Source organism: Salmo salar, chromosome ssa10 (assembly GCF_905237065.1).
Source record: "Salmo salar chromosome ssa10, Ssal_v3.1, whole genome shotgun sequence".
In the NCBI taxonomy this organism is placed as follows: Eukaryota; Metazoa; Chordata; class Actinopteri; order Salmoniformes; family Salmonidae; genus Salmo; species Salmo salar.
Genome location: NC_059451.1, coordinates 71,477,909 through 71,613,165, shown reverse-complemented (window position 1 = coordinate 71,613,165; position 135,257 = coordinate 71,477,909). Strand labels below are relative to the sequence as shown.

The following is a 135,257-nucleotide window of genomic DNA, read 5'->3' as shown; positions in this document are numbered from 1 at the left end:
TGTCAGAGTGACCATCAGGTTCTTGATCACCTTCCTGAACAAGGCCCTTCTCCCCCAATTGCTCAGTTTGGCCGGGCGGCCAGCTCTAGGAAGATTCTTGGTGGTTCCAAACTTCTTCCATTTAAGAATGATGGAGGCCAATGTGCATTTGGGGACCTTTGATGCTGCAGATTGTTTTTGTACCCTTCCCCAGATCTGTGCCTCGACACAATTCTGTCTTAGAGCTCAACGGACAATTCCTTCAACCTCATGGCTTACTTTTTGCTCTGGCATGCACTGTCAAATGTGGGACCTTATATAAACTGATATAGTTGAAGTCGTAAGTTTACATACAGTTAGGTTGGAGTCATTACAACTCGTTTTTCAACCACTCAACTAATTTCTTAACAAACTATAGTTTTGACAAGTTGGTTAGGACATCTACTTGTGCATGACACAAGTAATTTTTCCAACAATTGTTTACAGACATATTATTTCACTGTATCACAATTCCAGTGGGTCAGAAGTTTACATACACTAAGTTGACTGTGCCTTTAAACAGCTTGGTAAATTCCAGAAAATTATGTCACGGCTTTAGAAGCTTCTGATAGGCTAAATGACATCAGTTGAGTCAATTGGCAGTGTACCTGTGGATGTATTTCAAAGCCTACCTTCAAACTCAATGCCTTTTTGCTTGACATCATGGGAAAATAAAAATAAATTAGCCAAGACCTCAGAAAAAAATCTGGTTCATCCTTGGGAGCAATTTCCAAACACCTGAAGGTGCCACGTTCATCCGTACAAACAATAGTACGCAAGTATAATCACCATGGGACCACACAACAGTCATACTGCTCAGTAAGGAGACGTGTTCTGTCTCCTAGAGATGAATGTACTTTGGTGCAAAAAGTGCAAATCAATCCCAGAACAACAGCATAGGACCTTGTAAAGATACTGGGGGAAACAGGTATAAAAGTATCTATATCCACAGTAAAACAAGTCCTATATCGACAAAACCTGAAAGGCCGCTCAGCAAGGAAGAAGCCACTGCGCCTAATCCGCCATAAAAAAGCCAGACTACAGTTTGCGAAGATCGTACTTTTTGGAGAAATATCCTCTGGTCTGATGAAACTAAAATAGAACTGTTTGGCCATAATGGCCATCGTTATGTTTGGAGGGAAAAGGGGGAGGCTTGCAAGCCGAAGAACACCATCCCAACCATGAAGCACGAGGGCGGCAGCATCATGTTGTGGGGGTGCTTTGCTGCAGGAGGGACTGGTGCACTTCACAAAATAGATGGCATCATGAGGTAGGAAAATTATGTGGATATATTGAAGCAACATCTCAAGACATCAGTCAAGAAGTTAAAGCTTGGTCGCAAATGGGTCTTCCAAATGGACAATGACCCCAAGCAAACTTCCAAAGTTGTGGCAAAATGGCTTAAGGACAACACAGTCAAGGTATTGGAGTGACCATCACAAAGCCCTGACTTCAATCAAATAGAAAATTTGTGACCAGATCTGGAAAAGCGTGTGCGAGCAAGGACGCCTACAAACCTGTCTCTGTTACACCAGCTCTGTCAGGAGGAATGGGCCAAAATTCACCCAACTTATTGTGTGAAGCTTGTGGAAGGCTACCCAAATCGTTTGACCCAAGTTAAACAATTTAAAAGCAATGCTACCAAATACTAATTGAGTGTATGTAAACTTCTGACCCACTGGGAATGTGATGAAAGAAATCAAAGCTGAAATAAATCATTCTCTCTACTATTTTTATGACATTTCATTTCAATTCCCTAAGGCAGGGAATTTTTTATTTTTAAATGTCAGGAATTTGTGAAAAACTGAGTTTAAATGTAAACTTCCGACTTCAACTGTATGTGCCTTTCCAAATCATGTCCAATCACCACAGGTGGATGGACAGGTGGATGGACAGGTGGATGATGAACCTGAGCTCAATTTCAAGTCTCATAGCAAAGGGTCTGAATACTTACGTAAAACAGTTTTTTTAAATGTTTGCACATTTATTAAAAATAAAAAACTGTTTTTGCTTTGTCATTATGGGGTATTGTGTGTAGATTGATGAGGTAAGTCTTTATCGTACCAAAAAGTATAAAAAGTCAAGGGGTCGGAATACTTCCCAAATGCACTGTATCTATCTATCCATCCATCCACATTGTCTGTATACCCCCACCCCCCCAAAATTATTATTATAGAATTCTATGGTATTCTGCAACAAACTAAAGTATACTGTAGAATACTGTATTCCACACTGTAGTATCCCTCGATCATGTGTAGTATTTAATATAGAATGTTGTAGTATACTGTAGAATACTATACTACACACTGTAGTGTTCCTCGATTGTGTGAACTACAGAAAGTTGCAGTGTACTGTAGAATACTATACACCACACTAGGGGTGTCCCGAGTATCGTAACAAAATGGAGAATTTAACTTTTTTTTTTACCAGGTAAGTTGACTGAGAACACATTCTCATTTACAGCAACAACCCAGGGAATAGTTACAGGGGAGATGAATGAGCCAATTGTAAGCTGGGGATGATTAGGTGACCCTTATGGTATGAGGGCCAGATTGGGAATTTAGCCAGGACACTGTGGATAACACACCTACTCTTACAATAAGTGACATGGGATCTTTAGTGACCACAGAGAGTCAGAACACCCGTTTAACGTCCCATCTGAAAAACGGCACCCTACACAGGGCAAAGTCCCCAATCACTGCCCTGGGGCATTGGGATATATTTTTTTTTAGACCAGAGGAAAGGGTGCCTTCTACTGGCCCTCCAACACCCCTTCCAGCAGCATCTGGTCTCCCATCCAGGCCCAACTCTGCTCAGCTTCAGAAGCAAGCCAGCTGTGGGATGCAGGGTGGTATGCTGCTGGCTAATATGATTATACCACAAGTATTTTTTGTAATTATCCATGATCGAGAAAAAAAAACAGTTGCCAGCACGCATCTCTCTTCCAATCAAACAGTGTGAAGCGCTGTGTGCTCTCAACAACTATTGGCTAATTCTTCTGTCTGTAAAGAAACGGTTGAGCCTGCTGCAACAATTGGATTAGAACAAGCCGCTCTCCCTCTACTCTCATTTCCCCAGACAGACACATGCGTGGCTCTGTTTCACTCACTGGAAATAACTAGATTGAACAACAATGACTAGCTAGTCTCCCCTTCTCCAAACATTGTGTTTGAATCAGAATCCGTACAGATGTAGGATCTTAATTTGATCACTATTTTGTTGCTGAGAATGTTCCTGCACAGCAGGAAATGCAAACTTGTAGTGTATTCAGGGTTTAGAAAAGCTTCTAAAGTTTGTAATTTTTACTTTAAAATATCTACTTGGCGTTGTTTAGTAGGCTACTTTGTCCGTCCATATAATTATTCCTTTGCAGACTGTCGTTAGATCGTGATCCAATCCCATGCTTGCTAGCTATTATTATTTATTCTTGCCCAGGGATGGTTACCGAGCGACAGATAATTTTTAAATAAAATTACAAATGTATATCATTTATTTCGATTGTACAAATGTTGTAGCATAAGTGTCACGTCTGCTCCCGCTCTTCCCTTCCCCTGCCGCTTGAGGGCGCCAGATTACCCTGCATCACACACTCCTGCCATCCATCACTCACACCTGCCCTCCCTCGTCACTCGCATCAGTGTTATTGGACTCACCTGGACTCATTCATCACCTGTTTATTTCCTCCCCATATTTGTCAGTTCCCTTGCTCTGTTCCCTGCTGCTGCATTGTACTGTTTTCGTTTTTTGAATTAGTTTCTGACGCTGTTCCTGTCTCATCTCTGTCCGTTATAATTAAATGTTTTACTCCCCGTACTTGCTTCGTCTCTCCAGCGTCATTCCGCATGATAATAACTGTCGGGAGAGAAAAGTTTTGCTCCTCTCCAAAGTGAAACAAAATATGGGGCACGCGAATTTGCCAACCTTCATCTAAATCTATGTCTGGAATAAATGCAGGCAGTAGTAACCAACCATGCATTAGACTACTTAGCCTATTTCGTTGATAATTGAATAGGACTAAGTGAGTAAATCATGTGCATTTTCATCTGTCAGGGTAATTTACCTTTGAACAATGTGTGTGAATGAGTGAAGGAATATGACGATGCGCTCTGAGATGCGCTCTGAGTGACAGAGACTTTACCAGCATTTAATGCACACTTCTGACTTTTTCCGATCACAAGTATATTCGATTACAAGTATCATGTTTGATAAAACGGATACTAATAGGACGAAATTGGCACACCTCTACTAGACACTAGTATTCCATGCTTGTGTAGCGTTTACTCTAGAATGTTGTAGTATACTGTAGAATACTATACTCCACACTGTAGTATCCCTTGATCGTGTAATGATTACTATAGTAATTTGTAGTATACTGTAGAAAATTACACTATACACAGTAGTATCCCTCGATCATGTGATTCTGACTAAAGAATTTCAGAGAATACTGTTTACTATAATACTAATTTCAATAGTACCTTTCAGCACTACCACCATTACGACCATGAATACAACTTTCCCGAAGCGGATCTTTTGTTTGCGCCCCCCAGGGCAATTGAACTGATTCCAGAGGCCGACCCAAAACAGCGCCAGCGGAGGAGAGGTACTCGGAGTGGTCTTCAAGTCCGACTTAGGAGGCACGCACATCACCCACCCCTTCCGAGTATATTACTCGCTAATGTTCAGTCTCTGGATAATAAAGTTGACGGGCTCAGGGCGAGGGTTTCTTTCCAGAGTGACATCAGGGATTGTAACATACTCTGTTTCACAGAAACATGGACCTCTCGGGATATACTGTCTGAGTCGGTACAGTCAGTTGGGTTCTCAGTTCATCGCGCAGACAGGAATAAATATCTCTCCGGGAAGAAAAAGAAGGGCGGGGGTGAATGTTTCATGATTAACGACTCATGGTGTAATTTTGATAACATACAGGAACTCAAGTCCTTTTGTTCATCCGACCTAGAATACCTCACAATTAAATGTCGACTGTATTATCTCCCAAGAGAATTTTATTCGGTTGTAGTCTTGGCCATGTATATCCCCCCTCAAGCCGATACCACGACGGCCCTGAAAGAACTTCACTGGAGTTAACGCAAACTGAAAACCACATATCCTGAGGCTGCATTTATTGTGGCTGGGGATTTTAACAAAGCAAATTTGAGGACTAGGCTGCCAAAGTTCTATCACCATGTCGACTGTTGTACTCGCGCGGGTAAAACACTCGACCACTGCTATTCAAACTTCTGGGATGCTTACAAGGCCCCCCCTCCCTCCTTTCAGAAAATCTGACCAAGACTCCATTTTGCTCCTCCCTTCATATAGACAGAAACTCAGTACCCGTGCTAAGGACTATTCAACGATGGTCTGACAAATCAGAATCCACGCTTCAGGATTGTTTTGAACACGTGGACTGGGATATTTTCCAGGTAGCTTGTGAAAATAATTTAGACGAACACACTGAAACAGTGACTGAGTTTATCAGGAAGTGTATAGGAGATGTCTATTAAAACCTACCCTAACCAGAAATTGTGGATAGATGGCAGCAATCACGCAAAACTGAAAGTGCGAACCATCGAAATTAACCATGGCAAGGTTACTGGGAATATGGCAGAATATAAACAATGTTTTTATTCCTTCCGCAAACATGCAAACGTCAGTATTGAGACAAAGTGGAGTCGCAATTCAACGGCTCAGACACAAGACGTATGTGGCAGGGTCTACAGACAATCACGGACTACAAAAGGAAAACCAGGCACGTCGGGACACCAACGTCTTGCTTCCGGACAAGCTAAACACCTTCTTTGCCCGTCTTTGAGGATAACACAGTGCCACCGACGTGGCTCGCTACAAAGGACTGTGGGCTTTTTTTCTCCATGGCCGATGTGAGTAAAAGATTTAAGCGTGTTAACACTCGCAAGGCTGAAGGCCCAGCCTAGCCGCATCCTCAGAGCATGCGCAGACCAGCTGGCTGGTGTGTTTATGGCCATATTCAATCTCTCCCTATCCCAGTCTGCTATCTTCACATGCTTCAAGATGGCCACCGTTGTTCCGGTAACCAAGAAAGCAAAGATAACTGAACAAAACGACTATCGCCCCGTAGCACTCACTTCTGTCATCATGAAGTGCTTTGAGAGACTAGTCAAGGATCATATCACCTATACCTTAACTGTCATCCTAGAGCAGACCTGGGCAATTCCAGTCCTCGGAGGTATGATTGGTGTCACACTTTTCCCCCATCCCTAGCAAATACACCTGCTTTAAGCTAATTGCATTTTTAACTGAAGATCATGAATAGTTGTTTATTGGAGTCAGGTGTGTTAGCTGGGGCTGGGGCAAAAGTGACACCAATCAGGACCCCGAGGACTGGAGTTGCCCATGCTTGCCCTAGACCCAGTTCAATTTGCTTACCGCCCCAATAGATCCACAGACAATGTAATCACATTGACACTGCACACTGCCCTATCCCATCTGTTCAAGAGGAAGACCAATGTAAGATTGCTGTTCATTGACTACAGCTCAGCATTCAACACCATAGTACCCTCCAAGCTCATCATTAACCTGTTTAGGATGGGGGCAGTATTTTCACGGCCGGATAAAAAACGTACCCGATTAAATCTGGTTATTACTCCTGCCCAGAAACTAGAATATGCATATAATTGTTTGATTTGGATAGAAAACACCCTAAAGTTTCTAAAACTGTTTGAATGGTGTCTGTGAGTATAACAGAACTCATATGGCAGGCCAAAACCTGAGAAGATTCCATACGGGAAGTGCCCTCTCTGACCATTTCTTGTCCTTCTATAGCCTCTTTATGGAAAATAGAGGATCTCTGCTGTAACGTGACATTTTCTAAGGCTCCCATAGGCTTTCAGAAGGCGCCAGAACGGGGAATGATGACTCTGCAGTCCCTGGGCGAAAAACAGTAGGGGATTTGGAAAGTGGTTGATCTGAGAACAATGACACGGGTGTGCGCGTGCATGTGAAGACACCATTTTCTTCTTTCAGTGTTTGAACGGATACAACTTCTCCCGGTCGGAATATTATTGCTATTTTACGAGAAAAATCGCATCAAAATTGATTTTAAACAGCGTTTGACATGCTTCGAAGTACGGTAATGGAATATTTAGAATTTTTTTGTCATGATACGCGCCTGCGCGTCACCCTTCGGATAGTGTCTTGAACGCAAGGACAAAACGCCGCTATTTGGATATAACTATGGATTATTTGGAACCAAAAAAACATTGGGTGTTGAAGAAGTCCTGGGAGTGCATTCTGACGAAGAACAGCAACGGTAATCCAATTTTTCTTATAGTGAATCTGAGTTTGGTGAGTACCAAACTTGGTGGGTGTCAAAATAGCTAGCCATGATGGCCGGGCTATCTACTCAGAATATTGCAAAATGTGCTTTCACCGAAAAGCTATTTTAAAATCGGACACCGCGATTGCATAAAGGAGTTTTGTATCTATAATTCTTAAAATAATTGTTATGTTTTTTGTGAACGTTTATCGTGAGTAATTTAGTAAATTCACCGGAAGTTTCGGTGGGTATGCTAGTTCTGAACTTCACATGCTAATGTAAAAAGCTGGTTTTTGATATAAATATGAACTTGATTGAACAAAACATGCATGTATTGTATAACATAATGTCCTAGGAGTGTCATCTGATAAAGATCATCAAAGGTTAGTGCTGCATTTAGCTGTGGTTTTGGTTTTTGTGACATTATATGCTAGCCTCTTGACGGGCTCGTCCCGTATGCGGGACGGACATCCAGCGAAAAATCCTATCTCAATTAGCATAACAAAATGATTTTTTTTTTTCAAATATAGGACTATGTTATATCGTTTTATAGATACACCTCTCCTGAATCGAACCACGTTGTCCGATTTCATAAAGGCTTTACAGCAAAAGCAAAACATTAGATTATGTTAGAGGAGTATATCGTAAAAGTAGCCACACAGCCATTTTCCGACCAACCACATGCATCACAAATAACCAAAAAACAGCTAAAAGCAGCACTAACCTTTGACAATCTTCATCAGATGACACTCCTAGGACATCATGTTACACAATACATGCATTCTTTTGTTCGATAAAGTTCATATTTATATATTAAAACAGCATTTTACATCGGCGCATGACGTTGACTATTTTCCCTCAAATGCGTCCGGTGAAATAGCGCTACAATTTACTAAATTACTATTCAAAAACATTTTTAAAATGTAATATTGTCATTCGAAGATTTATAGATTAGCATCTCTTGAAAGCACCTGCAATGCCAGATTTAAAAATAACTTTACTGGGTAATCACACTTTGCGATAAAAGGGGATGCGATACTCAGAAAAATAGGCTAGCAATACAGGTCAGCGCCATCTTGGAACAATCGCATATAAAATCTAGTCTTGTATACGATTGTCAATAATCCCTTACCTTTGATTATCTTCATCAGAAGGCACTTCCAGGATTCCCAGGTCCACAACAAATGTATTTTTGTTCGAAAAAGTTCATCCTTTACGTCCCAATAGCTTGTTGTTGTTAGCGCGTTCTGAAGGCTGCTCCAAAACTTCCGTCGGCCGCGGGACTTCTCTCTCAACAAAATGCTTTTTTTAAAATTTAGGTTCGTTCAAACATGTCAAACGTTGTATAACATAAATCGTTAGGGCCTTTTTCAACCAGAGCTCCAATAACATTCAAGGGGGACGATTGCATTGTCTTTCAAAACGTTTTGAAAGGGGAGGGTAGCCAGGGGCGCCGGCGTCATAATGGTGATGGCCCTCCTCATGTGACCACGTTCCACAGACTCTCATTCTGTCAGTTTTCACAGTAGAAGGCTCAAACCACTTTGTAAAGACTGGGGACATCTAGTGGAAGCAATAGGAAGTGCTCAATGAATCATTGCTCACGGTGTGATTTATAGGCAAAGTGATGAATTTGAGTCCGCAATTCAGAATTCCCCTTCCTGTTACAATCTGTCTCGGGGTTTTGACTGCCATATGAGTTCTGTTATACTCACAGACACCATTCAAACAGTTTTAGAAACTTTAGGGTGTTTTCTATCCACAAGTATTAATTATATGCATATCCTAGCTTCTGAGTTTGAGTAGGAGGCTGTTTAAAATGGGCACAATTTTCTTTTTTTAAATCGCTGTAGCGCCCCCTATCCTAGGCGACCGTCAAGAGGCTAGCTTGAAAAATGGGTGTCTGATTATTTCTGGCTGGGTACTCTGCTGACATAATCTAATGTTTTGCTTTCGCTGTAAAGCCTTTTTGAAATCGGACAGTGTGGTTAGATAAAGGAGAGTCTTGTCTTTAAAATGGTGTAAAATAGTCATATGTTTGAAAAAGTGAAGTTTTTGGATTTCTGAGGAATTTGTAATTCGCGCCATGCCTATCATTGGATATTGGAGCAGGTGTTCCGCTAGCGGAACGTCTAGATGTAAAGGGACCAAAGGTATTGGGACAAATTCACTTTTACGTGTATTAAAGTAGTGTCATGATGTTGGCCTGTGGGTAAGGTTTATGACCCCCCCCCATAAATACCTTTCTCTCTTCCCCTCTCTGAATCTACTGAAGGACGTGAATAGCCTGTGTTAAATATAGAGAGTCTGGGAACATCAAACAAATGGGGGAAAGGTACCACATATTTTGTTAATAAAACCAGTTGGAAATATGCTTGGGAACGTAATGAGTATGTATGTCAGTTCGGTTGTCATCTGAGACATTATGACTGATGACAGGACGACATAAACTATATCTGAGAAAGTATACACCCTCTAGTTATCAGAGTCACATGGAATTGTTATGCAATTGAAATGTTTGATATTGAAAATGTTTGTTAGGAGATGAAATGTAATTTTAGCTTCCGAATGAGAGATTTGGGTTTTCATAAGGAAAGTGCCCTGCTCGATCAGTGGCCCAACCCTGTGAAGAGACAAGGGTTATAAACGATGAAACACCTCCCTCCCCCTCTCCACTATATAATCCTTTGACGAAAAGATAACCAGGTGGTTCCAGTACGGGAAGTCTGCAGCCTCTACGTTAGAAGGACACACATGTCAACTAAGCCAACCTCGGCGTGAGCTATGGTATGAACTGGTATGAACTTTGAGCTTATTCACTACAGAAGTGCTACTTCCTAGCCGTTGAGTTAGCAGCGGCCGCTGTAACGTGGGCTAGGAAAGGACGGACGACGGATCCAGTCTAACAACCAGACAAAGATACCACCACGTATCCAATCGACCACCATTGACATTCTTCCGAAAACAGGGAGATCTGTTGGCCAACCCGGCCAGCATCTACGACCAATCTACCGAAGCGCAGCTCAGAGTAAATATTTATTGCATTTTCCTTTTCCAAATGGGCGGTAATTTAGAATGCATAAGATAATGTATTTACGATAGCATAGCTGCTGTTTCTCTGTTCCTAAATCTTCCCGCTCTTTCATTCAAGCCCAACCCCCTTTCCTTTGTGTTACCAGCCGTCATATCTGTTCCGTCTACCGGGACGTTTTCTGTATGACATCATTGTATTCTGTGTATTTGTAATTCTGTGTGATTAGTTAGGTATTTAGTAAATAAATAATTAAACCCAATTTTGTATTGCTGATTCAACTTGTTAGCCAGGGTTCGTGAAGATAGCCAAGAACTTACAACTTTCATTATGAGACTGAAAATAAGACAAGGGTTAATATTGACTACTATCGAGGTAAAATATTACTAAGTATTTTAAGAGTTTATTCGGAAGATAACAGCTCTATAAAGGTTCTTCCGTGGTGCCCCGACTTTCTAGTTAATTACATTTACATGATTAGCTTAATCAGGTAATATTAAAACTTCTTGGGGCTATGTGGGACGCTAGCGTGCCACCCGTGGTGCACCCTATCAACAGCAGGTGCATTTCAAGAGCGGCAAATTTGAAACCAAATAAATGTCAAAATTCAAATTTTTCAAACATACAACTATCTTACACCCTTTGAAAGATAAACATCTCCTTAATCTAACCACGTTGTCCGATTTCAAAAAGGTTTTACGGCGAAAGCATAAAGTTAGATTATGTTAGGAGAGTACATTGACAATAGCTGTGTGTAATGTTTTGTCAATTCAAAGACAGGCGTCACCAAAACCATAAAACCAGCTAAAATGATGCACTAACCTTTAACAATCTCCATCAGATGACACTCCTAGGACATTATGTTAGACAATAAATGCATTTTTTGTTCTATCAAGTTCATATTTATATCCAAAAACAGCGGTTTACTATGGCATTGATGTTCAGGAAATCGTTTCCCTCCAATAACCGGCAGTCAAGTCAGCACCACAAATTAAATAATTAAAATTAGAAAACATTGGTCAAATATTATATTGTCATTTAAAGAATTATAGATTTACATCTCTTGAACGCAATCAACTTGCCAGATTTAAAAATAACCTTACTGGGAAATCACACTTTGCAATAATCTGAGCACTGCGGCCAGAAAAATACGCTTTGCTATACAGACAAACGGCCATGTTGGAGAGATCTAAAATCGAAAATACTATGTAAATAATCCATTACCTTTGATTCTCTTCATCAGATGTCACTTCCAGGAATCCCAGGTCCATAACGAATGTAGTTTTGTTCAAAAAAGCTCATCATTTATGTCCAAAAAGCTCCGTGTTGTTAGCACATGATCTAAGCCAGCCGGACTTCTCGTCATGAACGAGGGGGAAAAAATATATTTACGTTCGTTCAAACATGTCAAACGTTGTATAGCATAAATCATTAGTGCCTTTTTTAACCAGAACATGAATAATATTCAAGGTGGACGAATGCATTCTCTTTTATAATGTATTGGAACGAGGGTACCCAACATGAACTCGCGCGCCAGAGTCTAATCGGCCATCACCGTTCCAAGGCTCTTGTTCGGTCAGATCTCACAGTAAAAGACTCAAAACACTTTGTAAAGGCTGGTGACATCTAGTGGAAGCAATAGGAAGTGCCAAAACATTAATCAACCCCTGTGTGTTTCAATGGCATAGGCTTAAAGGTAATTCAACACATCAGGTATCCACTTCCTGTCAGAGAATGTCTCAGGGTTTTGCCTGCCAAATGAGTTCTGTTATACTCACAGACACCATTCAAACAGTTTTAGAAACTTTAGGGTGTTTTCTATCCATATATAATAAGTATATGCATATTCTAGTTACTGGGTAGGATTAGTAACCAGATTAAATCGGGTACGTTTTTTTATCCAGCCGTGAAAATACTGCCCCCTAGCCCCAACAGGTTAATTACAGAGAAATCATTTTATAAGTTAGCATGTCATATCACTTAATCCGGCATAGCCAAAGACACGACAGTAGTAAAAGGTTAAGTATTTGGTCCCATATTCCTAGCACACAATGACTACATCAAACTTGTGGCTCTACAAACGTGTTGGATGCATTTGGTTTGTTTTGGTTCTGTTTCAGATGATTTTGTGCCAAATACAAATTAATGGTAAATAACGTATTGTCATTTTGGAGTCACTTTTACTGTAAATAAGAATAGAATGTTTCTAAACACTTCTACATTATTGTGGATGCTACCATGATTACTTATAATCCTGAATTAATTGTGATAATGATGAGTGAGAAAGTTACAGAGACATAAATATCATACCCTCTAGAAAATGCTAACCTCCTGTCACGTCCTGACCAGCAGGTGGAGTAGGTGTATAAGTTTTGGTCAGGGCGTGGCAGAAGAAGTTGTGTTTTCTATGTTCTGTCTAGGTTGGGTGTTTCTATGTAGAGTTAATTGGGGTGGACTTCCAATTGAAGGCAGCTGTGTGGCGTTGCCTTTGATTGGAAGTCCTATATTAGTTGGGTGTGTTTGTCTGTGTGTTTGTGGGGAATTGTTTGTGAGCACTGCTTGTTGAGCCTGCCACACTGTTGTTAGTCGTGAGTACTGTTTATTGTTTTGTTTTTTCTGTGGATGCTTTACTCCTTTTTTGTGAATTAAAAGAATGAGTATCCATATACCCGCTGCATTTTGGTCTTCCCTTCAACACCACGACATATCTCGTGACAGAATTCCCCAACAAACCAGAACCAAGCAGCGGAAGAATTCTGGCGAGGACTGTGGAGAACGACTGGTAAGGGAGCCCGAGAGGCACCCCAAAGAATTTTTTAGGGGGGGGCACAAGGGCTGTTTGACGGGGCAAGACTGGAGACCCAGGCCAGCGCCCCGTACCCTTTTTAGAGGCAAACAGACTGGACAGGTCCCGTGCTTTGGGGTAGGTGCTATGATAAGGCCTGGTATTTTCAGGCCAGTATGCTCAGTACCAGCACCCCGCATGTGCCAGGGGAAAGTAGGCATCGAGCCAGCAGGGGTGATGCCAACCCTGCGCTTTAGACCGCCAGTGCGCCTCTACGGTCCGGTGTTTCCCGTTACATGCACTAGCCTTGCGGTGCGTGTCTCCGGGCTGGCACGTCCAGTACCAGCTCCACGCACAAGGCTTCTAGTGCGTCAGTCCAGCCCCACCAGTCAAGAGTCACCAGAGCTCCCCGCCAGTCAAGAGTCGCCAGAGCTCCCCGCCAGTCAAGAGTCGCCAGAGCTCCCCGCCAGTCAGGAGTCGCCAGAGCTCCCCGCCAGTCAGGAGTCGCCAGAGCTGCCCGCCAGTCAGGAGTCGCCAGAGCCGCCCGCCAGTCAGGAGTCGCCAGAGCCGCCCGCCAGTCAGGAGTCGCCAGAGCCGCCCGCCAGTCAGGAGTCGCCAGAGCCGCCCGCCAGTCAGGAGTCGCCAGAGTCGCCCGCCAGTCAGGAGTCGCCAGAGCCGCCCGCCAGTCAGGAGTCGCCAGAGCCGCCCGCCAGTCAGGAGTCGCCAGAGCCGCCCGCCAGTCAGGAGTCGCCAGAGCCGCCCGCCAGTCAGGAGTCGCCAGAGCCGCCCGCCAGTCAGGAGTCGCCAGAGCCGCCCGCCAGTCAGGAGCCGCCAGAGCCGCCCGCCAGTCAGGAGCCGCCAGAGTGGCCAGACTGCCCGGAGATGCCAGAGTAGCCAGACTGCCCGGAGATGCCAGAGTGGCCAGACTGCCCGGAGATGCCAGAGTGGCCAGACTGCCCGGAGCTGCCAGAGTGGCCCGCCGGCCAGGATCAGCCAGAGTGGCCCGCCAGCTGGCCACAGTCAGAGACACCTGCCAGCCGGTCACGGCAAGAGTCGCCCGCCAGTCGGGCGAAGTCAGGTGCGCCTACTAGTCTTCCGGAGCAGCCAGGGGCGCTACCGAAGTGGGCAACGACGAGGATGGAGCGGGGTCCACGTCCCGCACCTGAGCCGCCTCCAACATAGGTGGGTTGGGGAGGGGGGGAGTAGCACAGTGCCGTCGTTGACGGCAGCCACCCTCCCTTCCCTCCCTGTAGTTAGGGGGATTTTTTTCGGGTTGTTTTGGGTGTTCTGTGTTTTTTCTTTTGAAGGTGCATTCGGGGTCTGCACCTTTAGGGGGGGTAATGTCACGTCCTGACCAGCAGGTGGAGTAGGTGTATAAGTTTTGGTCAGGGCGTGGCAGAAGAAGTTGTGTTTTCTATGTTCTGTCTAGGTTGGGTGTTTCTATGTAGAGTTAATTGGGGTGGACTTCCAATTGAAAGCAGCTGTGTGGTGTTGCCTTTGATTGGAAGTCCTATATTAGTTGGGTGTGTTTGTCTGTGTGTTTGTGGGGAATTGTTTGTGAGCACTGCTTGTTGAGCCTGCCACACTGTTGTTAGTCGTGAGTACTGTTTATTGTTTTGTTTTTTCTGTGGATGCTTTACTCCTTTTTTGTGAATTATAAGAATGAGTATCCATATACCCGCTGCATTTTGGTCTTCCCTTCAACACCAAGACATATCTCGTGACACCTCCCCTGTTATTGTAATGGTGAGAGGTTAGCATGTCTTTGGGGTATGATATAAAATGCTAACCTCCCCTGTTATTGTAATGGTGAGAGGTTAGCATGTCTTTGGGGTATGATATAAAATGCTAACCTCCCCTGTTATTGTAATGGTGAGAGGTTAGCATGTCCTTGGGGTATGATATAAAATGCTAACTTCCCCTGTTATTGTAATGGTGAGAGGTTAGCATTTGTGCGTCTGTAACTTTTTCACTACAGTATTTATACCGTAGTAAACTATAGTATTTTTCCGTGTATTGCTGTCCCCCCTTTAACAAATTATTATATGGAATATCCCTGACCCATGATGGAGTAGGTCAAGCCTAACTATGAATGGAATTTCATAAGGATCATCAAGTGATAAATGTTCAACTTCTTATTTTTGGGGGATGCCAATTGGTCATGCGTAATGCCTTGCCAAAAGCCCAGGGAGGAAGTAAGAGTTAGTATTGGAAGAATGGAGGAATGAGGTCAGTCTGAACACACACAGAGTTATGTCTTCCTTCACAGACACCTGGCTCTGGTGCCAGAGAGAGTGAGATAAAGCAATATCCATATGGATAAGGATGAATCCTGACTAACTGCCACTAAATGACTAAACACCTGCATTTCATATGGTAAATCAAACATGTGCATACAAACTTCTGAAAAGCAGTGCCATTAAAAAGGGACAGTTGACAAGATGGTGAAATACTAGAAATAGGATGCCTTGTCATGGAAAAATGGAGTCCTTTACTCCAACCATTGGATTTCGTAACACGCACCCACACTGATGCATTTGCCTGCCACTGTTTTTGGACCTACTGTACATCAAGCTGTAACTTAAAAGTCAGAGAAGACACGTACTAGCTTTTGCACCTTGTAGTTTGAGGAAAACATAACAGCCAAGGCAAAAACCAACCAAAACATTGGACAATTACATCTAACTAATTGGGATGAGGTCATAATAATACCCACCACAACATTACAAATATTCCAAGTATAAACTATAAATACATTTAATGACCATCACAGCCGTCCAAATAAGGCATTATTCATTATCCCCTCTGAAAAACAAAGTCCCAGGACAGAGAAAAGCCAGGGTAACCTGAACCAAATGCTCTGAAATAGGACACATTTAGTAATGCTGGCTAGCTCGGTTTCCTGCCCTGCTAAACAGCTGGCGTCCTGACCTGGGTACGTTTAGCCAGGAAAGCCTGATCACTCCTGAAGCTCCATGATTTAAGAGTGGGGAGATATGCTGGCCTAGTGATGGGCTAGGTTGGTAGGCGAGCCCCTAGCCTTAGAGTGGATTGGAATCTGACTACAAAATTGCCACCTCGACCTGTATAAGAACCCAAACAAAGACTTGGGGAAAGATCTAAGTACAGAAAAAATCTGTGTATTGGTTTATAGGCTATTGATGGTCTGACTGTAGCAAGGCTGGATTTGATCACACCCCATTTAACTGCATCTCTAAGGAACCAGATTGCAGCTGTTCTTGGCTAAGGGTGGGTGGAGATTGAACACAGAGCAGCAGAGTCAGCAGGTTTCCTCCTCATCTCAACCCATTACACTACAGAAAGAGCTAATTTTCAGACCTCACAACAGACCTCATATTCATAACACTTCCAGAGACGCACAACAAGAGCATTTGAGAGTATAAGAAACTCATTCCCAGAGCATGGGACATTTCATTTCAACTCAGTCCATTCAGCAAGTTAATTTTTTTTCTTCTTCTCATAAATCGAAATATCCTCAGAAATGAATGGGAAATGTTCTATTAATGAGTTGAATTTTAAGAATTTTCATAAAATTGCTGAATTAAAATTAAACTGACTCCAACCCTATGTCCTACTCATTTACATCGACACATAACGCAGATGTATAACGCAGAGCTAAAAGTAATTTAAGAATCCAGACACACCGGATAGTCATTAATCCTGGCGTAAGGACTTGGAATCGGTCTGCAGTGTGAGTAACCTAAGTACAAAAATCTTTCCATCACAGCTGCTTCTGATAAGAACTTCCTCTAGAAGTGTGACTACCTCAGATGCCAGACCTGATGTGTATAAGTAACATGCTCCATTCTGGTGTGGACCAAAGTCTTTCTTTACATTACATAATATAAAGGACTTGGTCTGAACTGAACTGGGCTGGGCTAAGCTCAAGTAGAATGTTATAATGGAGGATGGTGTTCCTGGTTCACACATGCATACGGAAGATTACTATCAAATCAAACTGTATTTGTCACATGCGCCGAATACAACAAGTGTAGACCTTACTGTGAAATGCTTACTTACAAGCCCTTAACCAACAGTGCAGTTCAAGAAGAGTTAAGAAAATATTTACCAAATAAACTAAAGTAAAAAATTATAAAAAGTAACACAATAAAATATAAATAATGAGCCTATATACAGGGGGTACCGGTACCGAGTCAATGTGTGGGGGTACAGGTTAGTCAAGGTCATTTGTAAATGAAGGTAGGGGTGAAGTGACTATGCATCCATAATAAATAGCGAGTAGCAGCACTGTACAAAACAAATGGAGGGGGGTGTCAATGTAAATAGTCCGATGGCCATTTGATTAATTGTTGAGGATCAGCGTGGCAGACGTGTTGTTGCCTGCCCTTACCACCTGGGGGTAAGGGTAGGCAAGTCCAGGATCCAGTTGCAGAGGGAGGTTTTTAGCCGCCTTAGCTTAGTGATGAGTTTTGTGGACGCTGTGGTGTTGAACACTGAGCTGTAGTCAATGAACAGCATTCTCACATAGGTGTTCCTTTTGTCCAGGTGGGAAAGGGCAGTGTGGAGTGCGATTGCGATTGCGTCATCTGTGGAACTGTTGGGGCGGTATGCGAACTGGAGTGGGTCTAGGGTATCCGGGAGGATGCTGTTGATGTGAGCCATGACCAGCCTTTCAAAGCACTTCATGGCTACCGACGTGAGTGCTACGGATCGGTAATCATTTAGGCAGGTTACCTTCACTTCCTTGGGCACAGGGACTATGGTGGTCTGCTTGAAACATGTAGGTATTACAGACTCAGTCAGGGAGAGGTTGAAAATGTCAGTGAAGACACTTGCCAGTTGGTCTGCGCACGCTTTGAGTACATGTCTTGGTAATCCATCTGACCCGCGGCTTTGTGAATGTTAACCTGTTTACCGAGAGCATTATCACACAGTCATCCAGAACAGCTGGTGCTGTCGAGGCATTTAGCTCGCCTGGTAGGCTCGCGTCACTGGGCAGCTCGCTTCTGGGTTTCCCTTTATAGTCCGTAATAGTTTTCAAGCCCTGCCGCATCCGACGAGCGTCAGAGACGGTGTAGTAGGATTCGATCTTAATCCTGTATTGACGCTTTGCTTGTTTGATGGTTTGTCTGAGGGCATAGCGGGATTTCTTATAAGCGTCTTTAGTGTCCTGCTCCTTGAAAGCGGCAGCTCTAGCCTTTAGCTCGATGCGGATGTTGAATGTAATCCATGGCTTCTGGTTGGGATATGTATGTACGGTCACTGTGAGGGCGACGTCGTCGATGCTCTTATTGATAAAGCCGATGACTGAGGTGGTATACTCCTCAATGTCATTGGCTGAATCCCGGAACATATTCCAGTCTGTGCTAGCAAAACAGTCCTTTAGCATAGCACCTACTTCATCTGACCACTTCTGTATTGAGTGAGTCACTGGTGCTACCTGCTTTAGTTGTTGCTTGTAAGCAGCAATCAGGAGGATATAATTATGGTCAGATTTGCCAAATGGAGGGCGGGCGAGAGCTTTGTATGCATCACTGTGTGTGGAGTAAAGGTGGTCTAGAGTTTGTTTTCCTCTGGTTGCACATGTGACATGCTGGTAGAAATGAGGTAAAACCGATTTAAGTTTGCCTGCATTAAAGTCCCCGGCCACTAGGATCGCCGCTTCTGGATGAGCATTTTCTTGTTTGCTTATGGCCTATTAGAGTTGGTTGATTGTGGTCTTAGTGCCAGCTTCGGTCTGTGGTGGTAAATAGACAGCTACAAATAATATAGATGAGAACTTTCTTGGCAGATAGTATGGACTACAACTTATCATAAGGTACTCTACCTCAGGCAAGCGATACCTCGAGACTTCATTAATATTAGACATTGTGCACCAGCTGTTACTGACAAATAGACACACACCCCCACCCCATGTCTTACCAGACGTAACTTCTCTGTTCTGCCGGTGCATGGAACATCCTGCCAGCTCTAAATTATCGGAGGTTTACATGTGTATGTGTGGGAGGGGGACAACTAATAGGAATATTAAATAATATACTGATCATGTTTAGTTCCTCACTTTTATAGATCTGAATATTGCTACATTAAGAATGTTCATAATTCCGTTTTTATAGCAAGAGCTTAAAATGTATGCCTATTTTTGGTTGTTGTATGGTAAGCCAGTTTGGACCTATTGTGGCTGTATTTCCTGGATCAATTTTCAGTGGGCTCAGTGAATCTCCAGGGCTTCTTCACAATAGCCTTTGCATGTCATCAAGGAGGCCTAGTCTCTGAGCCTGATGAGGTTGCGTGAGGTATGCAGATATATCAGGCCCAAGTGTCATATGTTTGATCTTCTGAGGAGGAAGAAATATCGGACCAATACGCAGCGTGGTAAGTGTCCATACTTATACTTTTATTTAAACGTGAACACTGAAACAAAACAAGAAAGCGAACGACAGTCCTGTAAGGTAACCTAACTATACATGGAGACAACCACCCACAAACACAAGAGGAAATAAACCCTCCAATTAGAAGCAACGACAACCAGCTGCTTCTAATTGGAGGTCGTTCCCAAAACTAACAAAGAAATAGAAAAACTAGAAAACCCTCATAGAAATAGAAAACAGAACAGAACATAAACCAAAAACCCCGAAACACTCTAAACAAACACCCCCTGCCACGCCCTGACCAAACTACAATAACAAATAACCCCTTTTACTGGTCAGGACGTGACAATGCCCCCCCCCCCAAAGGTGCAGACCCCGGATGCACCTGAAACAAAAAACGAACAAAACAATAACCCCAAAATAAAGGGAGGGAAGGGAGGGTTCCTGTGCTACACCCCCCCTTCCCAAACCTCCCCCCATGGAGGTGGCTCTGGCTCCGGGCTTAATCCCCATTCTAACCTGTCCACCCCTGCTGAAGGCTCTGGGCTGAGGGGCGACTCTGGCTGCGCCGGACTGGCGGCCGACTCTGGCTGCGCCGGACTGGCGGCCGACTCTGGCTGCGCCGGACTGGCGGCCGACTCTGGCTGCGCCGGACTGGCGGCCGACTCTGGCTGCGCCGGACTGGCGGCCGACTCTAACGGTTCCGGACTGTGGGATGTCGCCGATGCACTGGACAGGGAACTGTCGCCGGAAGCTCTAGACGGGGCACTGTCGCCGGAAGCTCTAGACGGGGCAATGTCGCCGGTAGCTCTAGACGGGGCACTGTCGCCGGTAGCTCTAGACGGGGCACTGTTGCCGGTAGCTCTAGACGGGGCACTGTCGCCGGAAGCTCTAGACGGGGACTGCGCACTGAAGGCTTGATACGTGGGACTGGCTTTGAAGGCGCCAGACTAGTGACACGCACCACAGGGCTAGTGCGAGGAGCAGGAGCAGGACGAACTGGACTGGGCAGGCGTACTAAAGGCCTGGTGCGTGGGGCTGGCTTTGGCGGTGCCAGACTAGTGACACGCACCACAGGGCTAGTGCGAGGAGCAGGAACAGGATATACTGGACTGGGCAGGTGCACTAAAGGCCTGGTGCGTGGGGCTGGCTTTGGAGGCGCCAGACTAGTAACACTCACCACAGGGCTAGTGCGAGGAGCAGGAACAGGATACACGGGGCCTTGACTACGCACTGGAGGTCTGGAGCGCACAGCCTGCACAATCTGTCCTGGCTGGATTTTTTCTGTAGCCCGGCACGGGCGGAGTACTGGCACAGGGCGAACTGGGCTTTGCTGAGGCAAGATGGCTGCCGTGCGTAGAGCAGGCGCAGGGTAGCCTGGGCCCCGGAGACGCACTGGTGGCCAGATGTATTGCGCAGGCATACTTCTCCCTGGCTGGATGCCCACTCTAGCACAACACCTGCGGGGGGCTGGTATCGCTCGCACCGGACTGTGTGTGCAGATGTGCGAGACCGTGCGCACTTCCGCATAGAACCGCCAAACGCTCCCTATAATAAGCACGGGGGGTTGGCTCAGGTCTATTGCCTGACCTAGCCAATCTTCCCGTCTGCCTCTCGCACTTGCCACTCGGTGAGTATAACGCCTCATAATGGCACTGCTCCGCCTTGGCTGCCTCCAGCTCCTCCTTAGGGCGCCGATACTCCCCAGCCTGGTGCCATGGTCCTGCCCCATCCAGGATATCCTCCAAGGTCCATGACTCCTTATACTCCTCCTGCTGCTCCTTCCTCCGCTGCTTGGTCCTCTTATGGTGGGTGGTTCTGTCATATGTTTCGTCTTCTGAGGAGGAAGAAATATCGGACCAATACGCAGCGTGGTAAGTGTCCATACTTATACTTTTATTTAAACGTGAACACTGAAACAAAACAAGAAAGCGAACGACAGTCCTGTAAGGTAACCTAACTATACATGGAGACAACCACCCACAAACACAAGAGGAAATAAACCCACTTAAATATGGCCTCCAATTAGAAGCAACGACAACCAGCTGCTTCTAATTGAAGGTCGTTCCCAAAACTAACAAAGAAATAGTAAAACTAGAAAACCCACATAGAAATAGAAAACATAGAACATAAACCAAAAACCCCGAAACACACAAAACAAACACCCCCTGCCACACCCTGACCAAACTACAATAACAAATAACCCCTTTTACTGGTCAGGACGTGACACCAAGGCAGGAGAGACGTTGATATATAGATGTTGGTTTAACTGATGTTGTGCTCAACAGTCAATCGGCAATGGCACATACTGAAAATAATTTCCTTTCGAGAGTCAATCCGCGAAAACCAATAGAATATGAGTATTTTAATCTGTATCAATAATATAGATGTAACGGTCGTCGTATGGAGTAGACCAAGGCGCAGCGGGTTGAGTGCTCATATTAAACTTTTATTGAACACTAAATAACAAAACGAACAAACGACAAACAGTCTTGCAGGCTACACACAGCAATGCAAAAACAACTTCCCACAAAAGACAGGTGAAAAAAGGGCTACCTAAGTATGACTCCCAATCAGCAACAACGATGTACAGCTGTTCCTGATTGAGAGCCATACCAGGCCAACAAAGAAATAAACAACATAGAAAAACCATAGAAATACAAAACATAGAACAATACCCAAAAACCCCGGAACACATAAAACAAACACCCCTCTTACATAATTACATATCCCAACAAACCCCGAAACACTCTAAACAAATACCCCCTGCCACGTCCTGACCAAACTATAATAACAAATAACCCCTTTACTGGTCAGGACGTGACAATAGATGTGTTCTGAGTTTAATTAATACATTTATGAAAACCTGCAGAACAATGTCTGGTAAAAAATGATCTATGGTTTTGCTTTTTTAAAATGCCGATATATTTATGCCTAGAGCAGTAGGAAAAGCTCTTGAAAAAATGTTACTAATATAATGTTTTTGTGGGAGAAGCCAGAACCAAAGGCAATATCCAGATACATTGGAGTTTTTTTCTTTGATTTCACATTAACAAGAGATGATTCCTAACTGCTAACACATGTGCAATACTGTGCTGCACTTTATCACAGAGACTGGGGCTTTTTCCAGGTTAACAGAGTAAAAGTGACAGTGAGGAGGAAATAAAGAGTGAGAGAGGGAGAAAGAGAGAGAGAGAGAGGCCCACATAAAAATGACTACAGTTTACTATAGAATACTATACTACTTCCTATAGAATTCTCAATCATGTGTAGTACTTACTATATAATTTTGTAGTATACGGTAAAATACTACAACACACTGTAGTATCCTTCAAATGTGTAGTGCTTACTATAGAATTTTGTAGTACTGTATACTGTAGAATACTATACTCCATGCTGTTGTATCCGTCAATTGTATACTACTTACTATAGAATTGTGTAGTATACTGTAGAATACTATACTACACACTGTATTGATATGCAAATATTTAATTTGCATTTGCCCATTTCCCTCCCCATATCCCAATTTGTCTCACCCATGAGTTGAGTGAGAAACCTACCTGCCAAGTATCTATGTAGACCAAGGTTTCACAATCTCGGTCCTGGGGCCCCTGCTGGGTGTATGTTATTTCTGAAAAAACAATACAGTAAATACTACAGTGTATTACAGTAATGTCAGCAAAACACCGCAGTAAATACTACATAAATATAGTAATACTACTGTAGTATTTTTTCATGTGGGTCAAACAAAGAGAGAGAGAGGCAGATCGCTCAAGTGACTTCGAAATTGGACGTATAGATGTTGCATCTACCTATACAATTCAGTACAGTAACATCACACAAACATGCATTTCTCTGGGAGACACTGGTGGAGAACCTGACGCTGTAAAAGTTGTGGTTGTGCAAACCCCAACACTGGAAAAAAAAGAGGTAAGAAACGCTGTATGCATTTTCTGTTATGCTTTGTGATTCAATAATTATTTTGTTGGTAATCAACCAAAATAGTTAGCTTAGCTATGTTTGCCTGTTCAGCATATTGCCTGCCTATATACAGCATTGATTCCTATCTAGTGTGAACTACCAACCAGAACGACTGAATGAATACCCAGCATGGTCAGCAAAGTAAACAATGGGTCATCTGCATGACATATTGATGGATTATGGGCCATCAAGTCACATGATGGTACATTAGTATGACACATGTTCCACTGGTTACAGCACAACACTGCATCCTATGTACATAAAAGACACTGTTGTGACACTGACTATTTGGTGGTAATGTTTTGGCCCCAATTTAGCTGTAGTCAACAGAGCATTGATGGTGATTCACAACCCTGGAGAGCATTGAAGAATATGAGGTGGTTGAATTCAGATACGGTGCATAAATTCTCACAATAATGTATTCATTTTCCATCAATAGTATGTTATCAATTGAAAATCAACATTTATTTGGCATATGCATACGATACAGGCTGATGTATACGGGAATATGACATTGCATTGTACCATGTACAATTGAAGTAACAATTTGTTTCATGTTTTCCTAATGTCAACCTTAAAATGTCCAGGATAGCTTGGACCTGTTGGATGGAGGAAACAGTCAGCCATAGATGATGATGAACATCCTAACCCTTCAGCTGCACTAAATGCGTCACCATCAGCAGTGTCCATGTGACGTTGTACCTGCTACACCAGAAACCAACCAAATCAACTTTATTTCTCGTTAATTCAATTCACAAGATGGAATGAACTCGCACGTCAGCCATTGATAATTTAACCTCTGTAGCAGGGCTGTAAGGATGCACTGTGGTCATACCGGCTCTGATGACCTCCTAGTAGGAAGTGAAAGGCGGGAATCAGGAGCAGCACATAACAGTTTGTGACCTGGAGGTGTGGGACCTGGCAACATGGTTGTCATTCCAAGCTGCTGTGTGTGGCGAGTACTGGCCTCCCGTGATCCGCTGCGGCACCATGTAGGCTTTTTTTCCTGGGAGCTGGTACTTAGCTATATATGTCCTGCCTTGTTTGTGTGTTTTATTTCAGCTACAAGTGTTCAGTTGTCATTGTAATTGACTCTTTTTTCGTTGAAAACCGTCACTTATACCTTGTAAAGTTTTTATTAGTGAATTATGTGGATTTTTCACAACAGAGATTTGTGGTCAGTCTTTTCATGCAGCAAGAAGTCCAAGTCATCCATTGTTCTGTTACTCCAGCAGTGTTGATGCTGATCTCACTGAAATGTATTGAAATCACTTATTAGCACAAGTGTCAATGGCCTTTACAAACCAAATTTTTATAGTATTGATACTAACTCAATGTAATTGTATATTCATTTCTCAAGTCATCAGGAAAAGGTATAATACTTGTAACAAGCGTAATGTCTGTCATTCTGTATGAACAAAAGTTTCCTACCAAGCCCTTTGCACTGATGTTCCTGGAAAAACTCTTGCTTGGTTGCTAGTGGGACAGGAGGGATGAGTCTGAGTCTTTTGGGATTGTTGGCACTGTGTGGGAAAACATAAAACGAATTGTTACTTCAATAGTACACAGTATAATGCAATTTCATATTCCCGTATATACCCCACTGTATCCTGTGCATATGACAAATAAACGTTCCTTTTGGTAGCATAATATGGATGAAATATATATTGTGTTGCTTTAACCAGTGTAACATGCTAAGGTAACCATCCAATTAATTTATGGTCCATACTCAACCAATACAGTGCATTCTGAAAATATTCAGACCCTTTCTCCACATTTTTTTACGTTACAGCCTTATTCTACCTTTTTTCTTTTTTTTTACGAATCATCAATCTTCACCCAATACCCCATAATGACAAAGCGAAAATAGGTTTTTAGAAATGTTTGCAAATGTGTAAAAAATACAAAAAATAAATACCTTATTTACATAAGTATTCAGACCCTTTGCTATCAGACTCGAAATTGAGCTCAGGTGCATCCTGTTTCCATTGATCCTCCTTGAGATGTTTCTACAACTTGATTGGAGTGTGGTAAATTCAATTGATTGGATATCATTTGGAAAAGCACTCACCCGTCTATGTAAGGTCCCACAGTTGACAGTGCATGTCAGAGCAAAAAAACAAGCCATTAGGTCAAAGACATTGTCCGTAGAGCTCTGAGACAGGAATGTGTCGAGGCACAGATCTGGGGAAGGGTACCAAAAAACATCTGCAGCATTGAAGGTCCCCAAGAACACAGTGGCCTCCATCATTCTTAAATGGAAGAAGTTTGGAACCACCAAGACTCTTCCTAGGGCTGGCCGCCCGGCCAAACTGAGCAATCGGGGGAAAAGGGCCTTGGTCAGGGAGGTGACCATGAACCAGATGGTCCCTCTGACAGAGCTCCAGAGTTCCTGTGTGGAGATGGGAGAACCTTCCAGAAGAAAAACCATCTCTGCAGCACTCCACCAATCAGGCCTTTATGGTAGAGTGGCCAGACGAAAGCCATTCCTCAGTAAAAGGCACATGACAGCCCAATTGGAGTTTGCCAAAAGGCACCTGAAGGACTCTCAGACCATGAGAAACAAGATTCTCTGGTCTGATGAAACCAAGGTTGAACTCTTTGGCCTGAATGCCAAGCGTCACGTCTGGAGGAAACCTGGCACGATCCCTACGGTGAAGCATGGTGGTGGCAGCATCATGCTGTGGGGATGTTTTTCAGCTGCAAGGACTGGGAGACCAGTCAGGATTGAGGGAAAGATGAACGGAGCAAAGTACAGAGAGATCCTTGATGAAAACCTGCTTCAGAGCGCTCAGGACCTCAGACTGGGGTGAAGATTCACCTTCCAACAGGACAACGACCCTAAGCACACAGCCAAGGCAACGCAGGAGTGGCTCCGGAACAAGTCTCTTAGTGTCCTTTAGTGGCCCAGCTAGAGCCCGGACATGAACCAGATCAGACATTTCTGGAGAGACCTGAAAATAGCTGAGCAGCGATGCTCCCCATCCAACCTGACAGAACTTGAGAGGATCTGCAGTGAAGAATGGGAGAAACTATCCAAATACAGGTGTGCCAAGCTTGTAGCGTAATACCCAAGAAGACTCAAGGCTGTAATTGCTGCCAAAGGTCCTTCAACAAAGTACTAAGTAAATGGTCTGAATACTTATGTTAATATGATATTTCAGTTTTTATTATTAATACATTTGCAAAAATATCTAAAAATCTGTTTTTGCTTTGTCATTATGGGGTATTGTGTGTAGATTGATGAGAAAAAAATTATTTAATCAATTTTAGAATAAGGCTGTAACGTAACAAAATATGGAAAAGTCAAGGAAGTCAAGGGGTATGAATACATTTCGAATGCCTTCCATGTCATGCAGATGAGCCATTGTTTACTTGACTGACCACAATGGATATTCATTCCGTCTTTCTGGTGGGTAGTTCACACTAGATAGGAATCAATGCTGTACTGTATATAGGCAGGCAATGTGCTGACCAGGCAAACGTAGCTAACTATTTTGTCGATTGCCAACAAAATAATTATTGAATCACAAACCATTACAGAAATTGCATACAGCATTTCTTACCTCTCAGTTTTGGGGTTTACACAACCACAACTTGTACAGGTTCAGGTTCCCTCGAAATCCACCAGTATCTCAAATCAAAATTTTATAAGTCACTTGCGCCGAATACAGCAGTTGTAGACCTTACCGTGAAATGCTTACTTACAAGCCCTTAACCAACAACGCAGTTTTCAGAAAAATACCAACCAAAAAAAGGAAATAAAAGTAACAAATAATTAAAGAGCAGCAGTAAAATAACAATAGCGAGGCTATATACAGAGGGTACCGGTACAGAGTCAATGTGCTGGAGGCACCAGTTAGTTAAGGTAATTGAGATAATATGTACATGTGGGTAGAGTTATTAAAGTGACTATGTATAGATAATAACAGAGAGTAGCAGCAGTGTAAAAGAGAGGGGGGGGGGACACAATGCAAATAGTCTGGTTAGCCATTTGATTAGATTTTCAGGAGTTTTATGCCTTGGGGGTATAAGCTGTTTAGAAACCTCTTGGACATAGACTTGGAGCTCCGGTACCACTTGTCATGCGGTAGCAGAGAGGACAGTCTATGACTAGGGTGACTGGAGTCTTTGACAATTTTTAGGGCCTTCCTCTGACACCGCCTGGTGTAGAGGTCCTGGATGGCAGGAAGCTTTGCCCCAGTGATGTACTGGGCCGTACGCACTACCCTCTGTAGTGCCTTGCGGTCGGAGGCCGAGCAGTTGCCATACCAGGCAGTGATGCAACCCATCAGGATGCTCTCGATGGTGCAGCTGTAGAACCTTTTGAGGATTTGAGGACCCATGCCAAATCTTTTCAGTCTCCTGAGGTGTAGTAGGTTTTGTGCCCTCTTCACGACTGTCTTGGTGTGCTTGGACCATGTTTGTTTGTTGGTGTCCCTGAGAAATACATGTTTGTGTGATCTTACTCTATTGAATTTTATAGCTAGATGCATTTTTTGGGGTGGTCCTGGGACAAAAATGCTGTCGACTGCCTAGATAGCTAGTATCATCATCTACAAACTAAAGACAGCCATGTCAACAATCTGCATATCTTGCTTTAGATAGCTAACATAAGTTAGTTGAAATGAAGGCATTGGGCATCTTGTGGGGTTTATGCAGTGTAGCGACATGATTCTACTGTTAGATTAATTTGAGTACAACACAGTAAGTATACAGAATATGTTAGCTAGCTAGCTAGCTATGTAGCCTTATTAACTAGCTTGAACATTGAACACACTTAGATCAGAAGATGACGTAGCTAGCAGGCTAAAAACGCAACCCAGCACTTCCCTAATGTCACCAGTCCACGAGAACAGTGGCAATTTCGTAGTCACTCTTTCACCATTCAAAATGAATTCCAATATGAATCTTGTTTCAGGGTTGGTCATGAGCAGTCTTTTTCTCGCTTCTTTTGCGGTCGAGTAGATTCAGATCCAAGAACCGAGAACGATGCTTGTTGGCTTCGTCTGCTCTGTTTGTTTTTGGCAGCTGGAACGTTAGGTTGCAAGTGACATTCACTTTCTCTCCAGCTCCGGGGCTGCAGGGTCATTCGATTTGGTGGGATTAGTGCGAATACACACTTAGCCCAGAAGGACAGCCAAAGTTGGCTCAGTGCTCAACCGTCTTCTTTTCGTTCAAAGTGAAAACATTTCTGCTTTAACTTTGAAATGTAACTATTGGAGAAACGGAACGATGGTGAGCAGGAGGAGTCAACCCAGGGTGTCAAAAACACTTCGAAATTTGGTGTTTGGAGCAACTTTGAATATTTTCGAAGTGTGGATACATGTCTAATCCTGCAGTGAGACTGTGAGAGCTTGTTGATACCTGAGCCACCATGTGGAATAGCGTAGGGTTGCAGTGCTAACTTTTAATTGTCACACTCCTTCAGCAAGTAAGGAATCATACAGAAAAGGACTTGCACTATTGAATTTTCTTACACCATTGCCCTCATCCCCAACAGCTTCGTTAAGCATTTAAGAAGAGCTACAGACTGTGGTTGATGATATGCTTTACAAAGTAAATACATGAAAGTCTGCTCAATATTGTGACAGCTCACTGATAGATGTAGATTTTGGTTTGTTATCATTCGTTCATTTAGAATTTGTTATTCTAGTGTTTAATTGACAGAAGGGGGGCTGATCAGCTGAATACATACTACGTACACATTAACCCCCCCCATGGACTCTACAAGCTGTCGAAAGACTTCCACAGGGATATACTGGCCCATGTTGACTCCAATGCTTCCCACAGTTGTGTTAAGTTCATTAGATGTAATTTGGTAGGTGGACCATTCTTGAAACACACAGGAAACTGTTGAGCGTGAAAAACCCAGCAGAGTTGCAGTTCTTGACACAAACGGGGTACTACCATACCCCGTTTCAAAGGCACTTAAATATTTTGTCTTGCCCATTTAATCATTGTCTCAATTGTCTCAAGGCTTAAAAATCCTTCTTTAACCTCACTCCTCCCCTTCATCTACACTGATTGAAGTGGATTTACATAACAAGTGGCATCAATAAGGGATCATGGCTTTCACCTGGATTCACCTGGCAGTCTATGTTATGGAAAGAGCAGGATTTATTTTTTTTAAATGTCAAGTTCATATTCATAATCTTCAGCAACACCCCACCATCAACATATGTGAATTTGCGCGTTTTGATGTTTTGTTGTAAAAAAAAAAGATAAAGAAAGAGCTCTCAGTTTTTCCAATGACATCGTCAACCAATTCGTAGAGAATTAGTAGGCAATGCCTACTCACAATTGGTCAAAATCACACAATGCATACCAATTTTGTCATTGGAAACACTTATCTTCCTCTATCTTTTTTACTACAAAACATAGAAATGCACCATTTTCACATATGTTGATGTTGGGGTGGTGCTAGAGATGAGGAATATGTTGAAACATTTTGAAGTTTCCCTTTAATGTTTTGTACACTCAGTAGGCTATGAATACATCCCTAGTAGGGGAAGACAGGCTGAGGTTGTTCATGGATGGATGTATTGTATGTAACAGGACTTGGATAGTTGTTTGCAAAAGAGAAAGGTCATTGCTGTTGTTCCTAAAACAACCACACGGTGGCAGCATAACATCAGCTAATGCTTGAAGAACACAAGTTCTCTAAATAAATTCAAGTTCACGCAAATATCTTACAAGCAACTCCTACCACAACAAACTGAGATATTGTACTTTCTGACAAATGGATAAAAAAAACGTCATGCATGCCAGGTAGAACACATTGACATCTTACAACATTCAGCGTTCAATCTGAATACTATTATCGTTATTAATCTCTTAACAGACTATTTCAAAATGAACAAAGATTATTTAAGGAATTGAAAAGTGATGCTCCAGGTGAGTGAAAACATTTGTAGTTTGTGTGAGAGAGAGTGGGTTGTTTGTCTGTTGCCAGTAGCCATCCATCTCTTGTTTCAGGAACACGAGCACTGGGGGAATTAATGTGCTTTATGCCAGTGGAAACCTGAACGGGAGCCCACCACCACCGGACCTGAACTTCACTTGCAAGTTACTCACAAATAGTTACCATTTCACTGAACAACATTCTCTTCTCTACTCTCCAATCCTCTACTACTCTCCAGTTCCCTGTCTCTCATCCTCTCCCATGTTGACATCCATCCTCTTTCTCTCCTTTCCTCTCTTCTCCAATCCACTTCTCTTCTCTCCCCTGCCCTCTCCTCCATCTCTCTGGTATTGCTTCTTTCCCTAAGCCAGTAAATCACTGAGCTTCAGTGAGGCTGTGAGAGAGGAGATTACAATGGAGGGATGAGGGAGGGGAGGAGAGGAGGAGCTCTGCCTGCTGTAGTGACCACGTGTGCCTCCTGCTTCACTGCAGCACTCTCAGACCGACAGCAGCATCATCACAACAGCAGCAGCTATTGGCTCCTTCCACATAGTGAGTGAGAGCGCAACTTCACTCCCTCTTTCTCTCCTCTCTCTCTTTCTCTCTCTCGTTGTGTCTGTCAGATTAAAAGGAGTTCCTGTGCGATAAGAGCACGTTGGTGGAACACCCACACGCCTCCACTGCATGGCTCTCACAAAGGTAAGCAGCAGACTGAGGAGAGAGATGCTGGCTGGGTCAGGAGGATGCTGCTTTGGGGAGGTGATGGTGATAAAGTTCAAAATGGGTGGTTAGGGAAGTGATGCTCTTTCGTCACTGCTTCAGCCAAGATGCTGTTTTGGAGTTAGGGAGGGAACTTCTCCTAGATTGTGAAGCCAGATGCTGCTTTGGAAGTTGCTGGGTGGGGAAACATTGTTGGTGTGTCCGTCTCTGTGGTTCAGCTTTGACAGGTGGAGGGAAACAAAATAAAGTTGCAGGGCTGCCATTGATGCCAGGCTGACAGCTGCCCTTGTGGTTACAAGAGGCTGGGGCTTTTAGGTGAAGTATCACTTTTTGTATGTTTCAGACAGGTGTCTTCATTTTGGAGTATGCAATGAATTTGTGAATTGCTTTTTTCATATCATGATTGTCATATTAACCAGTAAGTGAATAGGTTGGTAAGAAAGTATCTCCCTCTTTTGCAGTCAACTTGGAATTATTTAGTTGAGCAGTGGAGTTGTCGAGCTGAGGGGAGCGGATGTGTTTTGTTTGTGTTCAAATCATGAACAGTATACTGCCAGTTTGAGCTTGCAGCCAGCAGCAGGCTCAATCCCCTTAATGAAATAACAACAGGACAGATGCTTTCCACTGGGAAATGACAAATAAATATGACAATCATATTCCATTACACACGTGCACATGTGCATACCATAAGCAGCAGTAGAGCTGTTGAGCCCATATGTGGAAAATAATCCACTACTGCTAGAGTTACACTAAGCCCCTACGAGCAGCAGCATCCCACAAAAAAAAGAGTAGAGTAGGGAGGGGTGCATGCATACATGATGAGAGACAGAAATAGACACAGAGAGAGGAGATAGACGGGGTGAGAAAGAGGAGAGGGGGAGAAAGAAAGGAAATTAGAGATGGGGAAGCAGTGTGGCGTGGTGTGGAGTAGGAGGCTGAGAACAGGTGTTAGCTGTACAGCCGTCTGTAATGCTAACCAGTGCCCTGGCCTCACCCACATCACTCAGACACACAGAGAGATCTGTCTCAGTGAAATGGGAGGCCTGGCCTCTGGAGAGAGAGAGAGAGAGAGATGCTGACTGGGTTGCTGTGATAAACACAGTTGAGAACAGACCATCCTCACTCAGCACACTGTGACCTTGCTGTAGTGTTCTAGCAGACCTTGGGGCTGGATGGATGTCAGGGATATGGTATCACAGGAAAGGGACACAGGCTGATAATGATACAAAGAGAGCTCACAGTCAAAATCTCAACAATCTAAAAAAGACCATGACAAAAAATAATACATACGAGTAAAGCACTAATGTTGAATCAAATCACAGCCAACTATGTTAACCTAATGATACATTATTAACCCTAAATTAGCCCTAATTTCTTGAGGAAATTGAAATACTGTATATGAGCTAACCATAGGCCTAAAATGCTGAGTGTAATACAAATGCAGTAGAAAGACCAAACTCAGATTAAGGCCTTTGCAGACTGTACGATTTTATCCCAAATAAATGTCCATGTCATGGGCAAATTCTTAGGTTGTGAATGATTGTTGGACATCTTGGCTTGTTCAGTGTGACAGGGTCTAGGTCTGCCGATTAAGTACCACTACGTGCTGTCGTAGGCTCCGACAAAATTCTGTTACTTTTTTCCTTTATCATGAAGTGTGGCTGGTGTTGCAAGCCGATCCCGGCGACTGACCAATAGGAACATGGCCAGCACTGAGTATGCACACAATAATACGGTTATTGTGAATAGTCAGATTAATATAATAGTTTGATTTGAACGATCTCCCTAATAATCTTGTTTACACAACTTTACAATCGCCAGACAAAACAAACGTTCTACAACAGTGACCATGTTATTTTGGGAAGTTTAGACATAAAAAGTTTGTATGTGAAAACTATTTTTAAGATGGATACTTTCACTCGCGCATAAGCATTGAGAGAGGCTTGCACTGCTGGTGCTGGCACATGCACAGATCAAACACACCGCTGCAGTTGACGTAGCCTATATCGGATAACGTAGCCTCGCAAGTCAGTCGCAGAATGTGGCGACAGAACTGAAGCAAATCGTATAATCTGGCTAGGTTGATAGTAAGATTTTAATTTGGTAACATCGCACAGTGTGATGTGATAATCGCAAAAGACTGAATCCAACGTACAGTCTGCAAAGGCCTTTAGCCGTGAGTAGGAGGGTGAAGTATTGTATAGAGCAGCTGGTGTAGGAAGAGGAGGAAACGTAGCTGGAAAAAAATATCCACAACAATGGCATGACATCAACCAGGAAATTTACGTAACCTATCTCAAAGTACAAACGTCAGCCATGACATTCAGGAGCTAAACAGTAGAGTTAACCTCAGGTCATTGCTGCACTGAGTGACTGATCAAATGGTCTGTTATATTTGGACTGCAGGTCTGGTGTGTGTGTGTGTGTGTGTGTGTGGTTCACAGTGTGAATGTGACCATTTCGAACCACGAGTGCATAGACGAAGACATGATACATTCCCATTCACTGCCATCTAGTACATTCCTATTCACTGCCATTTAGTACATTCCCATTCACTGCCATCTAGTACATCCCCATTCACTGCCATCTAGTACAGCTATTAATTGTTCTAATGATGCTTAATGATTACTGTCACCTCCTCCCTAACACATACAATCATGATAATAATTTCATGATGAGGCCCATACACAAGCATGACGCACCTACAGTACTTTAGGTCTTGTATTCTATGTGAAACTAAATGATTTCTGGACCTAGACAAGAGATACAGGGATTTGAGTCTGATGGTCCCTATAAGGATAGTTTCTTACTCCTCTATCTGCACTGGAGACTACCCTGGTTTGTACGCAATGGAAAACGTTTTAAGATGTGTGTTTCTTACTGGACAGGTCCAGGTAGTCCCTTCCTGTTTCAGGCCATTTTCTTCCATTTGGTGCCTAATAAATAAAACCCTGGTCTGCGGTTCAGATCTGTTCAAACCATCTCAGAGCTGTCAAAACAAATCCAGTCATACCAATGACCAAAAAACAGCAAGACCTTTACAAAGGGTGAAGGTCCGGATCACTGGGAACATGTGCCATCTCACTTTACCTCAGATGCATGCCGATTGAAATGTCAAAGGGTTCACAGGTAGAGGAAGAGCAGGAAGTCATCCATTAATAAAGGAACCAAGAGGGAGATAAGGTAGGATGGAAATGGAGCGTGGGCAGTGAGAGGTCTGTTGTTCTGGGGTTATGGAAGGAAAGAGACTTTCTTCCTCCTACATGACTCAAAGGAAATACCTGCTTTTGATGACAAGGGCTCATAAGGTTGATGAGTCCATGCGTCAACTACCACAATAGACCTGTTTGAACTGTATTGACCTACCATACTAATCTGATTAAAGGTGTAATGGCGACACTGATTTTCCTCTTTGTTCAATGCTAAGAAGTTGGTTTCTCCCATGGGAAATCCGGGTTCAGATCCCGCCTGTGACAATGACATCCAACGTGGGGTGGTCTCTCATGGGGGAGGAGGTCAAAGGGGGTGAATATAAATTAAATAAACTGTTTTTGGTCACATACACGTGTTTAGCAGATGTTATTGCAGGTGTATAGAAATGCTTGTGTTTCTAGCTCCAACAGTGCAGTAATATTTAACAATTAATATCTAACAATTTCACAACAATACACACAATACACACAAATCTAAGTAAAGGAATGGAATTAAAGAATATGTAAATATATGGACAAGCAATGTCAGAGTGCCATAGACTAAGATACAGTAGAATAGAATATAATACAATACAGTATGAGATGAGTAATGCAAAATATGTAAACATTATTAAAGTGGCCAGTGATTTCAAGTCTATGTATATCAATCAATCAAATGTATTTATAAAGCCCTTTTTACATCAGCCGATGTCACAAAGTGCTGTACAGAAACCCAGCCTAAATTCCCAAACAGCAAGCAATGCAGATGTAGAAGCACGGTGGCTAGGAAAAACTCCTTACAAAGGCCAGAACATAGGAAGAAACCTAGAGAGGAACCAGGCTCTGAGGGGTGGCTAGTCCTCTTCTGGCTGTGATGGGTGGAGATTATAACAGAACATGGCGAAGATGTTCATACCTTCATAGATGGCCAGCATAATAATAAGCACAGTAGTTGTAGAGGGTGCAACAGGACAGCACCTCAGGAGTAAATGTCAGTTGGCTTTTCATAGCCGATCACTCAGAGTTAGAGACAGCAGGTGCGGTAGAGAGAGTTCAAAACACCAGGTCCGGGACAAGGTAGCACGTCCAGTGAACAGGTCAGGGTTCCATAGCTGCAGGCAGAACAGTTGAAACTGGAGCAGCAGCATGACCAGGTGGACTGGGGACAGCAAGGAGTCATCAGGCCAGGTAGTCCTGAGGCATGGTCCTAGGGCTCAGGTCCTCCGAGAGAAGAGAGAGAGAAGAGAGAGAAAGAGCGAGAAAGAGAGAGAGAATTAGAGGGAGCATACTTAAATTCACACAGGACACTGGATGAGACAGGAGAACTACTCCAGATAACAGACTGACCCTAGCCCCCTGACACCAACTATTGCAGCATAAATACTGGAGGCTGAGACAGGAGTGGTTGGGAGACACTGCGGCCCTGTCCGACGATACCCCCAGACAGGGCCAAACAGGCTGAATATAACCCCACCCACTTTGCCAAAGCACAGCCCCCACACCACTAGAGGGATTTCTTCAACCACCAAACTACTACCCTGAGACAGGGCTGAGTATAGCCCCGGACAAGGCCGAGAATAGGCAGCGGTCTCTAATGTGCTAGTGATGGCTATTTAACAGTCTGATGGCCTTGAGATAGAAGCTGTTTTTCACTCTCTCGGTCCCAGCTTTGACGCACCTGTACTGACCTCGCCTTCTGGATGATAGCGGGGTGAACAGGCAGTGGCTCGGGTGGTTGTTGTCCTGGCTTTCCTGTGACATCTGGTGCTGTAGGTGTCCTGGGGGCAGTTTGCCCCTGGTGATGCGTTGGGCAGACTGCACCATCCTCTGGAGAGCCCTGCGGCTGTGGGTGGTGCAGTTGCCATACCAGGCGGTGATACAGCCTGACAGGATGCTCTCAATTGTGTATCTGTAAAAGTTTGTATGGGTTTTAGGTGCCAAGCCAAATTGCTTTAGCCTCCTGAGGTTGAAGAGGCGCTGTTGCGCCTTCTTCACCACACTGTCAGTGTGGGTGGGCCAGTGTGGGTGGACCATTTCCGTTTTGATCCTTGACTAGTCTCTCAAAGCACTTCATGATGACAGAAGTGAGTGCTACGGGGCGATAGTCATTTATTTCAGTTACCTTTGCTTTCTTGGGTACAGGAGCAATGGTGGCCATCTTGAAACATGTGGAGACAGCAGACTGGGATCAGGAGAGATTGAATATGTCTGTAAACACTCTAGCCAGCTGGTGGATTCCAATTGGTTAGCACAGGTACTTCCTATTTGAGTTTCTGCCTATAGGAAGGAAGGAGCAAAATGGATTTGCCGGAGGGCGCGGGAGGGCCTTGTAGGCATCCCGGAAGTTGGAGTAGCAGTAGCAGTGGTCGAGTGTTTTAGCAGCACAAGTACTACAGTACTACAGTCAATGTGTTGATAGAACTTCGGTAGCATTTTCCTCACATTTTCTTTGTTAAAATCCCCAGCTACGACAAATGCGGCCTCGGGATATATGGTTTCCAGTTTGCATAAAGTCCATTGAAGTTCTTTTAGGGCTGTCGTGGTATCGGCTTGAGGGGGAATATACACGGCTGTGACTATAACCAAAGGGAATTCTCTCGGGAGGTAATACGGTCGGCATTTGATTGTGAAGTATTCTAGGTCATGTGACCAAAAAGAATTGAGTTCCTGTATGTTATCACAATTACACCATGAGTAGTTAATCATGAAACATACACCCCCACCCTTCTTTTTCCCGGAGAGATATTTATTCCTGTCTGCGCAATGACCCAACTGACTCAGACAGTATATCCAGAGAGAGCCATGTTTCCATGAAACAGAGTATGTTACAATCCCTGATGTTTCTCTGAAAGGAAATCCTCACACTCTTTGATAATAAAGTCAACTTTATTATCCAGAGACTGAACATTAGCGAGTAATATACTAGGAAGCGGTGGGTGGTGTGCGTGCCTCCTGAATCGGAATAGAAGTCCACTCCGAGTACCTCTTCTTCGCCGCCAATTTATTGTATCAGCCTCTGGAATCAGTTCAATTGCCCTGGTGGGTACGGACAAAGGATCCGATTCTGGAAAGTCGCATTCCTGGTCGTAATGCTGGTAATGCTGGTAAGTTACTGCCACTGTCACGTCCTGACCATAGTGAGTGGTTATTTTCTATGGTAGAGTGGTCAGGGCGTGACAGGGGGTGTTTGTCTGTTTTTGTATGTCTATGTTCAGTTTCTAGTTTTGCATTTCTATGTTGGTGTTGTTTGGCATGACCTCCAATTAGAGGCAGCAGGTTGTCATTGTCTCTAATTGGAGGTCCTATTTAAGTTGATGTTTGTCCCACATGTGTTTGAGGGTGATTATTCGTTGTGAGTGTATTTGATCCTCCTGCGTCACAGTTTGTTGTTTTGTGTATATTTTGAAGTGTTTAATTGTTGCATTCGGTTTCACTGGTTAAATAAATATGTGGAACTACGAAAACGCTGCATCTTGGTCCGCTCCTTCTAACAGCTGTGACAGAATCACCCACCAAAGAAGGACCAAGCAGCGTGGTAAGGAGCAGCAGAAGTATCTGGAGGAATGGACTTGGGAGGAGATTTTGGATGGTAAAGGACCCTGGAGGCAGGCTGGGGAGTATCGTCATCCGAGGGAGGAAATCGAAGCAGCGAAAGAGGAGCGACGATACTACGAGGCTCTATATGCACCGAAAGGCAAGGCTGAGAGGCGGCCCCAAAAAATGTTTTGGGGGGGGCACAAGGGGAGTTGGGCAGAGTCAGGATGGAGTCCTGAGACAACTTCCCGTGCTTACTGTGGGGAGCAAGTGATGGAGCAGACACCGTATTTTGCGATGAAGCGCACTGTGTCGTCAGGGCGCATTCAAAGGTCAGTGCGAACTGTGCCCGCACCCCGCAGTTATCGAGCGGAGTTGAGCATCCAGCCAGGGCAGGTTGTGCAGGCCGTGCGCTCCAGACCTCCAGTGCGCCTCCAAGACCCAGTGTAGCCTGTGCCTGCTCCGCGCACTCTTCCTCCAGTGCGCCACCATAGCCCAGTATGTCCTGTTCCTGCTCCCCGCACTAGCCCAAAGGTGCGTGTTACTAGCCTGGCGCCTCCTATGCCAGTCCCACGTAGCAGACCTCCAGTGCACCTCCAACCCAGTGTTCCCTGTGCCTGCTCCGTGCACTCTTCCTCCAGTACGCCTCCATAGCCCGGTAAGGCCGGTGCCTGCTTTGAGCACGCGGTCCACAGTGCATCTCCCCAGTCTGGTGAGACCAGTTCCAGCACCCCGTAGGAAGCCTCTAGTGATGGTCAATGGTCCGACATCTCCAGCGATAATCCATGGCACGAAGCCTCCAGTGATGATCCATGGCCCGGAGCCTGTAGGGATGATCCTAGGCACAAAGCCTCCAGTGATGATCCATGGCCCGGAGCTTGTAGGGATGATCCATTGCACGAAGCCTCCAGTGATAATCCATGGCCCGGAGCCTCCAGTGATGATCCATGGCACAAAGCCTCCAGTGATTATCCATGACGCGGAACCAGTAGTGATGATCCATGGCACGGAGCCTGCAGCGAAGGTCCCCAGTCCGGAACCTACAGAGACGCTCTTCAGTCCGGAGCCTCCAGCAACGCCTCCCAGTCCGGAGCCTCCAGCGACGCCTCCCAGTCCGGAGCCTCCAGCGACGCCTCCCAATCCGGAGCCTCCAGCGACGCCTCCCAATCCGGAGCCTCCAGCGATGCCCTGCAGCCCAGAGTCATCAGCAGTGGTCTGCAGCCCGGAGTCATCAGCGGCGGCCTGCAGCCCGGAGTCATCAGTGGCAGCCTGCAGCCCGGAGTCATCAGCGGCGGCCTGCAGCCCAGAGTCATTAGCGGCGGCCTGCAGCCCAGAGTCATCAGCGGCGGCCTGCAGCCCAGAGTCATCAGCGGCGGCCTGCAGCCGAGAGTCATCAGCGGCGGCCTGCAGCCCAGAGTCATCAGCGGCGGCCTACAGCCCAGAGTCATCAGCGGCACCTGCAGCCCAGAGCCTTCAGCGGCGGCCTGCAGCCCAGAGCCTTCAGCGGCGGCCTGCAGCCCAGAGCCTTCAGCGGCGGTTGGTGGTCCGACGCATCCGGCGAGGCTCCATGGTTTGGTTCCTCCAGACAGCGGGGGGATCAGCGGGCAGTGGGGGTACCACGCCCGGAACCAAAGCCGCCGCCATAGACAGTTGTCACCCACCCTACCCTCCCTTTGTGTTGTGTTGTTTTTTTAGGCGCGGTCGGTGTCCGCACCTTTGGTGGGGGGGGGGGGGGTACTGTCACGTCCTGACCATAGTGAGTGGTTCTTTTCTATGGTAGAGTGGTCAGGGCGTGACAGGGGGTGTTTGTCTGTTTTTGTATGTCTATGTTCAGTTTCTAGTTTTGCATTTCTATGTTGGTGTTGTTTGGCATGCCCTCCATTAGAGGCAGCAGGTTGTCGTTGTCTCTAATTGGAGGTCCTATTTAAGTTGATGTTTGTCCCACGTGTTTGTGGGTGATTATTCGTTGTGAGTGTATTTGATCCTCCTGCGTCACGGTTTGTTGTTTTGTGTATATTTTGAAGTGTTTAATTGTTGCATTCGGTTTCACTGGTTAAATAAATATGTGGAACTACGAAAACGCTGCATCTTGGTCCACTCCTTCTAACAGCTGTGACAGCCACTCTGATCTCCAAAAGCTCTTCCCGGCTGTATGTAATAACACAAAAAAATGTCTGGCCTAATAATGTAAGAAATAACACATAAAAAAAACTAAATACTACATAGTTGCCTAGGGGCTAGAAGCACGGCTGCCATCTCTATCGGCGTCATGAGACAACACTGCATACACAGTATATCCCTTACTACCTCAAGATAGCAATCTGCCTTTGTCACAGGCAAGATCTGAACCCTGATCTCCCACGTGAGTTAGGCTTACGGTCTCACTGAGAACATGTGCCATGACTGCGACTTCAAAATTAGTGTTACCCTCAGCTTAAGTGTGAATTTCTTCTTGTCCTAATGGTAAAACGTTGGCTTCTCATGTGCACCAAGGTTCAGATCTTAGCCTGCCAGTGGCAAAAGCAGATTGCTATCTTGATCTAGTAAGGGGTATATGTAGTGCTGTCTCTATTAGCCTGATATTCTATATTATAGTTTAAATACAATATCTAAAACATGCTGTGGCTTAAGTAGTTGACAGACTTGGTATGCAGCAGGCACTGTGTGTACTGAAAAATACGACAGTTTGATACTGTTTAATACATCCTTGATTACCACAGAGCTAATGCTGGCATGTCTGTTTCAGCTGACGTTCAAACAAATGGGTCTTTCACCGCATAGACCAACTATATTCTTTTCCCTCCACTGAAAAGCAGTGTTAGCCAAAAAATATATCTTCACACATTATTAATCTGCCTGGCATTCAGATAGCATCCTGCTTAGGTCTCCCCGACCAATTTATTTATCAATTGGGGTCTCAACTTACTGTTGAGAGTTAGTATAGTAGAATACACAAAGTGCATTTAAAGAATGTGGTTATGCATCATCAGTTATTCTCTTGTTATGTCAGTCATTGACAGTCACTCAATTAGCCTATGTCAGCTAAACATTTTTTGGGGTAAATTAGTCTAGCCAGCTATCTAAACCCTGTAGTAATCATGGCCAAATTATCGACTAGGCACGCAGGGCACATGCACAGGGGGCTGACCTTTAGGGGCCCCCATTCGTTTTGTTAGTCACTCTCACTCAAATATCCTATTAACATGGCATAAGTCATTGCAAAATGTGTAGAATTACAGCAAATTAGCTTTTAAACTGCACATTTTTCCACCCCATAGCAAAATCTGTAGGATTGCAGGAAATTAACTTTAAAATGTTTTTTTCTCTCTCTGCCGTCAAGAGGGGAACCACTAAAATGTTTTGCCTGGGGGGGGGCAACCAAATCTCGCTTAGGGCCCCAAAAGGCTAGGGCCAGCCCTGCATCCTGTCACTGTGTCCAGTGTGCCTACAGGTACATGTGGTGCACCAATCAGTCAGATTGTCTCCCTCACATAGTAATCAGTCATGGCTCTACAAACACAATGCATCTCTTTCTCTGCTCCCTCGCCACAAACTTACAACCATTTGTTTCCAACACCTTTTTACAGCCTAAGTCTGTGAGTGAAACATGATATGTTCCTGTGCATAAATAAGAATGGACAATCTCATAACGATCAGATAATCTCTTGGCTATAAATATATAAGCTCCTTATCGGTGCTGCTACTGCACTGTACAGTAGCAGGTCCCAGCATGATCATTTACAGCTGCTGACGTGAATTCACTTTCTGCACCTTTCAGCACTTCAGCTGGAGAGCAGTGTCACAGGAGACAGTATTTCCCTGCAAGTTGGATTTTTGACAGCTTCGCTCGGCAGAAACGTCATGGTGCTTCAGCATTTCAGTTTGACACCATTAGCCATCCTGTCACAATGTCCACAGAAGGTGGCGCCTCTCCCCGTTCGGGCAGCACTCGGCGGTCGTCGTCGCCGGCCTACTAGCTGCCACCGATCCCCTTTTCTGTTTCGTTTGGTGATGTCTGTTTAGGTTAGCACCTGTTTTGGGTTAGGTCATTAGTGGGGTTATTTAGTCTGTCTGTTTTTGGTTTGGGGTTGTGCGGGATTAATTTTGTTTCGTCCTACGTAGGTTGGGGATTTGATTATGCTCCACTGTGCTGTATTTTAGGCATGAGGGTCTGCTGGGCTGTGTCCCAACTCATTTTGGAGTTTATTCCTGTTGTTTTGAGTTTGTACCCTGCCTTGTATTTTTGCACTTATTTCATTAAACGTGGGTTTCACGTAGTTCTGTCTCCTGCGCCTGACTTCACCCCTCCTACACGCTAGAGACAGTTTCTGACACATCCAACTACTGTATATGTACGCCTAGTTCAAAAAATAAAAAAAGTGTTGTATGAACGCTCAATGTGAAGCTGTCTTGACTCCAGTGGTGATTTTAGCATGTAAATCTTAGTGGGGCAAAAAAAAAAGTGGGATGTATGCCAGCAAAGCCACACAACAACACAACACTAAACAATACACTAATTGCACGAACTGTTAGGGTCTACATAAAGCTGTCCCAGCAGCACAGTCCCAACAGCAGTCCCAACATCTTACCACTGCTACACCTGGCTATCAGCGGAGCCTTGTCTGACAGCGAAACAGTTCATTCAGCCTCATTTACTGTCTTATAAAAAAGCATAGCTGATATGGCTGGCTTGCTTAAAGAAATGTGGTTTCTACTGAAAATTGAAATGTACAAACTATGACATAAGGGGACGACAAGCGGATAAGAGGCTATCCGTAATTTCGATTAAGACATAATGAGCGAAATAGGACGGACTTAGTCAATATAACTATTTGTTCAGCACTTTTGAAATGTACAGTGACAGAATTCAGAACATGGGCCATTCTTACACTGTTCTCCCTGTACACCAAGTCAGAACCGTAGGATGAATAAAGGGGGCATATAAAGCTGACAATGAAAGCTCTTACAATATTAGATGATTACATTTCTCAAAAACAGGTTATAGGCTACATGTGCACAACCAAGTCAGAACAGTAGGTGAAATTAAGAGGTGAAAATAGACCAAATTATTAGGGTGAGGCACATGGGCTACTAACAGCTTATTACATAGCATACCCTTAGTATTACTTTCTTAGCTACAGTATACGTATATCCCTAGTATGTTACATAATTTATGCAGCAGCATACAATGCATTTTTGGACTCACCTTGTTGTGCTGTGCTCACTTGAACAGGAAGATAGCGCGGCTGTCCTTCATCGGCAAATTTTGTCATTAAACTTTGACATCAAAGCCACGGACTTTCAAGACAATTGGGAACTCTGAAAAAAAAGGTTGAATCATGATGACGTCAGTGATCTTCAGGTCGTAGCTCTAGAAAGAGGTCCAAGGTCCCGAATTACAGTTCCGAGTTGGATGAAAGTTCAAAACCTGTTTTCTCAGTCGTAAATGTTTTTTTTCCGAGTTCCCAGTTGTATTGAACTCACAGGCAGCCACTGATTCCTTCCAAACCATTAATTGTTGAATTTGCGATTTCCAACTTGTTGTGTATTGTTTATGTCCAATGGCCGATGAGCACCGATATGTTTTATCTATAATTTCTCTTCATTATTTCTCTTCAGATGACAAGGATTAAAAAGGATTTGCCAGTAGATTGTCGACTTGTTTCATGATAATAACTGCTAGCTAAGAATTTGAAAGTATGATGTTGACATGATTAGTCCAATCAAAGATACTGTAGATATAATGTGACCTGATGTCATTTTATCTATGGCCAATGACCTTGAGCCTTCTTGGATGTGCACTTCTAATGTAACTCTATCCTTTTCATACGTGAGTTCCAAATATCTCTAACGGTCGCCCCAGCGTGACTTTTTTTATGCACGTGATGTCAGAATGCTCTCACCATTCCAAAATGTGATTATTACGCAACAGGACATTTAATCCACGCTGCCCTCAAACCAAGGCATGCTGCCTGTTATTATTTATAGGCTGTTTTCAACTTGTCAATTTAAAATTATTTTCAAACAAGTTTTTATTTTCTAAGAACAGTTTGAATTGAGGTGTGTTCCACCTCCTCATTAATTCATATTAAAGTAGGCTTTATTTACTTTTGTGGACAATTTATAGTTTTGGAATTTCTGACCCGGACAAAATTCCCCAAGTACTTCCAAATTTTTTTGTGCAGTTCAAGTCTGCAGACATTTGCGCATCTCCCATCAGAACAGCATCTGCACACGTGTTCACATTTTCCATCTGGTGCCCGCATCGCAGTCATTGTTGTTTTCATTACTAACAATAACTTTGGAAATGTGTGCATTTCTATCAAAGTAAGTGTCTTATTACGTTATGTCGTTTCTCTGTAGCTCAATATATTTGTGTATATTCCTTATAACCACGGACACTCAAAGTAATGTTACTCATTTCATAACCTTTATGGTGTTATATTCAGTCGTGCTTATGTAGCTAGCTACATTCTTCTATTAGCTCTGTAAAACAATGCTAATTGCATCAGAGAAGTATTAGCTTGTGTTGTCTTTTGAAGCTGCCCTGGCCTTATGACTCCCAAGTGGCGCTGCGGTCTAAGGCACTGCATCTCAGTGCTAGAGGTGTCATACAGACACCCTGGTTTGAATACAGGCTGTATCACAACCGGCCGTGATTGGGAGTCCCATAGGGCGGTGCACAATTGACCTAGAGTTGTCTGAGTTTGGAGAGTGTAGGCTGTCATTGTAAATAAGAATTTGTTCTTAAATGACTTGCCTAGTTAAATAAAGGTTAAATAAATGAAAGATATTTGACCATGGTTTGTTTTCATTTGGACTATTTAGCATAGCTCTGTTCTGCCCTGCCCTGCCCCCTTTGTTGAGCTCAACAGTTAGTGTTTGTTACTGTTGTAACTCAAATTTGTGATTTTGTCAATGCAATATATTATTTTTATAGCAGTGTTTATTATGTTTCTTCTTCGTAATATTGTTTTATTGCTATATCCTGATATCGTATTCTAATTACTAATAATTCCTCTTTATTCTGTACTTTCAGAAACCACACACACAAACAGTATTTGCCGATATCATAACTGGAACTGGAGCTGGACATCTTTGGAGCTGAAGATTGAGGCCAGCTTTTGTATGCTAGCGTACACTCCTTAACAGTTTTACTGGATGAAAACACAGCGAGAAAACACATTTTGACCAAACGTCAGGCTGGGAAGAACATGTCTTATATTGCATAGCGGGTCATGTAGGTTGGCAGTGGCATTGTTGACTAAATGCAGGCATCGCAGCAGAAAATAGAAGCGGTCTTGGGAGAAGAGGGTGGCAAAGAAGGGAGTTGCAAACATAGGATCTGTGCTCCAGTATTCTCTTGGGGAGTTCTTCTTTACTATTCCCGTGAGAAGGACAGTCACCAGGAAGGTATACATTTCACTAATTGTGGTTGTCACCCATTCAGTGAGTTTCCCCCTCACTCCTGGCTCTCTCTTCTCCTGTAGCTCCATGGCATAGCAATTGGTGTCCTCTACTATGTCTCCCACCAGCTCCTCTGTCAGAAACAACTTTAAGCACTCTGCCTCAGATGGAAATGGCAAGGGGCTTTGCACTCCAGACTGGGACTCATCAAAGAAAACAGCAGGGCCAGAAGGGGTGAAATGGCTGGTGGCCTTCCAGCTACTACAGAACTCATATACTTCATCCACTATCGGTCTGCCTCCATCACCACCAGCATCTTCAAAGGGACCTGGGACTTCGTAAGTGGACAAGGGGTCCTCAGATTCAAGGTTCTCAATGGCTACAAGGTTGGGGGGCAGCTCCTCACTGTCACTGTCAGATTCTGATTCCTGACTTTCATACTCAGACTCATTGTCAGACTTTCAAAAAATGTCCAGAATTTCCCCATTTGTGGGTTGTCTCCTTTTGAAAGACATTGCTAATGCTACAGCTTAGCTCACTAGCTACATACATAAACAACAACACTGAATGGCTCAGAGTGGAAGTGAGAGGTTACGTGATTGACTGCCGGCACGCACCACTTCTATCAATAAATTACTATCAGAAAATGTTTTGTGTGGTAATTATTTATATATTTACTGTTTTATTCACATGTTTTCAAGTACTGGTGACAAATGATGCATTTCGATTCTTGCATAGATTGTAATGGACACATTATGTGTGTAAAATACTTTTTTGAAGGTTGAACTGATTATGATGAGCTAAGCTAATTCCATCTATGTGTGGAGCCATGTTTGTTGACAGACAAGCGTTCTGGGTTTCACGTAATCGTCTGTCAGACCAAAATTAGGTGAGTAAGGGTTCACTCCTTTTTCAAGAACTTCCGGAAGTGAATGGTGGGATGTGAATGATGGTAGATGACACACCCCCTTCAACATGCATGCTATAAACAGACCAAACTCATCTTGTCTACCATTGTTCAAATCCCACCATTTAATGAAGCTGCCAGTTGAGGACTTGTGAGGTCTGATTGTTCTCGGGTCCGTTTGGGTCTGAGTCCAACTTATTGGACCGGAGAAGACCTTTATGCTATAGCCTATGTTTAAAGATGTATTTCCATAATGAAGCAATGCAACTTGAGCAATTTGGATTGCAAACCTGTTCAACATTTTTTGTGAATATGGGGCAGGCTTTTTAACCTCTATGGGCTAGGTGGGACGCTAGCGTGCCACCCGTGGTGCACTCCATCAACAGCAGGTGCATTTCAAGAGCGGCAAATTTGAATCCAAATAAATGTCAAAATTCAAATTTTTCAAAAATACAACTATTTTACACCATTTGAAAGATAAACATCTCCTTAATCTAACCACGTTTTACGATTTCAAAAAGGTTTTACGGCGAAAGCATAAATTTAGAGTATGTTAGGACAGTACATTTACAAGAGTTGTGTGTAATGTTTTGTCAAGTCAAAGACAGGGTCACCAAAACCATAAAACCAGCTAAAATGATGCACTAACCTTTTACAATCTCCATCAGATGACACTCCTAGGACATTATGTTAGACAATGCATGCATTTTTAGTTCTATCAAGTTCATATTTATATCCAAAAACAGCGTTTTACTATGGCATTGATGTTGAGGAAATCGTTTCCCTCCAATAACTGGCAGTCAAGTCAGCGTCACAAATTAAATAATTAAAATTAGAAAACATTGGTAAAATATTATATTGTCATTTAAAGAATTATAGATTTACATCTCTTGAACGCAATCAACTTGCCAGATTTAAAAATAACCTTACTGGGAAATCACACTTTGCAATAATCTGAGCACTGCGCCCAGAAAAATACGCGTTGCGATACAGACTAGACGTCATGTTGGGGAGATCTAAAATCGAAAATACTATGTAAATAATCCATTACCTTTGATTCTCTTCATCAGATGTCACTTCCAGGTATCACAGGTCCATAACGAATGTAGTTTTGTTCAAAAAAGCTCATCATTTATGTCCAAAAATCTCCGTCTTGTTAGCACATGATCTAAGCCAGCCGGACTTCGTCATGAACGAGGGGAAAAAATATATTTACGTTCGTTCAAACATGTCAAACGTTGTATAGCATAAATCATTAGGGCCTTTTTTAACCAGAACATGAATAATATTCAAGGTGGACGAATGCATACTCTTTTATAACGTATTGGAACGAGGGTACCCAACATGAACTCGCGCGCCAGGTGTCTAATGGGACATCATCGTTCCATGGCTCTTGTTCGGTCAGATCTCCCTCCAGAAGACTCAAAACACTTTGTAAAGGCTGGTGACATCTAGTGGAAGCAATAGGAAGTGCCAAAATATTCCTCAGCCCCTGTGTTTTTCAATGGGATAGGTTTAAAGGTAATACAACACATCAGGTATCCACTTCCTGTCAGAAAATGTCTCAGGGTTTTGCCTGCCAAATGAGTTCTGTTATACTCACAGACACCATTCAAACAGTTTTAGAAACTTTAGAGTGTTTTCTATCCATATATAATAAGTATATGCATATTCTAGTTACTGGGTAGGATTAGTAACCAGATTAAATCGGGTACATTTTCTTTATCCAGACGTGCAAATGCTGCCCCCTAGCCCTAACAGGTTAACGAACTAGGCTATAACGGACTAACATTCAAATTGGAGTTGATGAAAACGCAATACATAAAAGACCGTAAATACACAACTTGAAGCAACGACATATTTATCCATGGAGAACGTTCTGATTGGCCAGTGAGCGGCCAAGCCTCGACACACACCCACAACTTGTTTATTCATCAAAACCCAGCTTTTTCTTGCCACCGGTGGGAGCCAGTAGAGAAGAGGAAGAGTTGGCTCAGCACAGATGTGCATAGTCTACACTGGAAGCTATTTCTGGGGTAGACACGTAGAAAGAAAAATCTTTATCATCAGGAAGGGAAAATTGTGTTTTCTTAGCATTTAAAAAAGGTAGGATCTACTCCTAACAGATACTCCATGATCATGCATGGTGGTTGTATAGCCAACAGTGTGTTTCACAAGAAAGCCATTGAAATGATTACTGTTCCATCTACCATCACATTTTGCTCCTATTTCTGTTGCATTTTTTCCACATTCTATTTTTAGTTGTAATGGAGTTGTAATGGCTTAAAACAACAATCATCTTCCTAAAAGTAGGAAAAATAATGATGCCCTCACTAGCTACGGCTTATCCTTGGAATCCTCTCAGTGGAAAAAAACTGCTACATATGAAAATAGGTCAAAATCCTCATGCCATGATGACTATTTGATACGTGTTACAACATCATGTGGGCAGCAAGGCCGTGCACTGACAGCTGTTCTTCTGCCTGTCCCATTTCTCAGCTAAGGACATGATGGCAAATGAGAAACGTTGGCTTTAAGAACTCAAACCCCTCCAGCATTGTCAGTAAGTAAGGAGGAACACAGTCAAACAACATATGGGTTTATATTAACATAAACTCCAAGCCACAGAGAATAACAGCTTACCAACCTACCCAGCCCACCAGAAATTACCAGCCCCTATTTCACGCACCTTGCTGTCTATGGATCACATACTCAGAGTTGAATATCAGACAGACAGTGGAAATACGCTCAACTGTATCGAGGGCTAATTGATCTTGATAGGGTATGCGTTGCCTCCCAGTGTGTAGCTGCCAGCCCTAAATAAGCTGCAACCCCTATTCTTTTACCAGATGATCCTGTCGCTCTGAAGGCTTTCTCATCTGTCTGCTCATTACACCTTGGCTATCATTCCCTTAAGTAACCCACCATGCCAAGCCACAAAGACCCACAACACTCTCAGGTCACCTCATATTAAATCACAACTACACTGACAGCCTGGGAGGACAGCCAAGGACTACTGCCTGCCTCCATTCACATTGAAAATATCATCACTAAGCGTTGCAGGGGTCATTTGCACACTTGAAATCTCCAACAAAAGACAACCAAGACAATTGGTCTTGTATAACATTGTGAAGTGTAAAACACCTCTAGGAAGTGTCCTGAAAAGGACATAGAATACGAAAATAAAGAAAGAGAATGTCTCCTCTTTGCGGACAGGCTGTTTACTGTTTCACTGACATTCTTCACTGCGCTTTGTCCCCAGATATCATGGCGTCCGACATACAGAAGCTCAAAGTTTCGGAATGTGTACGGCAAGGCAGGCAACCGAGAGCAGTGCTTTGATGGCATCCCCATCACCAGAAACGTCCATGACAACCACTTCTGTGCTGTCAATGCCAAGTTCCTGGCCATTGTCACTGAGACTGCAGGTGGAGGGTCCTTTCTCGTCATCCCTGTCAACAAGGTAGGCTGCACACCATAATGACATTGAAGGCTCTATTTTAACAAACCTAACGAAATGGTAAGTCTAAGTGCTGGCGGTAGCTCTATAGGTTCGGGGGGTGTCAGAAATATTTGTGCTATTTTCACAACCAGAATGATAGGCGCAGTAGCTGGCGGTGGTGCGAAAGGGCTGGGTTTTGATGAATAAACAAGTTGAAGGTGTGTCGAGGCTTGACCCCTCACTTGCCAATCAGAACGTGCTCCATGGTTGACATTGATTACCAAAGCTATAGCCCCAGTCGGTATCAGATAGAACATCGCGGCCCTGCCCGCCTGTAGGGAAAATAACCTGTGGTTACCTAGGTTACTCCATTGGCCCACAGCAAAAACTTCATATTTTTCAAACACAGTTTTCTTGTTGTCAAGAAACTTATTTTAATCAATTACAAAACTACATTTAAGAAAAGTACAACTTATCTAAAGATTACTTTTCATCCTTGCCTGCTCCCTAGCATTCTCACAAAAAAAGCATAATATTGTAGTGCTTCCCTCATGCCCCTTTTCATGATGGTGCTAGCAGCCACTTGAGTGAGTGCTAGCTAGCTACCTACTGGAACATTAAGCTAGCCAAGACCAACAGCACAAACAAACGGACTATACAGCTACAAGTATTGAGTGGAGTTACAAACAGATTATACAAAAAAAGTGAAATGTCTTATCTGTGATTAAATGTTTTCCACAAACATAGCTATGTGTAGCCTACTTGGACACTGGTTCCCCACATTTCCCACTCTACCACACCGAATAGCCTGAAGTCACAGGGCTTTTCTCGCAGCCCCTACGTGGGAGAATTGCGAACCGTAGGTTAGGATTTTTTGACCTGGTTAAATGTACATTGAGCAACACAGCAGCTTTTTGGCATGTTTTGTTATTTCTGTATGAAAAAAAAACATTTGTGGGTGTGGTCACGGGGTACAATACTGTTCAAAAGTTTGGGGTCACTTAGAAATGTTCTTGTTTTCCATGAAAACATACATGAAATGAGTTGCAAAATGGATAGGAAATATAGTCAAGACGTTCTAGAAGTTCTAAATAATGATTTTTTATTTAAATAATAATTGTGTCCTTCAAACTTTGCTTTCGTCAAATAATCCTCCATTTGCAACAATTACAGCCTTGCAGACCTTTGGCATTCTAGTTGTCAATTTGTTGAGGTAATCTGAAGAGATTTCACCCCATGCTTCCTGAAGCACCTCCCACAAGTTGGATTGGCTTGATGGGCACTTCATACGAACCGTACAGTCAAGCTGCTCCCACAACAGCTCAATAGGGTTGAGATCTGGTGACTGTGCTGGCCAATCCATTATGGACAGAATACCAGCTGACTGCTTCTTCCCTAAATAGTTCTTGCATAGTTTGGAGCTGTGCATCGGGTCATTGTCCTGTTGTAGGAGGAAATTGTTTCCAATTAAGCGCCGTCTAGAGTGTATGGCATGGCATTACAAAATGATAGCCTTCCTTCTTCAAGATCCCTTTTACCCTGTACAAATCTCCCACTTTACCACCACCAAAGTACACCCAGAGCATCCCATTGCCTCCACCATGCTTGACAGATGGCATCAAGCACTCGTCCATCATCTTTTAATTTTTTCTGCATCTCACGAATGTTCGTCTTTGTGATCCCAACATCTCAAGCTTAGATTCGTCTGTCCATAAAACATTTTTCCAATCTTCCTCTGTCCAGTGTCTGTGTTCTTTTGCACATCTTATTTTTTCTTTTTATTGGCCAGTCTGAGATATGTATTTTTCTTTGCAAATCTGCCTAGAAGGCCAGCATCCCGGAGTCGCCTCTTGTGAGGTGTCTGTTTCTCAAACTAGACAATCTAATGTACTTGTCCTCTTGCTCAGTTGTGCACCGAGGCCTCCCACTCCTCTTTATTTTCTGGTTAGAGCCAGTTTGCGTTGTACGAGATATTCAGTTTCTTGGAAATTTCTTGCATGGAATAGCTTTCATTTCTCAGAACAAGAATAGACTGACGAGTTTCAGAAGAAAGTTCTTTGTTTCTGGCCATTTTGAGCCTGTAATGAAACCCCCAAATGCTGATGATCCAGATACTCAATTAGTCTAAAGAAGGCCAGTTGTATTGCTTCTTTAATCAGAACAACAGTTTTCAGCTGTGCTAACATAATTGCAAAAGGGTTTTGTAATGATCAATTAGCCTTTTAAAATGATAAACATGGATTAGCTAACACAACGTGCCATTGGAAAACAGGAGTGATGGTTGCTGATAATGGGCCTCTGTACTCCTCTGTAGATATTCCCCCCAAATAATCTGCCATTTCCAGCTACAATAGTCATTTACAACATTATCAACGTCTACACTGTCATTAAATTTGCTATTTTAGATGAAAAGGAAATTACAGAAATTGTGCCTAAGGTATTTTATACAACATTTCACATTATCATTTTTTTAACATAGTTTTTTTTACTATTTTGACATTTTCTTAATTATATGTATTCATCATTGTCATGTCTAAATGTCCATATGTGCCTTGATGATACTCAGAAACATGTATTTACCACATCAAAATCTCAATATTTGACATTATTTTAGGAATTATCTTAATAACAAGCATATAGGGTTCACATATGGGAAACATTATCAATATCAATTGTAATTTAATACACCTTTTCCTCAAAAAATATGTGCCGTGATGGTAATGACTCAGCATTGTGGTAATGACAGAGTGTGGTGAAAATAACACTTCATATAAAACGACTGATGAAAAGTAAGATTAAACATTTTAATGTCACAGTTGACGATATAGAACACACCACTCAAAACCTCAAAAAACAAAGATACATGCCTCAATAACTTAAGCATCTTTTAGAACAATTTTGGGATTCAATGCATTATTCAGATATACATGAACAGGGTTGGAAACACTGGCTGACATTAGGGCTCCCGAGTGGTGCAGCGGTCTAAGGCACTGCATCTCAGTGCAAGAGGCGACACTACAGTTCCTGGTTTGAATCCAGGCTGAATCACATCTGGCTGTGATTCGGAGTCCCGTTGAGCGGTGCACAATTGGCCAAGCATCGTATGGGTTTGACTGGGGTGGGCTGTCATTGTAAATAACAATTTGTTCTTATTAACTGACTTGCCTTGTTAAATAAAGGTAAAAAAACATTAAACAAATCATTGTTCACTGGCTGCAGTCTATTGATTCAGACTCATGAGATAGGTGTGTGCTCACTCAAGATTAGGTTTTGCCCTTAATGCACTCTACTGCTTAAAAGGATCGGACCCTTTTTCTCAATCTTCGCATAAAATTACATACCCAAATCTACAGTTGAAGTCGGAAGTTTACATACACTTAGGTTGGAGTCATTAAAACTCGTTTTTCAAACACTCCACAATTTTCTTGTTAACAAACTATAGTTTTGGCAAGTCGGTTAGGACATCTACTTTGTGCATGACACTTGTAATTTTTACAACAATTGTTTACAGACAGATTATTTCACTTATAATTCACTGTATCACAATTCCAGTGGGTCAGAAGTTTACATATACTAAGTTGACTGTGACTTTAAACAGGTTGGAAAATTCCAGAAAATGACGACATGACTTTAGAAGCTTCTGATAGGCTAATTGACATCATTTGAGTCAATTGGAGGTGTACCTGTGGCTGTATTTCAAGGCCTTTCAAACTCAGTGTCTCTTTGCTTGACATCATGGGAAAATCAAAAGAAATCAGAAAAAAATATATTGACCTCCATTATTCTGGTTCATCCTTGGGAGCAATTTCCAAATGCCTGAAGGTACCACGTTCATCTGTGCAAACAATAGTATGCAAGTATAAACACCATGGGACCACGCAGCCGTCATACCGCTCAGGAAGGAGACGCATTCTGTCTCCTAGAGATGAACGTACTTTGGTGCAAAAAGTGCAAATCGATCCGAGAACAACAGTAAAGGACCTTATGAAGATGCTGGAGGAAACAGGTACAAAAGTATCAATATCCACACTAAAACTAGTCCTATATCGACATAACCTGAAAGGCCGCTCAGCAAGGAAGAAGCCACTGCTCCAAAACCACCATAAAAAAGCCAGATTACGGTTTGCAACTGCACATGAGGACAAAGATCTGACTTTTTGGAGTAAAGTCCTCTGGTCTGATGAAACAAAAATACAACTGTTTGGACATAATGACCATCGATATGTTTGGAGGAAAAAGGGAGACGCTTGCAAGACGAAGAACACCATCCGAACCGTGTAGGACGAGGGTGGCACCATCATGTTGTGGGGGTGTTTTGCTGCAGGAGGGACTGGTGCACTTCACAAAATACCCGAAACGTTTGACCCAAATTAAACATTTTAAAGGCAATGCTACCAAATACGAATTGAGTGTATGCAAACTTCTGACCCACTGGGAATGTGACGAAAGAAATAAAAGCTGAAATAAATCATTCTCTCTACTATTATTCTGACATTTCACATTCTTAAAATAAAGTGGTGATCCTAACTGACCTAAGACAGGGAATTTTTACTAGGATTAAATGTCAGGAATTGTGATAAACTGAGTTTAAATGTATTTGGCTGAGGTGTATGAAAACTTCCGACTTCAACTGTAACTGTCTGTAGCTCAGGACCTGAAGCAAGGATATGCATATTCTTGATACCACTTGAAAGGAAACACTTGAAGTTTGTGGAAATGTGAAATTAATGTAGGAGAATATAACACATTAGATCTAGTAAAAAGTAATACAATGAAAAAAACATGCGTTTTTTTTAAATGAAAGAGAAAGGCCATAATGGATTATTCCAGCCCAGGCGCAATTTAGATTTTGGACACTAGATGGCAGCAGTGTATGTGCACATTTTTAGACCGATCCAATGAACCACTGCATATCTGTTCAAAATGTTGTATCATGACTGCCCAAATGTGCCTAATTGATTTATAAATACATTAATATTTCACTGTAATAGCTACTGTAAAGTGGACAGTGCAGTTAGATGACAAGAATTTAAGCTTTCCGCCCATATCAGATTTGTCTATATCCGGGGAAATGTTATTGTTACTTACAACCTCATGCTACTCACATTAGCCTATGTTAGTTCAACCGTCCCGCGGGGGGGACACCGATCCCGTAGAGTTTAACGAGAGAGCAAATTTCCTTGCAGACTGCACCATCAAGCATCACATGCCGTTTTGTCGCTGGATGAGGCTCAGGGACAATCCCAAGCACATTCTCTTGTTGGTACAATACAATGTCCTCTCTCACTGGCCAAAATAATTGGTTGGCTCCCACGCAACTCATCGTCTTGACTAGAGCGCAGCTCTCTGCATCTTGTGTAATACCAGTGTAAGGGTCTTCATCATCTGTCACAACACACCACTTTCCAATCAGTCCCACATGTATGTCTGCAATGCGCTGTGTTGCGCTAGGAGATGGCTGTGGTGCTGTGCAGGTGGAAGTGAAGGTTGTGCTTTGTCTGCCTCTGTTTGTTGAATTATCACGGTTTGTGCATGGGCCGAAACAATCACATAGATGTGGAGTCATTTGAAGGGCAGTTAGGTCATCATTCTGTAGGTGTAAGACTTCAGGTGACTGTGGTGGTGTGTGTTCCTTGACAGGTATGACTCCATAACCACAATTTTCTGGATAGTTGATCTTCTGTTTCTTTGGTTAATTTTCTTTAGCCTCCTTTTTTTTCTCTCACTGGGAAAGTTGTGAGATAGATTTCAGTTTATTTTCTCTTAAGTAATCTTTATTTATGTTTCTTAAGATACTGCTGGTATCTTAAAGGGTCTTGTTTGATTCTGTTTATATACACTACATGACCAAAAGTATGTGGACACCTGCTCGTCGAACATCTCATTCCAAAATCATGGGCATTAATATGGAGTTGGTCCCTCCTTTGCTGTTTTAAAAGCCTCCACTCTTCTGGCAAGGCTTTCCACTAGATGTTGAAACATTGTTGTGGGGACTTGCCTCCATTCAGCCACGAGCATTAGTGAGGTCGGGCGCTGATGTTGGGCGATTAGGCCTGGCTCGCAGTCGGCGTTGCAATTCATCCCAAAGGTGTTTGATGGGGTTGACGTCAAGGCTCTGTCAAGTTCTTCCACACCAATCTCGACAAACCATTTCTGTATGGACATCACTTTGTACACGGGGGCATTGTCATGCTGGAACAGGAAAAGGCATTCCCCAAACTGTTGCCACAAAGTTTGATGCACAGATTCATCTAGAATATCATTATATGCTGTAGCGTTGAGGTTTCCCTTCACCGGAACTAAGGGGCCTAGCCCAAACCATGAAAAACAGCTCCAGACCATTATTCCTCCTCCATCAAACTTTACAGTTGGCACTATGCATTCGGGCAGGTAGCGTTCTCATGGCATCTGCCAAACCCAGATTCGTCTGTCGGACTGCAAGATGGTGAAGCGTAATTCATCACTCCAGAGAACACGTTTCCATTTCTCCAGAATCCAATGGCGGCTAGCTTTACGCTACTCCAGCAAACGCTTGGCGTTGCCCATGGTGATCTTATGCTTGTGTGCGGCTGCTCGGCCATAGAAACCCATTTCATGAAGCTCACGACGAACAGTTATTGTGCTGATGTTGCTTCCAGAGGCAGTTTGGAACCTGGTAGTGAATGTTGCAACTGAAGACAGACTATTTTTACGCACTTCAGCACTCGGTGGTCCAGTTCTGTGAGCTTGTGTGGCCTACCACTTTGAGGCTGAGCAGTTGTTGCTCCTAGACATTTCCACTTCATAATAACAGCACTTACAGTTGACCAGGGCAGCTCTAGCAGGGCAGAAATGTGACGAACTGACTTGTTGGAAAGGTGGCATCCTATGACGGTGCCAGTTGAAAATCAATGAGCTCTTCAGTACGGGCCATTCTACTGCCAATGTTTGTCTATAGAGATTGCATGGCTGTGTGCTCGATTTTATACACCTTACAGCAACGGGTGTTACTGAAATTGCTTAATCCAGAAATTTGAAGGGTGTCCACATACTTTTGCATATATAGTGTATGTCCTTGTCCTGTCCTTGGTTGATTTAGGGGTCATCTTATAGAAAAATAAAACACTTAGAATTAAAGTCAGTAACCAAAGTAAGTCACATAATGTCAACAATTGCTAGGAGTGGTGGTAGGAGTCAGGCGCAGAGAGCAGAGGTAAGGAAATAATGTATTTATTTTCTCCGGTACAAAACAGTCAACGCCAACACAACAGGCGCGTGAACAAAATGACCAACCCAGTAAATAACGGGCACACAGTCCGGAAAGAAAATCAAGGCGAATAGCCAGCACATCCAAAAAGCACACTGACATAAAATAATCCCGCACAAACCTGGGTGGGCTAAGCAGGCTTAAATAAACACAAATCAAGACAATCAAATAGGGAACAGGTGCAACCAATAAGACATACAAACAGAAAAGGAAAAAAGGATCAGCGGCGGCTAGTAGGCCGGCGACGACGACCGCCGAGCACCGCCCGAGCAGGCAGGGGAGCTACCTTCGGTGGGATTCGTGACACATAAATAGACATCAAAATCACTCAATCATCCTAACATAATACAAAATGTAATGGTCTTATTTAGCAAATAAGTGTTCAATTTCATCTTAACCAACTTGTAATTTGTGTGTTTTTTCTGGTCTTAAGGTAAGTAAAAATGTATGAACTAATAAATGTTGTCATTACCACCACATTCTGTCCTTACCATCACAGTTCATTTTGTGGTGGTGCTGACGTGTGATGGGAAAGACATTTCGACACTATTTGGTCATAAATAGATGGGATTCCAGCATGCTAACTCCAGTTGAACTGCTAGCATAGAGTGTATCCTAAATACACATAATTATAACATAATTTTACAAATCTAACATAATTTGATGAAATTATAGCCTATTTGGTAATGACACAATAAAAATTTTATCTTCTCAGTCATATTTACCTTTATTTTTCTATAATTTTTAGGAAGGCTCTAAAAATTGTCAAAGACTCCAGCCCCCCTAGTCATAGACTGTTCTCTCTGCTAATGCACGGCAAGCGGTACCGGAGCACCAAGTCTAGGTCTAAGAGGCTTCTACCCCCAAGCCATAAGACTCCTGAACAGCTAATCAAATGGCAACCCGGACTATTTGCAAAGCATCATGACTTTTGTAAGTGAGGTCAAAAGTCTGGGTGTGAGACAGGACAAAAACAGTGCAAAACAGGAAAATCCAGACATGAAATGCTTTAGAAAATAACATTTAAAAAAACAAATTGAAAGCTGGTTATTTTAAAAGCTGGTTATTTTAGTCTCTACTTAATGGATGTGCGGGGAAAAAATCCAAGTAAACATTTCATCTCAAAAATCTAACCCTGAGACACAAAAAGTCACATATTTGCAAAATCATCCAGCTACGTTATTACCATTCACATGTCTAGCTGATAATTATGAACTAAAACGTTTGCTTTCTGTACACTAATGGTCAAAAGTTTTAGAACATTCTTAATTGTCACTATTTTCTACAATGTAGAATAATAGTGATGACATGTAAAGTATGAAATAACACATATGGAATCATGTAGTAACCAAAAAAGTTTTAAACAAATCAAAATATAATTGATATTTGAGATTCTTCAAATATCCACCCTTAGCCTTGATGACAGCTTTGCGCACCCTTGGCGTAACTCTCAACCAGCTTCACCTGGAATGCTTTTCCAATAGTCTTGAAGGAGTTCTCACATATGCTGAGCAGTTGTTGGCTGCTTTTCCTTCACTCTGTGGTCCGACTCATCCCAAACCATTTGGTTGAGGTTGGGGGATTGTGGAAGCCAGGTCATCTGATGCAGCACTCCATCACTCTCCCTATTGGTCAAATAACCGTTACACAACCTGGTGGTGTGTTGTGTAATGGCCTGTTGAAAAACAAATGATAGTCCCACTAAGCCCAAACCAGATGGGATGGCGTATCGCTGCAGAATGCTGTGCTAGTCTCACAAAGATACACCGGTTAAAACCAAAAATCTCAAATTTGTAATCCAAACCAAAGGACAATGTCCATTGCTAGTGTTTCTTGGCCCAAGCAAGTATCTTCTTATTATTGGTGTCCTTTAGCAGTGGTTTCTTTGTAGCAATTTGACCATGAAGGCCTGATTCACACAGTCTCCTCTGAAAAGTTGATGTTGAGATGTGTCTGTTACTTGAACTCTGTGAAGCATTTATTTGGGCTGCAAAGAGGCTGGTAACTCTAATGAACTTATCCTCTGCAGCAGAGGTAACTCTGGGTCTTCCATTCCTGTGGCGGTCCTCATGAGAGCCAGTTTCATCATAGCGTTTGATGGTTTTTGCTACTCGACTTGAAGAAACTTTCAAAGCTCTTGAAATTTCCCGGATTGACTGTCATTTCTCTTTGCTTATTTGAGATGTTCTTGCTATAATATGGACTTGGTCTTTTACCAAATAGGGCTATCTTCTGTACCACCCCTACCTTGTCACAACACAACTGATTGGCTCAAATGCATTAAGAAGGAAAGAAATTCCACAAATTAACTTTTAAGAAGGCACACCTGTTAATTGAAATGTATTCCAGGTGACTCCCTCATTAAGCTGGTTGAGGGAACGCCAAGAGTGTGCAAAGCTGTCATCAAGGCAAATGGTGGCTATTTGAAGGCAAAGGGTGGCTAATAGTGAAGTCAGCACGTTCCTAATGTGGAGGAAGACCTCCCTGCAAAAAAACAGACCAGTCTGACCATGTTTCGCCCGAGTTATCAACAAAAAGTGGTTTTGAGCGATGTAAGTGCAGTTGTGTAGTTGTGTTTAGTTATTTAAGGTTCCAAACATATGTAATTTTCTTAACCTATCTAGTGACTAAATGACAGCATAGGTTTCAAGTATCCTATCTGTAGTAACTTGACAAGGAATGCCCACACACATTTCTATATTACTTTCCTTTACTTTCAACCCAATAACTAAAAGGTGTACAGCCAGGTACACACGGTACAAATATAGCAGAACTATATAGCTGTCACGTCCTGACCAGTATAAGGGTTATTTGTTATTGTAGTTTGGTCAGGACGTGGCAGAGGGTATTTTGTTTATGTGGTTCGGGGTGGTGTTTTATGTAGTAGGGTGTTTGATTTATTATTTCCGGGTTTTTGGGGTTATGTTCTAGGTTTGTATTTCTATGTGGTCTCTAGTCTTTTGTATTTCTATGTCTAGTGTATTGGGGTTGGACTCTCAATTGGAGGCAGGTGTTTTCTAGTTGCCTCTGATTGAGAGTCCTATATATGGGTATGTGTTTGGTTAAGTGTTTGTGGGAGATTGTTTCTTGTTTTGCTGAGTGTGCCTGACAAGACTGTTTTGTTGTTCGTGAGTTCTTCATTTTGTTATTTTGGTGTTCTCTTGATTTAAAATAAATTAACAAGATGAGCATCCACATTCCTGCTGCGTTTTGGTCCTCTATCCCCGACGACAACCGTTACAATAGCCCACTCAACCGGTGGTAGAATCACATTGCACAGAACTCACTCTTAATGATGACATCATCAAAGGGGAAAGGTCACGGTCAATGCCAATAATAACCATGTAATTATTTATATAGTGTCCACACTATAACACTTCTCCCCCCTCAATTTAAATCCCCCCGTAAGGAAAACAGAAGGTTAACAAGTAAACCACATCAGTGTTTTCTTTTCTTTACTACACAACACTGTAGAACTTCTGCTGGTGTTACTGTAAATGTAAACAAAACAACAACAAAAAATGACAGTCCTTATTTCTTTTCAACTAGGTCTGCTGCTCCAAACAAACACTAACACCACGAGTCTCTCAGTCTCAACTACAGAGTTAGTCTTTCAGGAGGCTTGTGACTACGCTGTGATCTGCGCAGTACTGCTGGTGTGCTACGAGACACAGGTAAGGCGTGTCCCAGTGGAGCTGGGTCTGAGGGCACAGGAGCGGGTTGGGTGTTTGTGAGAGAATGTACATCACCCTCTGCTGGAACCACTGAATGCCCCTGTTCCTCAGATGCTGTTTCCTGTGGGGTTTCAACTTGTATGCTACCACCCACAGCTGTTCCGTCTGAAAACATGGTCTTTGTCATAGCGCAGGCGGAGATGGTCCTGGTGTCTGCGCATGACTCGACCATCAGTCAGTTTGACCACAAAGGAGACGGGACCACTCTGACTCAGAATGATACCTGGCAACCAGCGTTGGCTGCTTGTGAAGTTGCGGATGTAGACAGTGTCATTGGGTCACTGCCTCTCCCTTGCGTGGTGGTCATGTCTCTCTTTTTGTTTCTCCTGCTTCCGTTCCACTCGTGTTCTGATGTTCGGATGCAGTAGATCCAGGTGGCTTTCTGCCCATTAACATCACCGCTGGAGCCTGTCCTGTTGTTGTTTGTGGCGTGATGCGGTACTGGAACAAGAACCGAGAGAGCTTAGTTGTGATGGTTCCCCCAGTCATCCTTTTTAGCCCCTCTTTCAGTGTCTGCACAGCCCGCTCCGCTAAGCCGTTTGAGGCCGGGTGAAACGGGGCGCTGCGGAGATGGCGGATCCCGTTTCTCCGCATGAATTCTTCGAACAAGTCACAGGTAAACGTTGTTGCGTTGTCGGACACCAGAGAGTCCGGCAGACCATGGGTTGCAAACACCTGCCGAAGCTTTTCGATGGTTGTGGTCGCTGTGATGTTGCTCATGATGTGTGCCTCCAGCCACTTGGAGTGTGCGTCCACCATGACAAGGAACATGTGACCCATGAAAGGGCCTGCAAAGTCTACGTGCAGCCTGGACCATGGGCGGTCAGGCCACTCCCACAGATGTAGTGGCGTGGGCGGCGCCATCTTCTGGTTGATCTGGCACTCAGAACATGATTTAACTTTGTCTTCTACCTCCTGATCCATGTTAGGCCACCAGATGTAAGATCTGGCTAAACTTTTCATCCGGGAGGCACCCGGGTGAACCTCATGGACCTCATCCATGACTTGTGCACGGCCAGGGGGTGGAACAACTACTCTGGACCCCCAGAGTATGCAGCCATCCTGCACACTCAGCTCAGTTTTGCGCTTTGCATAAGGTCTTAGGCCATCATCCTCTATGACAGGAGGCCAACCCTGCATCAGGAATCTTTTCACTTGGGACAGGATAGGATCCCGGTCTGTCCAGTGTTTGGTCTGTTTGGCATTCACAGGTGAGTTTGACAATCTCTCCATTAGGAAAATTGTCTCGGGAGGCACCACAGTTGTGGCAGGCATCTCTGGTAGGGAGACGGCTGAGCGCGTCTGCGTTTGCATTGTCCTTCCCCGCTCTATACACTATCGTGTACTGGTAAGCTGACAGTGTCAGGGCCCAGCGCTGTAACCTTGCTGAAGCCATGGGCGGAATGCATCTTGATTCACTAAAAAGGCTCATCAGTGGTTTGTGGTCAGTGCATATGGTGAAATGACGACCGTAGAGGTACTGATGGAAGCGTTTCACAGCAAAGACTATGGCCAGACCTTCCTTGTCTAACTGTGAATAACCCTTCTCAGCACACGTCAGCGTACGTGATGCGAATCCAATGAGTCTCTCTGACCCGTATACCATCTGATGAGAGAGTACTGCCCCGACGCCATAGGGTGAGGCGTCACATGACAGGATGATCTCTTTGTCTTGGTAAAAATGAACCAGAAGTTGTGCTGATTGTAGTAGTGCTTTCACTTCCTTGAAAGCTTTGTCTTGTGCTGGCCCCCACTTCCATTTACAGTCTTTGTGGAGCAACTGATAAAGTGGAGCCAACACTGTTGACAGCTCAGGGAGGAACTTACCATAGTAGTTCACCATGCCCAGGAACGACCTGAGCTCTGACCCATTCTTGGGGTTTGGAGCATCCTTGATTGCCCTGACTTTGTCCTCCACAGGACACAGACCCTGCGCTGTGATCTTGTGACCTAGGTATGTCACACTCTGTGCTTGGAATGTGCACTTGCTACGCTTCAGGCGCAGCCCTGCCTCAGAGAATCTCTTTAACACCTGGTCCAGATGGTGGAGGTGCTCCTCCTCCGTCTCTCCTGTAACCAGGATGTCATCCAGGTACACTGCTACATGAGGGATCCCCTGCAGCAGATTGTCCATTGTCCTCTGGAAAATGGCTGGGCTGGACGCCACTCCGAAAACCAAGCAGTTGTACCTGAACAAGCCTTTGTGCGCGTTCACTGTGACACACTCTTTTGAGTCCTCGTCCAGGAGGAGCTGTTGGTAGGCGTGACTCATGTCAAGCTTTGAGAACATCTTGCCTCCTGCCAGTGTCGCGAACAAGTCCTCCACCCGCGGAAGCGGGTAAGCGTCTAGCTTAGAGGCCCTGTTGATGGTGAGTTTGTAGTACCCACATATACGCACCGTGCCGTCACTTTTCAGAACGGGAACGATAGGAGCTGCACAGCGGGAGAACTGAATGGGAGTAATGACGTTTGCTTCCTGCAGCCGCTCCAACTCATCTTCCACTTTCTTTTTCATGGCGTAAGGCACTGTCCTGGGCTTGAAAAAGCGAGGCTCGGCCTGAGGATCCACGAACAGCTTAACTGCAGTGCCCTGCAGTGTGCCCAGTTCATCTTTGAAAATCTCTGGGTACTTTTGAATGACATCCTCAGTCACTCGGGTGTGTTTTATCTCACCCCAGTTCAGTTGTATTTTGTTTAGCCAGTCACGCCCTAGTAAACTAAGCCCATTCCCTTTCACCACCAGGAGCCGTGTTCTCGCTTCCTGGCTGTTGTTTGCAATGTCCACCTCTAGAGCCCCCAGCAATGGTATGGTCTCCCCGGTGTACGTACGCAGTCTGATCCCTGCCGGTGTGAGGGCAGAAACCTGTCTTGAGCCCCATTTTTGTTTGTAGGTCTCCTCACTTATGACAGAGGCAGAGGCCCCCGTGTCAACCTCCATCCTCATCTGCTTTCCATCTACCTCCACTGTAGATTAGATAGGCTCTGCGTGCGGCTCCCTCACATTAAACATGTTGTAGGAACAATGTTCTTCCTCCACCTCTGTGTTCTCTAGGTGGTGCGCTGCTGACTGAGGCTTTGGTGCTGTGAACTTGCCCAGCCCAGTCCGCCCACCCTCTGGCTTGCTCCTAGGACCCCTGCATTTTTTTTTTGCTAAATGTCCCTTTTTGTTGCAATTGTGACATGAACTTACAGTTGTTACCATAATGTGTCCCTCCACATCTGAAACATTCCACTGCTTTTCCCCTATTTTCTGCCACCTCTTTTGTCACCTGATGCACTGCACAACTTTCACTGTTGGCCTTTTAAATATTTTTCACATTACTAGCGGCCATCTCCATCCCTTGAGATAGTTCCAATGCTCTCTTGAAAGTCAGTGTGGCTTCCCCCAGCAACCGGCGCTGTATGCTGTCCTCATTAATGCCACAGACTAATCTGTCACGGAGCATGTCCTCTAACATAGCCCCAAACTCACAATGTTCAGAGAGTTCGCGTAATTCAGCAACAAAGTTAGCAACAGACTGACCTGGTTTCCGAACATGGCAGTTAAACTTGAACCTCTGGACAATCACTGAAGGCTTTGGATTGTGGTGAGTCTGAACGAGAGCAACTAGATCCCCAAAAGGAATTTCTCCCGGTCTCCGTGGTGTAGCCAAATTCCTCATTAGCTTATAGGTTTTAGCCCCACACACACTCAAGAGAATAGAGCGCTGTTTAGCCTCATCTGTGATTCCATTTGCCAAGAAAAAGTGTCCCAACCTTTCCACATATTCCGTCCAGTCCTCGTTCTCTTCAACAAACTCAGTGATAGTCCCAAACATTGCCATTATAACGCCAACTTGTCCTTGATCCTCGCTAGCGATTTTCACTTGCTGCTGATTGTCCCCGTTGGCGTTTCCGTCCAGCGGCACCTGCTCTCCGTCGCACATTAAGCTAGCTAGCTAACTGACTACCTCCACTGTTTCTTAGCTAGCTAGCACCTCGCCCTGTACAAGTTGATAAAGTTTTATCCTCGTTGCCAAAAAGGTGTAGTACTTTCCTTTACTTTCAACCCAATAACTAAAAGGTGTACAGCCAGGTACAAACGGTACAAATATAGCAGAACTATATAGCCCACTCAACCGGTGGTAGAATCACATTGCACAGAACTCACTCTTAGTGATGACATCATCAAAGGCGAAAGGTCACGGTCAATGCCAATAATAACCATGTAATTATTTATATAGTGTCCACACTATAACACTATCATGCTAGCTAGTCTTAGTATTATCCTGGGAGACGTTACATGAGAGACAGGTGGGATGAAAGTAACACAAAGTTAACTGATGACCTGGAATAAAAATAAATGTTTAAGCACAGGCCCTTGTCTCCTATAGTTCATATTGCTTTATGAAAATGTTTGTTCTATCAAGACACGAAGAGCGTGCATGACAAGGACAGCTGGAGCGCACCTGATTGGTAGGGCTAAGCATGAATAGTCATTGAAAATTGTGAAAAACATCTACTACATTCCCATTCAAGTGAAATGAGAAAATCATGGTTAATATAGCTGTTATGTGATCTATTTTATTCCGATTAATTTTGTAAAGTCAAAATATTGTGGTTGTGCAACATTGCGATGTTGATGCTTGGTTCATTTTCATAAACTCGGAACCTATAGCATGAACTATTCAAATCAACACAAATATGACATTATGTCTGACAGTACGTTTGTTGAAAGTAATGAGCATTAAAAACCAGTAACATGAAGATAAAACAGATATTGTGCACATCTCGCCAGGTGTTAATTCTGTCCCAAGGCTGCGCTACTCCCGCCCCGCCTGCAGGTACAAAAGTAACATTGCGGTACTTCTGTTTTCTGTCTATTTAATTTCAACTCATTTATCTTAGAAATGAAATTACAGTTGCTAATAGTAGAGGACATGTATAAATTGTTTGTCATAAAATATGGTGTCTTTAGCTCTATCCATCTCTGAGTAATTAGGGGAAAAACAAAGGGTTTTCCCCTAGTTTATAAATAGCCGGGTTGGGCTGATGAGACAAGACAGTGGATTGAGCAGTGATATGAAACAGTAAATAGGCATTTCAACATCATAGCCTTAGCCGGTGATAATTTGTGGATTATAAACTGGGTGGTTCGAGCCCTGAATGCTGATTGGCTGACAGCTGTGGTATATCAGACCGTGTACCACGGGTATGACAAAATATATTTTGAATGCCTTATTATGTTGGTAACCACTTTATAATAGCAATAAGGCACCTCGGGGGTTTGTGGTTTATGGCCAATATACCATGGCTAAGGGCTGTATCCAGGCACTCCACGTTCCAGGCACTCCGTGTTGTGTTGATCATTCTGTAGTGGTCCCTGGAGCGTACGTTCAAACCGGTGTGATTAGAACGCTTATTTAGAACGTCCAGTTTAGAATGACGCAACAATCAGCATTTGAGCTGGCCACGCTGTTTTTTTCACAGATACATTTTGCACAACACAATCCTTACAAATTTATGTCCAGAATGTGACCAGTTTATTTTTGGATGCAATGCTCAGACATTCACAGAAGTAGCTACAGCATAACACAATCATCCAAACCGTCAAATGTAGGCTACATTTGTCCTAGCGCTAACTGAGGAAAGATTGACGTAGCATGGTCATATTTTTATAACTCTCGGCTGACAGAAAGTACAATATGAATTAGCTAATAGCAATTACCGTTTATAATTAATCACATCACAGGTGAGCTCACCATTGATCAATATAACTGAGTAAAACACTTTCTAGAAATCAAAAGTAATGGGGGAAGTTTGTGCTTGCCGCCATGTTTGTTTTTTTCGCATCAACCAAAGATAATAAGAGGAGACAAGATGAGTTGGGTCTGTTTATAGTATGCATGTTGAAGGGGGTGTGTCGTCCACAATCATTCACTTCCATTCATTCACTTCTGGAAGTTTACCCGAAAGATGAGTGAACCATTCCTTCATCTCATTATAACACCTTTGGTCTGACAAACGTTGTATTTTTTATTTTGTTTTTTGTTTTTTTACCTTTATTTAACTGGGCATGTTTATGTGACACCCAGAATGCATTATATAATGTCAACAGACATGGCACCACACATAGCTGACAAATAGCTTAGCATTAGCTCATTATAATCAGTACAACCTTCAAAAAAGTATTTTACAAACATCATAGGTCCATTATAATCTATGCAATAATCGGAATGCAGTCCAAATGTGAGAGTTTTGATTCCAACAGCCGTGTCTTTCTGAGACGCAGAGTAGGTGAATGGATGATCTCCGCATGTTGGGTTCCCACCGTGAAGCATAGTGGAGGAGGTGTGATGTTGTGTGGGTGCTTTGCTGGTGACAGTCAGTGATTTATTTAGAATGAAATGCACACTTAACCAGCATGGCTACCACAGCATTCTGCAGAAATACGCCATCCCATCTGGTTTGAGCTTAGTGGGACAATCATTTGTTTTTCAACAGGACAATGACCCAACACACCTCCAGGCTGTGTAAGGGCTATTTGACCAAGAAGGAGAGTGATGGAGTGCTGCATCAGATGACCTGGCCCCCACAATCGCCCGACCTCAACCCAATTGAGATGGTTTGGGATGAATTGGACCACAGAGTGAAGGAAAAGCAGCCAACAACTGCTCAGCATATGTGGGAACTCTTTCAAGACTATTGGAAAACCATTCCAGGACTATTGGAAAAGCATTCCAGGTGAAGCTGGTTGAGCGAATACCAAGAGTGTGCAAAGCTGTCATCAAGGCAAAGGGTGGCTACTTTGAAGAATCTAAAATATATTTTGATTTGTTTGACACTTTTTTGTGTTATTTCATAGTTTTGATGTCTTAACTATTATTCTACAATGTAGGAAATAGTAAAAAAATAAAGAAAAACCCTTGACTGAGTAGGTGTGTCCAAACTTTTGACTGGTACTGTATAGGAAGTAGCGGCAAGAGAACCATTGAAGATACATATGATGCAAAGCAAGTAACAACAAGAGAATCGTTGAAGATGCACATGGGTCATAAGGGAGATTACCAAGTGTGTTTGGGAATAGTACTAAGTGAATGTTCATGTGAAATTTGTGTTATTGTGAGATATGACATATTAAGCTGATTGAAAATTGGATAATAAATGGATCGAAATTAGTACTATTAAGATTGACATTTTGATTGAAAAGTGGATATTAAACTAATTGAAATTTGGATAACAACATTGAAATATGGATAATAAGCTGATTTAAAATTGGAAAATTAGAGATTGAAATGTAGCTATAAATTACTGAGTGAATTAGAGCTGTCAGAGGACTAGATCAAGTTATTTTGTATCTGTAACGTTATCTAGGGTTCTGTCCACCACCACCCATTTGATCTACAGGTAGACAATAACATGTCTCAGAAATCTCATTAGTCTCGATTAGTAATGAGGATAACATGATAACATGTCTCATTAGAGGATAACATGATTACACATCTCATTAGTAGCGAGGATAACATGTCTCTGAGGGTAACCTGACTTTAGATTACATAAGGATAACATGACTCATAGGTGGAGTTTGATGGTATAATGTCATCATGTATGTGGAGATATGAAAGGAGAAAGTACTATTCCTGAATATTCTATTAAATAGAACACTAGAGTGAATATTCAAAACCCTGTATAAATAGAACACTGGTGTAGGGGAGGAATTTGTGATGTAACACAAAAATGTATAATGGGTTACTAGAGATCTGATGAAGTAACAATAGAAAACATTATAATAATATACATCTGGTCCCTTTATTGATCATTTGGTAAAGATAAGGTTAAAACATTGTACAGGACTTGACTTACCCCTAACCAATAAAGCTATAAACGCTGATGAGATTTCCTCCACCCTGGTAATACATTTTGAAGTAAACCCCATACCCTGTTAAATAGAACCAATGATTTTCTGTTAATTAAACTTAAGGCTACAATGTATTGTACTCCCGATAGTTGATATCCCAAATTATGTCGTTCTATTCATGAGTAGGCAAAATGGAAAATGCATCTGTTTCCCTGTATAAGCTGTCTCAGGTGTCAGACTTATTATGGACCGAGCGCCCCATCTACAGGGGACTGACAGACAGTGCCAACCCAGTTAATACATATTGATCCCTCCAAAGCATTACATATTAATCTTAAAATAATAGACTTTTAATAAATATTGAAGCAGAAATTGAATATCCAACAGAGGCCCTCACACCGGCCTTCTAATATGGAGAAAGTTAGCATGCTTGTCTTGTAATAAACCTTGCAATAGGGGGAAAGCAGAACGTTGTTTACCCTATGATTTTTACCACACACACGCCAGCACCCACACACAACCCACCTGTTAATGAATATTTGTTAGTCGTTAAAACTCTGATTTATTGTGTGGGGTCTTTTAATTTTTGTTTTAGTGGGTTTTTCACAGGTTAGAAAGGATGCAACTTAAAAGTACAAAAACGAAATTTTCTGAAGTATTTTTTGTCAGAGTTTTGGTTGCCCACATGTAAATTATTTTGATAAGAAATGTACTGAAAAACCCAATGTAAACCTAATACACAAAATGTTTGAAATATCTTTAATGTCTGAGGTACAAGAAACAAACCCTCACTTAATAGGGCTGACTGACCTGAGGCCTGATCACCCTCACTGGAAAGACTAGAGACATTGGGTGAGATTTAAATGGGCTATGTAAACACTAATAATTACATTATAATTCATCAATAGTCCTATGTGTGTTCGGACCACGAGAAGGACATTATTTTAAGATTGACTTTGAGTGTACCTGTGTAAGAATTTCCATGACAGCAAGTTAGAACATGTTAATGAAGCATTCTTCACATCTGCAGCCATTAAATTATCAACAACCTTGCTAAAGCCTAGGATGAAAAGACCTTCAGCTACCCAAATGTCTTGGCTAACTAGCTAATAGACTAGATCACTTTTTAAAGCTCACTTGATTGTTCTTAGCTACCTGTCCTGCAAATTTACCTCGGCTCAGCTTCCTGTGGCTTCGCAATTTCCTCATTTCTGACAAGAACAATATTCCCTTGGATAGTTATTTCATAGGACAAAACTCCCCTAAAGTATTCTATAATAATCTATAGATAAGATTGAGACCGATGAAAAGGACCTGCAAAATCTGACGGCTTCCTCCATCTCATCTATTGCTCACAGTGCGCACACGGTCCTTTTTGGCTCCAAATTAAAGTGCTTAGTTATTTCTAACACTGGCACTACATATAAATTATTTGCCATTGAATGTTTCAATAGTTGGCTTTGCTATGTCTGTTGTCACTGGTGTGAGGTGTGCATAAACTTTTCAATTCTCATGTTAGTGATGCCAGTTTGTTAGGACTGAAAACAATGCTTAAAAAAATAATCACTAGCCTACATACAACATTTTTTTAACTTAGATGTGTAAGTGGTAAAAAGCGATATTTATTAGAGGAAATAATGTGCTCAGAAACCAATATGTTAAGCATAAAGGATTGGGGAAGGGGGGGGGGGTTGATTGAAGAAACAATTATTAATTGTTGGCCATGATGAGGTTAGCCTACAGCTTTAAAATCCTGCTCTTAATAGCCAACTAGTAGAAGTGATAGTGAACAAGGGTTCCTCAGCTTAAGCCACAGGCTCCTCTGCTACTGTCTAGGTCATATGGCTTGTATAGGCCCACTTATTATAGGATCAACCCATATTAGTCACTTCAACATCTTGGACTTGTAAACAGCCATGCTATAGGGTGTGACTGGTACAGAGTTAGCTTGAATCCTTTTTTTCAGTCATGTGACCCTCCTGTCTTACAATGTTCTCTTTCTATCCTAACTGTTGTATCAGACACTTTTAGACAAAGACTGACAATGACACTGATACAATGGGTCCTATTAAGCAATGATAGCACTGTGGCCTGTGAGGCATGTTTGAATTACAAATTAGGCTACTTTCTTTTGCACTTCCAACTGGATTTCCTTCTAACCCCATTTTGGAAATCATATACTTAACTTGTGTGGTTTCTGTCAAAATAGTCACATTGCTCACTTTCCTTATACACATCAAAAGGCATCTACTCAAAATCAAAAGGCATCTATTTTGTTATAATTGACCCAGCTTTTGACCCTAAGATCCAGTACCTCAGAGATGCTGAGGGAAGCAGATGATGTGAAAGGCTTCATGCAGTGCAACGTATGGCACAGTACAGTGGCACCACTCAGTGGGCATTAGGGGTAACCACTGGTTGTCAATATTGGTGTCAACCCTGTTGATGCATTTCATGTTATGTATTGGTGGGAGACAGTTATGTGTCATTTTTCTTTGTAGACAATATTCTGATGAATACAAATATCCTGAGGTATCTTACTCATTGAGTTCAACAAGGCTTTGAGTATGGGATTTAATTTTGATCAGCATGTTTAGATTATATAAAGGGATGATAATGCTTTTATGCTATTTACAGGTTCTGTTTTGTGTTGTCTCTGTCTCTCTCCTCCATGTGCTCCTCCAGGCTGGGCGAATCGACCCTCACCAACCTAAAGTGTGCGGCCACCAGGGAGGCGTGCTGGACATCAAATGGAACCCCTTCATCGACAACATCATAGCCTCCTGCTCAGAGGACTGCTCTGTGAGTAACAACAATCATTGGTGTGTGTGTGCGCATGTGTGTGTATGTCTGTGTGTGTGTATTTGGGAGCACGCAAGCATGTCTCTGTGTGCGTGTGTGCACACATGTCTGTGTGTGTGCTTCCATGTGTGTGCATGCAGGTATCCCTGTGCATAGGGAAAAGTCTTTATACCCTTTGACTTATTCCACATTTTGTTTTATTCAAAATGGATTAAATAAAACAAATCTACACATAATACCCCATAATGACAAAGTGAAAACTTGGCAAATTTATTGAAAATAATATACAGAAATATTGTCTTTAACATAACTATTCACAACCCTGAGTCAATACATGTTAGAATCAGCTTTGGCAGTGATTACAGCTGTGAGTCTTTCTGGGTAAGTCTCTAAGAACTTTCCACACCTGGATTGTACAATATTTTCACATGTATTATTTTTGTAATTCTTCAAGCAATTTTTTTTGCAGTTTTACTTTAGTGCCTTATAGGATGCATGTTTTTCTGTACAGGCGTCCTTCTTTTCACTCTGTTATTTAGGTTAGTATTGTGGAGTAACTACAATGTTGTTGATCCATCCTCAGTTTTCTCCTATCACAGGCATTCAATTCTGTAACTGTTTTAAAGTCACCATCGGCCTCATGTTGAAATCCCTGAGCGGTTTCCTTCCTCTCCGACAACTGAGTTTGGAAGGACGCCTGTATCTTTGTAATGATTGGGTATTTTTATACACCATCCAAAGTGTAATTAACAACTACACCATGCTCAAATGGGTATGTAATGTCTTCTTTTTTGCAAGGGATTAGCATAACTCCCTTGTGGTTGAATCTGTGTTTGAAATTCACTGCTCGACAGAGGGACCTTACAGATAATTGTATGTGTGGGGTACAGATATGAGGTAGTCATTCAAAAATCATGTTAAACACTATTATTGCACACAGAGTCCATGCAACTTAGGTGACTTGTTAAGCACATTTTTACTCCTTAACTCATTAGGCTTGCCATAACATAGAGGTTGAATACTTATTTACTCCAGACATTTAAGCTTTTTATTTTAAATTACTATAACTAGTAAAAATGTCTAAAAACATAATTCCACGTTGACATTATGGTGTATTGTGTGTAGGCAAGTGACACAAAATCTGAATTTAAACCATTTTAAATTCAGGCTGTAACACAACAAAATGTGGAATACTTTCAGATAGCACTGTACTATATATATTATATACAGTACAGTTAAATTAGATCTTTAGAAAGAGGAGAGGTCTTATTTAACTGTTTTTTAAAGCTAAACTTCCTTTTTGCCTGAGTAACCTCTGGTGGCAGAGCATTCCACGATGACATGCCGATGTCTATGACCATTATCTATATGTGGCCTATAGGTGCGGATATGGGAGATTCCAGAGGGAGGGCTGAGGCGGAACATGTCCGAGGCGGTGCTGGAGTTGTATGGACACAGCCGACGAGTGGGTCTCATAGAGTGGCACCCCACCTGCAGTGGCATCCTCTTCAGCGCTGGCTACGACTTTAAGGTATCAGTAAATCATTGCTGTAGTGTTCTTTACCATCCTTTCCTCTCTTTAATTAATTATATCACTCCCCTTACCCATCTTTCTCTCTCACTTTGTTCACTCTTTAATCTCTCTCTCTCTCTCTCTCTCTCACTCTAAACACTACATGACCAAAAGTATGTGGACACCTGCTTGTCAAACATATCATTCCAAAATCATGGAGTTCGTCCCCCCTTTGCTGCTATAACAGACTCCACTCTTCTGGGAAGGCTTTCCACTAGATGTTGGAACATTGCTGCGGGGGCTTGCTTTCATTCAGCCACAAGAGCATTATTGAGGTCGGGCACTGTTGGGCGATTAGGCCTGGCTCGCAGTCGGTGTTCCCAAAGGTGTTCGATGGGATTAAGGTCAAAGGTGTTTGATGGGATTAAGGTCACAACTCTGTGCAGGCTAGTCAAGTTCTTCCACACCGATCTCGACAAACCATTTCTTTATGGACCTCGCTTTGTGCACGGGGGCATTGCCATGCTGAAACAGGAAAGGTCCTGCCCCAAACTGTTGCAACAAAGTTGAAAGCACAGAATGTCATTGTATGCTATAGCGTTAAGATTTCCCTTCACTGGAACAAAGGGGCCTAGCTCGAACCATGAAAGACAGCCCCAGAAAATTATTCCTCCTCCACCAAACTTTACAGTTGGCACTATGCATTCGGGAAGGTAGCATTCTCCTGGCATCCACCAAGCATGATTCATCACTCCAGAGTCCAATGGCGGCATGCTTTACTCCACCAGCCGACGCCTGGCATTGCGCATGGTGATCTTAGACTTGTGTACGGCTGCTCGGCCATGGAAACCCATTTCATGAAGCTCACGACAAACAGTTATTGTGCTGACGTTGCTTCCAGAGGCAGTTTGGAACTCGGTAAAGAATGTTGCAACCGAGGACAGAAGATTTTTACACGCTTCAGCACCTGGTGGTCTGAGCTTATGTGGCCTACCACTTTGCAGTTGAGACGTTGTTGTTCCTAGACGTTTCCACTTCACAATAACAGCGCTTACAGTTGACGAGGGCAGCTCTAGCAGGGCAGAAATTTGACAAACTGACTTGTAAAGGTGGCATCCTAAAGTCACTGAGCTCTTCAGTAAGGCCATTTTACTGCCAATGCTTGTCTATGTCAATTGCATGGCTGTGTGCTCAGTTTTCTCCACCTGTCAGGAACGGTTGTGGCTGAAATAGATCTATTCACTCATTTGAAGGGGTGTCCACATACTTTTGTGTATATAATGTATATATATATATATATCTCTATTCCTATAAATTCACTTTCCCTTCTCTCTCTTCTATCACCTCACCTCCTCAGACTTTTGTCTCTCCTACATTAACTTTCACTCTTTATGTCCCTCCATTTGTCAGATCCTGATCTGGAACATGGAGGTGGGAAGCCCAGTGAAGATGATCGACTGTCACTCAGACGTGGTGCTCTGCATGTCCTTCAACACCGACGGCAGCCTGCTGGCCACCAGCTGCAAGGACAAACACCTGCGTGTGATCGAGCCTCGCTCGGGCAAGGTCCTGCAGGTGGGTCACTCACCCATGTAGACAGAGAGACACCAGCTATATTCGTTTTTTTACAATCGCGAGGACCCATTTGTCATTACTTAGGAAACTTTTTCAAAACTCTTCACACACATCTCCTAACCAACTTTCAACTTGGCACAGCAGTTCATTTCACATCCAAAATGCAATAAAACTATCAAAACACTTCATACGTCTCAAATCAACTCATTCTTCCATAACACTAGCAAAGGTTGTCACCCAACAAGCACACTTTGTCACTCATAAAACAATGACCTAAAAAACACTAACAACAGGTAGCATTACACAATATTTTATTTTGTAAAATGTCTTTACAAAACAAGAATGACCTCCCTACTGTTTAGAATTCACTGCAGTATATGTTACAGGAATGAATCAGACATGATGCAATATGCTTCAATATGTTTTATGTCATTTTTTGGCATGGAATGATTCCAAAATACAAGAATTTGTATATACACCAATACAGATAGAGTAGCAATGCTAGTCAACCCTGTCTTCTGCATTTGGCCACAGGTTCTCATCCACATCACATCTTATGTCGTCTTGGGCAATATACATAGGAAATAATCTTTTGGCATTAATGGTCCATCCCTGGCAATCTTCTGCAGATATGTCCAAGCATCCAGCATTCATTGCGTCCAGGATGAACATTTGATCATGTGGATGGTGGTCCATGAGGAAAATAATTCCTCTATGGGGTTGAGGAATGGAGAATAAGGTGGGAGGAAAAGTGACACCATCCTGGGATGGGCTGCTAACCACTGACTGCACGGGAGTGGTGAAATGCCACATTGTCCCATACAATTACAAATGTTGGCAGATTCCGCCTCACTGCAACCCTTTAATCACCTGGCACAACCCTTCCATAGAGGTCATCCAGGAATGAAATGAGATGCTCGGTGTTGTATGGCCCAATTAGCAATTTGTGTAACAGCAATCCATCAGAGTATATTGCTGTACACATTGTGACGTTGGCACCCCTCTGGCCCGGGACATCCACTGTGGCTCTTTTCCCAATCACATTCCTTCCTCGCCACCGTTGAAACCAGCCTCATCCACAAAGATGAATATGTGAGTTGTTGGCCTGGCATCAATCTCCATGACTCTCTAAAATAAATCCACAAGACAACATAAGAGTTAGGCTATAGCGTATTGGTTCCTGAGTTGCTTGACTCGTTCCCGCTTCTTCTCAAAGGGGACAGTGTACAACTGCTTCATCCTTATTTGATGAATTTTCAGGACTCTATAAATAGTTGTTATGCTTACATTGTGAATATTTCCAAATGTAATGTTGTCTGCCAACACTCTGTTCCAAATCTCTGAGTTTTATGCCATTATTTCTGATGACCATATCAACGATTGCAGTTTCCTACACAGCAGTGAAAATCCTACCTCTCCCGCCTGTGGGAGGTAACCGTTGGGTCCTAAGCAGGAATACAAAAACAATTACACACAAGTGGGTTTGGAGGCTTTGCTCAATTTACTTCTGTAATGTGCAGTTCAGTCAGATGTCCTTGCAGAATGCACACCTTATCTGTTGTTTGGCTGGAAATTTCTCACAATAGATGCCACTGTTGAGCGTTGCAGATTTGGCTGCACTCTCAGACCAGCCTCTCTCATTGATAGACCATGATTTATTACATGATCAATTATAGTAGCCCTAATCTCATCTGAGACTACAGCTCTTGATCTTACTCTCAGTCTTCTTCCACCACGCATACGTACTCCTCTCCCTCTCCTAGCCCCTCTTCTTCCTCTGTCAGCCACTTCTCGATCTCTGTCTGGGTCCATGTTTAGATTGCAGTACAGCATTATTCCTAAAATGTCCCCTTTTGTATAGATGGTAATGAAATTGAAAGACTAACACCTGGGCAGGTGTTCAGCTACAATGGGAATCAGCTGTGATTGGTGTAATTGTTTTGATAGTATTTCATTTTTTAGATTTGGAATATATTTCAATAGGGTATTACTGTAGAAATGTAGCAAATTGCTGTCTTATTACAGTTTGTGTTATGGCAGGTTTTGAACTTCAGTTTAACAGTTTTGAAAAGAGTATGTAAACGTGCAAATTGGTACATAGAGTTTTGGTGGTGGTTGTGTCTGAGGGAGAAAGTAATTCATGAAATTTGATAGATGTAGTCATTGAAAACAGACAAAGCAATGGAAAATGATCCACAGTTTAGCCCACATAGACTGCTGTTGTGCTCACTGTGTGAAGAGTTTTGAAATAGTGACCTAGCGTAAGTATTGAGAAATGGGTCCTTGCGATTGTAAAAAACTGTAAAGGCCATGTTTCACTTTAAAACAATTAAAAACAATAATCAATAGTGGTATATGTATCAATCGGATATGTCAATTATTTTTCAATACGGCATTGTAAATTGGAGCTTATATACTGCTGGGCTACACACGCACCACAAAAACATGATATAGAATATTGACCAGGCTTTACATGAATGCTGAGCCACATTGATTATCTGTTTACACCACTGCGAGCAGCGATACCAACAATTCTATCTAAATTACATAACATTAGCTACATATTACATGACACACTAGTGGTCAAAAGTTTTAGAATATCTACTCATTCAAGGGTTTTTCTTTATTTTTACTATTTTCTACATTGTAGAATAATAGTGAAGACATCAACTATGAAATAACACATATGGAATCATGTAGTAAACAAAACAGTGTTAAACTGGGATTCTTCAAATAGCCACCCTTTGCCTTGATGACAGCTTTGCACACTCTTGGCATTCGCTCAACCAGCTTCACCTCAAATGCTTTTCCAACAGTCTTGAAGGAGTTCCCACATATGCTGAGCACTTGTTGGCTGCTTTTCCTTCAATCTGTGGTCTGACTCATCCCAAACCTACTCAATTTGGTTGGAGGTCGGGGAATTGTGGAGGCCAGGTCATCTGATGCAGCACTCCATCACTCTCCTTCTTGGTCAAATAGCCCTTACACAGCCTGGTAGTGTGTTGCGTCATTATCCTGTTGAAAAACAAATGATAGTCCACTAAGCCCCAACTAGATGGGATGGCATATCACTGCAGAATGCTGTGGTAGTGTCACATGTGCTCCCTCTCCGGCCTCTAGGTCACCAGGCTGCTCGTTATGGCGCACACCTGTCACCATCATTATGCGCACCTGCGCATCGTCAGACTCACCTGGACTCCATCACTTCCCTGATTACCTTCCCTATATTTGTCACTCCCTTTGGTTCCTTCCCCAGGTGTCATTGTTTCTGTTTCAGTTTCATGCCTGTGTGCTGTTAGTGTTTCTTGTTTTGGATGATGTTTATTTTTTTTAAACACTCACTTCCTGAACTTGCTTCCTGACTCTCAGCGCATAGCACTACATTTAACCATGCTGGTTAAGTGTACCTTGAATTCTAAATAAATCACAGTGCCACCAGCAAAGCAACCCCACACCATAACACCTCCTCCTCCATGCTTTACAGTGAGAAATACACATGCAGAGATCATACGTTCACCCGCACCGTGTCTCACAAAGACACGGCGGTTGGAACCACAAATCTCCAATTTGGACTCCAGACCAAAGGACACATTTCCACCGGTCTAATGTGCATTGCTCATGTTTCTTGGCCCAAGCAAGTCTCTTCTTCTTATTGGTGTCCTTCAGTAGGGATTTCTTTGCAGCAATTTGACCATGAAGGCCTGATTCACACAGTCTCCTCTGAGCAGTGTTGAGATGTGTCTGTGAAGCATTTATTTGGGTTGCAATTTCTGAGGCTGTTAACACTAATGAACTTATCCTCTGCAGCAGAGGTAACTCTGGGTCATCCATTCCTGTGGCGTTCCTCATGAGTCTGTTTCGTCATAGCGCTTGAAGGTTTTTGCAACTGCACTTGAAGAAACTTTTAAAGTTCTCGACATTTTCCATATTGACTGACCTTCATATCTTAAAGTAATGATGGACTGTCATTTCTATTTGCTTATTTGGCTGTTCTTGCCATAATATGGACTTGGTCTTTTACCAAATAGGGATATCTTCTGTATACCTCCCCACCTTGTCACAACACAACTGATTGGCTCAAACACGTTAAGGAAGGAAATTCCACAAATTAACTTTTAACAAGGCACACCAGTTAATTGAGTGTGCAAAGCTGTCATCAAGGCAGAGGGTGGCTACTTTGAAGAATCTCGAATGTAAAATATATTTTGATTTGTTTAACACTTTTTTGGTTACTACATGATTCCATATGTGTTATTTAATATTTTTGATGTCTTCACCATTATTCTACAATGTAGAAAATAAAGAAAAACACTTGAATGAGTAGGTGTTCTAAAACTTTTGACCAGTAGTGTATATATGTTTATTTGTATTTATTTTCTCATTTGTTTTGTGTTGTCATCTACAAGGGTTGTATGTTCTATTTTTATTAGCCCATTTAACTTGCAACATGGCTTTTAAAGCCAGAGTGACCTGTTCACACACCTGTGTTGTCTCCATATACAGCACCATTTGTGGGGTACCTAGACACAAACATACACACACACTACACACCTCACACACACAAATGCTTTGGCATTAGGATTACCTCTGTAGACGTAGCTACTGTATTGTTTCATGCTGTGTTGTAACACAACCAGTTTGAATAATTTTCCAGAGCTATTGCCATATATCTGAACAGGAAGCTGACTGTAAGAGCCACAGGGTGAACAGAGTGGTGTTTCTGGGTAACATGAAGCGCCTGGTGACCACCGGAGTCTCTCGATGGAACACTAGACAAGTGGCACTGTGGGATCAGGTGAGCTCATTGGTGATATATCAGTGTCTATGTTAGAGAGAGAGAGAGAGAGAGAGAGAGAGAGAGAGAGAGAGAGAGAGAGAGAGAGAAAAAAAAAAAAAAAAAAAGAGAGAGTGTGTGTAGAGCAGTGTCTCACTAAGGTTCTTTCTCCAGGAGGACCTGTCCATGCCCATCATAGAAGAGGAGATTGATGGGCTGTCTGGGCTGCTCTTCCCTTTCTATGATGCTGACACACACATGCTCTACCTGGCAGGCAAGGTAAGACACGTCATACCAAGGCCACTTGACCTTAGCTTTCAACTATCACGTGAGGTGATGTGTATGAATTTAATTTGTACGTTTTAATGCGAATTTCTCTCTTGAATTTAATTGGGATTTAATTTCACTTTTTGAATTGACTGACTTGAAATGGAACCCCTATGTGGGGTGTGCGCTTCCTCATTTGCTTATAATTGTGAAAATGCATTTTGTGTGGTGTGTATGTGAAATATATGTATGCGCGTGTGTGAAAGAGAGTGTGTTACCATGGGAACCTCAACATTACTGCTATCTGCTGTGTGATCTCAGGTATCTGTGTCTGGTTCACAGGGAGATGGTAACATCAGATACTATGAGGTGGGCACAGAGAAGCCCTACCTGCAGTACCTAATGGAGTTCAGGTCCCCGGCTCCACAGAAAGGCCTGGGTAAGTCACTCACATCAATCGATGAATACTAAGTAGCCTTACAAATCGCAATGCCATCCTTCCAGGTCTCGTTCATCAGTGAGGAAGCCTGTAAATTGAGGTTAATCAATGAGTGAAAATCATACTTTTCGAACTCTTGGAACAACATTTCAGATACATGACAGGGTACAAGGTTGAGTTTTTTTCTATTAGTGCCGAATCATAAAACTTGAGATCTGCGCTCAGAACTCTGATGTTAGTGCAAAATTCCAATTGACATCAATGCATGATTTTAGAGGATGTGATCTCAAATTCAGCCCTCAGTGAACCCACAGCACAATCAGGAATCCTAACAAGAGGGACATTCGCAGCACTCAGAACATTGCACATAGACCAGACTCGTCTCTCATCTCCAACTGATATAGAGAATTGTGACTGTTCCAGACATTCCGTTTCTATCTATGCTGTCTGAACATTGCTCTTGACAGTAGAAGCCCCTAGATTGGCATGGTATGTAAGGTGTCCATTTTAACTCCAAGACTCACCTCAACCCCCTTTCCCTCTCTTTGTCCACCCTCACAGGAGTGATGCCAAAACATGGGCTGGACGTGGCGGCCTGCGAGGTGTTCCGCTTCTACAAGCTGGTGACTCTGAGGGGCCTCATCGAGCCCATCTCCATGATAGTCCCACGAAGGGTGAATGGAGTGCAGTGTTGGGGAAGCTACTCTGAAGCTACCAATCACTTCACAATGGAAGAACTTTAGCTACTCTAGCCTTAGGAAAAATATAGTTTACTTAACTGAAGGTTACTTTTAAATAGTAGTTCACTACATCCAAACTACTTAGTGATAAATGATCATATTTCAATCTGAAATGCCATAGATTACAAATTGCAAGAACAGATCACTCTGGAATCATGTGTAATTTAGCCTACTAAAAATGGAAACATTTTCAAGTGATAATTAGGCAGGTCTGATGAAAAAAAAAAAAGGAATTTCTTGCGTACTTTTTCTTTTCTAGCAGTTAGCTACATCGCTACATGGCAAAATGTAATTAACTACCGTGTGTGTGTGTGTGTGTGTGTGTGTGTGTGTGTGTGTGTGTGTGTGTGTGTGTGTGTGTGTGTGTGTGTGTGTGTGTGTGTGTGTGTGTGTGTGAGAGAGAGAGAGAGAGAGAGAGAGAGAGAACAAATGTGCTTCATTGGTCAAGGAGGCCTCTAGCCACTGGGACCTGGGTTCAAATCCTAAGAGTCCACAAAGAGTAATATTACAGAAACTGTGTTAGGGCACTCAACACTAAATGCGCCAGCTAAGCAAAATCAAGTGATATCAAATGTTGTCCTTCCTGGACAAAGGGAGTTGTCTGAGTAGCTGAGATACTGTATGATATTGGCCACTAATGCTACATTAGTGTGGAATATTACCCAGGACAGGAGCTAGCTGAAATGTATTCCTCTCACCATATGGGTTATGCTTGGCTTGTCACCCTTATCATACTGCCTAGGTGCTTTCTAGACTAGCACAAGGCAATGCGGCAGCATTCATTTTCTGCTTTGGGTGCTATAGGAATGATTAATACTGTCTTGTGGTTTTGCAGTCCGAGACATACCAAGAGGACATCTACCCTATGACAGCAGGCACAGAACCAGCCCTCACTGCAGATGAGTGGCTGAGTGGGATGGACAGAGGTGAGTAGTGCTATACTGCAAAATGGCATACACATGTAACTAATGCTTTTATGAATACTGATACAAACATACAATTATGCAAAACTGGTGAGCATCATCCGTGTGTGTGTGTGTGTGTGTGTGTGTGTGTGTGTGTGTGTGTGTGTGTGTGTGTGTGTGTGTGTGTGTGTGTGTGTAGAGCCAGTGTTGATGTCCCTAAAGGCTGGATACAAGCGGCCCTGCCAGAAGGCCTTCAAGGCCCCTGTGAGGGAGAGGAAGACCATGGTGATGAATGGCCTGCTGGAGAGTATTCCACCCAAGACAGAGAACGAGGTGAAACCAATTGATGTGTTGTTGTGTATATGACAGCGGTATGTCCCTACTCACTCTCAGAAACATTACCATGTCTTGAACAACATAGAATACATAGCACACTGCACAACCACAGGCACTGTCTTGCCAATGCATCTGCACTATGCCTTTACCCTGACCTTCACTGTGTGTGTGTGTGTGTGTGTGTGTGTGTGTGTGTGTGTGTGTGTGTGTGTGTGTGTGTGTGTGTGTGTGTGTGTGTTGTCATTCCTCTCTCCCAGCTCATGCGGATGTTCTTCAGGCAGCATGATGAGCTAAAGAGGTTGAGAGAGGAGCTGGTGCAGAAAGACGTTAGACTCCAACAGCTGGAGCTGGAGCTCAACAACCTGCGGAACAACGGCAACAAACTGTGACCTTTGACCTGGCTGACCCCTGACCTCCCCACTCTGACCTCCTGCACACTCAGGGAGAGAGACCAATGGTGGCCAACTCCCTTCCCTTCTTCCCGAAGTGTGCACCCGGGTGGAAACTCCTTCTGTCTAGTCCATGCGGGGTCCAGTGAGTGAGCTAGTGCTCACTTCTGGGAGAAGGGTAAGGAATCGGAAGGCAACCTCTGTCACACTGTGTCCCTCACCCTGAGAGCGGGTCACCAAGCCCTGAACACTAACAAAAATATACCCAGCACCACCCTACCTGGCTGCACCTCTTCATCCATTCTCCACGTTCCAAAGACCTTCACCCCCTTCAGCAACAGAACCTTAGTATATCCCTATTCAGCCAAAGCACCAAAACCAACTGAGGTAGATAGCTCTGCTTAGAATTTACTCAAGCTGACAGAATCAGTTATGTGGGGAGTGAAGCCATTGTTTCCCTTTAACTTCAAGCAGGCTCTGTCCTCGTGAAATGTCATGTCTTGCGACTTGAAGGCCCTTGAGTATGAGGACTTGTGAGGACTGTAGTTGCATAGGAGGGGTATTGCAGGTGTATCGCTGGGTTGAGCATGTGTAGTCTGTAGTCTCTCCAGTGGTCCTATCTGAGGATGGGGAAAGCGATGAGGCAATAGAGTGGTAACCAGGCCTATTCAAACAGATGGCTTGTCTAGTGCTATTCATCCCATACATTATTTATCCTATTATTTATGACGAATCTGCGATAGATCTTCATATTTTCACTTTATAGTTACATATTGCCATTAAATGAATATTCAGAATTTTTTTAAATACACGAGCGCCATGTTAGATGAATGGCAAAAACAGACTTTAAAGCCATATTGGGGGACAAATCTTTGCTGACTTGGTAGCAGGTTGACCACAACATGAACATGACTGAGGCATTCCCAATGTTGAAGGGACCACTGAGGGATGTGTATATGCACCTCGACCACTGAGGGACCATGTCCTCAGAGATGTCTGTATAAAGTCGTTAGAGATGCTAGTAATTCATGTTAGCCACACGTAGCTACTGTATGAACAGTCTGTGGTCATGTGTGACTACAGATCAGAGGTAACTAGCAACTGCAAACACGTATTATTTGACTGTATAATACAGTATGCCTGTAACCGCAACGATACTGGTATATTTATATTGTAGTACATGAAGATAGAATGATAGGAGAGAGTATTTATTGCAAGTTAAACAAATAATGTGATGCATAGAGAGAAAAGTGACAGGGTAAGTGTATTAGGGATATAGACATAGGCAGCAGTGGGGATTAGTAAGGTACCCAAGGTAAATGTATGACTGCTAGAGGATGTTATTTCTTAATGACTGTAACATAATATCATATTATGTCTTCCTGAAGTTGCCCCTCTCCCTAAATAAATTCATTGACACCATAAAAATAGTGTTCAGTAAGTGACATTTGTGGTTGAATCTGTGTACAGCTTAGTGGTATGCATCAGCACAGTTCTGATAAGCAAAAATGCTGTAGAGAAACAAAAATTATATAAATCAAATCAAATGTATTTATATAGCCCTTCTTACATCAGCTGATATCACAAAGTGCTGTACAGAAACCCAGCCTAAAACCCCAAACAGCAAGCAATGCAGGTGTAGAAGCACCTGCAGGTGTAGAAGCACAAACAGTCTGTTCTAGAGAAGCCCTGTAATTCTATATTCTGAAGTATCCACATATTTTGTTACAACACAAAGGTACACCATGAAAACAAGGTCAAAGGAACCACGCCTCTACATGAAGTAGAGCACCACTACATGAAGTAGGGCACCAGTCCACTAGGTGGTGCCCTTTCCCCAACTGCAGTACTCTTCAATTACCAGTAGTTTAAAAAAGGGGTGGTGATATATAAATACCCAATAGCAGCTGTTCCACCTCATCCACTTGGCTCAAAGGTTTTTGTCTACTTCTGAAGTGATTATTATGACAGCATCTATGGAACCTATTCCATTAATGGACATACTGTAGTCTGCATGTATTCCTGACAAGGACATTTTTATAGATAGCATTGAACAATCAGTTCTATACACTATGTATACAAAGGTATGTGGACACCCCTTTGAAATTAGTGGATTCGGCTATTTCAGTCACACCTGTTGCTGACAGGTGTATAAAATCGAGCACCATCTCCATAGATTGCATGGCTGTGTGGCCTTACTGAAGAGCTCAGTGACCTTCAACGTATCACCGTCAAAGGATGCCACCTTTCCAACAAGTAAGTTCGTCAAATTTCTGCCCTGCTAGAGCTGCCCTGGTCAGCTGTAAGTGCTGTTATTGCGAAGTGGAAACATCTAGGAGCAACAACAGTGGGAGGACACACAAACTCACATAACGAGAGCTGAAGCACATCGTGCGTAATAAACGTCTGTCCTCGGTTACAACACTCACAACCAAGTTCAAAACTGCCTCTGGAAGCAGCATCAGCACAAGAACTGTTCATTGGAAGCTTCATGAAATGGGTTTCCATGGCCGAGCAGCCACACACAAGTCTAATATCACCATGCGCAATACCAAGCATCGGTTGGAGTGGTATAAAGCTCGCCATTGGACTCTGCATCAGTGGAAAACATGTTCTCTGGAGTAATGTATCACACGTCACCATCTGGCAGTCCGACAGACCAATCTGGGTTGGAGGGTGCCAGGAGAACATTACCTGCCTGAATGCATAGTGCCAACTGTAAAGTTTGGTGGAGGAGGAACAATGGTCTGGGGCTGTTTTTCATGGTTCGGTTTCAGCCCCTTAGTTCCAGTGAAGGGAAATCTTAACGCTACAGCCAGTGGCAACCTGTCATTCAGGGCAGGTGGGGCAGAGCTCGACTTGTTTTGTTAAATATACATACAGTACCAGTCAAAAGTTCGGACACACTTGCTCAAGGGTTTTTCTTTTTTTTTCTTTTCTCTTTTTTCTACATTATAGAATAATAGTGAAGACGTCAAAACTATTAAATAACACATATGGAACCATATAGTAACCAAAAAAGTGTTTGACAAATCAAAGTATATTTTAGATTTTAGATTCTTCAAAGTAGCCAACCTTTGCCTTGATGACAGCTTTGCACACTCTTGGCATTCTCTTAACCAGCTTCATGAGGTAGTCACCTGGAATGCATTTCAATTATCAGGTGTGACTTGTTAAAAGTTTATTTGTGGAATTTCTTTCCTTAACGCGTTTGAGCCAAATGAACAGCTCAAATAAGCAAAGAGAAATGACAGTTTATCATTACTTTAAGACGTGAAGGTCAGTCAATCTGGAATATTACAAGAACTTTAAAAGTTATTCAAGTGCAGTCGCTACAACCATCAAGCACTATGATGAAACTGGCTCTCAAGAGGACAGCCACAGAAAAGGATGACCCAGAGTTACCTCTGCTGCAGAGGATAAGTTAATTAGAGTTAACTGCACATCAGATTGCAGCCCAGCCTGTGTGAATTAGGCAATCATGGTTGAATGCTGGGCTACACACGCACCACAAAAACATGATATAGAATATTGACCAGGCTTTACATGAATGCTGAGCCACATTGATTATCTGTTTACACCACTGCGAGCAGCGATACCAACAATTCTATCTAAATTACATAACATTAGCTACATATTACATGACACACTAGTGGTCAAAAGTTTTAGAATATCTACTCATTCAAGGGTTTTTCTTTATTTTTACTATTTTCTACATTGTAGAATAATAGTGAAGACATCAACTATGAAATAACACATATGGAATCATGTAGTAAACAAAACAGTGTTAAACTGGGATTCTTCAAATAGCCACCCTTTGCCTTGATGACAGCTTTGCACACTCTTGGCATTCGCTCAACCAGCTTCACCTCAAATGCTTTTCCAACAGTCTTGAAGGAGTTCCCACATATGCTGAGCACTTGTTGGCTGCTTTTCCTTCAATCTGTGGTCTGACTCATCCCAAACCTACTCAATTTGGTTGGAGGTCGGGGAATTGTGGAGGCCAGGTCATCTGATGCAGCACTCCATCACTCTCCTTCTTGGTCAAATAGCCCTTACACAGCCTGGTAGTGTGTTGCGTCATTATCCTGTTGAAAAACAAATGATAGTCCACTAAGCCCCAACTAGATGGGATGGCATATCACTGCAGAATGCTGTGGTAGTGTCACATGTGCTCCCTCTCCGGCCTCTAGGTCACCAGGCTGCTCGTTATGGCGCACACCTGTCACCATCATTATGCGCACCTGCGCATCGTCAGACTCACCTGGACTCCATCACTTCCCTGATTACCTTCCCTATATTTGTCACTCCCTTTGGTTCCTTCCCCAGGTGTCATTGTTTCTGTTTCAGTTTCATGCCTGTGTGCTGTTAGTGTTTCTTGTTTTGGATGATGTTTATTTTTTTAAACACTCACTTCCTGAACTTGCTTCCTGACTCTCAGCGCATAGCACTACATTTAACCATGCTGGTTAAGTGTACCTTGAATTCTAAATAAATCACAGTGCCACCAGCAAAGCAACCCCACACCATAACACCTCCTCCTCCATGCTTTACAGTGAGAAATACACATGCAGAGATCATACGTTCACCCGCACCGTGTCTCACAAAGACACGGCGGTTGGAACCACAAATCTCCAATTTGGACTCCAGACCAAAGGACACATTTCCACCGGTCTAATGTGCATTGCTCATGTTTCTTGGCCCAAGCAAGTCTCTTCTTCTTATTGGTGTCCTTCAGTAGGGATTTCTTTGCAGCAATTTGACCATGAAGGCCTGATTCACACAGTCTCCTCTGAGCAGTGTTGAGATGTGTCTGTGAAGCATTTATTTGGGTTGCAATTTCTGAGGCTGTTAACACTAATGAACTTATCCTCTGCAGCAGAGGTAACTCTGGGTCATCCATTCCTGTGGCGTTCCTCATGAGTCTGTTTCGTCATAGCGCTTGAAGGTTTTTGCAACTGCACTTGAAGAAACTTTTAAAGTTCTCGACATTTTCCATATTGACTGACCTTCATATCTTAAAGTAATGATGGACTGTCATTTCTATTTGCTTATTTGGCTGTTCTTGCCATAATATGGACTTGGTCTTTTACCAAATAGGGATATCTTCTGTATACCTCCCCACCTTGTCACAACACAACTGATTGGCTCAAACACGTTAAGGAAGGAAATTCCACAAATTAACTTTTAACAAGGCACACCAGTTAATTGAGTGTGCAAAGCTGTCATCAAGGCAGAGGGTGGCTACTTTGAAGAATCTCGAATGTAAAATATATTTTGATTTGTTTAACACTTTTTTGGTTACTACATGATTCCATATGTGTTATTTAATATTTTTGATGTCTTCACCATTATTCTACAATGTAGAAAATAGCAAAAAATAAAGAAAAACACTTGAATGAGTAGGTGTTCTAAAACTTTTGACCAGTAGTGTATATATGTTTATTTGTATTTATTTTCTCATTTGTTTTGTGTTGTCATCTACAAGGGTTGTATGTTCTATTTTTATTAGCCCATTTAACTTGCAACATGGCTTTTAAAGCCAGAGTGACCTGTTCACACACCTGTGTTGTCTCCATATACAGCACCATTTGTGGGGTACCTAGACACAAACATACACACACACTACACACCTCACACACACAAATGCTTTGGCATTAGGATTACCTCTGTAGACGTAGCTACTGTATTGTTTCATGCTGTGTTGTAACACAACCAGTTTGAATAATTTTCCAGAGCTATTGCCATATATCTGAACAGGAAGCTGACTGTAAGAGCCACAGGGTGAACAGAGTGGTGTTTCTGGGTAACATGAAGCGCCTGGTGACCACCGGAGTCTCTCGATGGAACACTAGACAAGTGGCACTGTGGGATCAGGTGAGCTCATTGGTGATATATCAGTGTCTATGTTAGAGAGAGAGAGAGAGAGAGAGAGAGAGACAGACACAGAGAGAGAGAGAGAGAGAGAGAGAGAGAGAGAGAGAGAGAGAGAGTGTGTGTGTAGAGCAGTGTCTCACTAAGGTTCTTTCTCCAGGAGGACCTGTCCATGCCCATCATAGAAGAGGAGATTGATGGGCTGTCTGGGCTGCTCTTCCCTTTCTATGATGCTGACACACACATGCTCTACCTGGCAGGCAAGGTAAGACACGTCATACCAAGGCCACTTGACCTTAGCTTTCAACTATCACGTGAGGTGATGTGTATGAATTTAATTTGTACGTTTTAATGCGAATTTCTCTCTTGAATTTAATTGGGATTTAATTTCACTTTTTGAATTGACTGACTTGAAATGGAACCCCTATGTGGGGTGTGCGCTTCCTCATTTGCTTATAATTGTGAAAATGCATTTTGTGTGGTGTGTATGTGAAATATATGTATGCGCGTGTGTGAAAGAGAGTGTGTTACCATGGGAACCTCAACATTACTGCTATCTGCTGTGTGATCTCAGGTATCTGTGTCTGGTTCACAGGGAGATGGTAACATCAGATACTATGAGGTGGGCACAGAGAAGCCCTACCTGCAGTACCTAATGGAGTTCAGGTCCCCGGCTCCACAGAAAGGCCTGGGTAAGTCACTCACATCAATCGATGAATACTAAGTAGCCTTACAAATCGCAATGCCATCCTTCCAGGTCTCGTTCATCAGTGAGGAAGCCTGTAAATTGAGGTTAATCAATGAGTGAAAATCATACTTTTCGAACTCTTGGAACAACATTTCAGATACATGACAGGGTACAAGGTTGAGTTTTTTTCTATTAGTGCCGAATCATAAAACTTGAGATCTGCGCTCAGAACTCTGATGTTAGTGCAAAATTCCAATTGACATCAATGCATGATTTTAGAGGATGTGATCTCAAATTCAGCCCTCAGTGAACCCACAGCACAATCAGGAATCCTAACAAGAGGGACATTCGCAGCACTCAGAACATTGCACATAGACCAGACTCGTCTCTCATCTCCAACTGATATAGAGAATTGTGACTGTTCCAGACATTCCGTTTCTATCTATGCTGTCTGAACATTGCTCTTGACAGTAGAAGCCCCTAGATTGGCATGGTATGTAAGGTGTCCATTTTAACTCCAAGACTCACCTCAACCCCCTTTCCCTCTCTTTGTCCACCCTCACAGGAGTGATGCCAAAACATGGGCTGGACGTGGCGGCCTGCGAGGTGTTCCGCTTCTACAAGCTGGTGACTCTGAGGGGCCTCATCGAGCCCATCTCCATGATAGTCCCACGAAGGGTGAATGGAGTGCAGTGTTGGGGAAGCTACTCTGAAGCTACCAATCACTTCACAATGGAAGAACTTTAGCTACTCTAGCCTTAGGAAAAATATAGTTTACTTAACTGAAGGTTACTTTTAAATAGTAGTTCACTACATCCAAACTACTTAGTGATAAATGATCATATTTCAATCTGAAATGCCATAGATTACAAATTGCAAGAACAGATCACTCTGGAATCATGTGTAATTTAGCCTACTAAAAATGGAAACATTTTCAAGTGATAATTAGGCAGGTCTGATGAAAAAAAAAAAAAAGGAATTTCTTGCGTACTTTTTCTTTTCTAGCAGTTAGCTACATCGCTACATGGCAAAATGTAATTAACTACCGTGTGTGTGTGTGTGTGTGTGTGTGTGTGTGTGTGTGTGTGTGTGTGTGTGTGTGTGTGTGTGTGTGTGTGTGTGTGTGTGTGTGTGTGTGTGTGTGAGTGAGAGTGAGAGAGAGAGAGAGAGAACAAATGTGCTTCATTGGTCAAGGAGGCCTCTAGCCACTGGGACCTGGGTTCAAATCCTAAGAGTCCACAAAGAGTAATATTACAGAAACTGTGTTAGGGCACTCAACACTAAATGCGCCAGCTAAGCAAAATCAAGTGATATCAAATGTTGTCCTTCCTGGACAAAGGGAGTTGTCTGAGTAGCTGAGATACTGTATGATATTGGCCACTAATGCTACATTAGTGTGGAATATTACCCAGGACAGGAGCTAGCTGAAATGTATTCCTCTCACCATATGGGTTATGCTTGGCTTGTCACCCTTATCATACTGCCTAGGTGCTTTCTAGACTAGCACAAGGCAATGCGGCAGCATTCATTTTCTGCTTTGGGTGCTATAGGAATGATTAATACTGTCTTGTGGTTTTGCAGTCCGAGACATACCAAGAGGACATCTACCCTATGACAGCAGGCACAGAACCAGCCCTCACTGCAGATGAGTGGCTGAGTGGGATGGACAGAGGTGAGTAGTGCTATACTGCAAAATGGCATACACATGTAACTAATGCTTTTATGAATACTGATACAAACATACAATTATGCAAAACTGGTGAGCATCATCCGTGTGTGTGTGTGTGTGTGTGTGTGTGTGTGTGTGTGTGTGTGTGTGTGTGTGTGTGTGTGTGTGTGTGTGTGTGTGTGTGTGTGTGTGTGTGTGTGTGTGTGTGTGTGTGTGTGTGTGTAGAGCCAGTGTTGATGTCCCTAAAGGCTGGATACAAGCGGCCCTGCCAGAAGGCCTTCAAGGCCCCTGTGAGGGAGAGGAAGACCATGGTGATGAATGGCCTGCTGGAGAGTATTCCACCCAAGACAGAGAACGAGGTGAAACCAATTGATGTGTTGTTGTGTATATGACAGCGGTATGTCCCTACTCACTCTCAGAAACATTACCATGTCTTGAACAACATAGAATACATAGCACACTGCACAACCACAGGCACTGTCTTGCCAATGCATCTGCACTATGCCTTTACCCTGACCTTCACTGTGTGTGTGTGTGTGTGTGTGTGTGTGTGTGTGTGTGTGTGTGTGTGTGTGTGTGTGTGTGTGTGTGTGTGTGTGTGTGTGTGTGTGTGTGTGTGTGTGTGTGTGTGTGTGTGTGTGTGTGTGTGTGTGTGTCATTCCTCTCTCCCAGCTCATGCGGATGTTCTTCAGGCAGCATGATGAGCTAAAGAGGTTGAGAGAGGAGCTGGTGCAGAAAGACGTTAGACTCCAACAGCTGGAGCTGGAGCTCAACAACCTGCGGAACAACGGCAACAAACTGTGACCTTTGACCTGGCTGACCCCTGACCTCCCCACTCTGACCTCCTGCACACTCAGGGAGAGAGACCAATGGTGGCCAACTCCCTTCCCTTCTTCCCGAAGTGTGCACCCGGGTGGAAACTCCCTCTGTCTAGTCCATGCGGGGTCCAGTGAGTGAGCTAGTGCTCACTTCTGGGAGAAGGGTAAGGAATCGGAAGGCAACCTCTGTCACACTGTGTCCCTCACCCTGAGAGCGGGTCACCAAGCCCTGAACACTAACAAAAATATACCCAGCACCACCCTACCTGGCTGCACCTCTTCATCCCTTCTCCACGTTCCAAAGACCTTCACCCCCTTCAGCAACAGAACCTTAGTATATCCCTATTCAGCCAAAGCACCAAAACCAACTGAGGTAGATAGCTCTGCTTAGAATTTACTCAAGCTGACAGAATCAGTTATGTGGGGAGTGAAGCCATTGTTTCCCTTTAACTTCAAGCAGGCTCTGTCCTCGTGAAATGTCATGTCTTGCGACTTGAAGGCCCTTGAGTATGAGGACTTGTGAGGACTGTAGTTGCATAGGAGGGGTATTGCAGGTGTATCGCTGGGTTGAGCATGTGTAGTCTGTAGTCTCTCCAGTGGTCCTATCTGAGGATGGGGAAAGCGATGAGGCAATAGAGTGGTAACCAGGCCTATTCAAACAGATGGCTTGTCTAGTGCTATTCATCCCATACATTATTTATCCTATTATTTATGACGAATCTGCGATAGATCTTCATATTTTCACTTTATAGTTACATATTGCCATTAAATGAATATTCAGAATTTTTTTAAATACACGAGCGCCATGTTAGATGAATGGCAAAAACAGACTTTAAAGCCATATTGGGGGACAAATCTTTGCTGACTTGGTAGCAGGTTGACCACAACATGAACATGACTGAGGCATTCCCAATGTTGAAGGGACCACTGAGGGATGTGTATATGCACCTCGACCACTGAGGGACCATGTCCTCAGAGATGTCTGTATAAAGTCGTTAGAGATGCTAGTAATTCATGTTAGCCACACGTAGCTACTGTATGAACAGTCTGTGGTCATGTGTGACTACAGATCAGAGGTAACTAGCAACTGCAAACACGTATTATTTGACTGTATAATACAGTATGCCTGTAACCGCAACGATACTGGTATATTTATATTGTAGTACATGAAGATAGAATGATAGGAGAGAGTATTTATTGCAAGTTAAACAAATAATGTGATGCATAGAGAGAAAAGTGACAGGGTAAGTGTATTAGGGATATAGACATAGGCAGCAGTGGGGATTAGTAAGGTACCCAAGGTAAATGTATGACTGCTAGAGGATGTTATTTCTTAATGACTGTAACATAATATCATATTATGTCTTCCTGAAGTTGCCCCTCTCCCTAAATAAATTCATTGACACCATAAAAATAGTGTTCAGTAAGTGACATTTGTGGTTGAATCTGTGTACAGCTTAGTGGTATGCATCAGCACAGTTCTGATAAGCAAAAATGCTGTAGAGAAACAAAAATTATATAAATCAAATCAAATGTATTTATATAGCCCTTCTTACATCAGCTGATATCACAAAGTGCTGTACAGAAACCCAGCCTAAAACCCCAAACAGCAAGCAATGCAGGTGTAGAAGCACCTGCAGGTGTAGAAGCACAAACAGTCTGTTCTAGAGAAGCCCTGTAATTCTATATTCTGAAGTATCCACATATTTTGTTACAACACAAAGGTACACCATGAAAACAAGGTCAAAGGAACCACGCCTCTACATGAAGTAGAGCACCACTACATGAAGTAGGGCACCAGTCCACTAGGTGGTGCCCTTTCCCCAACTGCAGTACTCTTCAATTACCAGTAGTTTAAAAAAGGGGTGGTGATATATAAATACCCAATAGCAGCTGTTCCACCTCATCCACTTGGCTCAAAGGTTTTTGTCTACTTCTGAAGTGATTATTATGACAGCATCTATGGAACCTATTCCATTAATGGACATACTGTAGTCTGCATGTATTCCTGACAAGGACATTTTTATAGATAGCATTGAACAATCAGTTCTATACACTATGTATACAAAGGTATGTGGACACCCCTTTGAAATTAGTGGATTCGGCTATTTCAGTCACACCTGTTGCTGACAGGTGTATAAAATCGAGCACCATCTCCATAGATTGCATGGCTGTGTGGCCTTACTGAAGAGCTCAGTGACCTTCAACGTATCACCGTCAAAGGATGCCACCTTTCCAACAAGTAAGTTCGTCAAATTTCTGCCCTGCTAGAGCTGCCCTGGTCAGCTGTAAGTGCTGTTATTGCGAAGTGGAAACATCTAGGAGCAACAACAGTGGGAGGACACACAAACTCACATAACGAGAGCTGAAGCACATCGTGCGTAATAAACGTCTGTCCTCGGTTACAACACTCACAACCAAGTTCAAAACTGCCTCTGGAAGCAGCATCAGCACAAGAACTGTTCATTGGAAGCTTCATGAAATGGGTTTCCATGGCCGAGCAGCCACACACAAGTCTAATATCACCATGCGCAATACCAAGCATCGGTTGGAGTGGTATAAAGCTCGCCATTGGACTCTGCATCAGTGGAAAACATGTTCTCTGGAGTAATGTATCACACGTCACCATCTGGCAGTCCGACAGACCAATCTGGGTTGGAGGGTGCCAGGAGAACATTACCTGCCTGAATGCATAGTGCCAACTGTAAAGTTTGGTGGAGGAGGAACAATGGTCTGGGGCTGTTTTTCATGGTTCGGTTTCAGCCCCTTAGTTCCAGTGAAGGGAAATCTTAACGCTACAGCCAGTGGCAACCTGTCATTCAGGGCAGGTGGGGCAGAGCTCGACTTGTTTTGTTAAATATACATACAGTACCAGTCAAAAGTTCGGACACACTTGCTCAAGGGTTTTTCTTTTTTTTTCTTTTCTCTTTTTTCTACATTATAGAATAATAGTGAAGACGTCAAAACTATTAAATAACACATATGGAACCATATAGTAACCAAAAAAGTGTTTGACAAATCAAAGTATATTTTAGATTTTAGATTCTTCAAAGTAGCCAACCTTTGCCTTGATGACAGCTTTGCACACTCTTGGCATTCTCTTAACCAGCTTCATGAGGTAGTCACCTGGAATGCATTTCAATTATCAGGTGTGACTTGTTAAAAGTTTATTTGTGGAATTTCTTTCCTTAACGCGTTTGAGCCAAATGAACAGCTCAAATAAGCAAAGAGAAATGACAGTTTATCATTACTTTAAGACGTGAAGGTCAGTCAATCTGGAATATTACAAGAACTTTAAAAGTTATTCAAGTGCAGTCGCTACAACCATCAAGCACTATGATGAAACTGGCTCTCAAGAGGACAGCCACAGAAAAGGATGACCCAGAGTTACCTCTGCTGCAGAGGATAAGTTAATTAGAGTTAACTGCACATCAGATTGCAGCCCAGCCTGTGTGAATTAGGCAATCATGGTTGAATGCTGGGCTACACACGCACCACAAAAACATGATATAGAATATTGACCAGGCTTTACATGAATGCTGAGCCACATTGATTATCTGTTTACACCACTGCGAGCAGCGATACCAACAATTCTATCTAAATTACATAACATTAGCTACATATTACATGACACACTAGTGGTCAAAAGTTTTAGAATATCTACTCATTCAAGGGTTTTTCTTTATTTTTACTATTTTCTACATTGTAGAATAATAGTGAAGACATCAACTATGAAATAACACATATGGAATCATGTAGTAAACAAAACAGTGTTAAACTGGGATTCTTCAAATAGCCACCCTTTGCCTTGATGACAGCTTTGCACACTCTTGGCATTCGCTCAACCAGCTTCACCTCAAATGCTTTTCCAACAGTCTTGAAGGAGTTCCCACATATGCTGAGCACTTGTTGGCTGCTTTTCCTTCAATCTGTGGTCTGACTCATCCCAAACCTACTCAATTTGGTTGGAGGTCGGGGAATTGTGGAGGCCAGGTCATCTGATGCAGCACTCCATCACTCTCCTTCTTGGTCAAATAGCCCTTACACAGCCTGGTAGTGTGTTGCGTCATTATCCTGTTGAAAAACAAATGATAGTCCACTAAGCCCCAACTAGATGGGATGGCATATCACTGCAGAATGCTGTGGTAGTGTCACATGTGCTCCCTCTCCGGCCTCTAGGTCACCAGGCTGCTCGTTATGGCGCACACCTGTCACCATCATTATGCGCACCTGCGCATCGTCAGACTCACCTGGACTCCATCACTTCCCTGATTACCTTCCCTATATTTGTCACTCCCTTTGGTTCCTTCCCCAGGTGTCATTGTTTCTGTTTCAGTTTCATGCCTGTGTGCTGTTAGTGTTTCTTGTTTTGGATGATGTTTATTTTTTTTAAACACTCACTTCCTGAACTTGCTTCCTGACTCTCAGCGCATAGCACTACATTTAACCATGCTGGTTAAGTGTACCTTGAATTCTAAATAAATCACAGTGCCACCAGCAAAGCAACCCCACACCATAACACCTCCTCCTCCATGCTTTACAGTGAGAAATACACATGCAGAGATCATACGTTCACCCGCACCGTGTCTCACAAAGACACGGCGGTTGGAACCACAAATCTCCAATTTGGACTCCAGACCAAAGGACACATTTCCACCGGTCTAATGTGCATTGCTCATGTTTCTTGGCCCAAGCAAGTCTCTTCTTCTTATTGGTGTCCTTCAGTAGGGATTTCTTTGCAGCAATTTGACCATGAAGGCCTGATTCACACAGTCTCCTCTGAGCAGTGTTGAGATGTGTCTGTGAAGCATTTATTTGGGTTGCAATTTCTGAGGCTGTTAACACTAATGAACTTATCCTCTGCAGCAGAGGTAACTCTGGGTCATCCATTCCTGTGGCGTTCCTCATGAGTCTGTTTCGTCATAGCGCTTGAAGGTTTTTGCAACTGCACTTGAAGAAACTTTTAAAGTTCTCGACATTTTCCATATTGACTGACCTTCATATCTTAAAGTAATGATGGACTGTCATTTCTATTTGCTTATTTGGCTGTTCTTGCCATAATATGGACTTGGTCTTTTACCAAATAGGGATATCTTCTGTATACCTCCCCACCTTGTCACAACACAACTGATTGGCTCAAACACGTTAAGGAAGGAAATTCCACAAATTAACTTTTAACAAGGCACACCAGTTAATTGAGTGTGCAAAGCTGTCATCAAGGCAGAGGGTGGCTACTTTGAAGAATCTCGAATGTAAAATATATTTTGATTTGTTTAACACTTTTTTGGTTACTACATGATTCCATATGTGTTATTTAATATTTTTGATGTCTTCACCATTATTCTACAATGTAGAAAATAGCAAAAATAAAGAAAAACACTTGAATGAGTAGGTGTTCTAAAACTTTTGACCAGTAGTGTATATATGTTTATTTGTATTTATTTTCTCATTTGTTTTGTGTTGTCATCTACAAGGGTTGTATGTTCTATTTTTATTAGCCCATTTAACTTGCAACATGGCTTTTAAAGCCAGAGTGACCTGTTCACACACCTGTGTTGTCTCCATATACAGCACCATTTGTGGGGTACCTAGACACAAACATACACACACACTACACACCTCACACACACAAATGCTTTGGCATTAGGATTACCTCTGTAGACGTAGCTACTGTATTGTTTCATGCTGTGTTGTAACACAACCAGTTTGAATAATTTTCCAGAGCTATTGCCATATATCTGAACAGGAAGCTGACTGTAAGAGCCACAGGGTGAACAGAGTGGTGTTTCTGGGTAACATGAAGCGCCTGGTGACCACCGGAGTCTCTCGATGGAACACTAGACAAGTGGCACTGTGGGATCAGGTGAGCTCATTGGTGATATATCAGTGTCTATGTTAGAGAGAGAGAGAGAGAGAGAGAGAGAGACAGACACAGAGAGAGAGAGAGAGAGAGAGAGAGAGAGAGAGAGAGAGAGAGTGTGTGTGTAGAGCAGTGTCTCACTAAGGTTCTTTCTCCAGGAGGACCTGTCCATGCCCATCATAGAAGAGGAGATTGATGGGCTGTCTGGGCTGCTCTTCCCTTTCTATGATGCTGACACACACATGCTCTACCTGGCAGGCAAGGTAAGACACGTCATACCAAGGCCACTTGACCTTAGCTTTCAACTATCACGTGAGGTGATGTGTATGAATTTAATTTGTACGTTTTAATGCGAATTTCTCTCTTGAATTTAATTGGGATTTAATTTCACTTTTTGAATTGACTGACTTGAAATGGAACCCCTATGTGGGGTGTGCGCTTCCTCATTTGCTTATAATTGTGAAAATGCATTTTGTGTGGTGTGTATGTGAAATATATGTATGCGCGTGTGTGAAAGAGAGTGTGTTACCATGGGAACCTCAACATTACTGCTATCTGCTGTGTGATCTCAGGTATCTGTGTCTGGTTCACAGGGAGATGGTAACATCAGATACTATGAGGTGGGCACAGAGAAGCCCTACCTGCAGTACCTAATGGAGTTCAGGTCCCCGGCTCCACAGAAAGGCCTGGGTAAGTCACTCACATCAATCGATGAATACTAAGTAGCCTTACAAATCGCAATGCCATCCTTCCAGGTCTCGTTCATCAGTGAGGAAGCCTGTAAATTGAGGTTAATCAATGAGTGAAAATCATACTTTTCGAACTCTTGGAACAACATTTCAGATACATGACAGGGTACAAGGTTGAGTTTTTTTCTATTAGTGCCGAATCATAAAACTTGAGATCTGCGCTCAGAACTCTGATGTTAGTGCAAAATTCCAATTGACATCAATGCATGATTTTAGAGGATGTGATCTCAAATTCAGCCCTCAGTGAACCCACAGCACAATCAGGAATCCTAACAAGAGGGACATTCGCAGCACTCAGAACATTGCACATAGACCAGACTCGTCTCTCATCTCCAACTGATATAGAGAATTGTGACTGTTCCAGACATTCCGTTTCTATCTATGCTGTCTGAACATTGCTCTTGACAGTAGAAGCCCCTAGATTGGCATGGTATGTAAGGTGTCCATTTTAACTCCAAGACTCACCTCAACCCCCTTTCCCTCTCTTTGTCCACCCTCACAGGAGTGATGCCAAAACATGGGCTGGACGTGGCGGCCTGCGAGGTGTTCCGCTTCTACAAGCTGGTGACTCTGAGGGGCCTCATCGAGCCCATCTCCATGATAGTCCCACGAAGGGTGAATGGAGTGCAGTGTTGGGGAAGCTACTCTGAAGCTACCAATCACTTCACAATGGAAGAACTTTAGCTACTCTAGCCTTAGGAAAAATATAGTTTACTTAACTGAAGGTTACTTTTAAATAGTAGTTCACTACATCCAAACTACTTAGTGATAAATGATCATATTTCAATCTGAAATGCCATAGATTACAAATTGCAAGAACAGATCACTCTGGAATCATGTGTAATTTAGCCTACTAAAAATGGAAACATTTTCAAGTGATAATTAGGCAGGTCTGATGAAAAAAAAAAAAAAGGAATTTCTTGCGTACTTTTTCTTTTCTAGCAGTTAGCTACATCGCTACATGGCAAAATGTAATTAACTACCGTGTGTGTGTGTGTGTGTGTGTGTGTGTGTGTGTGTGTGTGTGTGTGTGTGTGTGTGTGTGTGTGTGTGTGTGTGTGTGTGTGTGTGTGTGTGTGTGAGTGAGAGTGAGAGAGAGAGAGAGAGAACAAATGTGCTTCATTGGTCAAGGAGGCCTCTAGCCACTGGGACCTGGGTTCAAATCCTAAGAGTCCACAAAGAGTAATATTACAGAAACTGTGTTAGGGCACTCAACACTAAATGCGCCAGCTAAGCAAAATCAAGTGATATCAAATGTTGTCCTTCCTGGACAAAGGGAGTTGTCTGAGTAGCTGAGATACTGTATGATATTGGCCACTAATGCTACATTAGTGTGGAATATTACCCAGGACAGGAGCTAGCTGAAATGTATTCCTCTCACCATATGGGTTATGCTTGGCTTGTCACCCTTATCATACTGCCTAGGTGCTTTCTAGACTAGCACAAGGCAATGCGGCAGCATTCATTTTCTGCTTTGGGTGCTATAGGAATGATTAATACTGTCTTGTGGTTTTGCAGTCCGAGACATACCAAGAGGACATCTACCCTATGACAGCAGGCACAGAACCAGCCCTCACTGCAGATGAGTGGCTGAGTGGGATGGACAGAGGTGAGTAGTGCTATACTGCAAAATGGCATACACATGTAACTAATGCTTTTATGAATACTGATACAAACATACAATTATGCAAAACTGGTGAGCATCATCCGTGTGTGTGTGTGTGTGTGTGTGTGTGTGTGTGTGTGTGTGTGTGTGTGTGTGTGTGTGTGTGTGTGTGTGTGTGTGTGTGTGTGTGTGTGTGTGTGTGTTTAGAGCCAGTGTTGATGTCCCTAAAGGCTGGATACAAGCGGCCCTGCCAGAAGGCCTTCAAGGCCCCTGTGAGGGAGAGGAAGACCATGGTGATGAATGGCCTGCTGGAGAGTATTCCACCCAAGACAGAGAACGAGGTGAAACCAATTGATGTGTTGTTGTGTATATGACAGCGGTATGTCCCTACTCACTCTCAGAAACATTACCATGTCTTGAACAACATAGAATACATAGCACACTGCACAACCACAGGCACTGTCTTGCCAATGCATCTGCACTATGCCTTTACCCTGACCTTCACTGTGTGTGTGTGTGTGTGTGTGTGTGTGTGTGTGTGTGTGTGTGTGTGTGTGTGTGTGTGTGTGTGTGTGTGTGTGTGTGTGTGTGTGTGTGTGTGTGTGTGTGTCATTCCTCTCTCCCAGCTCATGCGGATGTTCTTCAGGCAGCATGATGAGCTAAAGAGGTTGAGAGAGGAGCTGGTGCAGAAAGACGTTAGACTCCAACAGCTGGAGCTGGAGCTCAACAACCTGCGGAACAACGGCAACAAACTGTGACCTTTGACCTGGCTGACCCCTGACCTCCCCACTCTGACCTCCTGCACACTCAGGGAGAGAGACCAATGGTGGCCAACTCCCTTCCCTTCTTCCCGAAGTGTGCACCCGGGTGGAAACTCCCTCTGTCTAGTCCATGCGGGGTCCAGTGAGTGAGCTAGTGCTCACTTCTGGGAGAAGGGTAAGGAATCGGAAGGCAACCTCTGTCACACTGTGTCCCTCACCCTGAGAGCGGGTCACCAAGCCCTGAACACTAACAAAAATATACCCAGCACCACCCTACCTGGCTGCACCTCTTCATCCCTTCTCCACGTTCCAAAGACCTTCACCCCCTTCAGCAACAGAACCTTAGTATATCCCTATTCAGCCAAAGCACCAAAACCAACTGAGGTAGATAGCTCTGCTTAGAATTTACTCAAGCTGACAGAATCAGTTATGTGGGGAGTGAAGCCATTGTTTCCCTTTAACTTCAAGCAGGCTCTGTCCTCGTGAAATGTCATGTCTTGCGACTTGAAGGCCCTTGAGTATGAGGACTTGTGAGGACTGTAGTTGCATAGGAGGGGTATTGCAGGTGTATCGCTGGGTTGAGCATGTGTAGTCTGTAGTCTCTCCAGTGGTCCTATCTGAGGATGGGGAAAGCGATGAGGCAATAGAGTGGTAACCAGGCCTATTCAAACAGATGGCTTGTCTAGTGCTATTCATCCCATACATTATTTATCCTATTATTTATGACGAATCTGCGATAGATCTTCATATTTTCACTTTATAGTTACATATTGCCATTAAATGAATATTCAGAATTTTTTTAAATACACGAGCGCCATGTTAGATGAATGGCAAAAACAGACTTTAAAGCCATATTGGGGGACAAATCTTTGCTGACTTGGTAGCAGGTTGACCACAACATGAACATGACTGAGGCATTCCCAATGTTGAAGGGACCACTGAGGGATGTGTATATGCACCTCGACCACTGAGGGACCATGTCCTCAGAGATGTCTGTATAAAGTCGTTAGAGATGCTAGTAATTCATGTTAGCCACACGTAGCTACTGTATGAACAGTCTGTGGTCATGTGTGACTACAGATCAGAGGTAACTAGCAACTGCAAACACGTATTATTTGACTGTATAATACAGTATGCCTGTAACCGCAACGATACTGGTATATTTATATTGTAGTACATGAAGATAGAATGATAGGAGAGAGTATTTATTGCAAGTTAAACAAATAATGTGATGCATAGAGAGAAAAGTGACAGGGTAAGTGTATTAGGGATATAGACATAGGCAGCAGTGGGGATTAGTAAGGTACCCAAGGTAAATGTATGACTGCTAGAGGATGTTATTTCTTAATGACTGTAACATAATATCATATTATGTCTTCCTGAAGTTGCCCCTCTCCCTAAATAAATTCATTGACACCATAAAAATAGTGTTCAGTAAGTGACATTTGTGGTTGAATCTGTGTACAGCTTAGTGGTATGCATCAGCACAGTTCTGATAAGCAAAAATGCTGTAGAGAAACAAAAATTATATAAATCAAATCAAATGTATTTATATAGCCCTTCTTACATCAGCTGATATCACAAAGTGCTGTACAGAAACCCAGCCTAAAACCCCAAACAGCAAGCAATGCAGGTGTAGAAGCACCTGCAGGTGTAGAAGCACAAACAGTCTGTTCTAGAGAAGCCCTGTAATTCTATATTCTGAAGTATCCACATATTTTGTTACAACACAAAGGTACACCATGAAAACAAGGTCAAAGGAACCACGCCTCTACATGAAGTAGAGCACCACTACATGAAGTAGGGCACCAGTCCACTAGGTGGTGCCCTTTCCCCAACTGCAGTACTCTTCAATTACCAGTAGTTTAAAAAGGGGTGGTGATATATAAATACCCAATAGCAGCTGTTCCACCTCATCCACTTGGCTCAAAGGTTTTTGTCTACTTCTGAAGTGATTATTATGACAGCATCTATGGAACCTATTCCATTAATGGACATACTGTAGTCTGCATGTATTCCTGACAAGGACATTTTTATAGATAGCATTGAACAATCAGTTCTATACACTATGTATACAAAGGTATGTGGACACCCCTTTGAAATTAGTGGATTCGGCTATTTCAGTCACACCTGTTGCTGACAGGTGTATAAAATCGAGCACCATCTCCATAGATTGCATGGCTGTGTGGCCTTACTGAAGAGCTCAGTGACCTTCAACGTATCACCGTCAAAGGATGCCACCTTTCCAACAAGTAAGTTCGTCAAATTTCTGCCCTGCTAGAGCTGCCCTGGTCAGCTGTAAGTGCTGTTATTGCGAAGTGGAAACATCTAGGAGCAACAACAGTGGGAGGACACACAAACTCACATAACGAGAGCTGAAGCACATCGTGCGTAATAAACGTCTGTCCTCGGTTACAACACTCACAACCAAGTTCAAAACTGCCTCTGGAAGCAGCATCAGCACAAGAACTGTTCATTGGAAGCTTCATGAAATGGGTTTCCATGGCCGAGCAGCCACACACAAGTCTAATATCACCATGCGCAATACCAAGCATCGGTTGGAGTGGTATAAAGCTCGCCATTGGACTCTGCATCAGTGGAAAACATGTTCTCTGGAGTAATGTATCACACGTCACCATCTGGCAGTCCGACAGACCAATCTGGGTTGGAGGGTGCCAGGAGAACATTACCTGCCTGAATGCATAGTGCCAACTGTAAAGTTTGGTGGAGGAGGAACAATGGTCTGGGGCTGTTTTTCATGGTTCGGTTTCAGCCCCTTAGTTCCAGTGAAGGGAAATCTTAACGCTACAGCCAGTGGCAACCTGTCATTCAGGGCAGGTGGGGCAGAGCTCGACTTGTTTTGTTAAATATACATACAGTACCAGTCAAAAGTTCGGACACACTTGCTCAAGGGTTTTTCTTTTTTTTCTTTTCTCTTTTTCTACATTATAGAATAATAGTGAAGACGTCAAAACTATTAAATAACACATATGGAACCATATAGTAACCAAAAAGTGTTTGACAAATCAAAGTATATTTTAGATTTTAGATTCTTCAAAGTAGCCAACCTTTGCCTTGATGACAGCTTTGCACACTCTTGGCATTCTCTTAACCAGCTTCATGAGGTAGTCACCTGGAATGCATTTCAATTATCAGGTGTGACTTGTTAAAAGTTTATTTGTGGAATTTCTTTCCTTAACGCGTTTGAGCCAAATGAACAGCTCAAATAAGCAAAGAGAAATGACAGTTTATCATTACTTTAAGACGTGAAGGTCAGTCAATCTGGAATATTACAAGAACTTTAAAAGTTATTCAAGTGCAGTCGCTACAACCATCAAGCACTATGATGAAACTGGCTCTCAAGAGGACAGCCACAGAAAAGGATGACCCAGAGTTACCTCTGCTGCAGAGGATAAGTTAATTAGAGTTAACTGCACATCAGATTGCAGCCCAGCCTGTGTGAATTAGGCAATCATGGTTGAATTGCTGCAAAGAAACCACTACTGAAAGACACCAATAAGAAGAAGATACTTTCTTGGGACAAGAAACACAAGCAATGGACATTAGACAGGTGGAAATCTGTCCTTTGGTCTGATGAGTCCAAATTTGATATTTTTGGTTCCAACCGCTGTCTTTGTGAGTCGTAGAGTAGGTGAACGGATGATCTCTGCATGTGTGGTTCCAACCATGAAGCATGGGGGAGGAGGTGTGATGGTGTGGGGGTGCTTTGCTGGTGACACTGTCTGTGATTTATTTTGAATTCAAGGCACACTTAACCAGCATGGCTACCACAGAATTCTGAAGTGATACGCCATCCAGTCTGGTTTGTGCTTAGTGGGACTATAATTTGTTTTCAATGGGACAATCACCCAAAACACACCTCCAGGCTGTGTAAGGGCTATTTGACCAAGGAGAGTGATGGAGTGCTGCATCAGATGACCTGGCCTCCACAATCAACTGACCTCAACCCAATTGAGATGTTTTGGGATGAGTTGGACTGCAGATGGAAGGAGAAGCAGCCAACAAGTACTCAGCATATGTGGGAAATTCTTCAAGACTATTGGGAAAGCATTCCTCATGAAGCTGGTTGAGTGAATGCCAAGAGTGTGCAACCCTGTCATCAAGGCAAAGGGTGGCTACTTTGAAGAAAGTCAAATATAAAATATATTTAGATTTTAACACTTTTTTGGTTATGAAATGATTCCATATGTTTTATTCAATTACCAGTAGTTTAAAAAAGGGGTGGTGATATAAATACCCAGTGACGCCTCTTGCACTGAGATGCAGGGCCTTTTGTCTGACTTGTTGAGGGAGTGGTCAAAACGGCAGTTGTTTGGAAAAAGTTGGGTAAAAATGTGTTAACGCAGTTATTAAAACAGCTGTATCGTTACATCCGTAGAATATATTTATGTTTCGCGAACAGATTTGAATAGTAGAGAAGTAGACAAATATATCATACCCTCTGTTGTTGGGGAAGTGGTAAAAATGTCAGGTGTTTATAAAAAGTTACAAAAAATGTTGAAGCGGTTACTAAGGCAGCTGTAACTTTTTATCGGAATTCTTCAAACCTCAGATTTGAATAGCAGAGAAGTAGACAAAGATTTCATACGCTTCAACTTTCTATCTTAGTTGTGGCAAAGTGGTCAAGGTAGCTGATTTGTGTCAAAAGTTGTATTGTTGCATTTACAGTGAACTGAATATTGGAAGTGATGATGTCACTATGGGGCCTTTCAGAATCTTGAGGAAATGTCATGAAAATGAATGAACAGATATCAAAAAGTTGTATTCAAGCACACTATTCCAGACCGATCTTCATGTTTTAAAGTTTGAATTACTTTTCTAGCTTAAACGGTGTAGGAGGAGTAGCATTCCAAATAATAAGAAGAAAAAGAAGTATGACAAATATTTAGAATGGGACGTTTTCTTCGCAAGTCCCATTAATAACTAAATCAGAAATAATTCCTACAATATCTAAAGTGTGGCTAGTAATAAAGCCACACTAGTAGTAAGTAATTGAAGTATGACCAATAACAGTAGTATGTTTCTTCACAATCACACTAAGTACAGTGTGTAAGACTTGTATGCATGTTGATACCGAGATATGAGGGCGACCCACTGCTATTACACAACATTATATCTAAGCATTGATGCCAGTACTGAAAGCTGCTCAGCGGGGAGTGGGCTGTCAGACACAGCTGCTGGGTATCAGGGCTCACTGCTGCCTGTTCTGTCCCCTCCACCATCACTAGAATAAGCCAGGCTGCCAACCAGGGAGTTTGGGTTTGGATGACTGAAGAAAAATATCAATGCTGGAGAAAGGTGCATCTTGAAAGCATTGACCAGCTCAGAAAATTGGACATAGTATTGACGCAGAAGCCTATCTGTGTTGTAGGTAAGCACAACTTCTTATGCAAAGATTGCATGATTATGACTGGTGAAGGTATAAGACAGGTAATACTATGCTTTCCCGTCAATACAGGCTTATACGATTTTAAGCAGTGTTTTTAGAACTATGTCGATTTAGTCTAACACTCCAGTGATTAACATCTGATTTAGTTCAGAATGTTGTTATTTTTTTTTATTATTGCCAAAAGGAACTGGAGAGATAATAGGCCTTGCCTATAAAAACTTTTGCGTTACAGTGAACATTTTTAAGATGATCATCAAAATATATGATGGCATGTATTATCCAATCTTATAACAGTTGCTGTATATCTTCCGGCCAAATAAATACTGTATACAAAGTCCCTCCTCCTTTCCATCAGGTTCATTCCATTTGATTTCAATAACTTTTAGACCACACCACTTTTGATTTCCACAAAACTTTCTAAACATATTTGCATTTGTTAGAAGTGGTCAGAAAGTTACTTTTTGGACCTGATAGATGTGCTCAAAGTTGGCCCATTTTGCATACCCCCACCTTACCATGAGACATCCATGTCATCATCACTGGAAAATATAAACGGTTGAGTTTTATATAATTTAAAAGCATACAAAGAATGTGTGTCAAAAAATGTTTTTATAAAAATGTGGACATTTTTTACCTTTAATGTCAATGATCTAAAAATAAAAGTAAACTAAAAGTAAACTCCTATAAAAAAAAAAAAGTGCGCATATGTTGTAGCTTAGGACCTATTTTACATAATATGAGGTGCTTGTGTTGTGCCCTCCTTCGGTTGAGACATAGCATACTCTTGACACAGGGTGGTTGGCATTTCAATCATAGAAATATATTCATAGAATGGACATATCCCGTCAGACCACTGCAATTTAGCTGATACGTCATTGAAATTGAAATTTAATAGACATTTTGACTTCTAAATACTACCACAAAGAAGGCCTCCGGTCAACCCACCGTTGAATGTCAACTTAAATTGGAAGTCTATTCTATTATCTATATTTCTATGATTTCATGGAAGATTACAGTATAATTTCAAACTGATATTCCCATTCAAGTCAACATTTTCAAATGTGTGGATCTCCAACCATCTTTGTGCTACCTTATTAAATTAGAAATGTCAAATGTATTGACATTTTTGTACATTTATCAGCTAAAACACCCACCCTGTATTCAAGAGCATGCTGTGTCTCAACCGATGGTGGGCACAATACAAACACCTTAGATTATGTCAAATTGGGTCTCGGTGTCACTCTGCTACTGTGGAATTGCACTCACACATACCTGTCTTTCAACATACTATGTATCAGATGTCAGGACACTCTAGGCCTCAACTCGTGACAATCCAACCTTGAAATCCTGAACATTAGCAAAGCTTATTATTATAACTAACCGCCAAAGGTTTCCCCATTCATCTGTGACATTACTCTCTGTAGGAAACATGACAATGTAACAGATGTCTCACCATTCTCATTGTTCAATTGAAAGTTGTATCAGCTTCATATCCACCAACGTCTGTAATGATGCATGTTTACGTAATTCAGAATGACTATACAATCTTGATACTCAGAAGCATAATTTGCTCTTTAGCCACCATGCTTTTAGCCATTGGGGCTATCCAATTTTTCTTAGCCTCTGGTGCTATTAGCCTTTGCATTTTCACATAACTATCTGTACTCCAAAAAGCTCTGTATTAAAACTTTTACTTCGACCAGATCCTGGGAGTCAAGTCTAGTTTTTACCTTTACAAAGTCAACTTGCTACTGCAAATTACCGTCTACAGTGTGTTGTAAAGAAGTGGGATTCATTCAACTCCACAATAGAGGTAAGTGGTTTACTTATGATCAGGATGCAAGTCTTTAATTAGACATCCACCTGGCAACCTCAGTCACACTGTATTCTTTCTATAGTTGTCTTCATCCTCCCCGAGCCAGTGACGCAATTGCAAACCTTTGTCATCTCTGTGCAAGCATTGTTTTGGGGTTCAAGTCTAAATCTTTATTTCCCGCTTCTATGTAGCATACTAGATGTCAAAGTCTTATTTTAGATCTGTAAATCGTAATTCTACAGTAGTTAAATCAGGTAGAGCAGTCAAATCAAGTAATTTGTGTTCTTTCTCAAACTATCCTACATCACACAAACCCTCACTACGTTACATTAGTGGCAGCCTACTAGCCATGTCTCACAAACTGTTACCCTTTTCACATTATTGCGCTGACCTCAACCAAACTGACCTGACTTGGAAATGTTCTTTCACATTGGTTTTGTTCGACATTGCAGCCAACAGTGCAGGTGACTGCCGACTGACTGATCTAAAAAAAACCTTGCATTGTAAATAACTACTCAATATTATTTGTAGGTCAGTCAGTCACAATTTACCCATGATACATTTAAGCGATAAGGCCCAAGGGGGTGTGGTATATGGCCAATATACCATGGCTTAGGGCTGTTTCTCCGCATGACGAAACGCGGAGTGCCTGGATACAGGACTTAGCCATTGGACATTAGCCATATACCACAAATCCCCAAGGTGCCTTATTGCTATTATAAACTTGTTGCCAACGTAATGTCATACCAGTGGTATACGGTCGGATATACCACGGCTGTCAGCCAATCAGCATTCAGGGATCGAACCACCCGGTTTATAATATGGTTTTGATCCTCTTGAACCCGGCCATTGTCTTTAAAGGGGAGAGGCTATGCAGACACGCCTGGTGCGCAAATTGATGATGTTTGTCACACAGGGAGAGTCAAGTGGAGACGAACAGATTCGGTTCAGTCAGTTGTCCCGATGAGCCGAAGTTAGGACTTGGGAGTGTACAGAATCATTCCATTTTTATCGGAGTAATTGTTGAAAATCACTGCAATAAATGTGCTTTAGCCATCACCCTGGCCTGATATTGGCTACACTATCTAGCTACTTCCTTCGCCTTACTGAGGCAAGCTGTGCCCCATGATGTGTTGCCTGATTGTAGCGCAAACTCTCCCTGTTGAGTAGTGTAGACTATCACAGTGACATCCAGATGGTTACTCCCAGTATTACAAGTTATTTCTCATGTAGGCTACTCTAAATAAAATCAAGTGGGATGGAACAAATTGGAGATGGTGTCTAAATCCAGATGGAGACCAATACTACAAGCTATTTTGCCCATCGAAATAAACATCACGTTCTTTAACAAGTCGTAATTAGCGCCATGCTGCTGTTGCCAGCTAGCCATCATAAATTAGCTGTGAAGGGCTCATCAGCACCACTGGATCAGGACAACTGACTGAACTGAATTAATTTGTCTTCAAACTCAACTCTCAGCTGTGCGGCATACTTCATCAATTTGGACACCAGGCGTGTCCATATAGCCTCTCCCTCTTTAAAGCTCCCTTTTTGCCATGGCCTTATGTAGGTTATTTCGTGTGTTGACATTACAGCAGGCGTGGTGGTGAGCGTAGAAGGCTACCATCCCAGCAGCACCATGAGTCTGGATGAGGATGCACGGTGGCTGGAGTGGGTGACCAAGCAGTTTGAGAGCATCGCGGGAGATGACAAAGAAATTGACCTGGAGGAGTTCAAAACGGCCCTCAAGGTCAAGGAGGTAAGTCAGGGGTCAAGGTTCAACTGATTTCTCATGTATTTTGTTGGTCATTTTTTGTGACAAATAAGCTCAAATAGGGCTGGAGTAGGATGGGTAGGGGGTACAGTGCAATAACGTCAAATACGTGAAGGTTCACATACAGAGCCGCCAAAAATGAACAGTCTCAATGTCTGACTTCCGCTTACTCTAAATGATTGTGCTTTATGGATTATGTACGGTATGTGAGTTGTACTTACTTTGTCCATAGAAGTCAGTGCTGTGTGTGATTCTGTGTGTGTTTGTGCAGTCTTTCTTTGCGGAGCGGTTCTTTGCACTGTTTGACTCTGACGGTAGCAAAACCATCAGTCTGGACGAGCTGCTGAAGGCTCTGGATCTGCTGATCCATGGCAGCGAGACGGACAAGCTCCGCTTCCTCTTCCAGGTCTATGACGTCGATGGTATGTGTTTAGCCTAGTGCCAGATCTGTTTGTGCAGTCTTGACAATTGCCAGTGACCAGGAGTTGGCAAGACGACACACATAGATCTGTGACCAAGCTTGTAAGTGTTACTTATGAAGACAAAATGTGTGCATTATCCACCATTAAAACACACAGTGACATAAAACATCTACACGTTTTTGGTATGCTATATAAACTGATGTATGAGAATGGTCAGTGAAACCTCCACGCATTGTCTCACCTTTAGGACATGCAGTTTATTGCGTCCAACTTAGCTGCCTATATTTTCAGCAACTTGCAACAGACTATTTATGATGATTTCGCTTGGCCTGCAGGCAGTGGCTCGATTGACCCAGACGAGCTGCGCACAGTGCTCAAGTCCTGCCTGCGCGAGAGCGCCATCTCCCTGCCAGAGGAGAAGCTGGACGACCTGACCCTGGCTCTGTTCGAGTCGGCTGACAAGGACAACAGCGGCTCCATCACCTTCGAGGAGCTCAAGGCCGAGCTGGAGAACTTCCCTGAGGTTATGGAGAATCTCACCATCAGGTCTCAAGGCACAGCTAACATGTTTAAACATGGGGCCAGTTTCCCAGACACAGATGAAGCCCAGCCCTGGACTAAAAAGTTTAGGAATATGCTTACTTTTTGTCAGGGAATCAGGCTCAGAATGTATCAAACATGCAAAATATAAGGAAGGCTCACATGTCCATACACGCATAAGATTTTCCCTGTGACATTTTATGTAGTCCAGTGTCTGTTTTCCAACTCTGTATCTTAGCAACATAGTTAATATGTCCCCAAAGAATGATCTTTACCGCAGAAGAAGTGCCTAGATCCTAGATCAGCACTCCTATTCTGAAACTCTTTGTAAATATGGGCCCTCCATTTCCTCCACCACCTAGCGCTGCCAACTGGCTGAAACCTCCCGGCCTGGAGCAGAAGAAGGGGCGGCATACCCCGCGCTACCTTACGCCGGCGTACTGGCACAACAACAGCCGAAAGCTCCTCTTTCTGTGCGCCTACACTTGCCTCAACCTGCTGCTGTTCATCACCGCCATGCTGAAGAACGCAGAGGGGGGATTCTGGTACATGGTGGCCAAGGGCTGCGGCCAGTGCCTCAACTTCAACTGTACCTTTGTCATGGTGAGGGAGTTAGTGGGGAAGTGGGGGAGGGAGGGGGTGAATGTGATTTGGTAGATAGAGATGAAGAGATATTCAGCAACTCTCGGAAAGGACAATGAATGTTTGCTTCATAAGTCAATCTTTTAAACCAGCACGTTTCGGCGAAGGCCTTCATGAGGGTATTGGTGTTAAGAGGTAGACATCGACATGCAGCTGTGACATTTCCCTTAGCAACACTAGACTTTTTGCACTGATTGTGTCTGTGTATCTGTGTGTATACGTGTTTACATGTGAATGTGTGTAGGTGCTAATGCTGCGGCGCTGTTTGACCTGGCTGCGGGCCACTTGGGTGGTGAGGGTGCTGCCTCTGGACCAGAACATCCTGCTGCATCAGATGGTGGGCTACGCCATTGTCACCTTCTCCACCATGCACACCACTGCCCACTTCATGAACTTTGGTACGCAGGAACACACACGCTCTAAACCACAAACACTCACATGTTATAAACCTTCCCTCTCCCAGATGCAGTCAACCAGTCCCAAAAATATTTTTAAGCCTTGAGACAATTGTTTCATGAGCTGAAATAAAAGACCCCAGAAATGTTCCATATGCACAAAAAGCTTATTTCTCTCAAATTTTGTGCACAAATTTGTTAACATCCCTGTTAGTGAGCATTTCTCCTTTGCCAAGATAATCCGTCCACCTGACAGGTGTGGCATGTCAAGAAGCTGATTAAACAGCATGATCATTACACAGGTGCACCTTGTGCTGGTGGCAATAAATGGCCCCTCTAAAATGTGCAGTTTTGTCACACAACACAATGCCACAGATATCTCAAGTTTTGAGAGAGTGTGCAAGACCAACCACCCGGACAGCTGACGAAACTATGGTTTTGCAAATCTGAAGAATTTCTGCACAAACGGTCAGAAACCGTCTGTGCTCGTCGTCCTCACCAGGGTATTGACCTGACTGCAGTTTGGCATCGTAACAGACTTCAGTGGGCAAATGCTCACCTTCAATGGCTACTGGCACGGTGGAGAAGTGTACCCTTCACGGATGAATCCTGGTTTCAACTGTACAGGCAGATGGCAGACAGCGTGTATGGCGTCATGTGGGTGAGCGGTTTGCTGATGTCAACCTCGTGAACAGAGTGCCCCATGGTGGCGGTGGGGTTGTGGTATCAGCAGACATAAGCTACAGACAATGAACACAATTGCATTTTATCGATGGCAATTTGGATGCACAGAGATACCGTGGTGAGATCCTGAGGCTCATTGTTGTGCCATTCATCCGCCGCTATCACCTCATGTTTCAGCATGATAATGCACAACCTCATGTCGCAAGGATCTGTACACAATTCCTGGAACCTGAAAATGTTCTAGTTCTGCCATGGCCTGCATACTTACCAAACATGTCACCCATTGAGCCGTTTGGGATGCTCTGGATCGACGTGTACAACGGCGTCTTCCAGTTTCCGCAAATATCCATCAACTTCGCACAGCCATCGAAGAGGAGTGGGACAACATTCCACAGGCCACAATCAACAGCATGATCAACTCTATGTGAAGGAGATTTGTCACGCTGCATGAGGCAAATGGTGGTCACACCAGATACTGACTGGTTTTTATAATTCACGCCCCTAACTTTTTGTTAAGTTATCTGTGACCAACAGATGCATATCTGCATTCCCAGTCGTGTAATCCATAAATTAGGGCCTATGTATTTATTTCAATTGACTGATTTCCTTATATGAACTGTAACTCAGCCACCCTTTGCCTTGATGACAGGTTTGCACACTCTTGGCATTCTCTTATCCAGCTTCATGAGGTAGTTACCTGGAATGAATTTAAATTAACAGGTGTGCCTTGTTAAAAGTTAATTTGTGGAATTTCTTTCCTTCTTAATGTGTTTGAGCCAATAGGTTGTGCTGTGACAAGGTAGGGAGTTATACAGAAGATAGCCCTATTTGGAAAAAGACCAAGTCCATATTATGGCAAGAACAGCTCAAATAAGCAAAGAGAAACGACAGTCCATCATTACTTTAAGACATGAAGGTCAGTCAATCCAGAACATTTCAATAACTTTTAAAGTTTTGTTCAAGGGCAGTAGCAAAAAGCATCAGGCGCTATGATGAAACTGGCACTCATGAGGACCGCCACAGGAATGGAAGACCCGGAGTTACCTCTGCTGCAGAGGATAAGTTCGTTAGAGTTAGAGTCAGATTGCAGCCCAAATAAATGCTTCACAGAGTTCAAGTAACAGACACATCTCAACATCAACTGTTAAGAGGAGACTGTGTGAATCAGGCCTTCATGATTGAATTGCTGCAAAGAAACCACTGCTAAAGGACACCGATTATAAGAAGAGACTTGTTTGGACCAAGAAACACAAGCAATGGACATTAGACCGCTGGAAATCTGTCCTTTGGTCTGATGAGTCCAAATTTGAGATTTTTAGTTCTAACCGCCGTGTCTTTGTGAGACACAGAGTAGGTGAATGGATGATCTCCGCATGTGTGGTTCCCACTGTGAAGCATGGAGGAGGAGGTGTGATGGTGTGGGGGTGCTTTGCTGGTGACACTGTCAGTGATTAGAATTCAAGACACACTTAACCAGCATGGTTTATGCTTAGTGGAACTATCATTTGTTTTTCAACAGGACAATGATCCAAAACACCCCTCTAGGCTGTGTAAGGGCTATTCGACCAAGGAGAGTGATGGGGTGCTGCATCAGTTGACCTGGTCTCCACAATCAACCGACCTCAACCCAATTGAGATGGTTTGGGATGAGTTGGACTGCAGAGTGAAGGAAAAGCACTCAACAAGTGCTCAGCGTATATGGGGACTCCTTCAAAACTGTTGAAAAAGCATTCCAGGTGAAGCTGGTTGAGAGAATGCCAAGAGTGTGCAAAGCTGTCATCAAGGCAAAGGGTGGCTACTTTGAAGAATCTAAAATCTAAAATATAATTTCATTTGTTTAACACTTTTTTGTTTACTGCATGATTCCATATGTGTTATTTCATAGTTTTGATGTCTTCACTATCATTCTACAATGTAGAAAATAGCAAAAATAAAGCATGAGTAGATGTGTCCAAACTTTTGACTGGTACTATATTTTGGCTATAATTAGAATGCCAAATGTGTTTAATAAGACTGAGTACACATCAGTGTTTCCCATATCAATACTTATTACCTCACCTAAACACATATTTGTTCTATAGGCGGGTTGGTTGACAAAGTCACGAAAACGAATCATGCGTTGTTATGATTTTGAACGGTCAGATAGCTAGCAACAATTACAAGAAGATGCCATGTGGGAAATCGTAGTTGGCTTGTTTCCGCTAGTTGTATCTTGTTCTTGATATCATGTCTTGTTTTGAGGTGTTTTGACTTATTCCATGTCAACGCTAAATAATATGGCTCAAATTCGCTAGCTAGCTAACCAGCAACTGTATTTATGTATTTGAGAGACAACAAGTGCGCTTTGTGCAAATGTATTTATGTTTTCAATAAACATTTGGAGACAAAATAAACATGTTGACAACAATCTAAGCCAACCCTGTCTGTTTTGCCCCATAGTTGCGCACGTGATGGTTTTGTTGCTAAACAACCAACCCATTTATTGGTTTCAATTTAATGTTTTGGTATTTGCATCTCTGAATGATGTCTCTAGACTGGAGGGTACACCAGAGGCTGGTGAGATGAGCTATAGTGGGACGGGCTCATTGTAATGGCTGGAATGGAATTAATGGAACGGTCATTTGTTTGATGTGTTTGATACTGTTCCATTTATTCCATTCTTGCCATTACAATGAGCCCGTCCTCCTATAGCTCCTCTCTCCAGCCGCCTCTGTGGTACACATAACGGCATGTTAATGTTTAGACTGATCCAGCCCTTTCCCTTGGTCTAAGGTGGTGCTGTATTGTGGCTTTCAACTGATCACATTTATTTATAAACCTCTTTTTACATCAGCAGTTTTCACAAAGTGTTTTTACAGTAAAATGGTCTGATCCTTTGTTTCCTCCTTCAGTACACCTATCTCAGAACAGCAGCTACAGCCTGTGGGAGCACCTTTTCACTACTAGGCCAGGGATTGGCTGGGTGCAGGGCTCTGCATCCCTTACCGGCATGGTGCTACAGATCATGATCTGTCTAATGGTGGTCTGTTCCAGCACCTTTGTCCGCCGCAGCGGACATTTTGAGGTACAGTTGTCAATCTAGCTAGTAATTTAGCAGGCGCTCATATACAAACTTTAAAGTTTTATTAGTCTTATGCACGGGATACACATGGTATACACCAGCGTTCCCCAACTGGCAGACCGTTTTATTTGGACAGATTAAAAACACCAGGAAATCAGCTCCAATTTATTAACATTTTGGGAATCTGTTCCCAAGTATTCCCACGCGTATGCGAGACACGTGATCGTATACATACAGTGCATTCGGAAAGTATTCAAGCCCATTGACTTTTTCCACATTTTGTTACTTTACAGCCTTATTCTAAAATGGATGAAATAGTGTTTTTCCTCATCAATCTACACACAATACCCCATACTGACAAAGCAAAAACAGGGCTTTAGACATCAAAACCCCGGAAATATCACATTTAAATAAGTATTCAGACCCTTTACTCAGTACATTGTTGAAGCACCTTTAGTAGTGATTACAGCCTCGAGTCTTCTTGGGTATGACGCTACAAGCTTGGCACACCTGTGTTTGGGGAGTTTCTCCCATTCTTCTCTGCAGATCCTCTCAAGCTCTGTGAGGTTGGATAGGGAGCATAGCTGCACAGCTATTTTCAGGTCTCTCCATATATGTCCGATCATGTTCAAGTCTGGGATCTGGCTGGGCCACTCAAGGACATTCAGAGACTTGTCCTGAAGCCACTCCTGCGTGGTCTTGGCTGTGTGCCTAGGGTTATTGTCCTGTTGGAAGGTGAACCTTCAACCCAGCCTGAGGTTCTGAGTGCTCTGGAGCAGGTTTTCATCAAGGATCTCTCTGTACTTTGCTCCGTTCATCTTTCCCTCAATCCTAACTAGTCTCCCAGTCACTGAAAAACATCACCACATGATGCCGCCACCACCATGCTTCACCATAGGGACGGTGCCAGGTTTCTTCCAGACGTGACGCTTGCCATTATGGCCAAATAGTTCAAACTGGGTTTCATCAGACCAGAGAATCTTGTTTCTCATGGTCTGAGAGTCTTTAGGTGCCTTTTGGCAAACTTCAAGCGGGCTATCATGTGCCTTTTACTGAGGAGTGGCTTCCGTCTGGCCACTCTACCATAAAGGCCTGATTGGTGGAGTGCTGCAGAGAGGGTTGTCCTTCTGGAAGATTCTCCCATCTCCACAGAGAAGCTCTGGAGCTCTGTCAGAGTGACCACCGGGTTCTTGGCCACCTCCCTGACCAAGGCCCTTCTCCCCCGATTGCTCAGTTTGGCCAGGTGGCCAGCTCTAGGAAGAGTCTTGGTGGTTCCAAACTTCTTCCATTTCAGAATGATGGAGGCCACTGTGTTCATGGTGGCCTTCAATGCTGCAGACATTTTTTGGTACCCTTCCCCAGATCTGTGCCTCGACACAATCCTGTCTTGGAGCTCTACGGACAATTCCTACAACTTCATGGCTTGGTTTTTTCTCTGATATGCACTGTCAACTGTGGGACCTTATATAGACAGGTGTGTGCCTTTCCAAATCGTGTCAAATCAAATGAATTTACCACAGGTGGACTCAAATTCTCAAATTGTAGAAACATCTCAAGGATGATCAATGGACACAGGATGCACCTGTTTCATAGCAAGGGCCTGAATACTTATGTAAATAAGGTATTTCTGTTTTTATTTGTAATACATTTGCAAAAATTTCTAAAAAACGTTTTTATTTTTTGTTATTTGTCAATTCTCTTTATCTAATATTAGGTTTTGGTTGAAGATCTGATAACATTCACTTTCAAAAATATGTACAAATAGAGAAAATCAGAAAGGGGTCAAATACTTAATCACAGCACTGTACATTCACATACACTAGCTCCCTCCATCACTACACCCAAATTCTCAAATTGTTTTAATTTTTGTGCGTTGCTTCCCCAGGTGTTCTACTGGTCCCACCTGTCCTATGTGTGGGTGTGGGCTCTGCTGGTGGTGCACTGTGCCAACTTCTGGAAGTGGTTTGTGGTGCCTGGTGTGATCTTCCTGCTGGAGAAACTAGTGGGCGTCGCTGTTTCTCACATGGGAGGCCTCTACATCGTGGAGGTCAACCTGCTGCCGTCTAAGGTGCCCATCTGAATGTTATACCAATAGCGATCACTTTTCTTAAAGAGGACATCTATTCACTTTTATGTTTTTCAATATCTAGCTATTGTGTTATGACACCTGCTCAACACATAATGAAGTTTGACTACATCTCTGCTGTTGAAGTATTAGATTATAATATGATACAACTTATCCCAACCTACCAACCCTACTATAGACGAGAAAAGTCAACTAGCATTGTGCAGTTTGGACAGAGTGTAGATGGCTCTGTTAGCCTAGTAGTTAATGTCTTTATTTTTGTTCAGAGACCATTTTTGTTTCCCCCCTTGAGAGTGTTGAAAAATGTCTGTTACTTGCAGGTGACCCATCTGGTAATCAAGCGGCCCCAGTTTTTCCACTTCAAACCAGGGGATTATGTTTACATCAACATTCCAGACATCGCTAAGTATGAGTGGCATCCTTTCACCATCAGCAGTGCTCCAGAGCAGCCAGGTTTTTATTTTTATTTCACATTTTAGCACGGAGTCACATTTAAGACCAATACAAATATACAAGATTACAAAACATACTTAAGAGAAATAATCACATTCCTCAGCAAAGAGGTCCCTAATCAACAATTTGAATTGCCCGAGAGGCACCAGTACGTATAGTTGCAGGGAACTCTGTAGATTGTTCCATACAGTACATGGGGTGCAAAGAAACCAAAAGCAGATTTACCTATCTGGGCTCCCGAGTGGCTCAGCGGTCTAAGGCACTGCATGTCAGTGCTTGAGGTGTCACTATAGTCCCTGATTCGAATCCAGGCTGTATCTCAAGTGTCCGTTATTGGGAGTCCCATAGGGCGGCACACAATTGGCCCAGCGTTGTCCAGGTTTGGCCGGGGTAGGCGGTCATTGTAAATAAGAATTTGTTCTTAACTGAATTGCCTAGTTACATAAAGGTTACACAACTGTGAAGACCGAAGGGATCTCCAGAGTTAGCCATCCCTGAAACCGAGGATGTTAACTCATACGTCTAAATGATGTTAAGTATGGCGGAAGTTTACAGTGAGGGAAAAAAGTATTTGATCCCCTGCTGATTTTGTTTGTTTGCCCACTGACAAAGAAATGATCAGTCTATAATTTTAATGGTAGGTTTAATTGAACAGTGAGTGACAGAATAACAACAACAAAAATCCAGAAAAACGCATGTCAAAAATGTTATCAATTGATTTGCATTTTAATGAGGGAAATAAGTATTTGACCCCCTCTCAATCAGAAAGATGTCTGGCTCCCAGGTGTCTTTTATACAGGTAACGAGCTGAGATTAGGAGCACACTCTTAAAGGGAGTGCTCCTAATCTCAGCTTGTTACCTGTATAAAAGACACCTGTCCACAGAATCAATCAATCAATCAGATTCCAAACTCTCCACCATGGCCAAGACCAAAGAGCTCTCCAAGGATGTCAGGGACAAGATTGTAGACCTACACAAGGCTGGAATGGGCTACAAGACCATCGCCAAGCAGCTTGGTGAGAAGGTGATAACAGTTGGTGTGATTATTCGCAAATGGAAGAAACACAAAATAACTGTCAATCTCCCTCGGCCTGGGGCTCCATGCAAGATCTCACCTCGTGGAGTTGCAATGATCATGTGAACGGTGAGGAATCAGCCCAGAACTACACGGGAGGATCTTGTCAATGATCTCAAGGCAGCTGGGACCATAGTCAACAAGAAAACAATTGGAAACACACTACGCCGTGAAGGACTGAAATCCTGCAGCGCCCGCAAGGTCCCCCTGCTCAAGAAAGCACATATACATGCCCGTCTGAAGTTTGCCAATGAACATCTGAATGATTCAGAGGACAACTGGGTGAAAGTGTTGTGGTCAGATGAGACCAAAATGGAGCTCTTTGGCATCAACTCAACTCACCGTGTTTGGAGGAGGAGGAATGCTGCCTATGACCCCAAGAACACCATCCCCACTGTCAAACATGGAGGTGGAAACATTATCCTTTGGGGGTGTTTTTCTGCTAAGGGGACAGGACAACTTCACCGCATCAAAGGGACGATGGACGAGGCCATGTACCGTCAAATCTTGGAAGAGAACCTCCTTCCCTCAGCCAGGGCATTGAAAATGGGTCGTGGATGGGTATTCCAGCATGGCAATGACCCAAAACACACAGCCAAGGCAACAAAGGAGAGGCTCAAGAAGAAGCACATTAAAACCTCTTACATCTAGACGTTCCGCTAGCGGAACACCTGCTCCAATATCCAAAGATAGGCGTGGCGCGAATTACAAATTCCTCAAAAATACAAAAACTTCAATTTTTCAAACATATGACTATTTCACAGCATTTTAAAGACAAGACTCTCCTTTATCTAACCACACTGTCCGATTTCAAAAAGGCTTTACAGCAAAAGCAAAACATTAGATTATGTCAGCAGAGTACCAAGCCAGAAATAATCAGACACCCATTTTTCAAGCTAGCATATAATGTCACAAAAACCCAGAAGACAGCTAAATGCAGCACTAACCTTTGATGATCTTCATCAGATGACACACCTAGGACATTATGTTATACAATACATGCATGTTTTGTTCAATCAAGTTCATATTTATATCAAAAAACAGCTTTTTACATTAGCATGTGACGTTCAGAACTAGCATACCCCCCGCAAACTTCCGGGGAATTTACTAACAATTTACTAAATTACTCACGATAAACGTTCACAAAAAGCATAACAATTATTTTAAGAATTATAGATACAGAACTCCTCTATGCACTCGATATGTCCGATTTTAAAATAGCTTTTTGGTGAAAGCACATTTTGCAATATTCTAAGTACATAGCCCAGCCATCACGGGCTAGCTATTTAGACACCCGGCAAGTTTAGCCTTCACCAAAATCAGATTTACTATAACAAAAATGTTATTACCTTTGTCGTCTTCGTCAGAATGCACTCGCAGGACTGCTACTTCAATAACAAAAGTTGGTTTGGTCCCAAATAATCCATCATTATATCCGAATAGCGGCGTTTTGTTCGTGCGTTCCAGAAACTATCCGAAATGGTAAATCAGGGTCGTGCGCATGGCGCAATTCGTGACAAAAAAATTCGAAATATTCCATTACCGTACTTCGAAGCATGTCAACCGCTGTTTAAAATCAATTTTTATGCAATTTATCTCGTAAAAAAGCGATAATATTCCGACCGGGAATCTCCTTTTCGGCAAACAGAGGAAAAATCACAAAGACGGGGGCGGCCAGTGCACGCGCCTAAGCCCACAGTCCCTTGATCGGCCACTTGACAAAGGCGATAATGTGTTTCAGCCTGGGGCTGGGATGACGACATTCTGTTTTTTCCCGGGCTCTGAGAGCCTATGGAAGACGTAGGAAGTGTCACGTTAGAGCAGAGATCCTTTGTAATTGAATGAGATGGCAAAGAAGTTCAAGAAATGGTCAGACAGGCCACTTCCTGTAAAGGAATCTCTCAGGTTTTGACCTGCCATTTGAGTTCTGTTATACTCACAGACACCATTCAAACAGTTTTAGAAACTTTGGAGTGTTTTCTATCCAAAGCCAATAATTATATGCATATTCTAGTTACTGGGCAGGAGTAGTAACCAGATTAAATCGGGTACGTTTTTTATCCAGCTGTGAAAATACTGCCCCCTAACCATAACAGGTTAAGGTCCTGGAGTGGCCTAGCCAGTCTCCAGACCTTAATCCCATAGAAAATCTGTGGAGCGAGCTGAAGGTTCGAGTTGCCAAACGTCAGCCTCGAAACCTTAATGACTTGGAGAAGATCTGCAAAGAGGAGTGGGACAAAATCCCTCCTGAGATGTGTGCAAACCTGGTGGCCAACTACAAGAAACGTCTGATCTCTGTGATTGCCAACAAGGGTTTTGCCACCAAGTACTTAGTCATGTTTTGCAGAGGGGTCAAATACTTATTTCCCTCATTAAAATGCAAATAATTTTATAACATTTTTGAAATGCGTTTTTCTGGATTTTTTTGTTGTTATTGTCTCTCACTGTTCAAATAAACCTACCATTAAAATTATAGACTTATCATTTCTTTGTCAGTGGGCAAACGTACAAAATCAGCAGGGGATCAAATACTTTTTTCCCTCACTGTATGTAAGAGAGCTTTATAAATAAAAAAGAGTGCATTGAATCGATCTACGTATTCAAAGAGGGCCAGCCTACTTTCTGGTAAAGAATGCAGTGATGTGTACTGAACCTGTCGCCTGTAATAAAGCACAGCGTGCTATGATAAACTGCTTCCAATAGCTTCAATATAGTGGCAGATGCATTCATATAGACATAGGTACACTCAGTTTGTCTAAAAACTGTGTTACATCCAGTTCCCCACTCTCTCTAAACTAGAATGTAATACAAAATATAACTTTATTGTTCATTAGTTAGAACGGAAATTTGTCTTCTGCCGTTCCCAACGCCCACAAGTCAGCCTCAGCGGATGGAGAGCAATTGTACATGGGATCAGACACCAGCAGCTTTCCATCTGCCAGTTTTGTTCCATTCCCATTTTTGTGTGGCCCAGCCCGGGGCTTGAACAAGCAAACTTCCACCTGCTGGTCTGCCTCTCTAACCTCTAGGCAACTTCTGCCTCCAAATTAAACTAAACTTAGAAACGCATACACATGGTCCAGTTGCAGCTTTGACATCCAGGAAAATTTCCATACAACTCAATGGAGTGTGTCTGTGCTTGCACATCCTTTTCTGAAAAGATACTCTGTGGTTGCATATCCGCTCCATGGGCCAGTGGACCAATCGTCTGTATGAGTACTTCAGGCAGCCAGACAGCCAGGTGGTCAGCACCAAGAGACTGAGCGCCAGCCTGAAGGACAGACGGCACCAGAGGAGCGCCCAGGTTCTCTACCTTCTTTTTCGCCCACTACTTATAATTCTCTCTGTTAGCAATACAATACAATTCTACATACACAAAGTCAAAACAATACAATTAAGTAGGACCCTGGAATATGGGAGTGGGCAAATCATTATATTTTCTTGCAGGAGGAGCTGTTTAAATGTGCGAACTGCAACGGGACGTTGGCCTCCAATAAGGACGATGCCATCGAGCTGACCCTGTATCGACAAAACGGGTGTAGACCAGGGCCAGGACCATGCCCAGGACCAGGGCCACAGGGGCCCAACCCAGACCAGCAGAACCAAGCAGAGAGAGGAGAAGGCCCCCCGCTCAGAGAGGTATGATCTGGGCCCCTGATAAGAAGACAATATGCAACATAGAATAAAGATATTTATCATACAAAAGAGCCTAAACTCTGAGTGATGTTTCACATGTTTACTCAGCGAAGATGTACAGCTGAATGCATATATTCAATACAGTGCAGTGTCAACTTATACCCTTAGCTCCCTTTCCACAAAGATGTACTTCAGTACTTTTCCATCACCCAGGATTTCTCCGTGCTCCTATGTCCATATCACAGGACTTCTTTTCAGTCAGGAGAAGCCATGAGTTAATGGGAGTACACATTTCTACAGTCCACTGCAATCCACCAAATAATTGCACTTCTCATACACAAAGAGCTTGAACGTAACACTACTTTCAATCTCTGAGGATCTATTCGTACTAAGAGGATATAATGATATAAAAGAGTAAAGATATAAAACAGTAATTTGCAATCTATCACCCATATTCATAAAGCATCTCAGGGCAGTTTTTCTGATCTAGGATCAGGGCATATATTCATAAAGCATCTCAGAAGAGGAGTTCTGATCTAGGATCAGTTTTGCCTTTTAGATCATAATGAATTAGATTATATGGAAAGGAGGGGACCTGATCCTAGATCAGCACTCCTACTCTGAGAGGCTTCAAGAGTACGAGCCCAGGTCCCCCATGTCAACATAATTTTATTTATTTTGATCTAAAAGGCAAAACTGATCCAATATCAGCACTTTTGCACTAAGACGCTTTAGGAATATGGGCCCTGGTCTGAAAGTACAGGAGTTTGGGTCACTGTTGTAATGCATTATGATAACATCTTATTACTTATTATAACTGATGATTAATCTGTTTTTCCTCCCGACCAACATAGATCACAGCCAAGCTTAGTGAAAACCACAGGTTCTGCAACGTCAAAGTGAGTTTGACTTCAACCTGCTTCTGTAACATTTAATCGTTGATACTGTACATAGACATACATAACATATTACTAACCCTATTTGAAGACATTATAAAGGCTTATAACAATGAATGAAGCATTATACCATCAAGGTGATGTGTCATTCTCAATTTATGAAGCGTTATACCATCAAGGTGATATGTCATTCTCTTATTAGCTATCTAGACATTCACATTAGGTTTGAATATACTCTGAATGCCTATCAGTATCTGTATCTCTGTCTGTCAGTGCTTCGTGGATGGGCCATATGGGACTCCGACGAGACAGATCTTTGCCTCTGAACACGCTGTGTTAATCGGTGCTGGTATTGGGATCACGCCTTTTGCCTCCATCTTACAGAGCATCATGTACCAGTAAGTACATGCTAGATTGCTCTGGAACAGAAACACAGAGAATTTAGAAGCACTAACTGCTATAATCCTACAATGATGATTATGGCACCAATATCTACTTTTGTTAAAGCTTAGCCCAATACTATGGTTATTAATAACTAAAAATGTGCCCGCATATTCTTCTGTAAGTCAATTTCCTAACAACTTTGGTTGGTGTGGCAATACAGATTTGAGTTTTGCAGTTTTACTTCTGATTTCTATTTAAGCTATCGCATGAGGAAACAGAACTGCCCCAACTGCAGCTACTCGTGGTGTGAGAACATTAAGGACAGTGAGATGAAACTGAGGAAGGTAAGACCCACTGCAGATGACAGATCCCCATTGGGCCTGAAAGCTTGTAGTTATTAGCCTGGTCCCAGATCTGTTAGTGCAGTCTTGCATACTCCTGTGGCCAAGTAAGCAAGACATCATGAACAGATCTGGGACCAGGCAAAAAAATATATTAGTTATAGTAAACATTTGTTAAACACTCTGTTTGTGGTTCTCCTACAGGTTGACTTTATCTGGATCAACAGAGACCAGAAATCATTTGAGTGGTTCGTGAGCCTCCTGACCAAACTGGAGATGGATCAGGCTGACGAAGAGCCAGAGGGTAAGTGAGAGAAGGGAGGAATGAAAGATACAGAGATGGAGGGAGGACAAAGAAAGGAAGAGTAAGATCTTCTGTAAGAGAAACACCACTGTGTGTTAGGGGTCAAATCTAAGGTTTGTTCCACTCCTGTGTTTCTCTGTGTAAGGTACATGTGTAAATGCCTTTTGTTTAATGTATCTATCTTATTACTGTTTTTACTGTAAAGTGGTTGCAATTTTAAATGCACTTTAAATCAAGTTTGATTTGATTTTTGAACCCTCAGGCCGCTTCTTGGAGATGCACATGTACATGACCTCTGCCCTCAGCAAGAATGACATGAAGGCCATCGGCCTGCAGATGGCGCTAGACCTCCTGGCCAAGAAGGAAAAGAGGGATTCCATCACTGGCCTTCGCACCCGCACACAGCCAGGGAGGCCAGAGTGGGGGAAGGTATGGATGTCAAACTATATCTCTGTATATATCTGTACCTGTCCATTATAAAGCTCATAGAGCATTTTTCAGCTAATCTTGAAGAGATGCACCATTTCTAAAATCGGTATGGGGTGCCTCTGCTTTATTTCGTTGTTGGCTATAAGGGCCCTGAGTTTTTCCTGGTCAGGTTATGTGGTCAGGAAAAACCTGCAATGAGTCGTGATTCAGTGACATGCAAGCTTGTGGGTCCTGTCCAACCACAGTACATTGAAAATGTCCTCTTCTTTCACATGTATCAACCGCAGGTGTTCCAGAAAGTGGCAGAGGAGAAGAAAGGGAAGGTTCATGTGTTCTACTGTGGAGCCCCTGCACTGGCTAAACTCATCAAGGCCCAATGTGAGCACTTTGGATTCAACTTCTACAAGGAGAACTTTTGAGGACTGTCCAACATTTTTCCTGACTGACATCAGCAACCTCAACTAAATCCACACACCTATGTGCTGATCTATGTCAACAGTTTCTGTACCATACACGCTGGTTGTCCACAAGCACTATCTCGTGCTGAATCCGCACTATGCCTTTACCCACCCAAGTGTGTGAAACCGACATCAGTATGCTGCTAACAGCTTCGCTTCCTCCACTGTCCCTGTCCCCTTCCTGGGCTCGAACCAGTGGTCCTCTGAATTCAAACACTCCGCCCTCCTTGAAAACATACCAACTAGTTGTGCAATAATAAGGATCCGATTCGATAGGACCATTGGCGTGACTGCCCTTAATGCATTCCTTGGTCAAAAAGTATAATGTGGTCCTTTATACTGTATATTCTATCACATTTAGTATTCAAATGGATCTACCTTGCTTTAAACCAAAACATATTCCAAAGCACAAATACTAATGGCAGACATTGTGACAGAGAATGAAATTATGTTCACACCATATGTAACAGTGTAGGTTCCGTCCCTCTCTTCGCCCCAACCCGGGCTCGAACCAGGGACCCTTGCACACATCAACAACTGACACCCCACGAAGCATCGTTACCCATCGCGCCACAAAAGCCGCGGCCCTTGCAACGCAAGGGGAAACCCTACTTCAAGTCTCAGAGCGAGTGACGACACTGATTATAACGCTATTAGCGCGCACCACCGCTAACTAACTAGCCATTTCACATCGGTTACACATACACAATTAATAGTTTATGTACCCCTTAACTATGTGTTGTTGCCAATGGATCTGATGTCTTTTTATTTTATTTAACTAGACAAGTCAGTTAAGAACAAATTCTTATTTACAATGACGGCCTACCCCAGAGAAAGCTGGGCCAATTGCGCGTCGCCCAAACCATGGCCAGTTGTGATACAGCCTGGAATTGAACCAGGGTCTGTAGTGACACCTCTAGCACTGAGATGCAGTGCCTTAGACCACTACACCACTCGGGAGCAGTGCCTGTATTAGATGTATTGTAGTAGATATATTTGAAGTTTCTGCTTAAATCTTCATGGAAGGTTGTTAAGATACAAAATACAGCATAATATGCACCTTGGTGGAAGGGTTAAATGGGTAACCCTAAGTAATGTAGTGTTTGTTCTGCATCCTGGGTAAGACCAGAAGATGTCCATTATTATAGGAAATATAGAACATATCAAACTTACGTTACAATTTTATAAAACTTATAGCTATTCAGTGTTATGTAACTAAAGTGCCTTCAGAAAGTATTCACACCCCTTGACCTTTTCCACGTTTTCTTTTGTTACAGCCTGAATTTAAAATAGATACAATTGAGATTTTTTTTGTCACTGCCCTACACAAATGTATTAAAAATGAAAAGCTGAAATGTCTTGAGTCAGTAAGTATTCAACCCCTTTGTTATGGCAAGCCTAAATACGTTCAGGAGTAAAAATGTGCTTAACAAGTCTAATAATAATTTGCATGGACTCACTCTGTGTGCAATAATAGTGTTTAACATGATTTTTTAATGACTACCTCATCTCTGTACCCCCCAAATACAATTATCTGTCGAGCAGTGAATTTCAAACACAGATTCAACCACAAAGACAAGCGAGGTTTTCCAATGCCTCGCAAAGAAGGGCACCTATTGGTAGATGAGTAAAAATATAAAAAGCAGACATTGAGTATCCCTTTGAGCATGGTGAAGTTATTAATTACACTTTGGATGGTGTATCAATACACCCAGTCACTACAAAGATACAAGTGTCCTTCCTAACTCAGGGACTTCACCATGAGGCTAATGTTGACTATAAAACAGTTAGAGTTTAATGGCTGTGATAGAACAAAACTGAAGAGGATGGATCAACAACATTGTAGTTACTCCACAATACTAACCTAATTGACAGAGTAAAAAGAAGGAAGCATGTACAACAAGGCACTAAAGTAATACTGCAAACAATGTGGCAAAGTAATTCACTTTTTGTCCTGAATGCAAAGTCTTATGTTTGGAGCAAATCCAATACAACAGAATACTGTGTATCACTCTCCATATTTTCAAGCATAGTGGTGGCTGCATCATGTTATGGGTATGCTTGCAATCGTTAAGGACTGGGGACTTTTTCAGGATAAAGAAATAATAGAGGAAAGCCTGGTTCATTCTGCTTTCCAAAAGATACTGGGAGACAAATTCACCTTTCAGCAGGACAATAACTTAAAATAAAAGGTCAAATATACACTGGAGTTGCTTACCATGACAACATTGAATGTTCCTGAGTGGCCTAGTTATAGTTTTGACATAAATTGGCTTGAAAATCTAGGATAAGATTTGAAAATGGCTGTCTAGCAACGATCAACAACCAACTTGACAGAGCTTGAATAATTTCTAAAAGAATAATGTGCAAATATTGTACAATCCAGGTGTGCAATGCTCTTAGAGGCTTACCTATAAAGACTCACTGCTGTAATCTCTGCCAAAGGTGATTCTAACATGTATTGAGTCAGGGGGTTGAATAATTATCTAGTAAAAATATTAGTGATTTAAAAAAAAAAAAAAAACGTTTTTTTTTTTACAAATGTTAGTATTTTTCTTCCACTTTGACATTGGAGTATTTTGAATAAATTGTTGACCAAAAATAATAATTATATCCATTTTAATCACACTTTGTAACACAACCAAATGTGGACGTACAGGGGTGTGAATACTTTCTGAAGGCACTGTATGTAATTTACATCATATAAATAGTGTAGATTTACATTTCTGTTCTATAGTGTTTTATTGATAGCTAAATTATAAATATTAATTTTAGATTTACATTTCTGTTATATAATTGGTAGTTACATTGTATTTGTTTATTTAGGTTTCACTGCAATTCAGCTTTTAGCTGCCAATGTTGTACAACATGAATAAACTAAACTATGATTATTATAAATGCATAGCATAGCAGTTTATATGATATTATGAACAGAGTGACTAAATGTTCAAGAAACATTTATAGTATGTAAATATGGATCTATATAAGAACATTGTTTTTTGTAAGTGGTAATGGTTTTATTTGTTGTAACCGACAGTCTATAAAACTATCCAGAATGCCAATCCAAAACAAGTCTGTCTGTATAGACCTGTCTAAAGCATAGTTTGGTGAACAATATGATTTCCCCTATTGCCTTGTTGAAATTATACAATTATTTCCTGCACTCTGAATGGTGTAAGGGGTTCTAGGGGAACTAACTGCAATTAATGAAATGCAGGGCAGAAAATGAATTGTCTTTCAGACATATATGAGTTATTTGAGCAGTCTTTACATTGCCTCCATATCCTTTGATAAATAAAAAGGGCTTGTGTGCCTATACAGAACTCTTGCCTCTGGGGGTGTTCTCTAGCCAAAAGAGGTTCTTATAGGCTGTGTTTACTGCCTGTCTAAACTCAGCCAATGTGTGTTCGAGCAGTAAGCCCTACTAAGACGACTATAAAAATTAAGTTGTGAGTGAAGTCGGGAAAGGGCATCTGCGACAGCCGAAAGTCAGACACTGTAGTGGTTTTCCAACATCATGGCAAGGCTCATGCTGGCTTCACATGCTCATGGGAAACTGGGAAGTCGTAAATCCGACATGATTGGGCTAGTTTGAGTGGTAAGGACTGAAGCAATGTTTTCCAACAGCAAGGCTCATAACATGGCAGTGTTGTCACTGTCTGTATGAAAAAAATCTTTATAATATCGAAATAAACATGCCTCCAACCCCCATATCACACACTCACGAACTGAATAAAATGTGTGTACGTTGTACAATCAATTAGTGAGTCTCAAATATCACATTAATTTGGATATACAACTCACCGGACAGTTTACACCACCCAATTCAGGAAAATGGATCGCTCCTACAGACAGTGAGTCACGTGGCCACGGCTTGCTATATAAAGCAGGCAGACAGGCATCAAGGGATTCAGTTACTGTTGAATTGAACGTTAGAATGGGCAAAACGATTGACCTAAGCGACTTTGAGCGTGGTATGATCATCACTGCCAGGTGCGCCGGATCCAGTATCTCAGAAATAGCCGCCCTCCTTGGCTTTTCACGCACATCGCTGTCTAGGGTTTACTGAGAATTGTGCAACAAACAAAAAACATCCAGTCAGCGGCATGAGAGTGGTTAAAGGAGAATGGCTAGAATCGTGCAAACTAACAGGCAGGCCACAAACAGGCAAATAACGACACAGTACAACAGTGGTGTGCAGAACGGCATCTCAGAACGCACAACTCGTCGGTCCTTGTCACGGATGGGCTATTGCAGCAAACAACCACACCGGGTTCCACTCCTATCAGCTAAAAACAAGTGGACAAGTGATCACCAATACTGGAATCAAAAAAACATTGCCTGGTCCGACTAATCCCGGTTCCTGTTGTGGCATGCTGATAGCAGAGTCAGGATTTGGCATAAGCAGCATGAATTCATCCAGCCTGGTGGCGGTGGTGTACCGTCGTCCAATCTGCAGCAACTGCGTGATGCCATCGCGTCAGCATGGACCAACATCCCAGTAGAACGTTTCCGATTTGTATAATCCATGCCCCAAATAATTCAGGCTGTTCTGGAGGCTGGATGGGTGTACCTAATAAACTGTCCAGCTAAATAGCAGTGTTTCCCAAACTTTTTGAACTGTGGCAAACGTTGATGGGATATACAATTAATCTGATCCATACAGCAAACCATCTACGGTATTTTCTTTGACAAACGCTTTTTATAGATTAGGGCTTATTTGAAATATGTTCATAGTTTTGATAGCTTCTCACGCACGTGATGGTTAATTTGTGTGTACCACTTTAAGAGCGTCCCGGAATCTGGAAAGAAGAAGATGTATACTGAACAAAAATATAAACGCAACATGTAAAGTGTTGGTCCCATGTTTCATAAACTGAAAAAAATCAAACTTTTTTTCCAATCAAACAGAAAGCTTATTTCTCTGAAATCTTATTCACAAATTTGTTTACATCCCTGTTTGTGAGCATTTCTCCTTTCCCAAGATAATCCATCCATCTGACAGGTGTGGCATATCAAGAAGCTGATTAAACAGCATGATCATTACACAGGTGCGCCACTCTAAAATGTGTAGTTTTGTCACACAACACAATGTAACAGATGTCTCAAGTTTTGAGGGAGCGTGAAATTGACATGCTAACTGCAGGAATGTCCACCAGAGCTGTTGCCAGATAATTTGATGTTCATTTTTCTACTATGTCACCTCCAATGTCGTTTAAGAGAATTTGGCAGTACGTCCAAACGGCCTCACAACCGCAGACCAAGTGTAACCACGCCAGCCCACGACCTCCATATCCGGCTTCATCACCTGCGGGATCGTCTGAGACCAGCCACCCGGACAGCTGATGAAACTTTGGGTTAGCACAACCAAATAATTTCTGCAATGTCAGAAACTGTCTCAGGGAAGCTCATCTGCATGATCATCATCCTCACCAGGGTCTTGACCTGACTGCAGTTCGACATTGTAACCAGCTTCTGAGGGCAAATACTCACCTTCAATGGCCACTGGCACACTGGAGAAGTGTGCTCTTCACGGATGATTCACGGTTTCAACTGTACCGGGCAGATGGCAGACAGTGTGTATGGCGTTGTGTGGGCGAGCGGTTTGCTGATATCAACATGAACAGAGTGCCCCATGGTGGCGGTGGCGTAATGGTATGGGCAGGCATAAGCTACGGACAACGAACACAATTGCATTTTATCGATGGCAATTTGAATGCACAGAGATACCGTGATGAGATCCCGAGGCCCATTGTCGTGCCATTCATCTGCCACCATCACAAGGATCGGTACACAATTCCTGGAAGCTGAAAATGTCCCAGTTCTTCCATGGCCTGTATACTCACAGACATGTCACCCATTGAGCATGTTTGGGATGCTCTGGATTGACATGTACGACAGCCTGTCCAAGTTCCCACCAATATCCAGCAACTTGGCACAGCCATTGAAGAGGAGTGGGACAATATTCCACAGGCCACAATCAACAGCCTGATCAAATGCGAAAGAAATGTTGCACTGCACGAGGCAAATGGTGTTCACACCAGATACTGACTGGTTTTCTGATCCACAAACCTACTTTTTTTTAAGGTAGGACGCTAAATTTGTCCAGGATGAGAGTCAAACACGCAACCTTTGGGTTGCTAGACGTTTGCGTTATAAGGTTGCGCATCCACCCCGACCAACCAAAATAATAGTTTTTTTTAGGAACTCAGTCCAGCTTTCAACTTACTCCTGAAAGTTGTAATAATAGAATGTACAAGGTGGAATTTCGAAATTGGTTAGTGCATCATCAGTTCCTCTTGTCATGCCAGTCATTGCAGACCTTAGAGAGCTATTTATAACTTGTCAGAAATGTCAGATCAACTAGCCCATGTCAGCTAACGTTTTTTAGCTAGGTTCTTTACCCCATTGATTTTGTTGTAATGTTTGAGTCACTCAAATATCACATGAACACAAATAAGACATGGGAAAATGTGTATAATTGTAGGAAATGAGCTTTAAAATTACAACATTGTCTCTGCACCCCACAACAAAACATGTAAAATTTCAGAAAATTAGATTTGAAATAACAAAACAAAATCTCCACCAAAATATATAGAAATACAGTAAGCGCGGGATATTCCCCAATGCTGGAAGGGGGGACTGAGTGAAAAGGTTTGTCTATGAGACCAGCCTTACCAACATGGCAGTGTTAACATGTTTCTAAAAGTTTCTTTATTAATGTCTAAATAAACCTTTCTATACCTGTGGTGGTTAATTTCTTTACTATCAAATGAGGAGAGAAACTTATCACACAAGTCAGAGTTACACTTAAACTAAATCTTTATTCACTTATTAATAAGGGAGCAGGTCAATACAACACACACATATAAAGTGAATCGATTGAGTGCTCTACATTAACGATGGCTGGTCGACGAATCACCCTCAGGTGACAAAAGTACAAAGGTATTTTATAGCCAAGATACACCCCCTTCAGGCTACATGACAAACAGATGTATGGAATGGGTCACAAGGTTAAGATTAGTATGAAAGATACTTATAATTCACAGCAGACAGTATCTGCTGTAAAAACTGTTCTCATTGTGTAGAGACCAGGGTCTGGCCCTGGAGTCATCTCTCCCTGGTACCTTATAGAACAGAAACATTAACTCATGCTATGGAATGCCGTCTCTTTAGGTTTTATCACCCAAAAGACATCGTAAATCTTCTGTCAGTGTTTAATCTCCCAGAGGCCCCTCCTCAGTAGAACACACACAGATGAGTGTTCTAAAAAACACTTATTCTGTTGCATAAAACAACCATTTGATGCAATAACAGAATTATAACATCTTATAATTTCTGTTCTGAGATACCCCCATATCACACACTGAAAAAACTGAAAACATAACTTGTGTACAATTAATTGGTTAGAGAGAGTTCTCAGATATCACTCTAATTTATCCCCTGTAGCTTTAGACTCCAAATCTGCCCAATTAGATGATTCTCTTTCCATACACCCACTTCTTTTGACATGCCCACTTTCAGATGTATGCAGTTACCCATGACTCTTAAGCCGTGTTCACATTGGCAGTTTGAAGTAACTGAAATCCTATCTATTTGCATATATACAGCCAAAAAGCACATGGAATCAGATATTTCAAGCATTTGAAGTCAGATACAAATCTGATTCCTGGCCATGTGACTTGTCTGAATGTTCAAATCTGCCCTCAAGTGGTTTTTAGACTGTTATTTGGCATATTTTGTTGCTTGCTAGCTACTCTGTTTACAGTTTGACAAGAACATGTGGTAGCTTGTTAATTGTTTACAAACAAATTAGTGAATGTGTTAGAACGCTAAACAGCCACCTAGCTAGCTAGTTGACTGCTGTGGCTAGCCAAAAAAGGACTAGTTTTGAAAGTTGGATCATCTTATCAATTGAGGCTTTAAAAGTCTTCTTACCCTATGATTTAAAACATTCCAAGCAACTGGGAAGCCTCCATGGCAGACATTGTTGTCACCTTAGCTTGCTACATAACATCTGAGCATAGGAAGCACAAGCGCCAATCAGCCTACACCACTGCACACACGCTCGTCATGACTATGACAACTAGCATAGCCTTGTCAGCAAATGATTGCTGTCTGAACACACACAAATCCAATTTGGTCACTTGTAACTTGCTGTTTGTACAGTTAGTTGTCCAAAACGTATTTGAGCATTAAGGCCTGCATTGTGAACAAGGCTTTAGAATCACAGCAAAGTTGGTTCCTGTTTCTTCTTCATGTGGTTTTCCAGCAGACTATGTTGCGTCTTGCTGCCTTTCACACTTCGGAAAGTGCATTGCACATTTGTTTGGTTGCTGTTTCAGACACATATTTAGCCATGTTAGCGTGGGCCAAACAAAATCACCCAAATAATGCCTCCCACAATGCAGGGATGGCTGCATGGTGCAGTTGGTGAAAACAGAGCAGAGCGAGAGGGATAACTGGGCCCAAAATCTGTCTTCTCCAGCAGGTGGCGTTTTATATATTTTCACTCACCAAGCAAGGAGTTCTTGTATGGAGGTCAATGAGTGTCGCGTTTGGCTTATTTGATCAAATAGAAGTTTCGTCATGATCAGGTAGTTACGAGTGTACTGATATGAGTAGGACACGTGACATCCAGGCACGGGACATCCCTAGTGCCTGGTCCTGGGTGATACACGCTTATCTGCCCTCTCATTGACTTGAATGGTCCAACCTGATCTTGCCTCTTCCTGACTGCCTTCCATTTTTTAAGAAATGTATTTTCATTATTAGAGCGGTCACTAGAGTATGTGGTCACTATAATGGATAATCTGTGGTGAAAAGCAATTTCGGCGACTTGAAGGTGACTTCATCAAAAACTGAATGACCTTTGATCACATGATTTTTGTAAAGTTCATACAGACGACATGTAGTCAAAGACAGAGGAGAAAGCAAGACATCTCCACTCCCTCATTTTTGTATGTTTCAATGGAAGTCAATTTCCTAAGTAGACCAGACCCAGCTGCTATTGCATTTTGTGTCTATGGGAGAGACTTTTAAAAGATTAGGACCAACGGTGACCAACGATGGTCAATGTCTTGACAAAAGTGATCTATTCGAACGCGCCCATAGGACAGAAAGGAGCACACCTCTCCCACACCTCTCAGCAAAAGCTGTTTGACAAGTGTAATTTATATAAAGAAGAATGTAGTGAAGAAATATTTGGTTTCTTTTCATTTAGAAAGTCAGATTATTGACTGCTGTCAAGTCATAATAATGCTGAAATGAATAGTGGCACCGGCGCACCCACATACAAATTATATTCCTGGTGCCAAAAGCCCTGGTCTCCCATAAAAAGCCTATGTAAATTATGATCTCCAGAACTGCCAAACATTTTTTTTAGACAGACGTTTTGGGCTCTAAAATGTGTTTATTATGATCAAGTTTGATCCCCACATGAATTATTTTAAGATCGCTACAAATCGAGATATTTCATTAAATAGTGATCTATTCTGACTACTACATTTGTCATCACACAGGACCACATACTGACACAGACCAAGCACGGGACTCTCTCATGTAGGATGAAAATGACTACATCGACCATGATCCTTTGCTAGTTACAGCCACTTTCACCATCATCCTTTGCGATTTTTTGGTGCCTTTCAGCCCCAATCAGCATGGCGCGCTTCAAATTAAAATACTTACAGCTTCATGCTCCATATGGATTTTTTTTAGATGTTTTTATTAACAACAAATCAATACAGGAAGTACATGAGGGAACACAAGTATATATGGATAATATACAATGGGCAATTGAGCTAGGGGGTACAATATCACATTACACAAGGACCTTAAGGGACATACATACACTTATAATTCTAACAGCTTTTTTGTTAGTAGAGTATTTAATTGTCTTAAAATACAGTTCAATTTCTTTTTGTAGAGTTAGAAAATGTGTTTTTTTGTTTGTAAATTTACATTTGTGAATATGAAATTTGGCCAAAAGAATAATGAAATGAATTACAATAAAATGTTTCAGCTTATTCATAGAATCCAAGCAGTACATCTCTCCACAATAGTGTAAGACCTTCATAAATGTGTTCAATTATAAATCTACTGATGTCTTGCCACAGTTGTCTTACATGAATACAATGCCAAAAAAGATGCAACACTGTTTCTGGGTGGTCATTACAAAAGGAGCAATTTGAGTTGATGTTTTCCTTAAACTTCTTCATATAGTGGTTGGCAGAATAATATTTATGAATAATTTTAAAGGAAATGTCTTTAATTTTGTTAACAAGTAGGTATGTGTGTGG

The 135,257-nt window shown here is 42.7% G+C and overlaps 4 protein-coding genes across 5 annotated transcripts; all 4 read left to right on the top strand.

Annotated features, from left to right (window-relative positions):
- Positions 1 to 30,847: 30,847 nt before the first annotated feature.
- Positions 30,848 to 82,238, top strand: coro2bb (coronin, actin binding protein, 2Bb). Of its 2 annotated transcripts, none has more exons than XM_014123980.2 (12): positions 30,848 to 31,065; positions 49,388 to 49,588; positions 71,070 to 71,186; positions 72,568 to 72,717; positions 74,110 to 74,274; positions 78,953 to 79,069; positions 79,223 to 79,327; positions 79,658 to 79,754; positions 80,316 to 80,428; positions 81,330 to 81,420; positions 81,599 to 81,732; positions 81,993 to 82,238. In XM_014123980.2, exons 1-12 carry the CDS (start codon positions 31,051 to 31,053, stop codon positions 82,122 to 82,124), a joined length of 1,437 nt encoding a protein of 478 aa, XP_013979455.1. In that variant the 5' UTR covers positions 30,848 to 31,050; the 3' UTR covers positions 82,125 to 82,238. The 2 variants fall into 2 exon arrangements, with proteins under 2 accessions (XP_013979455.1, XP_013979454.1); XM_014123979.2 differs by having other exon boundaries at positions 78,929 to 79,069.
- Positions 82,239 to 87,863: 5,625 nt separating this feature from the next.
- Positions 87,864 to 92,581, top strand: LOC123724442 (coronin-2B-like). Its single transcript, XM_045688062.1, has 7 exons — positions 87,864 to 88,001; positions 88,159 to 88,263; positions 88,594 to 88,690; positions 89,252 to 89,364; positions 90,268 to 90,358; positions 90,581 to 90,714; positions 91,028 to 92,581. Exons 1-7 carry the CDS (start codon positions 87,936 to 87,938, stop codon positions 91,157 to 91,159), a joined length of 738 nt encoding a protein of 245 aa, XP_045544018.1. The 5' UTR covers positions 87,864 to 87,935; the 3' UTR covers positions 91,160 to 92,581.
- Positions 92,582 to 96,898: 4,317 nt separating this feature from the next.
- LOC123724441 (coronin-2B-like) lies at positions 96,899 to 101,568 on the top strand. Its single transcript, XM_045688061.1, has 7 exons — positions 96,899 to 97,036; positions 97,192 to 97,296; positions 97,627 to 97,723; positions 98,285 to 98,397; positions 99,301 to 99,391; positions 99,596 to 99,729; positions 100,015 to 101,568. Exons 1-7 carry the CDS (start codon positions 96,971 to 96,973, stop codon positions 100,144 to 100,146), a joined length of 738 nt encoding a protein of 245 aa, XP_045544017.1. The 5' UTR covers positions 96,899 to 96,970; the 3' UTR covers positions 100,147 to 101,568.
- A 5,020-nt stretch (positions 101,569 to 106,588) lies between these two features.
- nox5 (NADPH oxidase, EF-hand calcium binding domain 5) lies at positions 106,589 to 126,301 on the top strand. Its single transcript, XM_014123982.2, has 17 exons — positions 106,589 to 107,372; positions 108,971 to 109,134; positions 109,421 to 109,571; positions 109,907 to 110,117; positions 110,474 to 110,714; positions 110,998 to 111,151; positions 114,724 to 114,896; positions 116,779 to 116,961; positions 117,300 to 117,432; positions 121,670 to 121,812; positions 121,956 to 122,147; positions 122,999 to 123,043; positions 123,314 to 123,438; positions 123,684 to 123,768; positions 123,970 to 124,069; positions 124,332 to 124,498; positions 124,786 to 126,301. The coding sequence occupies exons 2-17, from the start codon at positions 109,015 to 109,017 to the stop codon at positions 124,915 to 124,917; spliced, it is 2,355 nt and encodes a 784-aa protein (XP_013979457.1). The 5' UTR covers positions 106,589 to 107,372; positions 108,971 to 109,014; the 3' UTR covers positions 124,918 to 126,301.
- The last annotated feature ends 8,956 nt before the right edge of the window (positions 126,302 to 135,257 follow it).

Excerpts from the sequence above, each read along its gene's own strand:
- coro2bb (XM_014123979.2), top strand. Across the intron at positions 74,275-78,928 it reads GCTCGGGCAAGGTCCTGCAG|AGCTATTGCCATATATCTGA; the intron begins GTGGGTCACTCA and ends ATAATTTTCCAG. Across the intron at positions 81,421-81,598 it reads GCTGAGTGGGATGGACAGAG|AGCCAGTGTTGATGTCCCTA; the intron begins GTGAGTAGTGCT and ends GTGTGTGTGTAG.
- nox5 (XM_014123982.2), top strand. The coding sequence starts at position 109,015 with ATGAGTCTGGATGAGGATGCACGGTGGCTGGAGTGGGTGACCAAGCAG. Across the intron at positions 122,148-122,998 it reads AAGGCCCCCCGCTCAGAGAG|ATCACAGCCAAGCTTAGTGA; the intron begins GTATGATCTGGG and ends CGACCAACATAG. Across the intron at positions 124,070-124,331 it reads GGCTGACGAAGAGCCAGAGG|GCCGCTTCTTGGAGATGCAC; the intron begins GTAAGTGAGAGA and ends TTGAACCCTCAG.
- LOC123724442 (XM_045688062.1), top strand. The coding sequence starts at position 87,936 with ATGAAGCGCCTGGTGACCACCGGAGTCTCTCGATGGAACACTAGACAA. Across the intron at positions 88,691-89,251 it reads GGCTCCACAGAAAGGCCTGG|GAGTGATGCCAAAACATGGG; the intron begins GTAAGTCACTCA and ends CCACCCTCACAG. Across the intron at positions 90,359-90,580 it reads GCTGAGTGGGATGGACAGAG|AGCCAGTGTTGATGTCCCTA; the intron begins GTGAGTAGTGCT and ends GTGTGTGTGTAG.
- LOC123724441 (XM_045688061.1), top strand. The coding sequence starts at position 96,971 with ATGAAGCGCCTGGTGACCACCGGAGTCTCTCGATGGAACACTAGACAA. Across the intron at positions 98,398-99,300 it reads CCATGATAGTCCCACGAAGG|TCCGAGACATACCAAGAGGA; the intron begins GTGAATGGAGTG and ends GTGGTTTTGCAG. Across the intron at positions 99,392-99,595 it reads GCTGAGTGGGATGGACAGAG|AGCCAGTGTTGATGTCCCTA; the intron begins GTGAGTAGTGCT and ends GTGTGTGTTTAG.